The following is a 141,502-nucleotide window of genomic DNA, read 5'->3' as shown; positions in this document are numbered from 1 at the left end:
CATGCTAAATGAGAAGAGCGAGACAAAGAAGTCTATGTGCTGCATGATTCCATTGATATGAAATTCTGGAAAAAGCAAAACTATGGATGCAGAAAACAGGTGATAGTTGCCAGAGGCTGGAAGTGAGGGAAAGGATTGTCTACAAGATAGTATGAAGACATTTGGGGAGGTGATGAGTGTTCTCTATCTTGAATATGGTGGTTACTTCATAATTGTATATGTATGCCAAAACTTATAGAACCCTAGGCTAAAAAAAATAAAAGGTGATTTTACCACATAAAATGTATCTTTTGTATTGTAGTTTACCAAAAAAAAATAAAAACCACAATGAGATACTGGTGCATACCTACTAGAAGCAGAGAGTGCAATGGTGGTTGCCAGAGCTGGGGGGAAGAGGAAAATAGGGAGAATTTAGTCAAAGAGCACAAAGTTTCAGTTACGCAAGATTAATAAGCTCTGGAGATCTCATGTACAGCAATGTGACTATAGTTAACAATACCATATTGTATACATGAAATTTGCTAAGAGGGTAGATATTAAGGGCTTTCATCAAAAGGGAGATAAGAAAGAAAGAGAAAGAAAGAGAGAGAGAGAGAGAGAGAGGAAGGAAGGAAGGAAGGAAGGAAGGAAGGAAGGAAGGAAGGAAGGAAGGAAGGAGGGATGTAAGAAAGACAAAGAAAAAGGAAAAAAAAGAAAGTGGTGTGAGGTGATGGATATGTTATTTAGCTTGATTATGGTGATTATTTTACAACGTAAACATATATCAAAACATCAACTTGTACACTTCAAATATACATAATTTTTATTTGTCAATTATCATATACCTCAATAAATGGGGGGGACTAATACTGTAAAACTTCTAGAAGGAAACGTAAGAAAACTATCTCTGCACCCTTGTAGTATGTGCTATTTCTTAAACAGAACCAAAAGAATCACTGACCATATAAGAAAAAATAAATTGAACATCAAAATATACATAATTTTAATTAAAAAATATTGTTCTAGATTTTCTCTAAGCATCTTAACTTTAATAGCTTAGTATTTATTTGCCTGTTTGTTTTCTGATTCCTAGAGAAGAAAGAAGGGGAACGGAAAAATTGAAAGAAGATTCAAAGAGGGGAAGAGAGAGGGAGGAAAAAGAGTTTTACTATGAAGAAGTTGGGCCCTGGTAGAAGACTACAGGTTTTAAATACACAGCCTTCTCAAAACAGCATTATTACAGGTAAGGAAAATTGTGTGTGTGCGCCTGTGCGTGCGCATGCGCATGTGTGTATCACTAACCAGCCATCAAAAAGAAGGAAATCCTTCTACTTGTGACACCATGGGTGGCCTTTATAGGGCTTTTTAATTAATGAAATTAAGTCAAACAGAGAAAGACAAATTCTGTATGATCTCTCTTATATGTGGAATCTAAAAACCAAACAAACAAATTCGCCGAAAAAGAAATCAGATTTGTGGTTACCAGAGTAGCCCCTCCTTTGAGGGGAGAGGGAAGTAGAAGAATGTGGTCAAAAGGTACAAACTCCCAGTTATAAGAGAACTAAGTACTGAGGACATAATATACGATATGATGACTGTAGCTAATTCTGTTGTATGGTATATTTGAAAGTTGCCAAGAGAGTGCATCCTAAAAGTTCTCATCACAAAGAAAAAGAAATCTTTTTTCCTTGTGTATGTGTGTGTGCATGTGCATGTCTATATGAGATGATGGGTGTTAACCAAACTTATGGCCATAATCATTTTGTAATATATGTAAGTAAAGGCATTATGCTGTACACCTTAAATTTAGATAGTTCTGTATGTTAACTACATCTCAATAAAACTGAAAGGAAAAATTGGATTGCCTTGGTGGCTCAGTCAATTGTCCAACTCTTGACTTAAGCTCAGGTCATGATCTCATGGTTTGTGAGATGGACCCTGATTCGGGCTCTGCATTGACAGAGCGGAGCCTGTTTGGGATTCTTTCTCTCTCTCTCTCTCTCTCTCTCTCTCGCTGTCCCTTCCTCACTCATGCTCCATCTCTCTCTAAAAATAAATAAATTGGGGCACCCTGGGTGGCTCAGTCAGTTGAACAAAGGACTTCCGTTCAGGTCGTGATCTCACAGTTAGTGGGTTTGAGCCTCACATTGGGCTTGCTGCTGTCAGCCTGTCAGCATGGAGCCCACTTCAGATCTTCTGTCCTCTCTCTCTCTGTCCCTTCCTCAACTCATACTTTCTCAAAAATTAAAATATTTTTAAAACTTTAATAATAAAATAAACTTTAGAAGAACTGAAAAGAAAAAAACAATAAGTAAAATATTAACCTGAATGTAGGTTCTGTTTTTCATATCTAAAAAGCTGTATTGATAAGAGCCGATGTCATTTGGTTACCTTCTTTTCTTATTAAAGGCCCAATCTACGTGTTGCCTAATGCCAAGTCGAGCATGGTGGAGGGAGAGGTGGGGAGAGCAAGGAAGAACTGGAAATCTGATCTTAGTAATGAGAAAGAGCAGATAAAGAGAAGAAAAGGAAACTTCAGAGGCCCACTGGGCAGTTCCAGTAAGTGGAGGCCCAAGTAAGAACTGCAGATTTGAGACCAGTTTGTGGTGACAGCCACACCTACCAGGCCACACAGTGTGACAGAGCCTGGTGGGGGAGGGGGCAGAATGGGAGCAAGAACCCCTCCAGGAATCTTCTGTGGCAGCCTTCTAAAAGGAGAAGGAAACATTCAGTATCCATTTTCATCAATTAGATTGAATCTAACAGTTTATTTCCACAGTGCTGGCTTTGAGGTTAAAGACTAGAAAGCAGTTTCTAAAACTATGCCTGGGTGGCTCAGTCGGTTGAGCCTCTGACTTCGGTTCAGGTCATGATCTCATGGTTCAAGCCCTGCATTTAGCTCTATGCTGAGAACTCAGAGCCTGGAGCCTGCTTCAGATTCTGTATCTCCCTCTCTCCCTGGCCCTCCCCCATCCTATCTCTCTCTGTCTCTCAAAAATGAATAAATGTTAAAAAATAAAATAAAATAAAACTTTAGCCCCACCTTATTCAGAAACAGGTGCTTGATGTGAGGCTGGAGTGGTAACCAGCCCCCCATTCAGGGTGGACAATGGTTGTCAAGCAGGGTCTCCTGGGAGAGGTGACTAGTTTCTGCTACCTCAAGAGAGCCACTCTGGGACACTATCCTGTATGCATAAAAATATTAAAGTTTCTTCTCTTTGATTTCAGAGAAATTCCAGCTCTCTGATAAACCCTCAAGCCACATCTTCTGTGAAACAAAAAGACTCCAATGGACATAGCACTCCAAATATGGTAAAGACTTTCACGTGATTAGAAATTTCTGGTCATTGGGGCGCCTGGGTGGCTTAGTCGGTTAAGCGTCCGACTTTCGCTTAGGTCATGATCTCGCGGTTCGTGGGTTCGAGCCCCGCATCGGGCTCTGTGCTGACTGCCAGCACAGAGCCTGGAGCCTGTTTCAGAGTCTGTGTCTCCCCCTCTCTCTGACCCTCCCCTGCTCATGCTGTCTCTCTCTCTCTCTCTCCTGGAAATAAATAAAAATATTAAAAAAAAAAAAAAAAAGAAATTTCTGGTCACTTAGTTTCCAACCTACTTTCCAGTCCAGGATGAGGGGAAGAAGATATACTAACAAGAGTTTTTCTTAGTCCCTCTGACTTGATTCAAAACATCATAATCTGCCTAACATAATCCTGGAAAGGATCAAGCACAAAAGTAAACAGGGAGCTAACAGACAACACCCAATGTACTGATCAGTAACATCAAAGTAGAGTCTGTGACTTGAATTTGGGGTTTAGGGAAGAATATGACTAATGCTTAACCCTTGATTTCCTCCTCTTGGCAACACGGTTGGGTCTCTGCTCCAAGAGTGGATAAATAAAAGAAGCTGCTCGAATTTCACCTGGAAACGCAGACAAGAGGTAAAAAAGGTAGAAGTGGAACCAAATCAAACCCCTTGACCTTTGTCTCTCCATAGACGGTTACAAGTAGGAGGGAGGGTTGAAGTGGGTGGAGAAAAGACCATGGAAATGATTCAGCCAGGAGGAGGGAAGTGGGGAAAGGAAGTGGGAGGCTTCCTGGTAGGAGAGGGACATCCTTACGCTTCTGTAAGCTGGAGGCACTTGGGATCCATATCCTCCTCACATTTCTTTGCAGGGCTGCTCAAGGCCCCAGCGCCATGCATCATTGCCTATGGAAATGTATCCTAGTTGCTGTGTCCTTAATCTTCCTAAGCTTCTTCCTCCAAGAGAATAATGAAGAGCGTCTTACGTATAACTTCTCATTGGTAAGTCCCAGAAACTGAGACTGGACTGTTTGTCAATCCTTCGGTATGGGGACGGGCTTTCGGTTATGCAAACACTCTATGTATCATCATAGAAGCTCTAAGAAGAGGGCATTTGAAGAATCAGGAGAGTGTCAGAGAAAAAGATAAAAAGTGAACCAGCTTGAAGATGTAGAAGATTTGAATAAAGGCAGGGAGGAAGAGAGGGCAGTTTAAGTGCAGAGAAAGCAATGCACAGATACTTCTAGAAAACCATGCTGCCTGGCAGGACCCGCATGTGATGCAGACTGCCTGGGTGCTGACCACATTCCTCCCCAGAGCCTTGCGTGAGAGGTTATTCGTCCCATTTCTCTTATGAAGCGGTTGAGACACAGAGCCATAAAATAACTTCTCCCACGTGTACAACATCTGTAAGCAGAGAAAACCAAATGCTCAGGGTTTGGAAGTCTACATTTTCCCTTAAAGCCTTAAACCAATGAGAGCAAAACATAGCAATGTGGGGAAGAGGTTCAGAAATGTGTGCATGGTCAGAGTGGAGTAAAAGAAAGGATTTTACAATTGAGGCACTGTGGGTAACTTCCTGAAGGACAGGACCAGGCATGGTCTTCAGCACCTGCCACCAAACCTAGCACAGTCTAAGCCGAGTTAGATACCTTTTTGCCAGCCTGATAATGGTAGAAGAAACTAGATGTGGGGCAGCATAGGGCAGGCAAGTCCTGACTCTGCATAAACCTAAGACCTTCCTATAGGCATTCTTACTTCCTACCTGACTCCAAGGCCCACCAGTCCTTCTGGAAAGTTTGGTGTGTTCTCATGACGAGGTAGGGATAGCAGTCAGCTGAGTCTTAACACATGGGCTCCCTGGTGATCAGATCCTGGGCCTTGCCCCTCCTGTCCTAAAAGGGAGGCCTGCCCCTTATTTGTCTCCAGGGGCCTAAGGATGAATATCAGGGCTGACACTCATCTTATCCTCAGCAGGAGGAAAAGAAGAAAATCCTGTGGCAGCTCAATCAGGAGCAAGTGACCTCTGAGAGCAAGAACCATCTAGAGAACTTCAAGGACATGCAGAAAGCCTCCCCTTTACTCCAACAGGCCAACTACAAATTGCTGGCTGGATCCCCTCCCCAGGAAAAGAGTGAGTATAGAGGAGGGAGTGGTCAGACTAGAAGAAGGTTAGACAAGGTATTCCAACAAGAAAAAGGAAGATTGCCGGGGGAGGGGGGTGCGTGAGGGGGCCTGGCTGGCTCAGTCAATTGAGCATCCAACTCTTGATTTTGGCTCAGGTCATGATCTCACGGTTCTTGGGATTGAGCCCTACGTCAGGTTCTGTGCTGACAATGCAGAGCCTGCTTGAGATTCTCTGTCCTTCTCTGTCCTTCCCTTTCTCTCTCTCTCTCTCTCTCTCTCTCAAAATAAATAATTAAACTTAAGAAAAAGAAAAAGGAAGGTTGGTAAAAAGGGAACATGAACTGGTGTCTGGTGGAGAAAGTGGGATGCTCTGAGGGAGGGCCATGCTGTGAAATTTGGTGTGGATCATAATTTTGAGTGTACTTTCTTCCCACTGGACACCCCTTAAATGACTAACAAGTTGAGAAGTCCATAGTGACCCATTAAGGAGCCATCCCATAGTGGAGCTCATTCATGGCTCCCCAGGAGAGGGGACCCGGAGGGAACCATGGTAAAAAGCATTCAGTAGAGGGTGAAAAGGGCGGGTGAATGCTGACTAGCTGTGCATTAGGCTGCCAGAACTCTTGGGTTGACGTGGGTCCTTGGAGATCCTCTAATCCATGGCTCATTGATCCAAGGCAGCTGAAATAACTCTAAGGTCAAGGCCTGGCTACCTGGCTACCAAGCCAGCAAATTTACCTTTGGTACATGGCAGGCTCTGCCATCAGAGAGAAGCTTGTTTTCCATAAAGTTTCCACCAACAGCCTTTTAAAGCTGTGATTAAATAAAACCACCTCACAACTCCTAACCAGAGATTATCCTCACCTCCCAACCACACTCTCCCAAGAAAAGGAAATGTGAATTTGCCACAGGTGTGGTATTAAGGGAAAGACCCAAGAAGAGAGTCCTGGGAACCTTTCCCCCATCTTGAGGTGCTAAAGTCTCCCTTATCTCCTTCCACCCCTAGAACTGCTGACCATAGGGATTTCCTCAGAGCAGCACCCTAATGGCAGCTACCTCTTGAGCACCCTGCATTCCCTCTTCCAAGCCTCCTCGGAACACGAGCTGAATTGTATCGTGGTGCTGGTCCTCCTGTCTGATCCTGACCCTAAATGGCTCAGACGAACCGTTGGCAGCATCTCAGAGCTCTTCAAACCACATATTGAGGCCCAGAAGCTGCTTGTGATCCACAGTAGTCTTGATGACTCTCCTCTCCCAGGAGATCTGAATAATAGTAGTCACACCTCGCACTGTGAAGCACATTATTCCAGGCAGAAAGTCAATTATGCCCTCCTCATGAACTTTGCTGTCAACCTCTCTGAATACTTTCTGATAATAGAAGATTATGTTCACTGCACTTCCAAATTTATTTCTACCATCTACTGGACGTTATCAGCCTGGAAAGAACTACCGTGGGCGATCCTAGAGTTCTCCAGCCTAAGTCTCTCTGGGAAAGTTTTCCACACCAGTGACCTCTCCCGCCTGTCCTCTCTCTTTCTCCTTTTCCATAAAGATATTCCCATTCATGTGTTTCTCTCTGAATTCCGTCTTCTCTTGACCCAAAATGTTCCAATTCGTTTCAGTCCCTCAGTCTTCTACCACATAGGCAATTATCCTGCATTTGAGGACACATGCTTTCCTGTGGAGAAGGAGGAGGTATTTGGTGAACCAGACAACCCTGTGGCCAGCGTCCTCACTGACATGATGGCAGAAATGAATGCTATTCCACAATACGCTTATACCCTGAACAAAGAGTGCTACTCTACTCTCAATCCTGTAAGAGGTAACTACCTAACAGTGGTTTTGGAGAAGCCGCAAAAAGTCATCCGGATAGAGGTGCTGACAGGTTCTGACAAAAAAGGACTATACTGGCTACAGCAAGGGCAGGTGGAGCTGGGCTATGATCCCTTGGAGAATTCCAGAGGCTGCACCCGCTATACCCTTCTAGGTCCACTGGTGGAAGGAAATTTAGACCAGAGGGTATTTCGTGAAGAAGATTCTGTGGAGGAGTTGAGCTGTATACGACTGCTTGTGCTAGCATCTCAAGAGTCTTGGCTCCTGATCAGGCAGATCAAAGTCTGGACTCGGCATGAGGAGGAAGAGAGTTAACCCAATGGGAATTCTGGAAAGGCGGCATTTGGGAATGGAACCTGCATGGCTGACCAGAAATAAAGCTAAAATTGATCAAGTCCTGCTCATTCTGAGTAGGATGAGCATGTAATTAACTTATTATCCAAACCGGTACACTTTTGAGAATGAAAGGAAGCATTATTAAAAATTACACTAGAAGTAGGGGAAGGGTGTGCCTGAGTGGCTCAGTTGGTTAAGCGTCCAACTTTGGTTCAGGTCATGATCTCATGGTTCGTGGGTTTGAGCCCCGCGGTGGGCTCTGTGCTGACAGCTAGCTCAGAGCCTGGAGCCTGCTTCCGATTCTGTGTGTGTGTCTCTCTCTGACCTTCCCCTGCTCATGTTGTCTGTTTCTCTCTTGGAAATAAATAAAACATTTAAATATTTTTTAAAAAATAAATAAAAATAGACATTAAAAAAATTACACTAGAGGGGGCATCTGGGTAGCTCAGTCAGTTAAGTGTCCAACTCTTTTTTTTTTTTTAGTTTATTTATTTCTTTTGAGAGAGACAGAGATAGAGACAGCATGAGCAGTGGTTAGGGGCAGAGAGAGAGGGAGAAAGAGTGAGAATCCCAAGTAATCCCCAGACTGTCAGTGCAGAGCTCAACACCAAGCTTGAACTCACAAAACTATGAGATCTTGACCTGAGCTGAAACCAGAAGTTGAATGCTTAATTGAGCCACCCAAGCACCTAAGTGTCCAACTCTTGATTTTGGCTCAGGTCATGATCCCAGTCATGGTCACGGGATCAAGTCCAGTGTTGGGCTCCTCAATGAGAGTGGAACCTGCTTGGAATTCTCTCTCTCTCTCTCTCTCTCTCTAAAATAAAATAATAAAATAAAACAAAACAAAACACTAGAACAACAGATGGAAACCAGGACTGCCCCAGGTGTATGTTCATCCTAATTCTTTTTTTTTTTATTTTATTTACTTTTTTTTTTTTTTTGAGAGAGAGCATGTGCATGAGTGGTGGAGGGGCAAAGAGAGAGGGAGAGAGAATCCCAAGCAGGCTCTGCACTAACAGACCCCACAAACCATGAGATCATGGCCTAAGCCAAAATCAAGAATTGGATGCCTAACCAACTGAGCCATTTGGTTGCCCCCATTTTAATTCTGATTTTTGTAGGCTACTCAAGATAGACAACACAGTCTGATGAGAGGCAGAGGCAAGACAATACCTCATGGCTTCCAAAGACCAGAAAAAGGAAAGGAGTCACCATGAGCTGCTGGGGCTCTTATCAACAAACAAGTATAACACCCCAAGATCTTTCCCTGAAGGAGCTGTTGCCATGTCTAGAGTTGTAGCAGTCTTGATAGTACTATGAAAATTGTGGAACTGACTTTGGATCAGATCTATACACCTGTCCTAGTCTGTTCAGGCCACTATAACAGAATCCCATACACTAGGGGGCTTATAAATAATAGGAATTTATTTCTCATAGTTTTGGAAGCTGGAAAGTCCAAGGTCAGGCTCTGGTAGATTTATTGCCTGGCGAGGGCCTGCTTCCTGGTGCATAGATGACTGGCCATTTCTTTGCTGTATTCCCATATGGAGAAGTGGGTAAGGGAGCTCTCAGGCTTTTATACATACATATATATATAAAACTTACTTGAGGTTAAGTGCTGTTAAAGACATTATGAATAATAGGATGAAACAAACATGGACACCAACAAGGAACTTAGCAAAAAAATCAGTAATTAAATTATGTGATATAAAAAAATTACATGACATCGAAGTCCATTCTTTCTGAATCAATGAATAAGATCGATGAACACCAATAAAAACACAATGTGAGTTTTTGTTTTTGAACATTTTTCAAAAATCTTTTTAAATTTTCTCCTAAATGTAAATGGGAAAAAAATATTTGAGTATAACCAGTTGCCTCTCACGGGAATATTTATTCTCCCACTTCATTAGAAACAATAACATCATGGGAGACCATGCACATAGATCAAAATCCCCATGTTCTTTACAATTTAAATGACCAAGAAAGTTAAAACAAAGTCTTTGGGTGAGATTTCCATTAAAAAATTCCAATAGGAATTCAGTCAACTGGCAGAAACCTTTTTTTTTTTTTGCATTGGCTTGATAATCCTTTATCTTGTTACTTTGCAATTGCTTTCAATCAGATGCTATTTATATTTTGTTCAGCTTTTCTAGTTGTTGTCCACTAGAAATTTCAAATTACCTAGATTGCTATTCTAAAAAAAATCCCTTTATGTACAACTTGAAAAGATCTTCAAGACACACCATAAAATGAAAAAACTCTGGCTTCAATACAATATACACAAAAGTATCCATTCATGCAAAAAAAAAAAATCTATGCATTTTTATTTAGCATTATTACAAAAAGTAACTCAGAAGATTGTTACTGGCAATTTGTCTGACTATGAATCCTATAAAAACTCTCCTGATTAAAACAACTAAATATAGGGGCACTTGGGTGGCTCAGTCAGTTGAGCGTCTGACTTTGGGTCAGGTCATGATCTCATAGTCTGTGAGTTCCAGCCCGCGTCAGGCTCTGGGCTGACAGCTTGGAGCCTGGAGCCTGCTTCGAATTCTGTGTCTCCTTGTCTCTCTGCCCCTCCACTGCTCATGCTCTGTCTCTTTGTCTCTCAATAATAAATAAATGTTAAAAGAGTTTTTTAAACAACTAAATATACTATACATAATACTTAAAAGCTGTTTTTAAATGTATCAAGGATATGAAAAGAATATAAGAAACCCTCAGAGACTGGGGCACCTGGGTGGCTCAGTCGGTTGAGCATCCAACTTTGGCTCAGGTCATGATCTCGTGGTTCTTGGGTCCAAGCCCCACGTCAGGCTGTGTGCCGACAGCTTGGAGTCTGGAGCCTGTTTCAGATTCTGTGTCTCCCTCTCTCTCTGCTCACACACACTATCTCTCTCTCAAAAATAAATAAACATTAAAAAAAAGAAGTATATATTAGTCTTCTAAAAAAAAGGAATAAATTACAAGAAAAAGGGACTGCAAGTATTTGAAATATAGAACTTCTAACATGGGAAAAAAGTAATGATTGAAATGTGAAACCCAGTAGATAAGTTGAAAATCTGATTAAACACAATCAAATAGAAAATTAGTGAACTAAAAGATAGAATTAAAGATATTATCCATCATGCACAGGATAAAAAGATAGGAAAAAATATGAGAGGATTTAAGAGATTTGAACCCAGGTTGGAATTATGACAATCATAATTGGGCAATACGACAAACATAATTCCAACCTGGGTTAATCATAATTCCAACCTGGGTTAATCATAATTCCAACCTGGGTTCAAAAAAAAAGAAGTTAGAGAATGAATTTAATTTTATATAACTAGCGTGCATGTGCGTACACATTTATATAGAAGAGGGGAGTGTTACTCAGAGTTATAGTACTCTAACTTTCTAGTTCAATTTGAGAGTAAATATACTAACTGTAAACATTAAGTAAATATTCATGTTAAATTTTTAGAATAACTCTAAAATCTACAAATAGTATTCCATGCCAAAACCAAAGAGAAAAGGAAATGTAATGAGGAAAAAAAGAAAAACTCAACCAATTTTCCCAGAAGGCAAAAAGAGAGGGAGAAGAAAGAAAAATAGGAGGTAGAAATTACCAGATGTAATAGTATAAATATATCCATTAATATAATCTAGTAAGTGAAAATGAACTAAACTCATTAGCTAAAAAAGATTGCCTTGGTTGAAAAAAATATGGCTTTTCCTATAAGAGCTAAAACCTAATAACACATAAAAGTTGAAATGATAGTGCAGGAAAAGATATAATTAGCTAATACAACCAAAATAAGTGATATTGAACAAGATAGATTTTAAGGTGGGGTACTGGGTGGCTCAGACGATTAATTATCTGACTTTAGCTCAGGTCATGATCTCTGGGTCAGTGAGTCTAAGGCTCCGTGCTGACAGCTCAGAGCCTGGAGCCTACTTTGGATTCTGTATCCCCTCTCCTGTGCCCCTCCCCTACTCACGTACTCACGCTCTGTTTCTCTCTCTCCTCTCTCTCTCTCTCTCTCTCTCTCTCTCAAAAATAAATAAACATTTAAAAAATGACTTAGGGGCGCCTGGGTGGCTTAGTCGGTTAAGCGTCCCACTTTCGCTTAGGTCGTGATCTCGCGGTTCGTGGGTTCGAGCCCCGCGTCGGGCTCTGTGCTGACGGCCCGCTCAGAGCCTGGAGCCTGTTTCAGTCTGTGACTCCCTCTCTCTCTGACCCTCCCCTGCTCACGCTGTCTCCCTCTCTCTCTCTACTGGAAATAAATAAAACATTAAAAAAAAAAACTTCAAAAAAATAAAAATAAAAATAAAAAATGACTTAAAAAAAAGATAGACTTCAAGGCAAAAAAAAAAAAAAAAAAGGCATTACCAGAGGAATGAAGATCAAGGCACATCTCATGGATTGCTTGATAAAAGATGGAACTCACCAGGGAAATAGGACAATGTAAATAACTAAAGACTTTACCTCAAAGAAACAAAGTTATTATTGACAAAACCCCAAGGAGAAATGGATAAATCCACCACCATGGTGGGAGATTTTAACTCATATCTCAGTAACTGACAGATCTAAAAAAATTTTTTTTTTTAATTTAGTAAGGTTTAATGACATACTAGGAAACTTGAGGAGAATGAAACGGCAAGCTACAGAGTGGGAGGAGAGTATGGCAATATGTGTGACAGGCACAGGACGTCTATCCAGAAATATATAAAGAATTGTTGCAAGTCAGTACGAAAAAGACAGACAAGTCAATGGGCAAAAAAACTTCAACAGGGAACTTCACGAAAGAGGAAGTGTTTCAAAAGGAGATCATTTCATTTCTCCCCAGGGAACTGCAAGTAGGCTAAATTTTAGAAGACAGTTAGTACCATGAGTTGGAAAGGACTTGGAGCAAGGGTTGGTAAACTGAGGTCCTTGGACCAAATACAGCCCATCAACTGTTTTTGCCAATAACATTGTATTGGAGGGAGAACAGCCACATGCATTGTGTCTATCTATTGTCTATGACCACTTCCAGGCTGTAAGGGCAGAGATGAGAGCTATGACAGAGAATGTATAGTTCACAAAGTCTAAGATATTTTCTATCTGGCTCTTTACAGGAAATATTTGTCATCTTCTGATGTAGAGAAATGTGAACACTCATCCTAATACAACCACTGTGGAAAAACAGTTTTCCAAATACTGCTTTTCCAGATACTACACTATCTACAGTCAAACATCTGTATACTTAGGATGAAGCAAGTGCATCTGTATATATTAAACAGAAATACAAATACATGTGCTATGCTAATGTATATGGGTGCATTATTTGTAATAGCCACAAATTAGAAACAACCCAAATGTACATCAATAATAGAATCAGCAAATAAATTTGACTTAGCCATACCATGGAATACCACTCAGCATTCAAAATGAACAAACTATCACTATCACAATAGCATGAAAAAAGTCCTGAAAACAATGCAAAAGAAGCTATGTACAGAAGAATACATACTGTATTACCCTTCTTATACAAATTCCTAAAATAGGTAAAACTGAATTTGTGGTGTTAGAAGTCTGAATAGTAAGTAGTTACTTCTGAGAGGTAGTGAATGGGAGTGAGCACCAAGATTTCTGAGATGCTAGTGACATTCTACTTCTTCTTTCCTTTTTTTTTCTTTACTTATTTATTTATTTTGAGAGAGAGAGAGAATGTGAGCAGTAGAGGGGCAGAGGGAGAATCCCAAGCAGTCTCTGCACTATCAGCACAGAGCCCAATGTGGAGCTTGAACCCATGAACCATGAGATCATGACTCAAGCTGAAATCAAGATTCAGATACTTTACCAACTGAGCCACCCAGGTGCCCCCAACGTTCTACTTCTATGAGTGTGTTCACTTGGTGAAAAGTCATTCATATCTGTTTGGTAGCAGGTCAGAAGTAAAAAATCTGATTCCACTGAGTTTAAGAAGAGTGGGAGAGGAAATGTTGGAAGCTGAAAAACTAGAAACAACTCTTTGGAAGAGTTTTGCTACAAAGGAAGACCCCAAAAAGGGGTAGCTGTCAGAGGAAATGGAGACAAGAGGAGTTTTCTTTCTTTTTTTTTTTTTCAGAATGCTGATGATAATAGTCAGTAAAAGTGAAAAGTTGATGATATAGACAATAGAAAGAAAAATTGCTATAGCCATATCTTAGATTAGGTGTAGGGGGGTCGGATCTGATGCCCATGCAGAAGGTATGATTTTAGATTATCCATCAATGGTGACAGGTGGAGACGATAGTTTAAGATGCAGAAGCTGGAGGGTTGGGTAGATGCGGTGGAGGAAGTCTTTGGAAGTTGTCTTCTGATTGTTTTAATTTCCCTGAAAAAAAAAAAAAGAAGCAAATTCATCAACTGTGAAGATGGAGGGAGAGGGATTGGAGGTTTAGAGGACAGAGAAGGTGGGAAATATTCTAAGAGTAAAAGAGAACAGAGTAGGAAAGCACTACACGCAGCATTATGGGCCCACTCAGGGTTCACATTCATGGATTCAAAGTGACACTCATCAGCATGGTTGCATGTCTTCTGGCCACTGTCAGCTGAATAGGTGTCAGCTCAGAACAGAACACACAGAGAAGATTGACCATTGGATTTACACAGATCATTGGTTATGGATTTGCCAAGCTTGTACAACAAACTGAGAAAGGCAAAGAAGTTCCAAGTATATACAAAGCAGTGACTATGGAGATGGACCATTGAACTGAATCTATGTAAACACGACAGAAATGACATCAAGGGAGTGAGGTGTAGTAAAACTCAAAGTAGTTCAATGCGTGGGTTGGTGCATGGTGTCAGTGCTGTCTTATCAAATGAAGGGCCTGGGGCACCTGGGTGGCTCAGTCGGTTAAGTGTCTGACTTTGGATCAGGTCATGCTATCACGTTTCGTGGGTTTGAGCCCTGAATCAGTCTCTGTGCTAACAGCTCAGAGTCTGGAGCCTGCTTTGGATCTGTGTCTCCCTCTTTCTCTGCCCCTCCCCAACTCACTCGTTCTCTGTCTCTGTCTCTTTCTCTCCCCAAAATAAATAAATACTTTTAAAAATTAAAAAAAAAAAAAAGGTATGAGGGGCCCGGATTATCTTTCATGATTGTCAACAGCCTTACCCAAGAACCGGGGAAATCTCCCCACTGATAACACCCCAGCAACTATGGACCTATAGATATTACAAAACCAAAACAAGTCAGGCACAGCAATTCCAAAGTTCCATAAGGAACCTTTCTTAATGTCACTGGCATTTTTGAGAGTGGCCATGTCTTTTGTAAATAACACTGAGTTTAAGAACTGGGATTCGAGGGGCGCCTGGGCGGCTCAGTCGCTTAAGTGTCCGACTTCAGCTCAGGTCATGATCTTGCAGTTCGTGAGTTCAAGCTCCGCGTTGGGCTCTGTGCTGACAGCTCAGAGCCTGGAGCTGCTTCAGATTCTGTGTCTCCCTCTCTCTCTGGCCCTCCCCCACTCATCCTCTGTCTCTCTCTGTCTCAAAAGTAAATAAACTATAAAAAAAAAATTAAAAAAAAAGAACTGGGATTCGAAAGCAGAGTGTGTGAGTTCACTCTGCCTCTTGAACAAGTTATTTTGACCCTCTCATGGCCTTAATTTTCTCATTTTTTCAATGTTTATTTTGAGGGGGGGAGGGGCAGAGAGAGAGAATCCCAAGCAGCGTCTGGGCTGTCTACACACAGCCCAATGTGAGCCTTCATCAGATGAACCATGAGATCATAACCTAAGCTGAAATTAAGAGTCTGACGTTTAACTGACTGAACCACCCAGGTGCCCCAATTTTCTCATTTCTAATACAAGAATAAAAATCGTATGTTCTCATGGGGTTGTGAACATTAAATTAGTTAATTCATAAAAGATACTTAAAATAGTAACAAACATGTACTAAGGGCTCATTTATTTTAGTTATGACTATCATTACCTTTATTATTTAAATGATTTTAGTATTATCATTTAAAGGATATCCCCAATTCTTTTGTGAAAACACAAGCTAACCATGACCTATATCTGCTTCATTTGCCACTTCTCCCTCTGCTGGCCATCCTGTGCTGTACTCCCCAAAATACCATTTTTCCCTTTATTCTTTGACAAAGTACCATGTTCAAAGGGGCATGAAGAACTCGGACCTGATTTTGTACAATTGTCCTTAGCAAAGACTGATCTAGGCACAGTACCACTCACGATGAGAAGCAGTGGCCAGGAAAACAAAGGTTACAGAAACAATTGAGGAAAGGAAGGAAGGAAGGAAGGAAGGAAGGAAGGAAGGAAGGAAGGAAGGAAGAGAAAGAAGGAAGGAAGGAAGGAAGGAAGGAAGGAAGGAAGGAAGGAAGGAAGGAAGGAAGGAAGGAAGAAAGGAAGAGAAAGAAAAGAGAAGAAAAAAGAGAAAAAGGAAAGAAAGAAGGGAAGGAGGAAAGAAAAGATGGAGGGAGGGAGGAAAGGGAGGGAAGGGAAGGGATGAATATTGGCTTCTTACCCCCACCCTGTGCCATCCTGAGAAAGATGCTCCACAAGTATAACAGATAGGGAAACACAGACCTAGCATTCCCAGACGACTAGGGACTGTTTTAAGTAACAAAAAGTGACAAAGACCAGAACTAAGACAAAAATAAAATGAGATAACATAGAAGCATTTGGTTTTGCTTCCTCACTTCCCTTCTTCTACCCTCACTGTATATGTACCTTCTCCCCAGCCTCCCTGCATTCCATTCTTCCCTGATCCTCTCTACAACAGTGGTTCTAAACCAGAAGGGATTTGGCCTTGTCCCCTCCCCCCCCCATTACCCAGGGGACATTTGACAACGTCTGGAGATATTTCTGCTTGTCACAACAGGGGATACTACTGACATCTAGTACAAAGAGGCCGGGGATGCTGCCAAACAAACTGCAACGGATAGAACAGCCCTGACAACACTTGTTGGGATGAGCACTGGGTGTTATATGGAAACCAACGTGACAATAAACTATTAAAAAAAAAAAAAGAACAGCCCTGACCACACAGACATGTCCCACCCAAAATGTCAATAGTGTCTGGCTTTTCAATGAATCAGCAGCAGCATACATGACAGGATGACATGGCTTCTAAATAATTTTTCAAAAGCAGAAATTGTCCAACTTACACAAGGAGAAAATAGAATTATCACATAGAGAAGGAGCAAACAAAATTTTGTTTTATCCACAAAAGGCAAAACCACTAGTTTATAAGTAAGTCATGACATGCATAAAATCTATCTAGAAAAAATTCTATACAGGACAGAATTTATGAGTGTGAAGTTTTAAGGAATTTCTGCCAAGATTGCTGTAACTTTTTACGATTCTTTACATTTGAATTGTGTGTCTTTTGTCAAATATAAGGTTTTACTTGGGATTGGTAACAGAAAGATGATCTGAATCCTCAAAGGGACGATATCCATACTTTGGAAATCTGTGAATTTCTCAAACCCTTTCCAGTCAGGATTTTGCTCCTACACTCAATCATAACTGCTCTTGTCAATATTGCTAATGATCTCTTCATTGCAAATTTTGAAATTTGTCAGCATATAAAGCCACAAAGTTTCCAAGGATGGAGCTCTGGATCATTTCAACATGAAGAGATGGAGTAGAGGAAAGGGAGCCAGCAACTGTCAGCGAGAAAGTGTTGCTCTAGAGGTAGGAGGGAAACCAAGTGAATGTGACGTGACATAACTGTCAGCTCTCTCAACTGTTCCTCCAGGTGTTTATTTGCGTCCCTGTCACCATATACTTACACTACCATATTTTGATTAGTTCTATATACAATTCCTTGCCATAACAGCTAAGATATTAGCCCTTTTATGCTACTGCACAAACAGGCCCTTATCCTTCCCCCATTCTTCCAATATAGTCTTGACATTACATTCTAATTCTTTTGTAAAGTATTCACTGCTGAACAAGTCTTTGGCAGGCAATTCTCCAAGGCATTTCTACACCATTTCCGGCTCTCTTTTCAAGGATGTTTGTACAGCAAACAGGCGTAGAGCCCAGAACCAGTGTTTTCCACCCAGCAGAGGGCAGATTTGTTTTAAAAGACTGTAGCGCTCTCCGGAGAGATTTAGAGATATAGTACCCCAGAGACACTGCAGAATCATAAGGTCTCTCTTCTGTCCTCAGAGAAGATGTTTCCTAACCAGGACAATAAAGATAACGTCTCCCTGAGGGGCAAAGTTTGGGCAGGTTTGCTAGCAGTCCCCTTGTAAGATTGAGACTTTCCCAAGATTAGCATTTCTCAGCTGTGACACAGATCCACTGTTCTTCCCAGGAAGAACTTGGGGCAGGGAGCAAAGGGAATTATCGCAACAGGAAGTCCAGGCTACCTGCTGTGTCATGGGTAGTAACGGTTTCTTTGTTTCCTTAGCAACTGGATTTATGGAAGCGTGGCAAGACAGCCTAGCAGCTACATTGTGCTTAGGAATTACTTGGTTGCTTGATTTTACAGGAGCAATCTGTGATTATATTTCCTTTCCTGTTTAATTTTTCCCTGAAGCTGGTGGTTATCTCTTTTATTATTTGCACTGTTGTAGGCACTCAGGACGCAGTAAGCAGACAAGATGGCTACCCCCGTGGGGCACACATACTAAAGCGGGAGAGGCAAGGAACAGAATAAATAAGTGTGAGGCAGAGAGATTGCTGGAGTTTGAGTAAAAAAGTGACAGGATCTGACCAAAGATATAAAAGAATTACTCTGTGTGGAAACTAATTTGACAATAAACTATTTGTTAAAAAAAAAAAAAAAAAAGAATTACTCTGGCTGCTATATAGCAAATAGATTATAGAGAAACAAGGATGGAGACAGAGTTCGTTAGGATGCTTCTGCAGGCATCCAAGTGACAGGAGATGGTTTAGACCAAAGTGGTGGCAGTGGAAGTGGCCCTATTTTTAATATACAGTAAAACCTTGGATTGTGAGTAACTTGTTCTGCAGTGTTCCGCAAGACCAGCAAACATTTCTAATAAATTTTAACTTGATAAACGAGCGATAGCTTGCAGTACAAGTAATATGCTGTCCCAAAGGTCACATGATCACAAATGAGACAATGGTTCTTGAAATTCGCTTTGATACACAAGTGCTTTGCATTACAAGCATGTTTCTGGAATGAATTATGCTCACAAGCCAAGTTTTTACTGTATTTTGAAAACTGAGCCAAGGGTGCCTGGGTGGCTCAGCGGGTTGGGTGTCCAACTTCGGCTCGGGTCATAAGCTCACAGTTTGTGGGTTCGAGCCCTGAGTTGGGGTCTGTGCTGACAGCTCAGAGCCTGGAGCCTGCTTCAGATTCTGTCTCCTCCTCTCTCTCTGCCCCTCCCCTGCTGACACTCTGTCTCTCTCTGTCTCAAAAATAAATAAACATTAAAAAAATAAATAAAAATTTTAAAATTTAAAAAAAGAAAAGAAAATTGAGCCAAGAGAGTCTCCTGAATGATTGGTTTTAAGGTTCGAGAAAATGGTAATTACTCCAAAGCATTTGACCAAATGACTGGAAGGATGGAGCTGCCCTCCAATGAAATGGGAAATAATTTTTTATATGTCTTTTAAAGGAGTTTGGTAATTTTCTCCTCAGGGCCTTGCATCTTCTTCATTTCATTTATTCCTATATAGTTCATGTTTTCTGTTGATATTAATATGTTAAACTATTACTCTAATATTGTATTTTACATTCATCAATTATGGTATAGTGGACTATTTATTATTTTAGTTTGATCTTGTACCCAGAAATCATCTTGAATTTTCTTGTTATTTATAATAGGGAGCTCATTGATTCTCTTGAACTCTCCACACTATATGCCAGAAATGACTATTTTCTCACTTTCAGTTCTTTTTCCTCATTTATTCTTCTTATCTTGTTGCACTGACTGGAACAGAGATTGACAAACTATGGCCTGCATGCCAAATGTTTCCTACTACCTGTTTTTGTAAATAAAGTTTTTCCTTTTGTTTTGTATTGTCTGTTTATTTGTTTATTTTTTTAATGTTTTATTTATTTCTGGGAAAGAGAAACAGCGTGAGCAGGGGAGGGTCAGAGAGAGAGAGGGAGATACAGAATCCGAAACAGTCTCCAGGCTCCGAACTGGCTGTCAGCACAGAGCCCAACGCGGCACTCAAATCCACGAACCGTGAGATCATGACCTGAGCTGAAGTCAGGCGCTTAACTGACTGAGCCACCCAGGCACCCCTGAATATTTGTTATTTAGGAAAGAGAAAGCACACAAGTGGGGAGATAGGGGCAGAGAGAGAGAGAGAGAGAGAGAGAGAGAATCTTAAGCAGGCTCCACGTTCAGTCAACACAAAGCCCAATGCAAGGCTCAATCCCACAACCCTGGGATCATGACCTGAGCTGAAATCAAGAGTCAGACACTTAACTGACTGAGCCACCCGGCACCACAGTTTTTCTAAGTAAAGTTTTAATGGAACATAGTCACTTTCATTCATTCATGTATTACCTATGACTGCTTTCATGCTACAACAGCACAGAAGAATAATTGTAACACAGACTGTCCTAAAATAGTTATTATTCAACTCAAACAGAAAAAGTTTGCCAACTTCTGGGCAAGGATTTCCAATACAATATTAAATAATAACATTGATGACAGATATTCTAGCTTTGTTCCTGACTAAAGGAAATGTATCTAAAGTATGATATTTGCAGTAGAATATATTGGTATGTAATCTTTATCAAACTAGGGAAGTTCTCATCTGTTCTTACCTTCCTAAGAATTATGGGTTAGGGGGGCTCCTGAATGACTTAGTTGATGGAGTGCCCAACTCTTGATTTCAGCTAAGGTCATGATCTCATGGTTCATAGCACCAAACAAGCAGACAGCACATAGCCTGCTTGAGATTCTCTCTGGTTTTCTCTGCCCTTTCACCCGTGCTTATGCACACATTCTCTCTCTCTCTCTCTCTCTCTCAAAATAAATAAATAAAACATTTTTTAAAGCCTTAAAAATAATTTTTTAAAAAAAAAAATTTAGGGTTGGGGCGCCTGGATGGCTCAGTCGGTTAAGTGTCTGACTTCAGCTCAGGTCATGATCTCACGGTTCGTGGGTTCAAGCCCCGTGTTGGGCTCTGTCTGACAGCCAGCTCGGAGCCTGGAGCCTGTTTCAAATTCTGTGTCTCCCTCTCTCTCTGACCCTCCTCTTCTCACGCTGTCTCTCTCTCTCTCTCTATCAGAAATAAATTTTTAAAAAAATTATAGGGTTGAATTTTACTAAATGTTTTTTGGCAGCTAATGATATTACCATGTGATCATTTTCCATGAATCATTAATGCAAAGAATTTTATATAGAGATTTCCGATCTTTCTGTCACTGAGGTAAACCCAACATGACTATGGTTTATTTTTTTAATTAATTGTTAGATATCATTTGCGAATATTTTATTTATTAATTTTACATTTATGTTCAAAGAGAGTAAATAATTTTCCTTTCTTGTGCTGTCTGTAATACCAAAACAGTATATAATCCGCAAATATTTATTGAACCTTTAATGTATGAAAACACTTTGTGAGGTGCTAGAAATTCGTCAGTCCCCACCCCACGGAGCTGAAAATTTTGGCAGGAAATAGAAAATAACTGACTACAAAATTATTCAGACATAACCATTGTGGTAAGTGCTAAGAAAAAGTAGTACAGAGTCAGAATGTCTAATAAGATTAGATTATTTGGTATAATTTTGGGAGACATCTTATAACTGTGCCTATAACAATCTATAAATAAGTTAGGAAAACCCAAGTGAAGGGTGGGTGGAAGTACCAGACAAAAGAAATGGTACTTGCGAAGACAACAAAGACCCTGATAACATGATTGTTCAAGAATATGGAAAACAGTGTCACTGAAGGGAAGAAAGCAGATGGAGTCTGTCATGATGTGATGAAGAAAAGCTAGAGAGGGACCACTTCTTTTAGGAAGTCTGGAGGCTATGTCTGATGTTTATTCTAAGAACAATGGGAAGCCAAGAATGGGGTGGGTTTTTTTTATTGGAGGCCCAGATTATTCAGTCCATTAAAGCAGGTCTGTGTCTTGTTGAATTCTATATCCCCAGTGTCTAAAATAGTGCGTGAAACATGATAAGCCCTCAGCAAGTGTGTTCTGTGATCATTTTTCCCACAACTCTCTATTTCTCGGATTCCCCCTGGTTTCACAATCCAGCTGCTCCTGCCTGCCTCAGAAACTTTTGTTAGCACCCCTGTTGAAATCCATCCCCTGACCTCCTGACTTCAGCTTCCACACTAAATGCTCATATATCCTTCTTTGATCTACAGTCTAAGAGATGCTCCCTCTCCTGAACTGTAAGTTTCCACCCAGACAGAGGCCCCCATCTCAGGAGGAGAAACAGAGCTCCCTGATAACAACCACCCACCTTCCTACTTCTCAGTAGGACCCCTGGGAATTACTTCACCCAGGACTAGTTATAGACTTATAAATTGCTAAGTTTATAGCAATTTGGACACTGGGCCCCAAATACCTTCTACAAGTAGCATATTATAGTGGTTAGAAGTGCAGCCTTCTCAGGGTGCCTGGGTGGCTCAGTCGGTTAAGCGTCTGGCTTCAGCTCAGGTCATGATCTCACGGTTTGTGGGTTCGAGCCCTGCATTGGACTCTGTGCTAACAGCTAGCTCAGAGCCTGGAGCCTGCTTCAGATTCTGTGTCTCCTCTCTCTCTGACCCTCCCTTGCTCACACTCTCTCTCTCTCTCTCTCTCCCAGAAATAAATAAAACATTAATAAAAAAAAAAAGAAGTGCAGCCTTCTCAATTTTTCAGTAAATAAAATTTGTAATAGGAAAAAAAAGGCAAAAGAGAAGAGAGGAAATCTATACTTTAAAAATACCTAAGAGACATAAACAAATCTCAATAGATGGACCTTACTTGGACCCTGATTCAAACAATGCATTTAAAATGCAAGCCAGACAAAGACAGTACAGAAAATAGAAAACTACAGAGCGCTATCTCTCATGAATACGGTTGTGAAGGTGATCAACAAAATATTAATCAAATACAGTAAAATGTAAAAAGAATGATATGCCAGAACCAAGTGGGGCTTATCTCAGGAAAGTAACATGGGTTTGGTATTAACAACAACAACAAAAAAAACCCCAACGTGATCCACTATATTATAGTGTAAAGATGATCATAACAATTGATGGAGAATAAAACATTTGATAAACTTCATCCATGCAAGAAAAAAACTCTGACGAGTGCCTGAGTGGCTCAGTCGGTTTAGGCATCTGACCGGCTCAGGTCATGATCTCATGGTTTGTGAGTTCGAGACCTGCATTGGGCTCCGTGCTGACAGCTCAGAGTCTGGAGGCTGCTTTGGATTCTGTGTATCCTGCTCTCTCTGCCCCTCCCCTCCTCTTAAAAATGAATAAACATTAAAAAAATTTTTAGAAAAAGAGAAAAACTGAGAAAACTAGGAATAGAAGAGAACTTCCTCAACTGATAAAGGGCAGCTACAAAACACACACCTACAGCTAATATCACACTTCATGGTGAAAGACTGAATGCTTTCTCCTTAGATCGGGAACAAGGCAGTGCTAGTAATAGAAGTACTAGTTTGTGCAATAAGGCAAGTAAAAGAATACGCATATAGACTGGAAAGGAAAAAATTAAACTATCCCTATTCACAGCTGACATGGTTGTCTATATAAAAAATTCCAAAACATCTAAAAAAAAAAAAAAAAAACCTCTTAGAACTAATGAATGAGTTTAGTAAGATCACAGGATACAAGGTCAACACACAGAAATCAATCTATTTCTATATAATAATATACAAGTAAAAATCAAAGCACTAGCATTTAAAATAGCATCCTTCCATTATCACCTGAATTGTGTCACATCTCCCCCACAAATTCATATACTGATGTCCTAGCCTGTAGCTTCAGGAGTATTTGGAGTTAGTCTTTAATTTTTTTTGAGAGAGAGAAAGAGTGTGAGCAAGGGGGAGGGGTAAGAGCAGTGAGAAGGAGGGAATATTAAGCAGGCTCCACTCTCCATGTGGAGCCCAAAATGGGGCTCAATCCTATGACCCTGGGATCATGACTGAGCCAAAATCAAGAGTTGGACATTCAACTGACTGAGCCACCCAGGTTCCCCTGGAGATAGAGCCTTTAAAGAGGTTATTAGGGTGGGTCCTAGCCCAATATGACTAGTGTACTTATAAGGAGATTAGGACACAAGCACACAGATATATAAGACCATGTGAAAATACCAGAATATGTCTATCTATAAGCCAAGGCAGGAGACCTCAGAAGGAATCAAGGGCAAATGTCAATCTGGTGAAGAAACTGTATGAGAAAGAACAGCCATCTTGGCAAATGTGCAGCTCCAGTGGCTGTCAGTGTCTATTTCTGACTTCCTTTGTCCTATTTTGCTGCCAACAGAGCTCTGTTCTAAAACCCTGTAGGAGCCATTATAGTCGCTGACATCTGTTGAATATATTGCTCTGACAGGTAGTACACAAGACACATTACATCTCATTTAAGCCTCACAGCAGCCCTATGGACTAGACAGGTGATAGTATATACGCATTTATAGATGAGGAATTGCAGGGAGGTTAATTAAGGTCACAGAGCCAGTAAGTGCAGGAGGTGTGAGTCTTATTTAGTACAGTCTGCTTCCAAATCCCAGGTCTTTGACCCTGAGGATAGGAGAACCCAGATCAGGACAAGAAGCTTGATTTGGACCCAAGGGAAGCTACTGAGTGGTCCCAAAGGCCTGGCACTGTAAGCAAAACCAAAAGGGACCAGGAAATGAAGTTGCCGTGCCACACTGCTCATTCCTGAAGAAGACCCCACAAGACTGTTCAGTTGTGTTGCAGTTCAGCCTGTTGAAAAACTAAGGTGACTATATAATGATTAATTTCAGTCTTTCCTGCTCAACTGGCTCAATGCCAGACAGCTTTCTGTTTAGTATTCCAGACTCAGATTTCCAGTCTCCCAACTTGGTGTGGTTCTACATTTGGCAGGACTCCCCTCCAGTTCGGGGTAAACGGACCGAAGTGGCGGGGACAGGAGGCTAGGGATGGGAAGGAGGGCTGGAACTGTGGTCTTAAAGGATCTCGGATCAGTCCGGGGGGCTCCTGGGGCCCTTAGCCACCAAGTTGAGAGCAAAGGGGTGGGGCGCAGAGCCACTCGGCCCTCCGGCCCCGCCCTCACCAGGCCCCGCCTCCTGCCCGCCCCGCGGCGCATTGTGGGATCCGTCGGCGGGCCTGGCGGCGGAGGACGAGGTGCTCGGTCATGGGCTTCCAACCGGTGAGACCCTCGCTCCGTGTCCTGCATCAGGGGACTCCGCCCCATCTGGTTCTGGGCACTCAGCTCCGGACCAGGGGCTCTCGCCACCGACCCCGTCCCACAGGGTTCTGCACCTGCCCTGGATGCCGGGGTCCCGGTACCGCCCAGTCGGGCTCGGGACCCTGCCCAGGTTACCCTTTCGGTCCTGACATGCCCTCGCGCTGGAGCTCGGGATCGCCATCCCTGGGGCGGCTGGTCGTATGGGACAGTCCCCACCCACGCCCCGGGCTCTTTCCCAGCCTGATTGTCACGCTGCCTTCTCTACTTACAGAGCCCAGTCCTGCTGGCCTCCCTGGGGGTGGGGCTGCTGACTCTGCTGGGCCTGGCCCTGGGCTCCTACTGGGTTCGAAAGTCCCGCCGGCCAAAGGTCACTCTCCTGGACCCCAGTGAGAAGTACCTGCTGCGATTGCTAGACAAGACGGTAAGTTGTAGAGGAAGGAACCTGGACCATCCACTGTGGTTGGGATGCCCCAAAGCACTTTGCAGCACTAGACCTGCCTGGTGAAACGTGTGTGTCGTCCATCCTCCAGACTGTGAGCCACAACACCAAGAGGTTCCGCTTTGCCCTGCCCACCGCCCACCACGTTCTGGGGCTGCCTGTGGGTAAGGAAAAGAGTGGGGTGTGCTCCTTTCCCTGGTGCCCTAAGAGGGTGATTCCCCTTCCCTACCCAGCTCTAGATCCGTGAGCTACCACTGACCACTGGGCCACTCCAGGGTGTGGCTTCTGTGCCCCCAGACATCGTTCATGCTCACCAGTTCTTCCTCCTCCCCGCAGGATTTGTTTGTATTTCCCCCTGAGCCAACACTTATTTTTTCCTCACCGCCCAGACTCAATTCTCCTGCTACTGCTAAGGTCCTGGCAGTAACTGATAGGAGTTTCTCCAGTGGGGGGGCCTCTGAGGGACCTAACTGAGGGCCCGAAGGGGTCCCCCCTGCCTGGTATCTCATCGGAACCACGCTAGGAAGCAAGACATCCTTGTTCTCTCAAGACTCCTGGAGTATTTCGAAAGGCGACAGGAGTGCTGCACGTCCACCAGCAGCCCTTATGTCCCCACATATGGTCCGCAGGCAAACATGTCTACCTCTCCGCCCGGATCGATGGTAGCCTGGTCATCAGGCCGTACACTCCTGTCACCAGTGACGAGGACCAAGGCTACGTGGATCTTGTCATCAAGGTAAGGGGGTAGGAAGGAACCCAGGAGCTCCTTAGCCCTCTCTTTCTGGACTTTGTAAACTTCCAAGATTTGTTTGATAGCGGGAGGCATGTGTCCTCAGGGCATATGAAGACAGTATATGGACTGGGGAAGATAGCACATGCGTAATTCCTGCTCTAGCTTCAGCTCAGCAGCCAGTGACATTCCAGATAAAGTGTTTTCCGTTCTCTCTTATCAGGTGTACCTGAAGGGTGTGCACCCCAAATTTCCCGAGGGAGGGAAGATGTCTCAGTACCTGAACAGCCTGAAGATTGGGGATGTGGTAGAGTTTCGAGGACCGAGTGGCTTGCTCACTTACACTGGGAAAGGTAATGGCCTCTCTTCCCCCTGAGCGCGTCTCCCACTTCTCCAGTACACTTAGTCCACTTGGCATACTGTGGCCGTGCGTGTGCATGTGTGTGAGCACCTGGGTAAGGGCCACAGCTGCCCTTCCTTTAAGCATAGCACTGAGAGTACAGAAAGGCACATTTCTCAGTTCCATTTGCCACAGGGATCAGCCCCCAACCCACTGGAACTCACCATCCATGACCACTGTGGAGATGCCTAAACGCAAAACCTATGTGTCTCTTTCCCTCCCTCAAGCATTTGCTTCTCAGGCTGAGCAGTTTAGACAGCCAGACTTAGCTTTCATCCCTGCCCACGGGAACAGCTGCGTGCATTAGCAAGCCTCTGGAGCTGCTCGGTGCCACTTGGGAAAATCGAGTCACGCCTGGCCCCATGCCTGTCGCCCTCACCAGGGAGTGACACTCTGCCAGAAGCAGCTAATGACTCACTGTGTGGCGCTAAACTGACTGGTATTTAATAATATGGGACAGATAGTCCCATTGTCCCTCAAGTGTATTATTGTCAGGGCTGGCTCAACTCAAGCCTTCACCCAAGCTCCAGGATCAGATTTCACAGCAGGTGCTAAACCGGCCTGGGACACATCTTCAGTTCTATATTTGTTTCCCTAGTCCCCCATATTGACTTTTTTCTTCCACCCCTCTCTTCACTTGACTTTTCAGGGACTTTTAGCATTCAGCCCAACAAAAAATCTCCACCAGAACCCCACGTGGCGAAGAAACTGGGAATGATTGCTGGCGGAACAGGTGTGTGTCACTTCAGGGGCCATTATCTCTCCCCATTGTTGATTGTTGCCATGCAGAGGTCCAGGTAACCCTCAGAAGGTTTGGTAATCATAGCCAAGCTGTTAATCAGGGGATTCCCAGCAATGCCTAGAACTCCCCGGTATCTGAAAAACAAAATCATAATCAGGTAGAAACCAAAAAAATACTTTTTTTTAACTAATAGAATGAGAGAAATAAATCATGTGGGCTCCCCAAAGACCTCAAATGGGATGAATCTATAATGTTTAGGTGAGAATAGAGAAGGACCTAGAAATAGGACAGGCGAGAAGGAATTAAACGAACAAATGCTGAACATTTCTAAATATTAGACACTATGCTAGTCACTTTATGTGTGTATCTGTGAAGTAGATATTAGTCTTCCCCCTTTATAGATGAAAAAATGGAGGTTGCAAGAAGCTGAATGGTTTCCATAGGGTTAAATAGTAATGGCCAGAGGCAGGATTAGTTTCTACCTCTGTCCAGTTCCAAAGCATATGTACTTAACCCTCAAGTCCAGCGTTCCAGAAGCCTCATCATTGAATCAGTAGGTACTTATCTGTGATGTTTGAGTCCCAGCCTCCAATAGACTTTCAGAAAAAGGGTCTTAGATTGGTTCCTTAGAAGGATTTCATAACAGTATGATCTTATGGGAACACTGAGCATGACCACAGTGCATCCACCAGACATGAAGTTGAGTGTTGGGTAAAGGGAATCTCTGTCCAGGAATGTAAGCGGTACAGGACTCCCAGGAGGGGACTCGAGAATTGCAAGGAAAAACGGAGCGGCATGGTGAATGGGTAGAAAGAATTAGGATGCAAGGTTGGTCAGCTCAGGAGCTGGGACGGGAGGGTCTGCGGCCAGCCTATCTCATGGTGGGCTTTCTTTTTGCAGGAATCACCCCAATGCTGCAGCTGATTCAGGCCATCCTGAAAGACTCTGAAGATCCAACCCAGTGCTCTCTGCTTTTTGCCAACCAGGTTGGTTTACTTTTCTTATGCCTGGGTCTTCAAAATTGTTGTGTAGGCAGACTGAGAGAGGTGGCACTGGCAGGCGGAGCTGGTCCAGAGCCCATTGTAGCCTTTCCCCAAGACTCCCCCTGAGAGGTAAAGGACCCTCTGCTACCGCGAGGAGGACAGAGCATTGGGCCAAATTCCTTCCCGGGCCCCCAAGGAAACATTTAAAGAACCTAGTCCTAAGTGTAAAAAGTTGCTCGTTGAGTTTCCTTTGTTATATATTTCATCTTCCTTCCTCCATACTGTGTAAATAAAGGCTGTCTCCCTCTCTCTCCCCTCACGCTAACTCTCTAAAAGTCTTGATTATTCCCTAGAATGTTGGCTCTCTAATTTTGTCCCGGTTGGAACGTTGTCATAGCAGAGAACTTTTTTCACATGGGCCCGATGAGGGTCCTGGGGACTTTGCTTCTCCATTCATTTCAGACTGAAAAGGACATAATCTTGCGGGAGGACCTGGAGGAGCTGCAGGCCCGACATCCTAATCGCTTTAAGCTCTGGTTCACTCTGGATCACCCCCCAGAAGGTACCCTCCCCATTCCTGGACATCCCCAAATCAGGGTCTTCCCGCACCAGGGGTTCCGAGTTCAGTGAAACAAACCCTCCCCGATGCTGCCAAAGTCCCAAGTGTGAGTGCACAGACATGGCGATCTGCTGTCCTGTTTTCCGGGTGGGGGGTGGCTGTGAAGCTGGATCAGGCCAAGCCTCCCCATCTAGCTGCTGCTGCAACTCGAGACCTTCTCTAGAGGCTTTCTGGGCCCTCCCCGCCTCATGGTACTCCACCCCTCGCCGGCACAGGGCTGGCCTGGAGTGTCCGCTCTCTCTTCTCCTCTGCACTGCAGACTGGGCCTACAGCAAGGGGTTTGTGACTGCTGACATGATCCGGGAGCACCTGCCCGCCCCAGGGGATGACGTGCTGCTGCTGCTCTGTGGGCCACCCCCGATGGTGCAGCTGGCCTGCCATCCCAACTTAGACAAGCTGGGCTATTCACAAAAGATGCGATTCACCTACTGAGCGTCGTATTCCGTGGGCCTGTCTCCCTGGCCCTGTTCCCTGCAATCGTCCTCAAACAGTACTCAAGTGCTCTAAGCCCTAGATTCCTTTCCTGGCAGTGTCGGCCTTCTTGTCTTACTCTGGAGCTGAAATCTGGATGACACCTGCAGGAATGACATCCTTGTAGCCATGGAAGAGGGCCAAAGCTGAGTTGTTCCCTGAACGCCCCCCACGCCCCCAAATCTCCCTGCGATAGAAGGTCTAGGTCAGGCCCGTGGAGCCATCTCTTCCATGGGTCACAAAGGAGGAAGCATGTACCTTTGTTCCTGACTGACTAGCTCCTTGATAGCATCACACTCTGTGTCTGTGATGAAAGGAACAATGTGTGTAATGGGTTTTACTTAATATTCGGTGCTTAACCCATAGCAGATTCTGTATGTGTGAGTGAGTGCAAGTTGAGCGGCCTTACAGAGGTGGCCTCATCGAGATGACAGGAAAGGAGAAAATGGTTTCTTCACACCTCAGAGAAGGGGATCTAAAATATGTATTTGTGTGTCTGTCTTTCCCAGCTACTGCCCAGGCTGGAAGGAAATGGCTACCCACAGTCTAAGACTGCTGCTTGTGGCAGAAACTTCTGGCTATGCAAATAAATGGGGCCAAGGCCCCCGTGTTATACCTACAGGGTTGTGGTGTCTGGGGTCCTTGTTTCTAAGGTTCTTCACGTCTGAGAATCTTGGGGGGAAGGATTTCCCAGCACTGAACTTCTCCCAGGTCTCCCAGAGACCTTTGAGCAGTACCATGTGCTGAAATATGACCTGCCACTTAGTGATCACTTAACAGCTGTCTCAGCAGAGCCAGAAGCTCACCGTCTCCCTGGAGGCTTCTAAGGGTGGGGGAGGAGAACTGAAGTTAGAGGGGATGCTTTTGAACCCAGGTACGATCACACTGGTCCCTTGGTTTGACTGCTCTTCGCTTCCTTCTCTTGGCCCTCCCTTCACCAAATGTATCCTTCAGGGTACCTGGCAAACAAATGAAAGTATTGTCTTTCTGTTTGGACGGGAAGCTTTCTCCTTTAAAAAGTAACCTGATATCACCAGCCAGAATTGTTGGTGCCTGGATAGGCTTGGCCGCCCCCAGGCCCATCTGTCCTGACTGACTGCCCTTCTCCTCTGCTCTGACATCCACCCACTTCTCCCAGGGTTGGACAAGGGCAGCTTCCTCAGATCTTCCTTGTTAGTCCCATTGGGATAGAACAATGAATCAGCCTCAAGAGGAAGGTCGACATTGCTTCTCTGCAGGGAACTATGTGTGGCTTTCCCTGGGGCCCCCCAAAAAAGGCTTGTGGGACCCCGAGAATTCACCCGTCCATATTAACAGAGTTGCCAATACATTGTTAGGAGTATTCCATCAAACATTTCTTGATCAACTAGTTTGAGTATGCCACTGTTCTCTGTGAGATACACTTGGCCACCTCACCCCCCAAAAAAAAGATCTTGCACAGGATTGTTAGGCTCAAATAGTGAAGCAGCCCAACGAAGAGCATTTCCCACACAGAAGTTCACCATTCTTTGTCTTGCATAGGTTTCTGCCTCATTCACTCGACATACAAACAGGATGTATTTTAATGACCTGCCACCTTCCAAGCACCGTGCTAGCTCCTGAGGACACAATTATGACCAACACTGGTCTTAGATCCCCAAAGAACTCAGTCTAGAGTAAGATAGACAAGTGATGAACAATTATAACACAGTGTGCAGTGTGACTAATAGCATAGTAGAGATACAAGATGCAGATGGGAAGGGTTTGGAAAAGATTTAGAGAAGAAAGAAATAACACTTTTGAGTAAGCCATCTAACAGATACCGTGCTAAGCACTCGTCTATATAATTTATTCCTTGTGATAATCCTATGAGTCTAAGATTAAGGATTTGCCAAAAGTCATAACGTTGGTCAGTGGCTGGCGGAGCCAGAGTGTGAACCTAGGATTATCTCAGTCCAAAGCCAAACCCAGAACTGGGCCTTGTAAATTGCTTGGATCTTGCAGCCGAGAGTGGGGGGAAGGGCTATCTAGCAGAAGGATCAGGATTTACAAAAGCCTGGAGGAATGAAAGAGAAGTTCACCTTTGGAGAACTAGGGGAAGTTCCTTGAGGCCTAAATGCCAGAGTGAAAGCAGGGCAGGAAGAGTTTGTAGGGTAGGTGAGAACCAGCTGAGAGAGGCCTTTGTAATGCTACCAGGAAGACATTTCAAACTCAATGCTGTGGGGGCTTTCTGGCTCTGGATTTCAGCTCAGGTCATGATCTCATGATTGGTGGGATCAAGCCCCTTGTCAGGCTGTGTGCTGACAGCCTGGAGCCTGCTTGGGATTTTCTCTGTCTTTCTCAAAAATAAACTTAAAAAAAAACAAAAAACAAAAAACTCAATCTTGTGAACAATGAAAGTTTCTTAGGTTTTATACAGTGGGCAACACGTAGCTAATAACATTTATGAAGCATTCACCATTTGTCAGGCATCACGCTAAGAGCCTGCATAAATTATCTCATTTAATCCTAACAGTGACATAGTACTATGTTTTTAAGATTTTTTTTTTTTAAAGAAATCTCTGCAGCCAATGTGGGGCTTGAGTTCACAACCCAGATATCAAGAGTTGTGCGCTACACTGACTGAGCCAGCCAGGCACCCCTGAAATAGCACTATTTTATTGCCATTTTCCAAATGAGATCATTCTTATTTGGAGGAGTTCAGTAACATGCTCAAGATCATAGGCTGGCCAGGGACGGAAACGTGGTTCTGTGCAACTCCTGAGCCCTTGCTTTTAATCAGCACCAAAAGATTTCATCCCCTGGGCTTAGGCATCCATGTAAGGTTATAGTAAACTACCTTCTCTCTCAGCACCTAGAATAGTACCAGTTATGTATTATCCTTGGGAGAAATGAGAATATTGTCAGTTCCCCAAAGTTTCTGTGTGCTGTGATTCAGATGAAGGCTGAGTCTCCCGACATGCATTCTGGGGCCACCACTCTGGTTTCAATATGGGAACACGGAGCTGGAGCAGGGAGCTGTCAAGCAAGACCAGTTTGAAGCAGTTCGGCCGTTTCCAAACAGAAATAACAGGAGCCCAAATAAAGTCTATCCCCGTGCTAGCACATGAAAAGCGCTTCGACTGGAGTGGCGGGATGGACTATGAGACTGAAGGACTAAGTGTTTCGGAGATAAAACGACTGGCATTGGTAATAGAGGAAGCGGAGGGACTGTCCCAAATTAGTGGACAAGGTGCACGGTAGGAAATTCGGTATTCCTTCGCAGGGTAATTCCCTGAAATGCCTTCTCTATCACGTGTTTGGAGGTGTGGTCCTTTTAGAGGCGGAGTTCACGCTTGGAGCAGAGCGAGGGGGCGGGGCCTGCCGCGGGAAACAGGGCCTCGCGGGTGGGGCCTGCCGCAGAGGGGGCGGGACCGGGCCGGATGGGGCGGCACCCGGCGCGCGGGAGGCGTGGCCGAGGGGACGGGGCCTGTGATTGGGACTGCAGGAGGAATGCCTGTCAGGACGGGGAGGGCGCGCCGGAGAGGAGGTGACGCGGCCACGGAGGTGACGCCGAGTGGTCGCGCGCCCCTTCCGGCGCGGGGAAGGCGCTGAAGATCCGAGGTCGCTCGGCCGCAGGCCGCCTCCAGCGCCGCGGGATGTAGCGCCGGGGATCGCGGCCCCCAGCAGAGCCCGCCTGCCGGCCGTAAGTTCCTCCCGGGCTGCTGCGGCCAGCGGGTGTGCGGGGATCGGCGTAAGCTCGGTAACCCCCAGGAGCCTCGGCGCAGGCCTGAGGCTGGGACAGCCCTTGGGGTTGACTTGCCCAGACGCCCCAAGGGTCTCGAGACCCCCACCCAGAAGCCGGCCGCGCTTCCCGGCTACTCTGCAGTCGGGGTTGTAAACATTTCCGGCCCCTCCCACTTCGCGCCGCCTCCGAGGCGGCCTCCACTAAAATTTAAGGGCGGGTGGGCTGCTCGTCCTCCGGCTTTCTCTCGACTGCCACTGTCCCAGAGAGTGCCGAGTCTTCCCAGCCCCGCTGGGCGGTCGAGACGCCTGGATTCCGGCCCTGTATCGAGACGCGCCAACCCAGAGCTTAAGCCGGGTCCCAAGGCCGCTGCGCCAGGCAAGTGGAGGGAGGGGGGGGGTGGATGCGGGCCTGGGTCGCAGAACCGGCTCTCAGCCTTCGGTGGCAGGGGCAGCCCCGAGGGCCCTCGACCGTAAGTCTTTGGCAGATCAAACGGGAACAGTGTCCCCATCTCGACTTGGAGGAGAAAGGGAGATCAGTGGACAATTTACCTTTATTTACGGTAATCCTAAAAGCTGGAATGTGAGCGAAATCTAAACTGGGGGAGAAAACGGATTTCTGTTACTTCAGAAATCTCACATTGATGTATGCCATCTTTATGTTTGAGATTTGGGGTCTTCAAGGCTTTGGTTTTTAAGAAAATAAAATCGATATCTGCTTTCCCTCAGTTGCTGGTGCTTGTTAGGCTACTGAGAAACTGACGAGGCGAATTTCAGTTTCCACAATTTCAGGTGCCATGAGCGATAAGAGGCCTACATACTACTTTACTAGATTAACCATAGTATTTCCCCCAAGTATTTAGAAAACACAGCAGGGAATATATAGGATGCTGGTGTTAATTAAATTAACACTGTAATGGCTGGTTCTTTTTTTTCTGACGTGAAGTAGTAGTGAGGCTCTTTACTGCTTTTCTGTCTTGATAGGGATTGGGTCACCTGTTAGGGTGCATCTGCTGTTCCTGATTTTAGTATCTATACAGTAAGTACTAGGAATTTAGACTGGGTGGTGCCAAAGAGATTGCAATGTCAGGGTAGCAGTTCCCAGCTTGCAGCCACTGAAACTTTTTACCAGGGTAACTTCCATGTTCCCATATAGCGGTTGATACTTGCAGAATCTATCTTAAAAACTGGTGTGTTACCTTTGAAGGTCCATCTTAGGGCAGACCTCCACAAAACTATACCTAATTGCAGAGTAGAATCTGAAAGCCTTCTGTTCTCAGTGGCCAAGAAATTACATGATTCCGAAGGGATTTAAAAAATAAATGACCACTTTGCCTGCAGGTAGGAAAGAATCACGAAGGCTCACCATTGCTAATGGATAAAGTATACTACCTTAAGTAGGCTTTTAGGCTATCTTCAGTTTTTTTCAGTCTGGCCTGAATTTTACCTTTGGAAGATCCCCTTGTGGAAAAGTGGATTATTCACTGCCCTGGGCACTATGTTCTTTCAAGCCTGCTTTGGTTCATACCAGGTGCACTTCTGGAATGGCCACTACTCCTATCTTTACCTATCAAGATACTTCCTTAAACTCTTCACAAAATCTTTCCTGATTGTCGAACTAAAGTTGATCTTTTCTTCTGAACTCCTTCACATTTATTGACATTTAGCCTTGTAGTGATGTTAGTAGAAAACAAAAATTATCGCCCCCTCTTAAAGTAGAGGTCAGCAACCATGGTAAGCCTCTTATTCTCCTTTGCCTTATCTCTGTAGCCACAACGCTACGTCCATTGTAAATTGTCAATAGATACTGTCAGATGGATAAAGAATAGAATTTGTGCTTCTTTCTAGGCCAGTTAAGTTTGTTCTCTATTTCCCTAGGAAATTTCCTTTGACTCCTGTATTATAAAGCCACACTGAAACTCTTTAACACTCTTGCTATATTATCCTGCCCAGTCTACCTGTGATCACACTGGTGAACTAAACAGTCCACTTTAAACCCAGAAGCTTTATTAATTATGGTGTTTGTGTTTGTTTGCTTGTGTGTTTTTTCCTAGTACTGATACTCATCAAAGTCATTACATTTTCCCCTTAATGTCCATTTATCTCTAATGTTGCCCACCAGCTTTTGTTCCTCTCACTAGGCTCAAAGTTGATTCCCTTTTCCTGCTCAGAAATGTTGGCATGATTAATGTTTATAAAGTTTGTAGTTATCTTTGAAAGCATCCTTGAAAATGCCCTGTAGGCAAACCAGTTCCAACTGATTGGCTTTTAGGCATAGGGCTTCTGAGGTACACAGTGTAAAGTGACTGCTGTGATGTATAACTGTATTGACCATGTATCTGAAACCCAAGTATTAAAAACGGGGACTGTCATACAATTCCTACGCCTGTGTACTTTTTTTTTTTTTTTTTGTCATGACATTTGAAAAGGTTCTCTGTCTCTGTTTGGGGTCAAAAAGATTCTAAGTCAGTGACACTTAGCATCAAGTGAGAAAGCCCAGGTTCCATTACTGTAATTTGGTGATTTTCAAACACAGGCCTTGGCCTTGACTCATTTTTCCCCCAACAGTTGTGAAACCACCTCTAACAGAGGCGTACATAGAGAAGACAGCTGTGTTCTTTTACTTTACTGCTAGACTAATCTTGCTTTAGAGCAAAAGAGTCGGGCAGACATACATAGAGCCTATCCATGCCTATCCACAGAATCTCTAAGGGTCCAGGGACTCTAGATTAAAAATTCCCAGAAGAAGCTTTATGGCTTTGACTCCAGAGAGGGAGTGTGCTTGGAAAACTTGGGAACTGGTCACAGAGCTAATGTCTCCAGAAACTGGGAGGGATATAAACTGTAGCTAATTGGCCGGTGATTAAGAATCAGTTCTTTCCCAAGTGTGGCACAGGATTATCTTATTTATAGGAACACAAACACCTCCCTGCCTCCACAGCTCTATTCTCTAATATCATAGGTTTATCCAGTTGGAAAGCTTAGTGGTAAAGATTTTATTAGCTTGAATTGAAGAAATCCCATCAAAAATGCACTCAGTAGAGTTTGGCCCAGTTATAATTTGCTGTACTGGGTGTGGCAAGTTGGAGGGGAAATATATTTTCTCTAAAATACATAAGGATGTAGAAAGCTGGCAGAAAGTTGAAGTATATTTGACGCTCCTGAGTGCTCCCAGAATCAGTCCTAACACATTAGGGGTTTATGCCGGTTTTACACAATAGGGACAAAAACACTTGCTTGTAACAATCTCCAGATGGTCGTGAGTGGCCACCCTATCAGAAGTTATATTTCCAGGTCCCAGTATTATCTGCCCTCCTCTCTTGCCAGACCTCCGATCCCTATCTCTCCCTTTCCTGTCTCTGTGTTGCTACAGTTTAGAAGACCAAACTGGACACTGGACTTTGCTCACTATGATGACATGATCTCCACTGACCTCCATTGTGTGTACTTTATGTGATGCTTGATGCCATATCTTGTATGATGAGTTGTCGCTGATGGCTAGGGTGTCTGTTAGGTTTCGTGACTCCGGTCAATGTGAGGGGAGGTGTGGGAGCTAGTGATAGAGGAGCTAGAGGGAAATCAGAAGAATTAACAGAGTGATTTAGACTGAAAATAAAAAGACTAATGATGGCCAAGAGACAAAGATCATCTTGGGAGAATATTAGACTTGAGGGCATAAGAACTTTGCAGATCAAATGAAGAAATGAATACGAAGCTGGATTCTGCATTTGATCTCTGACCCTAACTTAAAGTTTGCCTATATTATTCTCATTGCCTCAAGTAAAATAGTTATACCGTGTTTGAAATTACTGAATTTAGTGTGTGGCCATCCTAGGTTATGTGCCTTCCCCTCCACTGCCCTCCTGGAACAGTGAGATTCTATCACTGATTTTGTACACATCACAAATGACCTTGTGCCATCTGATTAAAGGCTCTTTGAAGATGCTTGTTCAACTGTGTATTTTGCACAGTACCTTAGAATACCTTAGGGTGCTAGCACTAAATATATTTGTTAAAATTCAGTGAATGTACTGGTTTACTCTGAGGAAAAGGAGAAAGCCTGAAAAGCACAAGAAAAAGCACATAAACCCTTAGCTAATGACAAGAAGCTCATAAGTCATATGCTTGCCAAATAGAATGATGCCCCATTAATTCATTCATTTTGAAATACTGTATAGGTTCTGACCAAAATCAAGGGTACGTATCACAGAACCTGAGTATTTTTTTTTTTATTTTGCCTTGGTGGCCTGTCTCTAAAGTACCCGCAGCAGTGTTTTAAGCTAAGTGTATTCCCCTATTCAGACCTCTCCAAAGTGCCCAAAGCTTTTTTTTCCCTCCAGTATAAATTATTATAAATAATAAATAATTAGTAAAGCTGTTTATTCACTCTGAGAAACTATGTTTTGCGGTCAACCTATTGAAAAAGATTTCCCAGTGTTTCTTACGTGGATTGCCTATTTCCTGAGGTTTTCCGGGGCCTCCGTTTTCCTGTTCATCTTGGGCTCAGTTGTTGGCTATGGCTGTGGGCTGGCATCTCTCTTGTCAGAATCTTGTGCATTTCAAGGAAGAAGAACTCTCTATGTGTTGACACCATATAAAGGTCTGCTGTACAGTGAGTTACTGTTTGCTCTCTTGAACTAGATTTGCCTGTTGCTTTTAGCTGTGCTTGTGAGTTGAGCATAGCATGACTTTTGAAACTTGAGGACTGCCCTCATCTGACTACATATATCCAATTGTAATCCCTGAGAAGGAACTGTAATTAGTCTTGGATAAAAAGAGAATGGGTACAAGAGATCAAAGATGTTTTAAAAACAACAACAACGCATGTGGGATTTAAATAAAAACTTGAAACAAACAAAAAAAAGTATCAAAGATGTTTATATAGCCAACAGTGGTGGGAGATTGATACAGTGTCTCTCACGAGCAGTCATGATCACTGCCTATTAAAAGAAATTTTTTGTAATGTTTTGTTTATTTCGGAAAGAGAGAGAGAGGCAGCGTGAGCAGGGGAGGGTCAGAGAGAGAGGGGGACACAGAATCAGAAGCAGGCTCCAGGCTCTGAGCTAGCTGTCAGCACAGAGCCCGACGCAGGGCTCGAACCCACGAACCATGAGATCAAGCAAGACCTGAGCTGAAGTCGGACACTTAGCTGACGGAGCCACCCAGGCGCCCTATCACTGCCTATTATAAAAGGTTTGGGTTCCCTAAGCTTAAATTTCCTCTCTGGTAATGCAGCCTACTCCCTGTGCAGGCATTGCTTGGCACTCTTTGCATTGCCCTGTGGTTATTGGGTTCGGATAACCAGTGCATTAAAATGCTATTATTCTGGTCATTACCATCGCTAGGAGTAATAAACTCCTTTGTTGTGGGGAGAAGGGGTTGGCTGGTAATCTACAAGATGATGAACATCTTTGGGGACTTTTCCTCTCTTTTCAACATTGTTTTCATTTCCCTGAGGCCTGATTGAAAGACTACTCCTTGAAGTCCAACTCAGGAAAACCTCAAGTGTTTGAAGTTTTTCCTAGAAAACTGAGTTCTAGGTTTCTCTGGTAAAGGATTTGTGTGCCTGTCTCTAGTTTCTGAAAAGCCAAGTTGAGAGGAGCTTAGATGATGGGCTGTGGTGGTTGGGACAAGCTCTTGCTAAGCCGGTTGTTCGGTATGTGTGTGACAAAGGGCAAGGCTGGGGCTGCCTCCTTGTCTTCCACTTCCTGCTTCCAGGTAGGTTATTGCTTGCTTTAAGGAGAGATTGTGATGAAAGCTTGTTATCCAAATGTTGAACCCAGGCTATAATCTGACAGTGGAATTAGTAGACATTGCAGAGCATTGACCCCCCTGGGCATCGAGCTCACAACCAAGTTCCTTCTGCACGTGAGGCACACTTGTCAGAGCATTTATAGGTAAAGCCCAGCTGAGTTCAGTTGGCATTTAATTTATCTCTATAGCTTGGGTGGCCTTGAAGTATAGCTGACCCTTGAACAACACAGAGATTAGGGGCACTGACCCCTGCACAGTTGAAAATCCACATAGAACTTTTGACTTCCCCAGAAGTTAACTACTGTTGACCAGAAGTCTTACTGGTAACATAAACAGTTGATTAACACATACTTTGTATGTTATATGTAGTATATACTGTATTGTTGCAGTAAAGTAAGCTAGAAAAAAGAAAATGATATTAAAGACAATCATAAGGGAGAGAAAATATATTTACATGTACAGTACTGTACATATATGTTCTGAAGAAAACCTGCATGTAAGTGGACCCGTGCATTTCAAACCCATGCTGTTGAAGGGTCAACTGTAATTACAGCCAGGGAGCTGGCTTCCTATTTTTGCTCCTCATTCTCAGAGCCAAGCGTTTCTTGGGCAGAATAGCTTTGGGAATGGTAGGCTAGACTCACCTCACTGAATGGGCTCCCCACTTGTGGGAGGGGGTTGCGGGTGAGTAGCTGGTTTTCTGTGGTGACAGTTTGGTACAATAACCACAGATCGTTTGAAGACAAGCAACCAGATGTTTTATTTTCAACCTTATCTGTACAATTAGCGAAGTTCTGAATAAAGACTAATATTAAAGAGGGAGAACAAGGAATGGATTTTAATTTAGCAATTAACTGGCCTTTAGAATCGGAGACAGGATGTGCGTTGATTAGCTGTTGTATTCAGTGTTGACTTGCGGAAATGAAACTGTAAGAAGAACCAGTTCTCAATACCCTTCATGTTTGTGTTTGCTTTTAGTGTTTACCATCACAGGGAGATCTCTGCCCCCTGGGGCTGAGAGACCCCAACCTTTCCCCAAGCTGAAGCTGCGGGGTATTGAGGTACCAGCCAGATGTCTTCTCACAAAGGATCGGTGGTGGCACAGGGCAATGGGGCTCCTGCCAGTAACAGGGAAACGGACACGGTGGAGCTGGCTGAACTGGGACCCCTGCTAGAAGAGAAGGGCAAACGGGTAATTGCCAACCCAACCAAAGTAAGTTGTCTTCCCAGGAGTCATTCTTTTGATCAGAACTTCTCATTAGGCCTGTGTCAGTCTCCACTTTTTTAAGATCTCACCTCTCTCCCCAAAGGAAGAACAATAGCACCCTGGGAGTATCTCTGTCCCAGTCCTTATCATACTGTATTATCCACATCTTTTTGTGTCCTTTTCCCACTGTAAGCTTTTGCAAGTTCACTCATCTGTATAACCCCAGGACTTAGCATGAGGCCTGACGTCCAATAAGTAATTAGTAAATGCCAGTGAATGCAGGAAGGAAGCATCGGTTAGGATTAAGTTTGGCTTCCAATAACAAACACAAACCCCTGTAGCTTTGACAAGATAGTCTCTCTGGAGTAAAAGAATGCTGGAAGTATCCAATCCCACGCTGATACAGAGAATCCACTACTGTCAGGCCCCTGTCTTCCTTCTCCTTCATTCTTAATGTCACTCATCACCTCCACCTACCAGCCACCACAGAAGAGGAAGGGGAGAGGGGGTGCCTGGGTGGCTCAGTCAGTTAAGCATCCAATTCTCGATTTCGGCTCTGGTCATGATCTCTTAGTAGTGAGTTCAGGCCCCACATAGGGCTCTGCACTGACCGCGCAGAGCCTGCTTGGGATTCTCTATCTCCCTCTCTCTCTGCCCCTCCCCTGCTCGCTCTCTTGCTCACTCTCTCAAAAATGGATAAGTAATCTTTGTAAATAAATAAATAGTTTTTAAAAAGAGGAAGGGGAAAGAGGAGAAGGGCCCACCCTTTCTGGAAGTACCTCACAACACTTCCATTTACACTGTATAGGCCAGAACTTAGTTACATCCTTCTATTCAGCTGCACTGGACTTTAGGCCTCTTCACTGGGCTTGAGCAAAATCACAGTAACATTGGCACCCTGAATAAAACCAAGGACTTTTACTGAAGAAGAAAGAGAGAATGGATATTGGGGTAGGCAAACAAGGATCTACATCACAAAATTTAAGCAAGGCCATTTGTTTCCGAAGGCCCGTCAACAGGAGAGAGAAAGAGAATAGCCCAGAGAAGAAACTGAACCTCCGGGCTCTCCATCTCCATGGTTTGGAGCCTTGGGACCGAGAGAAAAGTCTCTGTCCCTGATAAGAAGTGTTGGCCCGTGTGCACACTTTGTGGCAGGGTTCCTTGGGGTATAGGACTCAGTGCTGCTGCTTTCTACAGTTTGGAGGCCCTGATACCCCCGGGAGCTGCTAGGAATACAAAGTTTCCATCATGATATAATCCCCAGAGTCAGTGAACAGGGAACAACGACCAGATTTAAATTAAGGGAATCTCTGCGACTCTGTCTTTTCCATTGCCTTGAGAATTTAGTGGTCTGGAATAGAGAAATATTGAGGATATCGGGGACAGTTGAGAACCACTGTCCAAGAGGTAAGGATGGCCGTCCAGACTTAAAGAACATGTAGGACGGGCGTGCCAGTCCTGTATCACTTAGATGTCAGTCCCCGTCAGTCTGTCTCCTGCCTGCTGAGTTGAGGATCCTCCTCACCACGTACCAAGTGTTAATAAAGCTTGAACTAAAGTGTTAAAAACTCACTAGCTATCATGTGTTCAGAGAAAAAGCCACAAGACCCTATGTGTAGGAGAGAGGCTAGGCAGAAAGTACGAAGTTTGGGTTTCTCTGGATCTTTCTCATCTGGAATGGCACCATTTATGAGATGACTCTTAGGGTTGGTTTTTGTGTTTTGTTTTTGATTTTTTCCCCTACAGGCTGAAGAAGAGCAAGCATGCCCAGTGCCCCAGGAAGAGGAGGAGGAGGTGCGGGTACTGACGCTTCCCCTGCAAGCCCACCATGCCATGGAGAAGATGGAGGAGTTTGTGTATAAGGTACAGCCGAGAGCTTCTGTCCTACAAGGAGGACAGCAGGCTTCCTGGGGATGTTCCCAGCTGGCAGGCACGCACTGGATTGAAGAACTTCTATTCCTGAATTCTTATTGCCTACCAATAAGACATTGAACATTAGGGGCTCCTGGGTGGCTCAGTCTGTTGGGCGTCTGACTTCGGCTCAGGTCATAATCTTGCTGTTTGTAGGTTCGAGCCCTGTATCAGGCTCTGTGCTGACATCTAGCTCAGAGCCTGGAGCCTGTCCTCGGATTCTGTCTTCCTCTCTTTCTCTGACCCTCCCTGCTCGTGCTGTCTCTCTCTCTCAAAAATAAATAAAACATTTAAAAAAAGTTTCTTTAAAGACATGAGACGTTCAAAATATATTCTAAAACAGAAGTTCTTAGCTTCTATTTTTTTTTTTTTTTTTTGCCATGGATCCCTTTGGCAGTCATCAGAATGTTCTAATTTTTAAAAATTAAAATTTCAATGTGGGCTCCTTTACTCACACACCAAATATGCACTAATGAAAAATGATAATGTATTTTATTTAAATTTATAATTTCTAAGCAGTAAAGAGTAACAATATTTTGATATCTGCAAAATTAATGTATGAAAATATCCATGATTTCTGTTGATGAGAGTCAAAAGTTCTAGAACTACTGTGCTTTGATATTCACATTTGTAATTGAGAGGAACATTAGATTAGAGGCAACTGAAAATAAAGATAATTTTTTTCCATCCAAGTTTCCATCCACTCCCTGGATCCTGTCTGTTGTCCATATGCCCTGGTTAAGAACCACTGCTCTACAAAGACATAATCTCAGCCTAGGAAGGACTTAGAATCTACTGGGGGGAAAAGATTGAGCAGGGGTCAGCCAGAACCCCCTGGAGTAGAGGAGCAAAGGAAGGATAAAAAGTATGTTTTTTGAAACCATATATTTAATTTCTATTTCTTTGTTTTTGTTCACTGTATTAATTTTGAAATTTTAAAGATTAAGATACGCTCATTCTAAAGGCTATCCAGAGAAACTAACAGAACGAAGAACAAAGGCATTAACAAAACTTGATCAAGATACACAGTACCAACAGTCTCACTGACATTGTGTCTTGGATTATCTGCAGGTCCAGGCTGATCCCCTGTCACCTAGGACCACCCAAAGTGTGCTTGACATTCTCCTAGACTGGCTATCCTTGACCCTTGTGCTTGGGGACACTAGCCTTCTCTGGGGCCCTTCTTAGAGAGAGTGTATATATTCCAGGTCTGGGAGGGACGCTGGAGGGTCATCCCATATGACGTGCTCCCTGACTGGCTGAAGGACAATGACTACTTGCTACACGGCCATAGGCCACCAATGCCCTCCTTCCGGGCTTGCTTCAAGAGCATTTTCCGCATCCATACAGAAACCGGCAACATCTGGACCCATCTGCTTGGTGAGTGATTTGGGTGGGGGGAGAAATCAATTTTTTTGTCTTCTCAAATGCCAAGGGGTTGTGTAGCCTTTGCCCCCGGGAAGGAAAAGAACAAAGTTGTTCCGACTGATTGATTCTTGATCACTGATCTTTGAGACTAGAGCAGGAAGGCCTAGAGCCCGGAGAAGAAATGAGAACTAGATGTTCTCATGTGATCCCTGGCAGAACTGTCCTCGACAGAGGCAGTTCCTTCTAGTTCATAAATTACCTCTCTCAAAACAAAATGCCGACGTTTCAAAAAAAAAAAAAAAAAATGCTCTTTTAGTCCGGGGTTTCTATGACTGTTTCCATTTTCTCCTGAAATTTTAGACTGCAGTTCCCATAGCTAAACCGTGCAGCTTTAGTACTGATTTAACACCATCAACTGTCAAAAGTGCACGTACTCTCTTTTTCCTTAGGTGCTTTTTTTTTTCTCTTCTCTCCTTACAGGTTTTGTGCTGTTTCTCTTCTTGGGAATCTTGACCATGCTCAGACCAAATATGTACTTCATGGCCCCTCTACAGGAGAAGGTGGTTTTTGGGATGTTCTTTTTGGGTGCAGTGCTCTGCCTCAGCTTCTCCTGGCTCTTTCACACCGTCTATTGTCATTCAGAGAAAGTCTCTCGGACTTTTTCCAAGTGAGTTGGAAAGACCATGTACTACTGTCACCGTCTTGTGAGTGGAGGGCTGACTGGGTACTGGAAACTCCAATAACTCCTGAAGGTTCCCTGATGTGCCAGAGGAAAAAGGCTTTCTATTTTGTGGGCATGGTAGGGTGGTGCCGTTTTTCTCTTAAATCTCTCATGAAAAAATGTACCACAGCCTCCTCCACCGATGGAACCCAATTGTGGAATATATTTTTTACCCGTGTAGCACTATCCTTTGTATCCTTGGGGTGCCAGTGGGCTGCTCTTCAAGCACAAGTACCCAGTACTGTCTGACCTTCCTGTTGGCCCGGCAGGGCGTGGCAAAGTGTTCTGTGCCTCTTTCTGGTAGCGTTCCTACCCACCAGTGAAGTTAAGCTTATCTGTGCCACCCATGCACCACTGGCAGCCCTAGATGCCCCTCATCTAATGCTTTTCATATTCCCCAGCTCTGCACCCAGAGTTCTGTTTATTTGCCTGGTGGTGGTGGTGGTGGTGGTGGTGGTGGAATTTAAGGGTTTTGTTTTGGGAACTCAACTTACCAGAACTGAAGGACATTCAGAGCCCTTTGTGAATGAATGTAAGGCTGGCAATCAGGGGATTGTGACAGAACGCTTAAATTGAAGTGTCCACTAGGGGGCGATATGGCCACCCACAACCGAGAGAACGGATGAAATCCCGTGATCAGGGATTCGTAGAAACTTTTCCATTGCCAAACAGACCTTCTTGACCTGGTGGGTGTTTGATCCAGGATACAGGATAGATCGTATGGGAAATGAGGGAGACAGAGTGGTCAGATCTGGGAGCAGGTAAACAGAAAGGACAAGTTAAACAAGCCATAGGATTTCTTCATTTCTCCCACGGATTCATTTCATTTTTGTGGCTCTTTTTTAGACTGGATTATTCAGGGATTGCCCTACTGATTATGGGGAGCTTTGTCCCCTGGCTCTATTACTCCTTCTACTGCTCCCCACAGCCACGGCTCATCTACCTCTCCATCGTCTGTGTCCTGGGCATCTCTGCCATCATCGTGGCACAGTGGGACCGATTTGCCACTCCCAAGCACCGGCAGACAAGAGCAGGTGGGTAGGAAGACTGAGTGTAAACCTCATAGGTATCTGGGCCTTGAGCTTAATAGGCTCAACCCAGGGTCCTATGGTTTGTAGTTTGGGGACCCCGTCTGAACCCTGACTTGTGTTTAACTTTGAAAATGCCGTGGATTTTCAAAGTTCAGTCCTCCCCGATGTTTCATACCATTTCAGCGGCGTGCTCACAGGACAGATGATTACCAGGCTGCTCCATTCACTGCAAGTATAAAAAGGACTACTCTTCAGTTTGGTTTGAGAAAGCTAAAAGACATACAGAGCATGGTCATGTTAATGACCTGGGTCCTAAGCACTCAAACCAAGGGACTAAAATTCAAACACCTGGAGTTAGTTTTCCTAAGGGAATGGAAGGCTTGGTTTGGTGAATTAAAAAATACCTTGAGCATAAACACCGGTCACAACTATCGTAGTAGCTTCCAGCATACACATCTTTGTGTCAGCTCATCTGGACTCTCCTTTTAAGCTTTATTCTTGAAGCAACACACTAGCTTACCACTGGTCTTTAAGCCTTTGGACTTCTTTTTTTTTTTTTTTAATTTTTTTTTTAATGTTTTTATTTATTTCTAGGAGAGAGAGAGAGAGAGAGACAGCGTGAGCAGGGGAGGGTCAGAGAGAGAGGGAGTGACAGACTCTGAAACAGGCTCCAGGCTCTGAGCTGGCAGTCAGCACAGAGCCCGACACAGGGCTCGAACCCACGAACCACGAGATCATGACCTAAGCGAAAGTCGGACGCTTAACCGACTAAGCCACCCAGGTGCCCCATAAGCCTTTGGACTTCTTAATATCTGCTGTGTTTTAACCTTCAGTTAAAAGAATTAAATATACGGGGTGCCTGGGTGGCTCAGTCAGTTAAGCGTTTGACTTTGGCTCAGGTCATGATCTCACGGTTCGTGGGTTCAAACCCCACGTCGGGCTCTGTGCTGACAGCTCGGAGCCTGAAGCCTGCTTCAGATTCTGTGTCTCCCTCTCTCTGCCCCTCCCATGTTCATTTTCTGTCTCTCAATAATAAATAAAATTTTTTTTAAGTTAAAAAAAAAAAGAATTAAATATACATCAAGCACTGACCACATGCCGGGCACTGTACTTTAACAAGGGCACCAAAAAAAAACAACAAGGGCACCCATGGCAACACAGAAGGCCATCCCTGCCCTCCAGTTATGTGTAGCGTGAGACAACTATCCATTCTGCCCTTCTTCTTAACCTACTCATGTGTCCCTGCAGCCTTGACAACTTCCAATCTGGGCATATCAGTCTACCCAGGAGGTTAGAGTGCTGTTACTTAAGTCTTTTGTGGTCTTAATGGAAAACATGCCCAACTCCTCTGTGACTTGCAAGCCATCTACCTGAAGCCTTGCCATTTAGGTTCTGTATCTGAGTCAATCATCAGGGGGTTTTGATAGAAATACCCTTTGTTCTTTCCTGCTTTTTTTTTTTTTTTTGTGGTTAAGGCTTCACATTTCTCTTTTTATTTTTTATTTTTTTTAATGTTTATTTATTTTTGAGACAGAGAGACAGTGCAAGTGGGGGAGGGGCAGACAGAAGAGGGAGACACAGAATCTGAAGCGGGCTCCAGGCTCTGATCTGAGCCGTCAGCGCAGAGCCCAATGCAGGGCTTGAACTCATGAGCCGTGAGATCATGACCTGAGCTGAAGTCGGATGCTTAACTGACTGAGCCACTCAGGCACCCCTTCATATTTCTTAACAAATAGTAAGGAATGGGAGATATTTGTTCTTGCCGCTCTTTACCAGGTAATAGCGATGTTCGCACTTACACAGCCTTCTTCGCATTCTGGGTGTTGAAGAAATGTCTGCTATCATCCATCCTGGGGCTCAACTTCCTAAATATGGTAGACAGCTAATTGTCGTAATAAACATCTGAATTCTGGAAAAAGACAGCAGTGCCTTCTGTGTAGTAGATGTTTCCTTGCTTGACAGTCTTCTCTCTGCTTTATTCAGGGGTGTTCCTGGGACTCGGCTTGAGCGGTGTTGTGCCCACCATGCACTTTACTATTGCTGAGGGCTTTGTCAAGGCCACCACAGTGGGCCAGATGGGCTGGTTCTTCCTCATGGCTGTGATGTACATCACCGGAGCTGGCCTTTATGCTGCTCGAATCCCCGAGCGCTTCTTTCCTGGAAAATTTGACATATGGGTAAGAAATGACTCTTCCAGAAGGGCCTGTGATGGTGAGTGTAACCAGCCAAAGTTAAAGGTCTGAGTAAAAGGTGGTAAGAGATCATGTAGTGTTTGGGGGTCCATATATTTACGTAAGGAGAAAGGGCAGGGAAGTAACCAATATATATATCTCCGATGAGGTTTTTAAAAATGATCGACAACACAAATACCACTTTTATGATGTAAGAAAATGTTTTCAAGGAAGAGAATGCTTTCTGCTACTAACTTCTAATCTCTCCTTGCTGGTCTCCTAAAAGCTCTTCTCTTGTTATCCTTGCAGTTCCAATCTCATCAGATTTTCCATGTCCTGGTGGTGGCGGCGGCCTTCGTCCACTTCTACGGGGTCTCCAACCTTCAAGAATTCCGTTACGGCCTAGAGGGGGGCTGTACTGATGACTCCCTTCTCTGAGCCTTCCCCCCTGAGGGCTGGAGGAGGAACTTCCCAAGTGCTTTTAAAAATAACTTCTTTGTTGATGTGAGAGGAAGAGTCTGAGTTGTCTGTTTCTAGAAGAAACCTCTTAGAGAATTCAGTACCAACCAAGCTTCAGCCCACGTTCACACCACTGGGCAGCCAACTCTCCCGGTTCCCTAGCTGAGGAGGGTGGGGATGGCCCCACTCAGACATGCCGCGCCTCAGCAGTCCCCCTCGTTGGCAAGGCAACTACCGTTCCCTCACAGAGACAGTACTTTGAAGCTCATGTTGAGATTTTACCACTCCTCCAACCATTTTGGGAAAAAAATGATGGACTGGGACTCTTCAGAAATCCTGTTTCTGGAGGAAAATGTCCCTTCCTTACCCCCATCCTCACTTTGTAACCTGGCTTATAACAGGCCATCCATTTTTGTAGCACACTTTTCAAAAACAATTAGAACCTGGTCCCATCTTTCTAGGGCCTGGATCTGCTTTTACAGCAGGAAGAACAAAGCCACCGACTTTTACGTAGCCCGGCTAATCATGGGAGTGTGTCCAGGCTTCTAGTAACTTGACTTTTAATTTTGTTTTTTCTTGGCAGAGTAATGTAAAATTAAAATGGGGAAAGATATTTAATATTTAATACTAAGCTTTAAAAAAGAAACCTGCTATCATTGCTATGTATCTTGATGCAAAGACTATGATGATAATAAAAGAAAGTACAAAAGACACTTGGCATTCAAAGATTTAACATGTGTGGTCTCAACTATTTGTACCCAACTCCAAAGGAATAAAACCAGTTAAATAGTTTCAGATTCCACTGAGATATAAATTTGAATCACAGGCATTGATTGACAGGTTGGTGTATGTGAACCAATGAATGAGTCTAATTGAATTCCTAGCATTGGCTCCTCAGTACAATTTTATTTTTCTCTACTTATCACATGGACATTTTGCCAAAGAGTTTGGTTTGCTGTAGGAGTGTTTAAGGATTAGAAGATTCGCAAAGGTGCTGGGAATAGATCCCTTGTGATCAAAGCTCTACTACACATTACTTTAGAGTTTTAGCACTTTTAAAACCGCCTTGCTTACGGTTGTCTCAACAAGGGGTTCATGCTTTTCTGTGCCTTTGCGAATTACACGCAACCTAAAATGTGCTGGATTCCTTAGGTAGCATAAGGTCCGTAGTAATCACCAACTGTAGGCAGTTAGATGGGGATCTTCTTGAGTTACGAAACTGGGTTCACTTCAAAGGTCAAGTGTGTACGCCTGGGAGAACAAGTGGTTCTTTTAAAAAATAATCCAACTAGGCCAACACACAGGACCTCAGGCAGTAATGAAGGAAATGTAAGTTAACATCCAAGCGATAAACCATCCAAGTCCTACTGGATTGGCACAAATTAAAGATCCTAATACTGAGTGTCGGTACAGACGTGGAGCAGACCAGACGCTGCTGGTGGAACTGCACGTTGGTAGGATGACTTTGTGTGGATGTGCATAGAGCGTACAGACATGTTACGACATTCAAACATTTTATGAGACAACACTTTACGACATAAGATGTAATATACGAGATAGAGATCACTTCATTTTTTTAAAAATGCTCCTTCTGACCCACTAAATTAATGGGTCACAACTCACACTTTGAAAAACACTGCCCTTGAGAAACTTGTATGAAAAGAGTGATTGCAGCTATATACAGTAGCAATATGCTGCAAGCAAGCCAAATGTCCAAAACTGGAATGGAAAACTACGCCCCGGCTTACTCATGATGAAACGCTAGCAGTGACAGTTGCAGTGACAAGCAACAACGTGGCTGAATCTCAAATAAGATTAGTGGGGAGAAATAGCGAAGGGAGGGAAGCAACTCACAAAATGTATTTGGTATGATCACGTTTATTTAAAGCTATTACTTTGTAAAACTAATGATAGTTTAGGGGTATAGGCATGGTAAAAACTTTAAAAAACAAGCGTTAATTCAGAAAAATGGTTACCTTGGGATGCCTGGGTGGCTCAGACAGTTAAGGGTCTTATATATCGGTTCTTGATACCGGTTCAGGCCATGATCTCACGGTCGGTGGAGAGACAGAGCCCCACATCGGGTTCTGCATGGAGTGTGGAGTCTGCATAGGATTCTCTCTGTCCCTCTCTCTCTGCCCCTCCCCTGCTTACACTTTTTTCTGTCTCTCAAAATAAGTAAATTAATTTTAAAAAAAGAGAAACAGTTACCCCTGAAGGAGTAAGAATAGGATTAGAACAGAGGGGCACATAGAACATATCAAAAGTAAAGCTTATATTTTCTTTTTTTTAAATAATTTTTCAAAAACTTACATCCAAGTTAGTATATATTGCAACAATGATTTCAAGAGTAGATTCTCTAATGCCCCTTACTCATTTAGCCCAACCGCCTTCCCACAATCCCTATATTCTTTCTTTTCAACTAGGTGGTGGCTCACACCATGATTATTTTTCTTGCATATGTGCAAGAAATATATCTATTTAGTACAAAACAATTGAAAGTTTAAAAAGTAGTTAAAGAGCTGGATAGCACAAGTCACAAAGGTGACCTGCAGGTTGCAAACCTCTACAAACATGCTTTGTTCGGCCTGCAGAGTGGGGACAATCAACCATAGCATGATAGCAGCTGGGCCCTCTACAGAGGGCTTGTGCTCTGAGTGTGTTGCTGTCCCTCACTAATCGGAGTTGCTGGCCTGGTGTCTGTGGGCATCTGAGTTTGCAAACACTAGTGTAGAATGGGAAGGAGACAGGACTGCATCTGATCTAATTGCATCCATTTCGGAAGTGAGGAGACCCAGAGCACGTGGTGAACCTAGCGTGTAAATGTTTGCTCATTTGTCAGTAGTAGGGCCCAGAAAGAGGATCTGAGAACATTTACTAAGCATCTTTGTACTTTTTTTTTAATATTTTTATTTATTTCTAGGAGAGAGAGAGAGACAGCGTGAGCAGGGGAAGACGTGTGCTCTTGGGATCTACAGACTGAAACAGGCTCCAGGCTCCGAGCTGGCAGTCAGCACAGAGCCCGACGCGGGGCTTGAACCCACGAACCGCGAGATCCTGACCTAAGCGAAAGTCGGACGCTCAACCGACTAAGCCACCCAGGCGCCCCGGTACTTTTCAAATGTTATTGTATATCTTTTTTTTTTTTAATCTTTAACCCTGTGAAGTAAGCAGTATTATCCCATTCCACAGATGAAAACCTTAAGGTCCCAAAAGACCAAGACTTTTTTCCAAGATGATGGACAGGATTGGAGTCAGTATCTGAATGCACATCATGCTGACTTAAAACCCCATGTACTATAGCCCAAGACCATTTAAAAACTCGCTTCTGATTTCAGTATCTTTCCTTGCCTTTACCAGAACTGCTAACTAGTAGCAAGTGAATAATATTACCTTCTTCCCCTAGCTGCATACATATGGTTCATTCATTTTCTAAATGCTTGTTCAGGACCTGCTGTATAGTGGGCACTAGAGGAGAACAAATAAATAATGGCATAACATGGCAAAATTGTGATTAAAGAAAGGCTGAAAATAAAAGTTAAAAATTGGACTCTACCCCTTCCCTGTAAATAAATTAAAAATTAGGGGAGAGGCTACATGTCTCTCTTTAGAACATTCATTTTCAATTTAAACATAGAACTTTGGGAGCAGTAGCCCACTCTTAAATTATTGCAAACAGATAAGATCTAAAGAAATTCTTTTTTTTTCCAAAAAATTTTTTAATGTTTTATTTATTTCTGAGAGAGAAAGAGAGATAAACAGCATGAACAGGGGAGGGTCAGAGAGAGAGGGAGACACAGAATCCAAAGCAGGCTCCAGGCTCTGAGCTAGCCGTCAGCACAGAGCCTGACATGGGGCTCAAACCCACAAACCGTGTGATAATGACTTGAGCTGAAGTCAGAGGCTTAACCGATTGAACCACCCATGCGCCACAAGATCTAAAGAAATTCTTGAGTGCTCTGTTAGTCTGGTCCCTACGGAAGCATTTACCGAGATGAAATTAAATATGCAAAGATTTTATTAGGGGAAACAGCTATACCTAAAAGAAAATATAAATGGAGCCGTGGAAGGCCAGGAGAACCATTAGGGTGTGATGCAGGTCTGAGCCCCTCTGAAGGAAAGAGGGAGAGAAGGTTGAAGTGTCCGAGGCTGCCTTGGAATCTAAGAAAGGTTCAGCAAAGCCTTTTGTTTGGGAGAAGTCCTTGATCCCAAGTCCACTGACAGAGAGTCCCATTTACCCTAGAAAGTGTGTCTACCTCAGCATGTCTCCTATCCCGAAGTCACCAGCCCTTGGGAGACATGACCTGGGCCTGGGTGCAAATTCAGTGATGAATTTCAAAGCAACAGCTGGGGCCCTGCTTTGATTATGTTCAATGAGTAATTAAAAAACAATTTTTTTCCAATGTTTTTATTCATTTCTGAGAGAGAGAGACAGCATGAGCAGGGGAGGGTCAGAGAGAGAGGGAGATACAGAATCTGAAGCAGGCTCTGAACTAGCTATCAGCACAGAGCCCAATGTGGGGCTTGAACCCACAAACCGTGAGATCACGACACCTGAGCTGAAGTCAGACGTTTAACCAACTGAGCCACCCAGGCGCCCCTCAGTGAGTAATTTAAGAGGTACATTTTCTTGTCTGCCATGCTCTAGTGGTGCGAAAATGCAATGTATTCTGCCTAGCTGGTTTTAGCTATTCATCCTATATTCGGTGTACTTGATCCAGAGTTCCAAGGTCAATTCCTTGTGTTCCATTACTGACACCCTGCCATAAAGGCAGAATGATGTATGAAACCGGACTGACTTACCTTATCCAGCCCCAGCCCTCCAGAATGGGCCTAAAAAGGTCAGAATAAGTTTGGGCTGTAAGGTATTGATTGGGTCAGATATCCAAATGACTGGAAATATACTTGTATGGGAAGGAGAGTATCCCTATGACTTAAAGACCTAAAACATGCAGAGATTATACCCCTGAAGAAAATAGGGTAAACTTGAACTAATTCCCTCAGTGTGTTGGCTTTTGTTAGTAGTTTCTCCGTCTTTTATTCTGTGGAAAAAATGTGGACATATTCTAAACAAAACCTCTTTGGGGCACTTGCGCGGCTCAGTTGGTTAAGCGCCCGATTTCAGCTCAGGTCATGATTTCATGGTTTGTGGGTTCAAGCCCCGTGTTGGGCTCTGTGCTGACAGCTAGCTCAGAGCCTGGAGCCTGCTTCAGATTCTGCATCTCCCTCTCTCTGACCCTCCACTGCTCACGCTGTCTCTCTCTCTCTCTCTCTCTCTCTCTCTCTCAGAAATAAATTTAAAAAATTAAAAATAAATTAACAAAACCTCTTTTACTGAGTTCCCTCTCACATTATGAAAAATCTCAATTTAGCAGACAGGAATTAGGCAATATCATTAAAGTGCTATTTTGAACCCAGAAGACATGGGATTGTTTTTGCTTTTTTAAAAACTTTTAAAATGTTTTATTTTTGAGACAGAGACAGAGCATGAGTGGGGGAGGGGCAGAGAGAGAGAAGGAGACCCAGAATCTGAAGCAGGCTCCAGGCTCTGAGCTGTCAGCACAGAGCCAGATATGGGCCTTGAACCCGTGAGCTGAAGTTGGACGTTTAACCAACAGAGCCACCCATGTGCCCCTACCTTTTTTTTTTTTTAAAGATTTTAGTTTTAAGTAGTCTTTACACCCAATATGGGGCTCAAACTCACAACCCCAAGATCAAGAGTTGCTCACTCCACTGACTGGGCCAGTCAGGCGCTCCCATTTTTACTTTTTATTTAAATTGTACACATTTTAAAGTTTCTTTATTTTTAATTTTTTTAATGTTTATTTATTTTTGAGAGAGAGCGAGACAGAGCACGAGTTGGGGAGGTGCAGAGAGGGAGACACAGAATCAGAAGCAGGCTCCAGGCTCTGAACTGTCAGTACAGAGCCTGATGCCGAGCTCGAACCCACAGAAACGAGATTATGACTTGAGCTGAAGTCAGATGCCCATCCAAGTGAGCCATCTAGGTGCCCCAAGTTTATTTATTTATTTTGAGAGAGGACAGAGACAGAGATTCCCGTGCAGGCTCTGTACTGTCAGCGTAGAGCCTGAATCAGGGCTTGAACCCAAGAACCATGAGATCATGACCTGAGCCCAATTCAGACGCTCAACCGACTGAGTTACCCACCTGCTCCAAATTGTACATATTTTTAATCCACCATGATGAAAAGTTCAAAAGGCACAAAGAGATATAAGGGAAATCTCTTTCCCACCCTGTCTCACACCCAATCAGTCCTCTCTCCAAAGAACCTAACATTTTGTGTTTTCCCAGATGCATTTTATACATATACAAACATGAATATTAAAATTTCCCCAAACTTTTATACAAATAATAGCAACCTATACACACTGTTCACAATTTGGTATTGAATTGCATGGCTATCCCACACTTTATTGAGCCACCTTCCTACTGATGGATATTGAGTTTGTTGTCAACTAATTTACAAACAACCTGATACACATATCATTTTATATGTGCATGAGTATATAGGAAGGATAAATTTATGAAAATCCCTCAGTTAAAGTTATCTTCATTTACCATTTTGGTGCACTTTTCCCAAATGCCCCCAGTAGAACCTGTACCAATCCTCTATCTAAAAGATACTTCTAGATAAATGAGATTTAATATGAAAGGAAACACTATGTAAAATTAGATTGCTACCCACTAGGCTATCGTTTTATCGGTAAAGAATCAAAGGCCCCGCAGAGGAAAATAGTACAGTAGTTCTTCTCCGCAATTTCAGTTACCCGTCGCCGCGATCTGAAAGCAGATGATCCTACGCACAGATTGCCAGGTCCGTGTCAGCCTAGTGCCCCATCACGGTGTCTACTTCATTCACCTCACTTCATCCCATCACATAGGCATTTTATATCTCGCATCATCACAAGAAGGGTGGGTACCGTGGAACATATTTAGAGACTACATTCACACAATTTTTGTTTGAATATATTGTGATAGTCTGTTTTATTATTAATTATTGTTGTTATTCTCCTACTAAGCTTAATTTATCAACCAATCTTCATCACACCTACTTTAGGAAAAAACACAGTGTAAATAGCGTTCCGTGTTCTCCACGGTTTCAGGCATCCATTGGGGGCCTTGGAACATATCTTCCATGGATAAAGAGGAACTATTGTATAATCAAACATAATTAGTTTGAACATTCACAGAAATTGAATGAAGGGACCTCATTGCCCTCTGAACCACAAAGGTAAGTGTCCCCAAATCAGTTAGAAGCAAAATTCCTAAACGGAACACTCAGCACCCAGGAGCTGGTGAAAAGTCAGCAAAAGAGCAATAGGGAGACGATGACTACTGGGACTTCTAATAAGATCCTTTGCAATTTCCCTCACAACGTCCAGCGTCTAGTGATCACAAGTTCCTTCCGCTAGGTGGTCCTGAGGGGGAAGAAATGGAGGAGAACCTCAAGGCAGAGGAGAGGTCGCATTATGATGCAGAGAACGTTGAGGTCGGTGGAGCCCAGGGCTCAGAGGATTCTGCCCAGAGCGATGGTCCGTTGGAAAAGGCCATTGTGGACAATGGACGTGAAGAAATTTGAAGCCCCCGCGGGTTTTCTCGATGTGAGACGGTTCCTGAATACCTGGCAGGTAAAACAGACTCCCCGCAACCAGCTCCTTGGTTTAGAAATGTGGAATGTTGTCAATAAGCCCTTTCTCGGGAGGCTCACGGAGAATCTGGTCTCCGGAGAATCCGGTCTCAGCCAATCACCGGGCAAGAGAGCGATGCACCCCGCCCCTCCCTGCCCGACCCCACCCTGCCCCAACTTTTCTTTCCGCCGTGCTTTTAGTGGGCCGAAGACAGCCCCCGGGGGGGGGGGGGGGGGGGTGCCTGAGGGTCACGTGACGCCGCCTCCTCACGTGACGCAGACCCAGGGCAGGGAGGGAGGCGGGCCTCGAGCTGCGTTACGTCATCACGTCGCGCGGCTGCGGAGACGAGAGCCGGGACTACCACCTTGACGGCTCCAGAGCCTCCGGGTCCGGGGCGGCGGCGGCGGCGCTTGGGCTCCTCCTGAGCCGCCTGCTGACCCCGCGCCCCACCCAATCCCCACCGGCTGGGAACGGACCGGGCGCGGCTGGGTGGCCCGCGAGCGGAGGTGAGTCGCACTGTGGTGGTGGCAGGGCTGCCTGCCACCACTCCTAGTCCCCAATTCCATATTACGGCCCTGTCCCCATCCATCGTCCCCCTCCGGGTTGGAACGGAGAGACGCCGGGGAGCGAGGGGAGGTCTCCGCGGACTGGGGCGCTTCTGGCCTGGAGCGCCCCCCTCTCAACCGCGCTGTGACCGCGCCCCTCCAGGACCGCCACCTGGAGCCGCCAGCACTGTTCCGTGTTGTCAGCGGGGTGACCCCCCCACTTCCTTCCCTTCTCCCACCTGAAATTCAGCCTTTGCAAAATGTGACACCTTTTCACTCTCGCCCCCACCCCATATCTTCCAGGGTGGAATCCCTCTATTCAGATGATAACGGAAGTTCCCGAATAGATAACCTCAAAAAGATGAGAGTGATACGGCTGAGGTTTTGCCTGATGAGGCAGGATTCCCTAAGGAGGAAGACCACGGTTCTTTAGGGTTACTGTCAGTTTTGACACTGAAACCGTAAAGCCTAGTCCTCGGCTGAGTCCTGTGCTAACTCCCCAGAAAAATCTTCACGCAGTCCATGAGTATCTGTTCAGACTTTTCTTACATCTCCAGAGTTGAAAGCAAGTTGACTTAAGGACAGACTTTTTGAAAAACCTTGTATGCTTGTATGAATCACCTCCTTTACTGTAAAATGGATCTTGCAGAGTTTTTGGAGAGATCTTCTAGAGTACTTATAAAATAACATGCTAACTGTACATAGGAGTAGATGAGAATTTAGGATCTTGTTTGTGCTAGTCAAAAATTACGGTCGTGAATGTGAGTTCTTGGAGATTGTAGTTTGATTTTTGTTTTTTTGGATCACTTCAGAAAGTTATTGATTCCAGTAAGACTGTCTTGATAACCATGCCATTTCATTCCCTTGGAATTTTCAAGAAAAAGTTTCACTAAAGCTTGTCAACAGTCAAGAAAGTAAAAAGTAGACTATTTTTTTTATGTACTTTATTTATTGGTGCATACCAGGGAAATTTGCAAGTGACTGCCTATGGCAGTAAAATTAGTAGTGGAGTTTTAATTAGGTTTCTATCCCAATAATTAGGCTCTTGGTTTCAGTATAGAAGAATTTCTACTGGACATTTACTAATAATGTAGAGTAGGAAGATCCTTCAGTTGAAGAGCTTCAATAACTTAATCACCTGAGAGGGACCTGGGTGGCTGAGTCGGTTAAACTTCCAACTCTTGATTTCAGCTCAGGTCAGGATCTCAGGGTTCATGAGTTCGAGCCCCACATGGGGCTCTGCTCTGACAGCATGGAGCCTACTTGGGATTCTCTCTCTTCCCCTCTCACTGCCCCTTCCCCGCTGGCATGTGTTCACTTTCTCTCTCTTAAATAAACATTTTATTTTTTTAAGTGTTTTTAATGTTTATTTATTTTTGAGAGAGAGAGAGAAACCACGTGAACAGGGGAGGGTCAGCGAGAGAGGGAGATACAGAATCTGAAGACAGGCTCCAGGCTCTTAGCTGTCAGCACAGAGCCCGATGGGGAGCTGGAACATTTTAAAATAAACTTAGGGGTGCCTAGGAGGCTCAGTTGGTTGAACGTCCGACTTTGGCTCAGGTCATGGTCTCGCAGTTAGTGGGTTTGAGCCCTGCGTTGGGCTCTGTGCTGACAGCTATCTCAGAGCCTGGAGCCTGCTTCACATTCTGTGTGTCTCTCTCTCTCTCTCTGACCCTCCCCTGCTCACGCTGTCTCTCTCTCTCTCTCTCTCTCTCAGAAATAAATAAAAAAATATTAAAAAAAAACAAACTTAATTACGTGAAAGTCCATAGATAAGCTTGCAGTGTTTCCATTATTCAAGGTAGGTATTATCCTCGTTTGAAATGTCATTTTAAGAAGAAACCCAGATATATTTGGAAGTTATAAATAATTCTTTGCATGCTTCTTTAGGAAAAGTTCATTTTCACTGACCCTAGCCTTTATTACTCTAAGTTGAATATACAATTTTTCTTTTCTTGCTTTTGATTTCTGAACATTCTGTACACCTGTCAGAATAGGAAAAATATATAATATATATATATAAATGTCTATATCTATATCTATATCTATAAATCTATGGAACAAGATCCTACCCTCTAAATACTTATCTCCTCATTCTTTAAATAATAGTGATATTGCACCTTTAAGAAATTTTATTTTTTCATTTTATCATTTGAGACAACAGCATTGTGAAGACATGCAAGATATGTGTGGTTTCTTTATATTTCCAAATACACTTGAGTATTGATTATAATAAATGTCAAGTGGTAGGGGCACTCAATATTGGGATTCAGAGGAAGAAGAGATCGTTTTTATTTGGGATTATTAGTGGCTAGAGTGTGGCGGTGAGACCAGTAATAGGCATACTCTCTACTTATATCTCTGGGGAAGCCTTAATTTGTCTAGATAGTCGAATATATTTAGTTTTACTAGTCCTTCAAGTATGTTCTGGGTTTTTTTCTCTCATTGCAGAATCCAAGGACCCCTTTCATTCTTTCTCCATATTGCTTGATGGGAGGCATTATGGCCCCCAAAGACATAATGACAAATACTCATGCTAAATCCATCCTCAATTCAATGAACTCCCTCCGGAAGAGCAATACCCTCTGTGATGTGACATTGAGAGTAGAGCAGAAAGACTTCCCTGCTCATCGGATTGTGCTGGCTGCTTGTAGCGATTACTTCTGTGCCATGTTCACCAGTGAGGTAAGTGGTAAGTTACCTACCCTTACAAATGAAAGTCACACATGTAATCTTTTAGGTGTCTCAGTTCAGAAAATAGATTAATAGAAGTTTGAGAGAATAGTGAATGTAGTATGGTGGTTCAGTGCACAGGCTCTGGTCAAGATCTGCCTTTTGACTTTGTCTTGGTTTTCTCATCTCCAAATTAGGAATAATAGCAGTGTGCAATCGCCTATGGTTATTGTGACAATTACTTGAGACAGTCACATATGAAGTGCTTAGCACAGCGTCTGGCACATGGTTAAACACAAACGTCAGCTACTGGGTTTTACCTATTTATAATGTTTATTTATTTTTGAGAGAGAGAGAGAGAGAGCACAAGTAGGGGAGGGGTAGAGAGAGACAGAAGGAGACACAGAATCTGAAGCAGGCTCCAGACTTTGAGCTGTCAGCAGAGAGCCCAGTGCAGGGCTTGAACCCATGGACCACGAGATCATGACCTGAGCTGAAGTCAGACAGTCAACCAATTGAGCCACCCAGGTGCCCCAGAGTTTACTTGTTTTTAAAATATGGTTTCCTGGTTTTCTCCTTCCAAAGTCTAATATTTTGTTTATTCTATTTATATTTTAAAGGTTATTTATTTGTTTTGAGAGAGAGTGCATGCTTGCATGCATGTGGTGAGCAGGAGAAGGTCAGAGGGAGAAAGCAGGCTCTGTGCTGTCAGCATGGAGTTGGACATGGGGCTTGAGCTCATGAACTGCAAGATCATGACCTGAGCTGAAATCAAGAGTCAGATGCTCAATGAACTGAGCCACCTAGGCGCCCACAAAGTCAAATATTTTAAGTGAATACTCGGAGGATAAGGGAGAAGGAAGGAAAGAGGAGTGTAGGATTCAGTCCTCATCCACCTAACAGTATAGGAAGAAAATCAGTATTCATTCTACCAGTGTAGAGTTTAGTGTAATTTCATTTATTTTTATTTATTTATTTTTTTCCTGAGAGAGAGAGAGAGAGAGACAGTGTGAGCCGGGGAGGGTCAGAGAGAGAGGAAGACACAGAATCCGAAACTGGCTCCAGGCTCTGAGCTGGCTGTCAGCACAGAGCCCGACGCGGGGCTCGAACCCACGAACTGTGAGATCATGCCCTGAGCAGAAGTTGGGCGCTTAACCGACTGAGCCACCCAGGCGCCCCGAGTTTACTGTAATTGCAAATAAGAGGAGGAGGACTTAACACATGACTCAATGACTGTATAGGAATATACAGTATAACTTGGGAAAAGATGCTGATTATGGAGTGTAAGCAGTAAAAGAGAATAAGGAAAAGGTTGGCTTGACAAGAAAACAGGTTGTGCTTATGGGTATTAAGAAAGACTGGGTGGTGGGGCGCCTGGGTGGCTCAGTTGGTTAAGCGTCCAACTTCGGCTCAGGTCATGATCTCACAGTTTGTGGTTTCCAGCCCCATGTCTGGCTCTGTGCTGATAGCTAGCTCAGAGCCTGGAGCCTGCTTCACGGTCTGTATCTCCCTCTCTCTCTGACCCTCCCCTGCTCACGCTGCCTCTCTCTCTCTCTCAGAAATAAATAAAACATTAAAAAAAATTATAAAAAAGAAAGAAAGACTGGGTTGTTCAGTTTGTTAAGCATCCGACTTCGGCTCAGGTCATGATCTCGTGACTCATGAGTTTGAGCCCCACATTGGGCTGTATGCTGTCAGTGCCGAGTCAGCTTCAGATCCCTCTGTCCCTGTCTCTATCTGCCCCTCCCCACTCATGCACGTGCTCTCTCTCTCTCTCTCTCTCTCAAAAATAAAAATAAACAAACAAGAAAGACTGCTTTAGCAATTGACAGAACTCTTAAAACGTAGAGTAAGGCTATTGAATATATTGTGAAATATTCATAGCTGAACAACAGAAAGCACTGCAGCTTTTTTTTTTTATTTTTTAAAACCTCAAGTCTGATTTTTAAATTTTAAATAAATTATCTTGAATTTTTTAACCTTGAGTGATGAGTACACCAGTGTGTACTTATACTTACACATGCCTGAAATATCTCATTATGTTACACTTCTTTAGTAACCACCAGGAATTTTTTTGAAGTTAATCTCCTCATCTTAGTGAAGATGTTGCTGTTGGATCTGAATAAGAGAGGTGGTATCATAATAATGACAGTAACTACCTTTTATAGGCCAGGTGCTGTGTTGGGTGATTACTGTATCTTATTCACCCTAGGGTTAGATGTTACCATCTCATGTTACAAATGAATAAACAAGGTCTTATATGTTAAATGACTTGCCCAAGATCACATGGCTTGTAAATGATAGAGATGGGGTTTAATCCTAAATTTTCTGACTCTAAATCCATACCATATATGCTATATCTGAAAAGCTACAAGTATATGCTGTATTGCCCTACACAAATCTTACCTGCTTTGTGCACATTTTAACTACTGTGCTTCCTTAGCCTCTGATATATGGATTTTTATATTCTCTAATTTCAAAGCCAAAATAATTTATGGTTCTCTGAGCCAATGCTTGGTCACATGGCTGGTAGGAAAACCATGGAAACCTGACAGATCATTCCAGCTACTTCGGGCTAATTTTAAAATGCTCTTGTGTAATATACCATCACAGATCCGTATCCTGTATTGTCCTCCAGAAAGAAAATCTGCCCAAGAACATCAGAAGCAGTTGGCATTTAGCTGGGTAAGGACAGTCCTCTCAGCAGCTGCTGAGCATGAAGTACTAATGGCTCAGGACTGCTGACTGCTAATTATATAGTGTGCATCCTCTTCTTTGTCAGCTGGAGGAGAATGAGTCTGTCTGCACTCTGCACATTCAAATTGTTATGGAGTTCTCTGAAAGAATTCTTTTTTTCTCGCAAGTGACCATTTTATAGTTTTTCTTTAAAAACTGGGGGCGCGTGGGTGGCTCAGTCTGTTGAGCATCTGACTTCAGCTCAGGTCATGATCTCACGGTTTGTGGGTTTGGGCCCCGCGTCGGGCTCTGTGCTGACAGCCAGCTCAGAGCCTTGAGCCTGTTTCAGATTCTGTGTCTCTCTCTCTTTCTGACCCTTCCCTGCTTATGTGGTCTCTCTCAGAAATAAATTTAAAAAAATAAAATAAAATAAACAAATAAAATAAAATAAAAACTGGTATGAGGCAAGAAAATGCCAGATGGTTTTGTCTTTATTTTTAAGAGTAACTGACATAAAGGAGAGAGTTCAGAGACGTGGGTCCTAGCCTCAGTTCTGTTAACAATGTGTGAACCCTCCAGCCATGTAACTTCACTGGGTTGATCTATAAAATAAAGTAGTTGAACTAGATGATTTTATTTTTCTCTTCCTGCCCTGAAATGCTCCTCAAATGTGGTCCAATTAAAGTGTCATTTAGTGAGGCAAGACGACCTGCGTTTTATCTGTCTCTTGCTAGTTAAGAGACCTTGGTTAAGACACATAACTTCTTTGAAACTTAGATCCTTTTTGTCATAAATGGCAATAATAACAGATTTCTAAGTACTTTACCAGGTTGCTCAGAGAATCAGGTGAAATAATAGTAAATAAGAAGCACTCTGAAAAATTGTAAAGCAAATATACATGTGAAGTGATGCTATAAATTGCTCTGAGTTCATAGATAGTGAAATCTTTTCATATTTAAGTTATTTGATGGGACTATAGTTTACTGAATAAGAAATTTTTGTAATGTACTCCTATATTTCTGCTTGTAAACATTTATACTATGTGCAGAGGTAATAAAATGTTTTTCCAAAATAAAGTCCTAATGACTTTTTGTTTGCTTATGTATTTTTGAAAGAGAGAGGCGCCTGGGTGGCTCAGTTGGTTAAGCGTCCGATTTCGGCTCAGATCATGATTTCAAGGTTCATGGGTTCAAGCCCCGCATCAGGCTCTGTACTGACAGAGCCTGTTTCAGATTCTGTGTCTCCCTCTCTCTCTGACCCTCCCCTGCTCATGCTGTCTCTCTCTCAGAAATTAATAAAAAACATTAAAAACATATTTTTGAAAGAGAGAAAGAGTGGGAGAGGGGCGGACAGAGGGAGACAGAGGATCCAAAGTGGGTTCTGTGCAGACAGCAGAGAACCTCATGCAGGGCTCAAACTCATGAACTGTGAGTTCATGAGCTGAGCTAAAGTTGGACGCTTACTGACTGAGCCATCAGGTGCCCTGAGTACTAGTGATATATTTAATGTTAGGGATTGATTATGTTCTTGGCTTTGGTAGAGAATGCTTTTTTATTATTATTTTGGGCTGATAGGGGAATCAAAGATGATAAAGATGTTTAGTTCATAATGAAAGTGCACTGGAGTTTTGTGAGTAATTTGAATGTCCAACTAAGGTTAAGATGTATCATTTTCATAAGATAATCAATTTTCAGGTAGTATACTGTTCTATAAAATTGAAGATTTCCACTCTTAGCTAAACAATTTTCTATTATTATCCTGGCCTCTTTGATACTCATATTTCCAATGATGTACTCTAGACTAAATACACCACTAACAATTCAGTAATCCCCAAATAGTCAATCCAATATTTAGAAAAAGTATCAATTCAGTTATATTCAGACAGTGTCACAGTAGAATGTCCCTTAAGATGACTTGCCTGTTTCGTCATTACTAAATGTACTCAGGGGCGCCTGGATGACTTAGTTGGTTAAGCGTCTGTCTGACTTGGGTTCAGATCATGGCCTCACTGTTCATGAGTTTGAGCCCCTTGTCAGGCTCTATGCTGACCATCTGCGTCAGATTCTGTGTGTTCCTCCCCTGACTATTCTCTCTCTCTCACGCGTGCATTCTCTCTCTCCCAAAAATAAATAAATATTAAAAAAAAAACTAAATGTACTCCAAGAACAAATAGAATAATAATGAGTAGTCGTGGAAGGTCTGAAGCTGTAAGCCACAGGGTCCTCTATAAGCATGAAGTTTCATTGAAATTTTGTGTTTTATCTTAAAAGCTCATGGACACTAGTAGTAGGTTCACAGAACTTTTGCCTTCTATCCTGTAATAGATCTATGTTTTATTACAAAAGCAGTGTTTAAATTATTCACTGGTAAAATTGATATTCCAAGGTGTCACCTCCCTGTGTGCTCCTGGTTGCATACAGCTGCCCGAAGTTTGAAAAGCTGCAGATATATGCCATGTTTGCTTTCTACAAATCAAACAAATTAGACCATAATTTTTAAAAGACATGTATTCAGTTAATATTAACATCCCATCAAGCTCCTGGATAGGAGATTCTGCCTTTATCTTGTGGAATTATAACCACTATTATTTCACCCTTTGAATTTCAGCTCTCAGAGAAGGGGAAACCTTATGTTGATATTCAAGGTTTAACTGCTTCTACCATGGAAATTCTACTGGACTTCGTGTACACTGAAACCGTACATGTGACGGTGGAGAATGTACAAGAGCTGCTTCCTGCAGCCTGTCTGCTTCAGCTGAAAGGTACAGATGACAAAGTTGCTGTTGTTCATGCGAAGGTAGCCTTGGAAATATTGAGAATTAGTCATGTAAACTTAATCTTGAAAATTACAGAGACAGACTAGGGACGCTCATGTTTACTTACTGTGGCACAGAAAATCAGATTTTAATCACAATATAAAAGAACCTCTCCATATGTGAACATTTGGCTCTTTAGAAGAGAGCATTTACACCTTTTCTGTTTTTTAAAAAATGGAAGAGGGGATAACAGATGCATTTTCTTACATGGATGTACACAAGAGCTCTACAAAGAAACACAAGAAACTGATACTATTCATTGACTGTATGGAAGGGAACTAGATGGCCTGGTTGATAGGGAGGCTGGGGGGATTATTCATGGTCAGTCCTTTTGTACTTTTAATTTTTGAACCATGTAAATTATCTATTGAAAATTTAAATGGACACACACAAATGAAAGTATATAATGTTTTCATAGGATATGGGATAGTCCCCCTTCCTATTTCCAGACTGTCTTTCTTAACTTGCATTGATGTTTCTGTTATTTCCAGTTTTTCTAAATGCATGGTTGAAAATTTTCAGTTTTTAATATATGATTGAAAACAATATGAAGTTTTTGCATTAGTTTTTAAAGCTGAAACAGAGACACAGTTGTAAAGGCCTTGCTTGAAGGTCACACGACACATAAGATAGAAATTGGATTTGAATTCCTTAAGCATAAAGTTTCTAATCTGATCTTTAGGTGTTGAGCCAGGATTCCTCTGTTAACTTTATAGAGAAGATGTCTCCATCCAAGAATGTAGACGAGTTCACTCCTGGTCAAGTACCCTGAAGTGTTCGTTGTCTGTGTTTCTCCTAGGTGTGAAGCAAGCCTGCTGTGAATTCTTAGAAAGTCAGTTGGACCCATCTAATTGCCTGGGTATCAGGGATTTTGCTGAAACTCACAATTGTGTTGACCTGATGCAAGCAGCTGAGGTTTTTAGCCAGAAGCATTTTCCTGAAGTGGTACAGCATGAAGAATTCATTCTTCTAAGTCAAGGAGAAGTGGAAAAACTAATCAAGTGTGATGAAATTCAGGTACAGATTTGGCTTGGTATTGGAGTTTCTTCAAGATTGGAACTTTACAAAACTTGGAAAAAGAGAGGCACTTGGGTGGCTCAGTTGGTTGAGTGGCTGACTCTTGATCTCAGCTCAGGTCTTGATCTCAAGGTCGTGAGTTAAAGCCCCGTGTTGGGCTCTATGTTGGGTGTGGAACCTACGGAAAACAAACAAACACAAACACAAAATTTGGAAAAAGCGAGGTGGAATTACTGTGTTTCTGTAACAGGGCATCTTAATCAAGTGTCATTATTGGCTCCAAAGGTTTCATTAAATGCCCCTGAAATTATATGCCAGATTTATGGGAGGGAGTATTGGGAAGGAGTCAACCACCTCATCAATGTATGATCCCAATGGTTAAGAGTCACTATTGAAGAGACTATGGAATAAGCAGAGATTTGAAGTAAAGTAGATTTCTATAGACCATTTCTGTATTTTTCATTCACTCATTTTATAAACATTTATGTCGAGTATCTACTATACAGCTGTAGATGTTCTCAATATACTATATGTGCCAGGTGCTATGGATCCAGAAGTGACTAAGATGCAGTCCTTGTTTTTAGTAATTCACAGCATAGTGGTAGAGACAGAAAAAGATAAAATTTCATATAGTAGCATATAATGAGAATAATGAGCTTATTCAAAGCGAATAAATTAGAAGAAAGAAGAATAAACCCTCTACATTTAAATTAGATCAAAAAGGAGAAGTGAAAAAAAGGTTGGAAATCGAAAGCAGGAGGCAGATCATAAGTGCCTAATGGTGGTGGGGGTATGAGGAAGTGGGAAGAAGGAACATGTTAACTGCGTATTGAACAAGTTGAGTTTCGCCCAGCAGAGGGGAAGCTACCTGGGCTTAGGCAAGGGTGCAGAGACTGAGCCCAGCAAGGAGGATCTTCAGTAATCCTAATGCTAAATCATAGTGCCAGTAGTCAGCGGAGTTTCTATTGAGCAGAGGTCTGTAGTTAGGGTAACAATCAGAGAGACCATTTTTTCCCCTAGTCAGGAGAAATCGATTCTCTAGGAAGGCTCAGAGTTCATTTGTTTTCCTCTCACTCTCTTCAGATAATAAAACAAATTTTGAATTAGTGGATTCCCAGAAGTTAGTGGCACCTTAGTTTAAACAAGAGCTGTATTGGGAAGGAATCAAAAGCCTGATTAATATTCTAAATGCTATAGAAGAGGAGGCGCCTGGAGGGCTCAGTTGGTTAAGCGTCCGACTTCGGCTCAGGTCATGATCTCACAGTTTGTGAGTTCAAGCCTTGCGTTGGGCTCTGTGCTGACAGCTCGGATCCTGAAGCCTGCTTCAGATTCTGTGCCTCCCTTTTTCTTTGCCCACCACCGCCCCCCCCCGCCCCTCACACTGTGTGTGTGTGTGTGGCGGGGGGGGGGGGGGTCTTTCTCTCAAAAACAAATAAACATTAAAATACATAAAAATTGGGGCGCCTGGGTGGCTCAGGCAGTTAGCGTCCGACTTCGGCTCAGGTTATGATCTCACGGTTCGTGGGTTTGAGCCCCACGTCAGGCTCTGTGCTGACTGCCAGCTCAGAGCCTGGAGCCTGTTTCGGATTCTGTGTCTCCATCTCTCTCTCTGACCTTCCCCTACTCACGCTGTCTCTCTCTCTCTCTCGCAGAAATAAATAAAACATTTTTAAAAAAAGCTTTAAAATAAATAAAAATTAAAAAAATAAATGATATAGAAGAAATTTGATAAAGAAATCCTATAATTTACTTTTGTAAACCGAATGATAACTCTGATTTATTTTGTTAAAACTAGGATTTTCATGTAATATAATAAAATCTTAATATTTCTTATCCTGTTTTAGCCAACTTTTTCTTTTTGCCTTTCCCTACTGACTTCTGAGGGAAAATGATTAGGGCACATTGGTGACATTTATTTCCAATTAAAGAGGAATCATTTTCTAATTTGACCTATTAGTCCAGAGACGCTGGTGTTGCGAGTGTTACTGAGACAAATACTTGATAAAGTTTTGTTCTCACTCTTATGGTAGAACATTGTGTACATGCACTGAAATGCCAGGTGTAGACAAATGGCACATTCTTCAGACTTGGGTAACTGGGAATTTGCTATTTTGATTTTTCTTGACTTAACCATGCATTAGAAAATGCAGTAAATAGAGTGAGCAATATAGACTTGAAGTTCACTGCACATAACAAAATAGCTAAAACTTACTCAGCATTTATTATTGGTTTCCTTTATTAAATGTTTTTTGGGCACTTACTGTGTGCCAGAACAGTTCCCGGTGGCAGCAATCCAACTGTGAACAAAACAGATAAAAAAAATCCCGTGTACCCTGAATTCCATGTACCCTGGGCTTTCCATTTTAATGGCACCATTCTTGGTTTAGTTTATCTTACCTAGTTCTCAAAACTGTCTCCAATTTTTGGAGAAAGAAACCGAGGCTTTGAGGGTAACCGTCGTATTGGAGCTAACAAGTGGTAGAGCTAGGCCTCGTATCTGAGCCGTCTGGCTCCAGATTCTGTTCTGTTCCATGAAACTATGAGCTGGTCGCCTAGTTAGTTTCTAATTGACCAAATCAACAAGCAGTGACAGCAGTCATTTATTTTAGAACGATGTATACTTTGGAATGAAACTAAGTGGAATAGGGAGAGCAAATAACTTTTTAATTCAGAAACTCCAATGAAAAGAGTTTGAGAACTCTTTTTTTTGTATAGTCTTCCCTCAGTGTCTGTAAAGACTCTTTTTTTCCTGGAAAGACAGCAAGTGGCACATTTTCTCTTCTATATTCCAGTGAGAAAGAGGAACCAGATGTCTGACTCCCCAACTAACACTTCCTCTTAATTATGTAAAACAATAATACTTAAACACAGTGAGAAGCAATATGTTGCACTGGTTAGAACAACACGGGCTTTAGAATCAGGGTGGGGTTTATTTTGGCTGTGTAACATATGTTAACCTAACCACTAATCTTCACTTTCCTCTTCTGTAGGTAATAGTCATACTTGGTGCATGAGGTCATTCTGATCATTAAATAAGAATATCAGTGCCTGATACATAAAATAGTTCTCTGGAAATTTGTGGGGAAATTTTTCTCCATAGTGAAGCATTAATGTGAAGGTTTTTTCCTCCCAGTTTAGCTGTTTCTCTGCAAGTCTAATTTATTCTCTCTTCAGTAGGATCAAGGATCTCTGCTCAATGATTGAAAAAACCCATTATAAATTGATGTATCTAATTTAAACCTAGAATGTGTTAGAGCCTAACACGGAGCCATTTACAACTATTAGCTTGTCATTCTTGTCTTAAAAAAAATTTTTTTTTAATTGCGAGCACCCTTCTGCATACTCCCTGCATCTAATCCATCAGTAAGCTGGGTAGTTTCACCTCTTGTAAAATTGGTGCATAAATTTCTGTCACCAATGCCATGGCCTAAGAACCCATCACTTTTGCCTTAATGTATCAGCTGGTGTCCCAGCTCTTGGCCCTTCTAAACTGTTCTACCCAATGCTAGTCAGGGTGATCTTTACAGAACATCAATATGATCGTATTCCAAGCTTGCCTGAAATCTTTTAATGGGTTCCCATTGCCGTTCGAGTAAATTCCAGTCTTCCTCTCTGAGCTGGCCCTTGTTTACCTCTCCAGGTTGATCTTTATCACTCTTCCCCTGCCTCATTCCTTCTGCTACACCAACCTTCTATCATTTCTCAAACTGTCTGCTTTTTTTTTTTTGTTCTAGGATTGTGCTGTCCAGTTTGCTAGGCACATGTGACTGTTGAGCCCTTGAAATGTGGCTGGTGTGACTGAGCAGCTGAGTTTTTAATTTAACTTAAATTTTTTTAGGGGGAGAGGAGCAGAAGGGCATGGAGCCCAACATGGGGTCCATCCCACAACCCTGGGATTATGACGTGAGCCAAAATCAAGAGTTGAACGCTCAACCAACTGAGCCAACCAGGCGCCCTTAACTTAAATTTAATTAGTGTAAATATAAATCTCCATACATGGCTGGTGACTACCATATTGGACAGTACAGCTCTAGGGTTTCTACATGTGCTCTTCTGTTTGCCTTGGAGCACTCTCTTACTCTTCTTGACTGCTACTCATCCATCATATTGAAATCTATTTCTTCTGCAGGGAGGTCTTTTTTTTTTTAATTTTTTTTAAATTTTTTTTTTTATTTCTGAGAAAGAGAGAGAGAGAGAGCGTGAGCACGGGAGGGTCAGAGAGAGGGGGAGACACAGAATCTGAAACAGGCTCCAGGCTCTGAGCTGGCTGTCAGCACAGAGCCCGACGCAGGGCTCGAACCCACGAACCGTGAGATCATGACCTGAGCCGAAGTCGTATGCTTAACCAGCTGAGCCACCCAGGTGCCCCAGGGAGGTCTTTTTTGACCCATCAGCCTAAATTAGGAAATCTCATGTTATTCTGTCTCACAGCCCCCTGTACTTTTCATACATAGTTCAAAATGGCAAAGTGGCATTGTTCATTTTTCCAATGTAACTATTATCTCCCCACTTAAAAGCAAAGTTCACATCTCATTTGTTACCAGTATATAACCAGCTTCCAGCATGGTGCCTGGCACGTAGTAGGTTTTTGGTCCATCCAATGAATGAACATTCTGAAACATCTGTATTTTCAGTTTTTGGGGAAACCTTGCAGAATGGTGTCTCTGTTCAGGCACTGTCATGTTCTGAAAGGTCTCAGAACAGATGCATTCTAGGGGCTGGTGGATGAGGCACAGGACCTGTATGTAATGTAGGTGTTTTTTCTCTGGGAGGTCTTAGGTGTTAACTAGATGTAGTGCTCTTACAGTGATACAATGTAGGCTTTTAGGCTGTGCCTTATCCAATTTGTCACATGTAAGCCTAGACCTAAGTTTCCCAAATGATTAATTACATATATCATCTCAAAGCAGTTGGCCTGAGAAATACTTGGTCAGATGCTAGTGGACAATTCTTTGGAAACTACAGCATTATAGCATAATAATGTAAGAGAGAGTTCTGCTTCACGGGCTTGGGTGGAGGTGTTGGGGAGCATTCCTGGAGGTCATTAGACAACACTTGTAAACACAAGTTGTTTTATGAGGCAGTTTTGGGGGTGCCTTGCTGGTTCAGTCACTAGAGCATTCAACTCTTTATCTCAGGGTCGTGAATTCAAGCCCCACATTGAGCATAGAGCATATTTAACAAAATATACAGCCAATTTTGAATAGGACAACAGATTCTCCCTGCCCCTGTAAATTTTCAAAAATGACCAGAAAAGGGGCACCTCAGTGGCTCAGTCAGTTAAGCGTCCCACTCTTGGATTTCAGCTCAGGTCATGATCCCAGAGTCGTGGGATTGAGCCCTGTGTTGGGCTCCACACTGAGCATGGAGCCTGCTGCAGATTCTCTCTCCCTCTCCGTCCACCCTTCTCCCTCCCTCCCACCTTGCAAATTAAAAATATATATATATATACCAGAAAAAAAATTCAGGAATGGAAAAAATTCTGAAGTAAAAGCCGACTTGTAACTGATGGTTTATTAGGCACTCTCTGAGATTTTTTTTTTACCCAGTTTGACTGCACTTCTTTTGCTGGTCTCAGTGAGTCGTATCTGAAAAGGGTTGTTTTCCCAAGAGCTTACCTGTTTCTGGAAGGAAGGAAGTAACAGTGGTGGGGGCTGGGGGGCAGGAAGGAGAAAAGAAGGATGGTTCCTTTTTGAAATTGTGAGGAAATTGGAAAAGCAGAGTTCCGTGCTGTGCAATTACACGTTTGTAGGTGGATTCGGAAGAGCCAGTCTTTGAAGCTGTCATCAACTGGGTGAAGCACGCCAAAAAGGAGAGGGAAGAATCCTTGCCTGACCTGCTACAGTACGTCCGGATGCCCCTGCTGACCCCCAGGTACATCACAGACGTCATAGACGCTGAGGTGAGTCAGGCAAAACACACAGGATCCAAAGCCGTGAACATCTCTTGCCACTTAGTACTGTGTACTTAAAATGGGTTATTTCAGTGTGGGCGTAGTGTCCTGGTGAGCCCCTCTAGGATGGCCAGACAGGAGGATGCCAGGTAGTCTCCAGATAATTGGTTGGCAAGTTATCCTTCTGGAAATGGGAATCTATGGTTTAATTTTCTGTTCTCTTGCCTTTTTGCTTGCTCTACCCCTGTGTGTTTCACATAAGCAACATCAGATGATAAATGGTGTCCCCTTCTCCCTCAAACATAAATTGTTCCACACTGCCCTGTAAAAGGTGCTTTGCTTATCAAATCTCCTCATTTTTGATCTCTTGTGAAACTAACACCGAAGTAATTTGATGCATTCTAATATCAATTTGGGTTATAGTGTGTTTATTTGTAAAAGTGTTCCTCCAACACAAGCTCTTTGTGGTTGGTACGTTCTCACGATTTTTACCATATGTGTCACCTGTGTACCTAGACTGTACTTGGGGCGAACGCTGCTGTTTAACACGTGGGTAAAACCCAGGTCGCTGAATGCATTTCTCCTCCTGGCTCAGCCCCAGACCTCTTTGGGAGTTAACTACAAACACAGTTTTCCAGTTCACGTTAGAAAAGTTGCAGACTGATTAGTGTACATGTCAAACTCTTTTTCTCATATTTGTACTTTCTTTCTAACAACTCATTTAGCCATTGTGTTTATTTCCTTATATCATGGTTCACAGCCCAGACTCTCGATTCAGACTCAGGAGACTGAAATCCCATATTCAGCACTTACCCTGGAGTGGGGAGCCTGGCTTCACTCCCCTTCTCCCTCTGAGCTTCTCTAGGGCTCCTCCCTGGCTGACGAGCCAGAAGTCAGAGGGCATGGGGACCCTACAAGACAGGCATAGTTCGTGTAGGCCAGTCTTCTAAGCCAGAGAGCAGAGCGGAGAAGGATGTGGAGGCGATTGGGATACGGAGGAGAGCTGCCCAGTACAGATCTCCATCAGGGGAGATTTAGGGATCGTGACAGTGTTGTGCAAGTCTGGGAAATTATTTCAGATAAGATTTGCTTCTTCCTGTCATCCCAGGGATTCACAGAAGCCTTTTGGTTCTCCCTTAAAATTTTTGTTAGCTATTACATACTTGTGTTTGTAAGGATGTAATGTAAGGAAGGATGTACAGGCAAACTAACTAAAATAGTTACCACCTAGTGCTGAAGTAGATAGGGAATGCTCCTCAGCATATCTTTTTTTTTATGTCATTTGATTTTTGAACCATGTAATAATATATTGTCTATTTAAAAAACTTCTTTAATCATTTCTGGAAACCAGCAGCATAATTATGACCAGCAGCCTTCCTGGAACCACAGGGCTTTCGAAACTGGTTTTCTGTATCAAGAAGTTAATTCTTATGTGTGCCATTTATACTCGTAATATTAAAGACGTGGCCCCTCTGGCTCACTTTACTGCCTGCTGTATTTCAGCCTTTCATCCGCTGTAGTTTACAGTGCAGGGATCTAGTTGATGAAGCAAAGAAGTTTCATCTGAGACCTGAACTGCGAAGTCAGATGCAGGGACCCAGGACGAGGGCTCGTCTAGGTAAGCTGGCATCTTGGCAGAAGGAGGGATATTTTTTAACTACCCCTTGCCGGGTGGCGTGATGTAGTTGAAAAGAACATTCTATAAGAAATACAAAGACCTGTTTTAGATCTGTTTCTAACCTTTTAGTAAGGGTATCACCTTGGACAAGTCACTTCGCCACCCTGAGCTCTTCTATAAACCAAAGGTACCTTCCCTATCTATTTCACGTAACTATTTGGAGGATTAAATGGAATGGAGTGTGTAAAAAGCACTTTCTAAATTGTCACGTATTATGCAAGTTATTATTTTATTTCAAGATATTTGGAGTCTTGTGAATTAGAAATTATTTCAGATATCAGGTAGTATTTTTCTCATGCTGGATGAAAAGAGGAAGGAAAAGCAGCAGCATAGTATAAAGTTCAGGAGTGATGTGGAGTAGTTAAGAGGCTGGACTCCGGAGCCAGTGTGGGTGCAGATCCCAGCTTACCACTTACTAGTATATTAACTTTGGCAAGAAACTTAACCTCTCCGTGCTTCGGTTGCCTCCTCTGTAAAGTGGGCATCATCATAGCTCCCATCTCACATGTGGTTCTGAAGAGTAGATGAAGTAATTTATGTAAAAGAGTTAAAAGGGTTCTTGGCTCATCACAAGTGCTGTACACATGAGCTGTTGTTTTAGCAAGGAGGCTTAGGTTCAAATCACAACCCCACCAATGACTGGCTGTATGGCCTTGAGTAAGGTATCAATTTATCTGAGCCTGTGCTTCTGCCTCTAAAATGAGGTTACTACCATCCTATCTCACTGTGTTATTACAGAGATTAGGTGGGATAGTGTGTGTAAGATGCCTGACATTGTAGCTGACAGGTGGGAAGTTCTCAGATATTACCTTACTCCTGTTATCTATCCTCCCTATTTTGCTGTCGGAGGTTATAAATGATATATGGAGTGGCATTTTGTTTTTGTTGTTTTCTGTTTTTCTCCTATCTGACTGGCATACTCATGCATGCCAAGGTATTAAATGATAATTAAGCTGTTCACTGATTGCTTTAAGTAGAAGGATGACCTGCCCTCTATATATATTTTTTAAATTTAATTCCAAGTTAGTTACCATATATTGTAGTAGTGTTTCAAGGTGCCCTATATTTTTAATAGTGTAAGTGCCGTATGTTCAGCATAAAAATTTTAGAAATACCAAGAAGCAAAAAATAAATAGAAGTCATCCATAATCCTACCACCCAGAGGTATTGCTTTGTTTTTTGGTGTTTTTTTCTTAAGGGAGCTCAGAGAAGAAGTAGTAGTTGATACTGTTCTGTTAATTCCTGCAGGATGACAACATGTGGTCTGTATCTCATACCACATACAGAGATACATAGTAATCAACAAGATAGATGGAAGGACTAAGCATGAAAAACCATGATAATATTTGAAGTTAGAGGAAAATATTTGTCTAACTTTGGGGTAGAAGCCTTTTTTTTTTTCCTATTTTTAGTTGTGGTAAAATTTACCATCTTAACCATTTTTAGGTGTACAGTTCAGTGATGTTAAATATATTCACATTGTGGGGGTGCCTGGGAGGATCAGTCAGTTAAGTGTCCAGCTTTTGATTTTGGTTCAGGTCATGATCTCATGGTTTGTTGGTTTGAGCCCTGCATCATCGGGCTCTTTGCTGATGAGCCTGCTTGGGATTCTCTCTCTCTCTCTCTCTCTCTCTCTCTCTCTCTCTCTCTCTCTCTCTCTGTCTCTGTCTCTCTCTCTGCCCCTCCCTCCTCTCAAAAATAAACAAATATTTAATATATATATATTCACATTGTTATACAACCAATTTCTAGAATTCTTTTCATTTTACAGAACTAAAAATGCCATACCCAGATGGTAGCCACACGTGTGGTGAGTGTAGCATAATGTATAGTGTTGTCAAATCACTATTTGTACACCTGAAACTCATGTAACATTGTGTGTGACCTGTACTAAAAAAAAAAAAGGAACCGTATAAATCAACAAGAAAAAAATGCAATAGAAAATTGCCATGAGAGACTTATAGTAGCACACTGAAGACGAAATGTGAGTGAACAATGAACATTTGAAAATATAGTTCATTAGCAGGTATAGAAATGAAAGTCAGAACAAAATATTTATTAAAGTGAAAGATATTAAAAATATTTTGGGGCACCTGAGTGGCTCAGTCAATGGAGCATCTGACTCTTAACTTTGGCTCAGGTCATGATCTCGAGGTTCATGGGATCGAGCCCTACATCAGGCTCTGCACTGTCAGAGTTGGTTATGTAATCTTTGAGTCCAGAGTTCTCTCTTGTCCAGCAAGAGAGCTTACACAGAATTGTATACAAGAGAAGTTAATGCCTGGGAGGAGACAAGAGCCCCAAACAGGGATTTCATCTCTGTATTTATTAGCTGTCAAGATCTTATACATGTGGTGAGCGTGAAGAAAACTATCAGATAGTAATCATTAATTTGTGTGTGTAAGAAGCAAAGCCTCTGGGGAGGGGGGCGAGTGGAGTTTGTGATCAAGGTACATTGGCACCAGATAGAAAGTAATTTCGAAACTGCAGGTGATATAACAAGTTGCTCCTGATCCTGTTACAGTATCTTGCTACCTAACCTCTGGTGCTTTCATCCTCTGGTGGTGGCTTTCTACCCTAAGCTTTTTTCTAACCCATTTATGTAAGTAGAACCTATTTCCCCACAGCTTGGGATTCTTTGTCCCTCCCTTCCTGTCTCTCTCTCAAAATAAATATTCACTCTCAAAAAATTCACTTTTTTTTTTTAAAGTAAATACTCTTTATGTCCCATCTCTTGGAATCTATACTATAGAAATATTTCCAGGATGAGTGCCTGGGCGGCTCAATCGGTTAAGTGTTCAACTTCGGCTTAGGTCATGATCTCTCTGTGAGTTCAAGTCCTGCATCGGGGTCTATGCTGACCTCTCGAAGCCTGGCGCGTGCTTTGGATTCTAGGTTTCCCTCTCTCTGCCCCTCTCCCTACTCACATTTTATCACTCTCTCTAAAAAATAAATATTTTTTAAAAATTAAAATATATTTCTAGGAAAGAAGGGAAACAGCCTGAACCCCATCTGAAAAGGAATGAATGGTTGACTGAATTATAGTACAACTGAACCATAGAGTATTATGAAACTATTAAAAGCATTGAGTCAGACCTATGTAGCTGGATAGATGGAAAGACTAACTGGCTATATACTAAGTTGAGGATACTTTTCATTGTGGGGGAAAAGGCAAAAACTCCTATATATGTATATGTTTTCATGATTATAAATAAAGGATGTGTATGCAAGGATAAACACTAAACCTTTAATAAGATGGGATTGCAGGAGAATATTTACCAATGTTATATTTGTATACTTCTGTGTTATTACCGTAAATGTGTGGTTACCTTTGTTATTTAAAAAATAATAAAAAATGGATAATCTTTCAATATTATGTGAACCACTATATAGTGGAAATCATCTGGTATGGAAGAAAAAACAGTTTGCTTCCTTTGATTTCTATTCCCAATTCTATTACTCTAGTAACTTGCTTTTTGAATTTGGACAAGTCCTTCAACTTCTTTGGACTACCATTTCTTCTGTATATTAGGGGAGTTAAATTCAAACCACTGAGGTTCTTTTCAATACAGAGGATACGTTTCTTTTTTTGTTTTAATTTTTTTTTAATGTTTTATTTATTTCTAGGAGAGAAAGAGAGAGACAGCGTGAGCAGGGGAGGGTCAGAGAGAGAGGGAGTCACAGACTGAAACAGGCTCCAGGCTCTGAGCTGGCAGTCAGCACAGAGCCCGACGTGGGGCTCTAACCCACGAACTGCGAGATCATGACCTAAGCGAAAGTCGGACGCTTAACCGACTAAGCCACCCAGGCGCCCCAGAAGATACGTTTCTTTTTTGCAGAGCCAGAAGGGTCTCAGAAAGCACATCATAGCACTTCCTAGCTGCTTGTTAAGTTGAACTAAAGCCAGTGAAAATTTGTGTGAACCAGCAAACCAGAAGATTTTTTTGAGATATATTTTCTGCATTTCTCTGTACTGGCAGGAGAAAGCTCCCACCTGCTTAGAGAACTTGGTTATTACCCTGATCTTGAAAGATTAGAATAGAATAGAATAGAATAGAATAGAATAGAATAGTAGTTTTGAGGTTATTTTTTAGAAGTTCCAGAAGAGAAACTGTGAAGCCATTTCCTATTTGTTTTTTTTAATGTTCTTTTTATTGAAAAAAAAAATTTTAATGTCTTTTATTTACTTCTGAGAGAGAGAGAAACAGCGTGAGAAGGGGAGGGTCGGAGAGAGAGGGAGACAGAATCCGAAACAGGCTCCAGGCTCTGAGCTAGCCGTCAGCACAGAGCCCAACGTGGGGCTCAAACCCATGAACCGTGAGATCATGACCTGAGCCAAACCAAGAGTTAGACATTTAACCAACTGAGCCACCCAGGCACTTAACTAGATTCTTTTTTTTTTTTTTTTAATTAGTTTATTTTTAAGAGAGAGCACATACATGCATGAGTGGGGAAGGGGCAGAGAGAGAGGAAGAGAGAGAATCCCAAGCAGACTCCATACTGTCAGCTCACAGCCCAACTCAGGGCTTGACCCACAAACCTTGAGACCATGATCTGAGCCAAACCCAAGAGTCAGATGCTTCACTGACTGAGCTACCCTCGAGCCCCTCCAACTAGATTCTTGCTTTAGCATCTCCTTATCCGTACCTTAGGAAGTAGGTTGTTCTATCATGTCCTCTACCCATCTCTATTCATAGAGATTGCTAAGCCAGCTACCAGGATGACTCTTCTGCATACAGCATAAGGAAATTAAATTTACAGCTACATAAAAATAGCATGCCAGATCATGTGTGAGGGTTTTCTTTTCGTCATTTACCTCTTAGCCATTACTTTCTCACAGAAGCTGTAATGGAAATTACAATTCCTAATTTGCCATAGTCTCCTTCTCTGAGCTAAAGATCAATACATATGGAAATATAGTCTCCAAACCCTGATATTTTAGCAGTCTTGCAGCCTGTCTGCTGTGTTCCTCTAACAACACAACACAGCACACACACATTCCTGTCCCTCCCCACACAAATAATGACCATGGCATTGTCAAGATGCCTCAGTTTTACTAATGCGCTTTTTCACACTGTTTCTGTCAGGTGTTTTATTTCTTTATTATCTATCTATCTATCTATTTATTTATTTATTTATTTATTTTGAGAGAGAGCGTGAACCGGCTAGGGACGGAGAGGGAGAGAGAATCCCAAGCAGACTCTGTGCTGTCAGCACTGAGCCCGATGTGGGACTCAACTTCAGGGACTATGAGATCATGACCTGAGCCAAAACCAAGAGCAGCCAGCCACCCCTGTCAGGTGTTTTGGACATACTTGTCTCATGGTAAAGATAAAAGTCTAACTTAACAAGTCCCTCCCACCCCCATTTATTGGCAGAGAACAAACAGGCTTTCTTCCAATCAATCCTTTCACTAACTCTTTTCACATTAGTCAGATTGTTAAAGTAGCGGTCCCCAAGTTAGAGTCTGAAGACATTGTCACACTTTGGAGTTCTTCTAGGAGAGGAAGACTTTCTAGGCACAAAGCAATACAAGAAACCACAAAGGCAAAGGTAGTGTATTTGACTAAATAAAAATGCACAACATTATAGGACAGATTAGGAAAATAGATTTGCTACAACCACAGCAAAGGGTTAAATTTATTTGTAAAGTGCTCATAAAAATGCATAGGAGAAACACTGAAGACTTGAATGTATAGTTTACAGAGGGGGAAGTACAATTGACTACTAAATGAAAGGGGGAAATATAACCTAATTACTAATAGAGTCTTATTAGTAATAAAATAAGTAATGGGGCACCTGGGTGGCTCAGTTGGTTAAGCATCCGACTTCAGCTCAGGTCATGATCTCACAATTTGTGGGTTTGAGCCATGCGTCGGGCTCTGTGCTGACGGCTAGCTCAGAGCCTGGGGCCGGTTTCAGATTCTGTATTTCCCTCTCTCTCTGACCCTCCCCTGCTCATGCTGTCTCTCTCCTTCTCTCTCTCAGAAATAAATAAAACATTAAAAAACTAAAAATAAAAATAAATCAAATAAGTAATAAAATAAAATAAGTAAAATAAGAATTAAAACAATAAATGCAATTTTTTGCTACCAAAGTACCAGAGATTAAAAAAACAATATCCAGCTACAGAGAGTAGAATGAATTGGCATATATATGAGTTGGCATATATGTTGGTGACCATGTAAATTGGTTTAAATAATTTTATAATGTATATTAAAAGATTATTTTTAAGTTCATGTTCTTCACTCTAGCAACCCTCCCAATGCTGGGTTAAGAAAATAACTGGAATTTCGGGGCACCTGCTTGGCTCAGTTGGTTAAGTGAACAACTCTTGGTTTCAGATCGGGTCATGGTCTCACTCTTTGAGGGATCAAGACCTGTAAAGGGCTCTGCTCTGCCAGTGCAGAGTCTACTTGGGATTCTCTCTCCCTCTTTCTCTCTTTCTCTCTCTCTCTCTCTCTCTCTCTCTTTCTCTCCCTCTCTCCCTCCCTCCCTCTCTCTCCCTCTCCCCTGCTCACACATGCACTCTCTCTCTCCCTCTCTCAAAAATAAAAATAAACTTTTTTTAAAAAAAGAAAAAGCTACTACACAGTCTAAATATAAAGACTAAACTTATAACTGTTCAGAGGCACCTGGGTGGCTCAGTCAGTTGAGCTTCCAACTTCATTCAGCTCACGTCATGATCTCACGGTTTGTGACTTCAAGCTCTGGGTCGGGCTCTGTGTTTCGGATTCTGTGTCTCCCTCTCTCTCCCTGCCCCCCCCCCCCCACTCACTCTCTGTCTCTTTCTCTCTCAAAAATAAACATTGAAAAAATTAAAATTATATCTGTTCAGTGTGAAAACGCTGGTACTCTCATACTTCTCAAAAGCTCTCTTGGTACTTACATGTAACTCCAGCAGTACTAGGAAGTTAATTACTTAGATGCAGCTTGGTAGACAGTCTTTCAAAACAGAAGATCTGTCGAGGGAAAGTAATCAACAGTCCTTCTGACAAAGACATTTGGAACCAATGGTCTAGGACCCCAGGCATTTAGAACCATAAAATCCCTGAGTGACTCACACTGATATATCTGTCCAAGTTCCACTGTAAACATATAGTTACTAGAATGTTTATGGAGAAACTTTCAGCTACGAGGAAGCACTGTCGGTTTTCTGGGTTTTGTATCATGATCTAAATACTTCTTACCTGTTTCTATGTCTCATCCTTCAGAAGCTGCCTGAATGAAATCATATTATCAAGAAAGTGGTTTTTTTAGGTTTTTGGTTTTTGTTTCTGGAAGTTACATAAAGCAATAGGAATTACAGCTGAAAATCTGTGGAAATTTTTTAAATGTGCAAAGCCTAGAAAATACCTCTCAATGGTTATGGAATATGTTCATTGCCTTAGCCATACAGTTATCATCCACTAGTATCATATTTATCTACAGAGGGAGATGTGTGTGGATAGGATTGTTTTTGCCTTCTCTATTCATGTCAGAGGAAGAGAAGCAGTACTGTAAGGAAGGGGCAAATAGGGGAACAATGCTGCCAAGGAAGAAACAAATACTTTGTGGTCCTGGCCTCTCCCAGCTTGAAGGAATTTTATGCACAAATAAAATAAGCATAATATGAAAGGACCCTTTGTTGAAAGGCTTTGCTTTTCTAAAAGGAGCTGACTGGGGCTCCTGGGTGGCTCAGTCATCTGGGTGGACAACTTCAGCTCGGGTCATGATCCCAAGGTTCGTGGGTTTGAGCCCCGTGTCGGGCTCTGTGCTGACAGCTCAGAGCCTGGAGCCTGCTTCGGATTCTGTGTCTCCCCCTCTCTCTGCCCCTCCCCCATTCATGCTCTGTCTCCATCTCTCAAAAATGAATAAACGTTAAAAATAATAATAATAATAAATAAAAAATAAAAGGTGCTGACTACTAGGCCTGCTTACTGGCTCACCTTGGGAAAGGGTCCACTTACTTTATTTGGCAAGTACATTAGACAGGTGTCCTCTTAAATGAGGTTAAATTTCATGGTTTATATGTGATATACTAAGAAAAATTTCAAACATATATAGAAGCAGAATAATGTAATGATTCCCTATATCTTTCATCCAATTTCAACAATTATCAACTCATGGACTATCTATTTTGAAAGAAATCTCGGGATGTAGTTCTATCCATATATATTATGCTTTCATATGTATCACTATAACAAGGAGCTTTTTAAAAATGTGTCAGGGTGCCCGGGTGGCTCAGTCGGTTAGGTGTCAGACTTCAGTTCAGGTCATGATCTCACCACTTGTGAGTCTGAGCCCTGCGTCGGGCTCTGTGCTGACAGCTTAGAGCCTGGAGCCTGCCTGGATTCTGTGTCTCTGTCTCTCTCTGCCCTTCCCCCACTCACACTATGTCTCTTTCTCAAAAATAAATACTTCAAAAAAAACTTTAAATGTGTCTAAAATGCCATTATCACTCCTAAACACACAACCAGTTTTTTATTTTCATCAGGTATAAAGTACCTGTTAATATTTCCCTAGTTTTTGCTTTTGAACACTTAACTTTCTCCAGTCAGGATCCAGACGAGGTCCACATGTTGCATTGAGTTCCTGTCTCACTTGAATTTCTTTTAATCCATTGGCTTTTCCCTCCTACTTTGGATTTTCCTTGCAATTTATTTAAGAAACTAAGATGACTTCTAGAATTTCAAAACACATTTTGGGTTTTGCTGATTGTACCCATGTAGTGTCATTTAGTATGTTCTTTCCCCTGTATTGTCTGTAAACTGGTGGTTAGACTAGAGGCTTGGTAAGTTTCAAGATTTTGGTTCAGTTTTTTAGCAAGAATACTTCATTTGTATACTTCCTATTCAGCATTATAAAGTAGTATTTTTTTAAATTTTTTTTTTATAGTTTATTTGTTTTTGAGACAGAGAGAGACAGAGCATGAGTGGTGGAGAGGCAGAGAGAGAGGGAGACACAGAATCTGAAACAGGCTCCAGGTTCTGAGCTGTCAGCACAGAGTCTGATGCAGGGCTCGAACCCATGAACCCTGAGATCTGACCTGAGCCAAAGTTAGATGCTTAACCAACTGAGCCACCAAGGCGCCCCTATAAAGTAGTATTTTTGCTTTCCCCTAGTGATTATAGCAGCCACTGATGATAATTATGAGAGCCATTACTTCAGTAGGGATGTATCTGTTTTTGTCAGTTGAAAAAAAATTTTTTTTAATGTTTTATTTATTTCTAGGAGAGAGAGAGAGACAGCATGAGCAGGGGAGGGTCAGAGAGAGAGGGAGTCACAGACCGAAACAGGCTCCAGGCTCTGAGCTGGCAGTCAGCACAGGGCCCGACGCGGGGCTCGAACCCATGAACCGCGAGATCATGACCTAAGCGAAAGTCGGACGCTTAACCGACTAAGCCACCCAGGCGCCCCTGTTTTTGTCAGTTTAAAGGTACTCCATTTGTGGGGTGCCTGGATGGCTTAGTTGGTTAAGCATCCAACTCTTGATTTGGCTCAGGTCATGACCTTGCAGTTGGTGGGTTGAAGCCCTGCACTGTCAGCATGGAGCCTTGGAATTCTCTCTGTCCCTCTCTTTTTGCCCTTCCCTGTTCATATGTGCGTACACACTCACATCTTCTCTCTCAAAATAAATACAGTTTTAAAAAAGGAAGAGATGTATTCCATTTACTCTTTCAAGTCCAGTTATTTATAATATTGCCTTGGTCTCTTGAATGTCCTCCTAGTAATTGTACAAAATGCTCCATTCTCTCCATGCACTCCAGTAGAACACATACACAGAGGATTTTCTCAAAAGACTTTGCTCTTTGAAAAGAGGCAGAGGAGGAGATATTTAATACAAGAAGGCCTTACAGGAGAGGGTAAGATATAAAGGACATCAAAATATCTTCTTAGGGAAAATCGTAGAGAAAAAGACTTTCTTTTTTTTTTTTTAATGTTTTATTTATTTCTAGGAGAGAGAGAGAGAGACAGCGTGAGCAGGGGAGGGCCAGAGAGAGGGAGTCACAGACTGAAACAGGCTCCAGGCTCTGAGCTGGCAGTCAGCACAGAGCTCGACGCGGGGCTCGAACCCACGAACCGCAAGATCATGACCTAAGCGAAAGTCAGACGCTTAACCGACCAAGCCACCCAGGCGCCCCAAGAAAAAGACTTTCTTTAAAAGTCTACTGTCATGATGGGGCGCCTGGGTGGCTTGGTCGGTTAAGTACCTGACTCTTGATTTAGGCTCTGCACTGATGGTGCCGAGCCTGCTTGGGATTCTATCTGCCTCTCTCTCTGCCTCTCCCCTGCTTGCTACCTACTGTTATGATTACTTGGCAGTTGTGATGAATTGTCAAGGAACATGATCATATAGTTGGCTAAATTAGAAAAATTAAAGTTCATGGAAGACATTTTTAAAAATCTATCACTTGGAGGGCACCTGGGTGGCTCAGGTTAAGCGTCCGACTTCAGCTCAGGTCATGATCTCACAGTTCGTGAATTGGAGCCCCTGAGTCAGGCTCTGTGCTGACAGCTCGGAGCCTGGAGCCTGCTCTACACTCTTTCCCCCCCCCCCCCCCCCCGCCCCTCCCCCACTCATGCTCTGTCTCTCTCTGTCTCTCAAAAATAAATAAAAACACTGAAAAAAAATTTTTTTTAAATCTACCATTTGGTCCTTAAACCACAACTCTTCACTTTCTTGAGGCAAGGTTAGGAGAGTGTTCTTTCCCCATTACAGAAAACTCCCATTTTGAGTTTTACAGGCTGAGAAGGGCAGGGAGCTCCTTTAGTCCCCTACCTGCACTTAGAATCTCATTTATTATGTCAGCCAGAGTCATCTAGGTAGGTTGGAATGGTGTGGTGTGTTCAAGTTTGCCTTCTGGGGTTTTAATATTGGCCTGAAATTTTAATTTCAGAGGTCTAGGTCTTCAAGAGCTAGAGCCTCAGAAAGAAATAATTTCCTGTTAGGCAGACTTATGACAAGTTCCTATTTCAGATTGCTTCTCTGGGCCACATAAAACAAAACCCTACAACTGTTTCTACCTATGTTTCCCCATGAGTAGTTTACCAGCTTGGGATGGTGAAGTAACCTATCTTTGTCTCTCGTTTTCTTCAGGAGCCAATGAAGTGCTTCTGGTGGTTGGGGGCTTCGGAAGCCAGCAGTCTCCCATCGATGTGGTAGAGAAATATGACCCCAAGACGCAGGAGTGGAGCTTTTTACCAGTAAGTAACGGTGGAACCAGTCATGGGGAAAGAGTTTAAATGTCCTCAGTCCCTGATTCTAGATCATACCTAATCCAGCCTAAAAGTAGCAAAACCTAGTAATAGTATGATACTCCTTACAACAGTGTCATGTACATGGTAGGTTCTAAATCAATCAGTCCATCATTACTGACCATTTAGATTAGAAGAGTTCAGAATTATCAATGCCTCCCCCTTCCAAAAGAAGAGAAATATCAATGGCCCTGTGTGAAATTAAACTTCCGTGGCCCACCACTATTTCAGCACCTTCCTGAGCTGTCTGTGTAACTTCCAGCATGCTCCATTGTCATACTCTGTTAAGCTAAACTCTGTTAAATCATTTTATTTTTTTTAATTTTTAAAATTTATTTCTGAGAGAGACAGTGTGAGCAGGGGAGGGTCAGAGAGAGAAGGAGACGCAGAATCTGAAGCAGGCTCCAGGCTCTGAGCTATCTGTCAGCCCAGAGCCTGACGCGGGGCTCAAACCCATGAACCATGAGATCGTGACCTGAGCTGAAGCTGGACACTTAACCAACTGAGCCACCCAGGCGCCCCTATTAAATCATTTTAAATTGAATTAATGTTCACTTGAAGTCAGAAGTTTATATCTTTCTCCCTTTGTGTGTCTCTGTTTTAGTGCTGGATGAACAATAATAATTCTGAGAACATGGGAATCTTTTAATCAATTCTCCTAACCTTTAGGATATTGGAAAACTGGCCCTTTGATGAGCAGTTTGGGGATACTTTTCTACTTTATAGAGGGATATCAGTCTTTAGCCCAGTGGAACAGGAGGAAAGCAGATACTGGATAATAGAAAGACAGTAAACTTTTTGGAAGCCTTGGAATGAGGCAAATGTGGAGAAGGGTTGCATCTTTAAAAGCATCACAACAGGGGCTCATGGGTGGCCCACTCGGTTAAGCCTCTGACTTTGGCTCAGGTCATGATTTCACATTCGTGGGTTTGAGCCCCGCATTGGGCTCTGTGCTGACACCTCAGAGCCTGGAGCCTGCTTTGGATCCTGTGTCTCCCTCTCTCTCTCCTCCTCCCCCTCTAATGCTCTGTCTCTGTCTGTCTCAAAAATAAATAAAATGTTAAAAAAATTATTTAAAGCATCACAACAAGCAAGAGGGTTTGGAGGCCACTTGAGGGTGAACCACTGCCCCAAGGGTTCACGGCGACCAGTGAAGAAGGAGAGGTATATAGATAAAAACAGGAAGGTTAGCAGCAGATAAGGTCTAAGACTTGCATGACTGAAATGATTTGTACCTCTTCTCTCCTAAATCCATAGAGCATCACTCGTAAGAGACGTTACGTGGCCTCGGTGTCCCTACATGACCGGATCTATGTAATTGGTGGCTATGATGGCCGTTCCCGCCTGAGCTCAGTGGAATGTCTGGACTACACTGCAGATGAGGATGGGGTCTGGTATTCCGTAGCCCCTATGAATGTGCGACGAGGCCTTGCTGGAGCCACCACCCTAGGAGGTACGCTCAGTGTGCAGAGTGCTGTTTCTGTTTTGTTGGGGCTCAATCCTCATACCTCTCCTGTTGTCTGAAAGCATGAGGAGGTCCAATATTCCTTTCTGCTTGTGGAAATAGTAATGTTACCAAGGCTTTTCAATATTCACGGATGTTTCAACACTGACCACAGAGTTGGTAAATCAAATTCTAATGTGCCGAGTGGGGAATTGGCACTAGTTGTATTTTGTAAACGCCACCTTTGAAGTCTTTGAATGCTTTTGAGGATTCCATCTTGCCCCCTTCTTTTTAGATATCTTGATTGTGATATCTTCCTTATCTATTAAGACTTGATTGACTTATCTCATGACAAACACTTTGTTTTTGTTTCCAAACATTTAAAGGACTTGTGGGCAATTTGTAAGGAGAAGAGTTAATAGAAATCTCTCATCCTCAGGGTGCCTGGTTGGCCCAGTCAGTTAAGTGTCCAACTCTTGCTGTCGACTTAGGTCATGATCTCACAGTTTGTGAATTCAAGCCCACCTCGGGCTCTGTGCTGCCAGCATGGAGCCTGCTTGGGATTCTGTCTCTCCCTCTCGCTGCCCCTACCCCACCTCAAAATAAGTAAACTTAAAAAATAAATCTCTCATCCTCTAATAGTCTGTGATTTATTCATTCTGAGCAGATATGATCTACGTGTCTGGAGGCTTTGACGGAAGCAGGCGTCATACCAGCATGGAGCGGTATGACCCAAATATTGACCAGTGGAGCATGCTGGGAGATATGCAAACTGCCCGGGAGGGTGCCGGACTGGTTGTGGCCGGTGGAGTGATCTACTGCCTAGGTATTCAGTCTGGGAGGCAAAGATGAGGAAACTTAACAGGTGGCACCCTCTGGGTGGGGGCCCCTTTCTGTCAAAATGAAGTTCCTAGACTTTTTTCAACTAAAACCCTAGTCTATCCCAATATCTTTTCTGTTAACTGGGATTATCTTTTTTGTGGAAGCAGAAATTAGGGTACTACCAGATTTTTCTTTGGATTACTGGAACTCTTAAAGGAGAACTGAAACTGTAAGAATTAGTTGAAACACTCTAAGAAAGGCACACTGGGAATGGGCATGAGGACTTACCTTTCTCTCTGAAGTGGTCTCTGCTTTGGTTTTCAGGAGGATATGATGGCTTGAATATTTTAAACTCAGTTGAGAAATATGATCCCCACACAGGACATTGGACTAATGTCACACCAATGGCCACCAAGCGCTCTGGTAAGACCAGTCATATCTAAGGGAGAGGACAGTAGACCATACTGACAAATCTTTATATAAGCAGCGGTGGTGCAGTCAAAGATAGGATATCAACGAATCAGAGTTGAATTGCTTTCTTCGGTGTACACTGAGAGTAAAACAGGAGTCCAGTTCCCTTCTCTTCTTTGCCTGTCTTTTCTCTAAACATAATGAAAATAAAAACAACTAGATTATTCTAGGCCTGTCTGGCTCTAGTCCGCATCTCCCTCCCACTCTAGAACCCAGCTAGCCACCAGTGATCATGTTTTGTTGTTTGAATTCTAATCCTAAGCTTAGTAGTATTGATTTGCTATGCCGTTTTCCCCCCCCAGGTGCAGGAGTAGCCCTGCTGAATGACCATATTTATGTGGTGGGGGGATTTGATGGTACAGCCCACCTTTCTTCTGTTGAAGCATACAACATTCGCACCGATTCCTGGACAAATGTCACTAGTATGACCACTCCACGATGCTATGTAGGGGCCACAGTGCTTCGGGGGAGACTTTATGCTATTGCAGGGTAAGGATTTGGAAGCCAGGCTAGAGTCGTCGTGCATCCAGGACAACATGATCCAATCCAAATTTTTGGATCAAGACAGGGTTTGGGTTGGGGGAGACATCTCCAGTGGCATACTTTAATGTAGGACTGTATGGAAAGGAATAGAAAACTCATTTTCTTCTTTTGCTTCTTCCCCACTCAGATATGATGGGAATTCCCTGCTGAGTAGCATTGAGTGCTATGACCCTATCATCGACAGTTGGGAAGTCGTGACATCCATGGGAACCCAGCGCTGTGATGCTGGCGTGTGTGTTCTTCGAGAGAAGTGACCATTGTTGGAGCACCATCCAGAGCTAGTGACCAGTCCAAGGGACAGTTTACGGGAGAGTCAAGGATCCTTTCCAGAATATCTGTTTCTTGCTGTGTGCACAGGGTGATTACAAGCACCAGTGCGGTGATGATTGTACTTATTTGACACATGCTCCACTTTGTGCTGGTAGTTGTTCCTGAGGAGGGTGGGTAACAGACACTCAAGGGAAGACAGTGCACACTCAATGGATCTGAGAGGCCACATCATCTCTCCTTCTGGTCCAGAGAGCACTTTCATGTGTTTGGGAGAATCTATATATATGTTGTGCCTCATGTATTTCAGAGAATTAAGGTGAGTATGACCTACTAGATGTGGGCAGTACCCAACCTAGATGACTGGAAGGCTACCAACTTGAGTAAACTTGGTAAAATCCAAGTCTTGTTTTCCAGGAATAAATATCTTTCCTAATCTGCAGGTAACCAGGGACAACACGATACCATTCTGGAGGATAACAGAGGGAAAAGCCCCCCTATCCAAATTTGGGGGCTTGGGAGAGAGATGTGGCATTCCCTTAAGGGACATGGTTGGTGTATCAGAACTGGGTTTAGAGTAAGGGAAGGAAACAGAGTTTGATGGAGTGTGAGTGAACCTAGAACACCACTGAGGTATAACCTGGAAGACTTAAAAGGGTCTGTTATTGGAAGGATCTGTTAATTTCCCCATGGTCTTTCCGGGTGCTCATCTTGGCACTGCCTGACAGAGTAAGAATGAGCAAATTTTGGGATGGGCAGCAATGGAATAAATCTGGGAGTTCGGTATGCCTGGGAACAAACTAGAAGTACCTGTGATTTTACAATCGTCTTATTTCCTGCCAGGGCTCATCTATCCAGGGCAAGGTTTGCCTTGAGGAGGTGAGACACTGTCCTTCTGTGTTGAATCAAATACTACTACACTATTGTACTTCATTACTATTTATTTGGGGATGGGGTGGGGTGGCAGCAGCCTAGAAATTCAGCTACCTGATTACTGCCCCATTCTTTTAAGGGCACACTTCTGCTAAGGAGTGGTTTTTACTGCTGTGTTTGGTACAGTTCGTCCTTTTCCTACTATAAGGTTCCCTCACCTGTCCTTAACGTGGATTTTATTCTTCCCAGGACAGAATAATCAAGGACAACCAAGATTCTTGTTAGTTCCAGTCCCTGTTACCACCACTTGTGAATTTCTGAGCTACACTTCAAGGCTCCCCTGTATTATGGAGTGAAATTCTTGGCTTTGTGGGTATTGGGAGTGTGGGGATGTGGTAACCTAAACAAGGACGCACTTTCCCTTTATTCCGAATTCCATTTTTTCCTCGTTCCCTGAATTGTATTGACCTAAAGAGTTCGTTTCCTTTGTATTTTTTTAAGAAAATATTAAAAATCAATGGTTTCAGATGGCTGTAAGAGTTTGTGGCTAACCGGTGGTGTCTTGGAGATGCTTGGAGGGACCAGGCAGATCAGCTGCATGTCCTTTCTCTTCAACCTGTTCGCCTTATGTGTTTACCAACAGGCTCTACTATGTTTCTCTGCGTAGCCACAGCTAAGAAGCAGCCCTTTTACCCTTGTGGAGCTTCTTAGCAGTAAAATATTTACATAAATTTGCATATTTATTGACTCCACGCACTGAGAGTTTACTGGAAAACCAAACAGAATAAAGAGGAGTCAATCTTGAGCTCACTTAGTACCTACTTGAATTTTAGGGTTTGAGTCACTCCATTTCTTTCTCTAGTTGCTTTGATCTATGGCACATGACATAAACAGCTATGCAGAAGGCCTGCAAAGCTACAGAAATTCTGATATTCCCAGAGCAAAGGGAAGGGGGAGCCAAAGAGGAAGTTCTATTCACTGAAGCAGCCCTGCCAGCCTTCCCTCAGCAGATGGACTGTGCCTGCTGATCACACCACTGCTATGAAACATGACTCATCCTATCTCAGGAAGCGATCCAGGGGAGGCGGGAAAGTGGGGGCACAGAATTGATGGCTCCTGGGCTATCTTTACTCCTGACTTAAGAGTTCTTACATGGCAGCCACAACTGAATATTCTGCACAAAACATCTACAACTCACTGCCGTCTTTCCCCTCTTCCAATCTTGCATACTCTTCTCGTGCACATATACGGAGGTATGCCTAATGGGGGGCTCCTGTTTTTCTAGCTCCCTTAGCTGGCAACCAGCCACTTAGTTATCCAACCTCAAGAAACTCATTTACCTTGCGTCACCCCCATTACATACAGACATCCAATTCACTTTGGGGTTATACATGATTTTATCTTTAATAGCTCCAAATACATTTCTATAATTGTATTCCCTCCACTACCCCTTAGTTCAAGCCTATATCTCTTACCCAGACTCATGGAGTAAGAGCTTCCCGATGACCTTACCTCTACTCTTTTCCTGTCTTCCAGTCTGGCCCCTCCATTTTGTTATCAGTGTTCTTCCTTAATTACATGTAGGATCATTACAGTATTGACATAACAGCAATTTTTCAATGAATATTGAAAGTTATTTCTGGCCCCAAATTCCATAGATTCCCATTGCCTATATTATGAAGTTCAAATTCCTTAGCATGATTTTAGACCCATGGTGCTCTGGACCCACTCTACCATTCTGATCTTCCCTTCCTCTACTATTCTCTCTTCCCTCAGGTATAATGTCATTCAGTGGACTACTAACCATTCTTAAATTTGTTCTCACCTTCATTTAAGTTCATTATCTGACATAATCTTGCTTTTCAGAGAAAATCCTAGTCACACTTTGATGCCTAACTAAAATGTCACCTAGGTAAAGCCTTTTCTAACTCCCCAGATGGAATTATTCCCTAATCCTGGCTTCCATTTACTTTGTTCCCATGATTGTCTTTATCACATGTCATTTGTTTTGGGTATGTCTTCCTGTTTAGACTGTTGTCAAATACAAAGTGCCTATTATCATTGTATCCTCAGGGTTTAGTTATATTCCATAATTACTAAATGTTAAATTACTGAAGGACAAAAAGGAAGAAAAGCCTGCAGATGGGGATGGTGGGTAGATTAGACATTACCTATTCAAATAACTTAGTTCCCCTTCATATTCTTCCCTTGCCATTTCAGGATATTCACGGCCTAATGCACTAGAACTGATAAGCTAAGAGATCTAAAGATCAACCAAATGGAGTGAAAAGCATAGTGTGATGACAAAGAACAGTGGCTTTAGAGCCATGCCTGGATCTACGGACCCTGGAAACTAGCCTTTCTGATCTCTACCTTCCTCATTTGTTTCTAAAGCACTTCAGCAGGGTGTTTGCCACATAGTAAATAGTCGCTATGATTAGAACAGATATCAGCAATTAAAGCTTCTGGGCATCTTCTTCCAACACCGAAAAGGTACATGTTCCTCTAAGTAGTCTCTTGTTGAAGTAACCAATGTAGATAAAACTTGCTGATGTATAGCCTGGCCCCGATTCCCTTCACATTGCCTCCAGAAATGTTCCCATTCATTCAGACCAAATTCAAATCTCAGTAGATTGTACGGTCAACTTTAATGACTTCGTTACCCAGGTTTTGCTCAATATCTAAGAGAAGCCCAATGACCAGGTGAGTATGAAGACAGAGGATTTGTCACGTCTCAGTAAGTGACCCTGTCACAAAGCCAACAGACACTTAACCACTCAAGTAATGAATGAGGCGCCTGCGCAGTAGAACCCAGAGCGGGGGCAACGGACGCCTGCGCAGAGGGGGAGTGACCGTGCGCTCCCCACCCAGTCTCTGAAAGCCGCGCCCGCGCAGTTCCGAAAAAGCCCGCAGAGACAGCGCCTGCGCGTTCGTGGTCGAGGAAGCTGTGGCGGTAGCGGCGATGGAACCGGCCGAGTCGCCGAACGAGTTAGTGTCAGCCGAGGGCCGAAACCGGAAGGCGGTGTTGTGCCAGCGCTGTGGCTCCCGAGTGCTGCAGCCGGGGACCGCTCTCTTCTCCCGCCGGCAGGTACGGAGGCAGCTTGGAGGCGGTTCAGCCCCGCACGCTTTCCCACGGGGCAGAGGCGGAGCGTGTCCCAGTCCCCGCGCGCGGTTCCGGAGGCCGCGCCCCTCGTCGCTTCCGGGCTCCGCCTGAGGCTGCCCCCGCCGCAGTTGGGCAGCGGGATCGGGGCCCGGGGCCCGGCCCCACCCTAGGTCTGGGCCGGCCTGTGTCCCGGTCACCGCGGGCGCCGAGCGCGCTGGACGCTGCTCCTCCGCGTGCGGTGCAGGGCTGCGCCGGGACGCCGGCTTCCTCGGGCCCGACGCCTGGCGACGCGGCAGCTCTTCTAGCTCCACCCTGCGCACTGCCCCCCCGCACCCTTCCCCACCCCCCACCCCACCCCCCGGCGCCCCGGGTTCCTGGCCCGCATCCCACCGCTCCCACTCGTCTCCTTTCTGACGGGCTCCTCGCCGCCCCCAAAAGGAGCTCCGGAATCCACTTTGGTGTAGGAGTTGTGACAGATGACTCTCGTCACCTACTGGCTTTACCGAGGTACCGGTGGGACGCAGAGTTCCTGAAAATCAGTTTCGAAGGGAGATTTCATTTTTATTTTAATCTTTGATTTTCTTCAAGTTAGAAATTTTAGGGGCGCCTGGGTGGCTTAGTCGGTTAAGCGTCCGACTTTTGCTTAGGTCATGATCTCGCGGTTCGTGGGTTCGAGCCCCGCGTCGGTCTCTGTGCTGACTGCCAGTTCAGAGCCTGGAGCCTGTTTCAGTCTGTGACTCCCTCTCTCTCTGACCCTCCCCTGCTCACGCTGTCTCTCTCTCTCCTAGAAATAAATAAAACATTAAAAAAAAAAAAAAACCAAGTTAGAAATTTTAATATTCCTCCCACTGCCATCATCCCAAAAAGAGTTGAAAGCAATTTTTATTTTACTAAACTTTGTCTTGAGGTATAACAATACCCTCAGGAAAGTGCAAGGTATAATCTCATTTCAGCCACGTGTGTACCCTCACTCAGAATTGTCTCCAAAAACAGATTCTGTCCTCGTGACCTATGACATTGGGAATTAGGTTTCAGCATAAGAATCTGGGGGGAACACAGCCTGTAACAGGGTGCTACTGGCCGCTAGTAGGTGGAAGCCAGGGACGCACCTAGCATCCTGCAGTGCACTAGACAGCGGCCCCAGGCCCCAGGCCCTGCAGCAAAGACTTCTCATCCCAAAGGGCCAGCAGTACCAAGACTGAGAAACCATGGCCTCCAGACTGCAAAGCACACCCACATCTATAATCACAGTTGATGTCATGAAATTATTAGTATTCATACTCCTGGCCTATGAGGTCCTATATCCTATCCACTTCTGTATCTCCTGCCCTTAGATTGTGCACATAAATAAGAACTTAATCGATATTTAGCTTTAAATAAATTAGTGAACAAAAGCTATCGGCCCAGTGTAAATAATGGAGTCACACGGGTGGAATGGATTAGTAGGTCACTGTTAGTGCGGCATGTGTTCTTTTTAAGTCCTATAATTGGTTTCACATATAAAAGGTTCATACCCTTTAACTTGGTACCTCTTGAAATCTTACCTCTGTGACAGAGGAATTTATAATGAGGCTGAATAGAGGTGGAGGGAATAGCAGTGTGATGTTTCATAGTTGTTAGAGAAAGTATGGTACGTGTGAGGAACTGAAAAGTTCAACTTGGGGGTGCCTAGGTGGCTCAGTCGGTTGAGCCTCTGACTTCGGCTCAGGTCATGATCTCATGGTTCGTGGGTTCGAGCTCCGCGTGGGGCTCTGTGCTGACAACCAGCTCAGAGCCTGGAGCCTGTTTCAGATTCTGTGTCTCCCTCTCTCAGACCCTCCCCTGCTCATGCTGTCTCTCTCTCAAAAATAAATAAAACATTAAAAAAAAATAAGAAAAAAGCTAAACTTGGCCGGGCCTAGCTGAACAGTTCTCATTTGGGGTCTTTCATTTGCAGTCAGAAGGGTCATTTGAAACACTTTCTACCCTCACATGTCTGCTTGTGGCCTGGGAGGACTCGGACACCTGAGCACTGGCATAACCCCAGGGGCAGTGGTGGGGGGGGGGGTGGCTCAGTCTTTTGGTGGATCTCTCCCCATGGTCTCTCCATGTGGTGGCCTCAGGGTAGCTGGAACTCTTCTGTAGTAGCTGAAGGCTCCTGGAGCAAGTGTCCCCAGAGAAACCAGCGGCGTGGCCTTTTCTAACCTAGCCTGTGACCTCCACCACACTTGATTCCATTGAGGCCATCACGGTGGCTAGCCCAGGCTCAAGGCAAGAGACATGGACTCTATGTCTTGGTGGAAGGATTGTCAGATAATTTGTGGACATGTTTTAAAAGCACCACAAATATTTGCAGAAGGCAGAAAATTACAAAAAAAAAAAAAAAAGTAGGGGTGCCAGGGTGGCTCAGTTGGTTAAGCATCTGACTCTTGATTTCAGCTCAGGTCATGATCTTACGATTCGTGGGTTCGAGCCCCACATGGTGGGGCAGGGGGAGGAGGTAGGTGGCTGCCTGAGATTCTCTCTCTTTGCTCCAACCCTGCTCGCTAGCTCTCTGCACCCCTTTCACACAATAAATAAAAAGAAAATTACAAAAAAGTTAACAGAAGTTTACTTTGTATTGTAACAGTTATTTTCATCCATATTGTAGCATGCCTGCCAAGTTTTCTACAATGAGAATGGGTTTTTACAAAGAGAAAGAAAATGTTTTTTAAAGGGTATGGTTAACAGTTTTTGGGGGCACGTGGCTAGCTCAGTCATTTAAGCATCTGACTCTTGATTTTGGCTCAGGTCATCATCACCTCACAGTTCGTGGGTTCAAGCCCTACATCGGGCTCTGCGCTGACAGCACAAAGCCTGCCTGGGATTCTCCTCTTCCTCTTTTTCTGCCCCTCCTCTGCTTGGTCGCGCACCTGTACTCTGTCTCTCAGAAAAAATTAAAAAAGGGTACTGTTAACAGTTCTTGAAAAAGCAAAAGGAGTTCCGCTGAGAATCTCACTGAGTTGTGGTATTCTACTTATCTCTGAGGAGACAGTCCAGGATTAGGGTACAGCCTAGGGTCGGGAGTAGTTAACCCACCTGGTCAGGGATGTAACTGGCAACTTTGGCCCCCAACCAGCTGAGTTAGCAGCCTCAAATTAGATATTAATTCCTTGATGTTCACCCCAGTAGTCTATCTAGAAAGCCTAATTTTATTCTAAATGTTACATTCCAGAACTGACTGTGCAATAGCATGAGTTGGGATCCATACACATACACCATACACCTACAGTATGCCTATATGTAGGTCTAGTCTCGTGGATCTGACTTACGGGAGTTAAATAAAAATGGGAATGTTGAGAAAGAGAGGGACCCAGACCCAGTATGACCCCTTGAATGAACGGTTAATAGTATTTCCCTTAAATCACTAATCAAGAGAGACTGCTGAGGTGGTGTTTTGCATTATAAATGGGAACAGTGGGAGGGAAGCTGATTCTCCTTTGTTGGATGCCTCCTAAGGGCTAATGCTTAGCCAGTGTTTGATTTTTTTCGGCTTAACATTTCACTCCCCTTACATTTAGTTAGGATGTTGATTCACACCTACAATACAGGCCAGATATATTTTTAGGGAAATTTAGGCCCATAGAAAGATACTGCTAGGATTGGAATCCAGGTTTCCTGGTTCCTGAATTTTGATTCCTCTTTGCCTCTGCTTGTTCCAATTTTCACTTAGTGTAAAAGCATTTGGGGGTTCCTTTAAACATTAGATGAGGCAAAAAAAAGAGTGACTGACTTGGAATGACAGTATAACAGGAGGGTCTGTTCTATTTTGTGATGGCCTCAGATGAAGTCTCAGGGGACCCAGCATAGGGTGGTTGCAGAGATACCTGTTTTAGTAAGCCAGGTGCTTGGAAAATAGGGAGTAAAGCTCTGGATCAGTGCTCCCTCCTTCCTGTTAGGGATATCAACTGGCTACAGTATGGCCCAGAGGTCAGAAGTGCAAACTCAGGGTTTTTAAGACACAGTAGCATCTCTTGTGATTCCCTAAATGTAACGTTCAAGGAGAGGCTTGCTCATCCCTACCAGAGCATTTCCCTTGTATTTTGGACTAATGTCAGTCCAGTTTGTTTGTTTTTTTAATTTAAAAAAATTTGGGGCAGGGAGCACCGGGATCAGCCCAGTCAGCTTGATCTCAGCTCAAGTCTTAATCTCAGGGTCGTGAGTTCAAGCCCCACATTGGGCTCCACGCTTGGTCATGAAGCCTACTTAAAAAACAACAACAACAACAAAATCATTACAAAAATTATTTTTTGCTTTTATTTTGATTGCTGATGCCAGACTAGCTCACTGAGCCCATCCTATTTTATTAGAGTTTGGGGTTGCATTAGAAACATATCATAGGTGCATCATATGTTCTTTTCCACTGCTAGTGGGAATGCACACTGGTGCAGCCACTCAGGAAAACAGGTTCCTCCAAAAATTAAATAGAACTACCCTATGACCCAGCAATTGCATTACTAGGCACTTATCCAAAGGATACAAAAATGCTGATTCAAAGGGACACATGCTACCCAATGTTTATAGCAGCACTATTCCAATAGCCAAAGTATGGAAAGAGCCCAAATGTCCATCGACTGACAAATGGATAAAGGTGTCGTACATGGGCACCTGGGTGGCTCAGTTGGTTAAGAGCCCAACATCGGCTCAGGTCATGATCTCATGGTTTGTGAGTTCAAGCACCACATGGGGCTCTCCGCTCTCAGGATGGAGCCCACTTCAGATCCTCTGCCTCCCTCTCTCTTTCTCTCTCTCCTCTCTCTCTCTCTCTGCTCCTCCTCCACTTGCTTTCTCTCTCTCTAAAATAAATACAGACATTTAACAAAAAAAGGTGTGGTACATATATACAATGGAATATTACTCAGCTATCAAATAGAGTGAAATCTTGCCATTTGCAACAATGTGGATGAAACTAGAGTGTATTATGTTAAGCGAAATAAGTCAGAGAAAGACAAATATCATATGATTTCACACATATCTGGAACTTAAGAAACAAAAGAGATGAACATAGGGGAAGGGAAGCAAAAAGATAAAAACAGGGAGACAAACCATAAGAGACTCTTAAACAGAGAGCAACTGAGGGTTGCTGGTGGGGGTAGGGGAATGGGCTAAATGGGCAATGAGTATTAAGGAATGCACTTGTTGGGATCAGCACTGGGTACTATATGTAAGTGATGAATCACTAGATTCTATTCCTAAAATCATTAATACACTATATGTCAACAAACTTCGATTTAAATTAAAAAAAACTTGATAGTATGTATGTTGAAAATTAATGCAAGAGAAAAAAAGGAAATTGTTATCTATGAAGAAAAAAACTTATGAGAAAGAAACAGCCACAGTCCACTTCTTGGCTTTGAAGTAAATAATATTTTCATAGTCATAATAAAGTAAAAACTGGAAAAGAAAAAAAAAGTGTATCCTAGGGTGGAAAAGAAGTGTACTGGCGGTAGCCATTATGATGAGAGCAGAGTAAGAAGCTTTGCTGGCATTATATCCCACAACACTGGGGCAGCCAGAGGTGTGCCAAGTAACCATATGGAAGAAATTAAAGGGGGTATGTGTGTGCGTGCGCATGCGTACATGCACATGTGCCAGAGGCTTTCTCGTAGTGATTGGGAAGACATGTTGATTTGTTGGTACAAGGACCCTTGAGATGCTATTCCAAATTCTAGAACTAGATTTTCCTTTTTAATGTTCTTTTGTAAGATAAATCCAGCATATACATTACTGTGATGGAATAGATCAAAGCCAGATATCCTGTATTTATTCTTTTGACAAGTATTTGAGTTCCTGGTCTATACCAGTTACTACTCTAGGCACTGCAGATAGAGTAGTGAACAGGAAAGGTAAGCTCCTTGCTTTCCTGGGGCTTACATTCTAGTGGAGGGAGACCCATGGTAAATAAGCCAATAAATTAAGTTCAGAGAATGTTAAGTAACAAATAAAGAGGTTGTGGCATAAGGAAACTTTTGAGGGTGACGAATATGATTGTTATGCTGGTAATGATTTAACCATATATGCATGGGCCAAAACGCATCATATTGTATACTTTAAGTACGTATAGTGTATGTGTCAACTATACCTCAGTAAAGTCATTTAAAAAAATAAAATACAGAGACACCTGGGTGGCTCAGTTGGTTAAGCGACGAGCTCTTGGTGTCGGCTTCGGTCATGATCTCACACTTTGTGAGTTCAGACCCCACGGTGGGCTCTGTGCTGACAGCATGGAGCCTGCTTGGGGTTCTCTTTCTCCTTCTCCTACTCCGTCTCTCTCTCTCAAAATACGTATGTAAACTTTAAAAAATATAAAATAAAATATAGTGGGCAGTATGGGAAGCTAATTCAGTTTGTTCAGTTAGAGAAGACCTCCTGAAGAGGTTACATTTGAGCTGAATATCAGGAAGGAGCTGGCCTCGGCAAGATCTGAGGGCAGGGCACACTTCTGTGCTTGAAGAAGGCAAGGCCAGTGTGGCGGGAGCATAATCACCTGGAGGGAGATTAGGAACAGGCAGGGCCTTTCCGGACCACGGTAAGGATAGCTGTGAGGCCAACTGAAAACAGCATGTTCTCTCTTTCATGTCTCTTAAGAATCAGGGCATGGGCTAGAGAGGCAACAGAGGAGCCACCCCGCATCCTAGTCTACAACTTAATGATCGGGCTCCTCATTTTGTTTTCATTCTAAGAAAGTGCCAGGGAGCAGTGTAATGTATAAGTGGAAAGGAGGCGACAACAGAACTGGCCAGTCAGCTTTTGCATTCTCTGTGTTCTCTTCCACTGCAGCTTTTCCTTCCTTCCATGAGAAAGAAACCAGCTCTGGCCGATGGCAGCAATCCTGATGGCGATCTCCTCCAGGAGCACTGGCTGGTAGATGACATGTTCATCTTTGAGAACGTGGGCTTCACCAAGGACGTGGGCAACATCAAATTTCTGGTGTGCGCAGACTGTGAAATTGGACCAATTGGCTGGCATTGCCTAGATGACAAGAACAGTTTCTATGTGGCCTTGGAACGGGTTTCCCATGAATAACTGAGGGGAGGGGGACTCAGCTCCACCCCCAACTATAAAAGCGCCTCCCCTCAAGAACTGGCATTTTACCTGATGTAACTGCTCTGCTGCCGCCTTCTCGGTACTAATGTAAATTATGAGTATCAACATGCCCGGTTGAACAGAGGGCTAATCCTGCTTCCTTAAAGCCTCAAGTGCATGCCTCTTGCATTGCTCATCCTGCATCCCACCGTCTCCTAGTCTTCCTCTCCCCGCAGTTGCAGGACACTGGAACACTTGCGCAAATGTGCTCTCATCCATCCCTGGCTTCCTGCCCGGGCTCTCTGACCCTGGGCTCCCTTGTCTCATGCTCTGTGAGAGCAGCATTCTCCTTTTATCCCAGATGACACGTGACAGCTGATGCCCGCGCTGATAGCTGAAACTCCACCTTTTTCTCTCTCATTCAAGAAAGCATACAAGTGTCTGAGAGTGATTTTGTTGTGTGGCCAACTTTATCTACAGTAATTTATTCTTTTTAAAAGTGTAACATTTATAAACATTAGTATTTAAACTACTAATCAGAAACACAGTACTTTGGGCACACCTCTAATACCATGTTTGAGAGCTGAGCCTCTATGTTGATAGTGACTTTTTATCGTGAAGATGAATATGGCCCATCTTCCCTTCAAATCTTGATATGGTTTCTCTTTATATTAACCTGTAAGTTGAGAATCAGATTTTCAACCCTATCTGGCAGCCACCCAAGGAAAACTCAGCTCTGGCTTAGAATCACAGAGGAGGATGTGGGGTATAGGAGGGACAGGCCTTTGCCATCTTATACGTGACTTATAGGTTTGCCTTATTTGGACGAGTAACTCTTCCTTTGTTCTTAGGGAAGACTTCTCTAATGGATAGTGTCGTCATTTACCGAACCTACTAAGCATGGCCCTCACAGAGTTTTGGTTCATTTGGAATCTCTATCTACCAACCCAGAACACAAACTTTCCATCCAAAAGTCACTATTTCTATAGCTGTAGGGTTGCTCTAATAGTTCAGTGTTAGCAGACTTGTTTAACTCTTCAATATGATTGTCAGTTCTGTCCTCTCTCTTCTGAAGTGACTCCACTTCAGAAAGAGTCTCTCTGACCAGGTCTCAGGTAGCCTCCCATCAGCCGTACCTGCTGGAAGATGGAGGAGACTCTGGAATTGAAGTAAGGACTAAATAGAAACCTTCCAGTTTACAGCCCATCCTTCTGTATCTGTTTTCTGCATGCTTATGCCTCCTTTCTCCCCAGAACTTTTCTAAGGGCTCCCCAACTAAACTTTGGGCCTTGGGCACGGTTTTGCAACCAACCTCTTCCTGTAGAAAGGTGGCTTCCTTCCCCAGCCATAGCTTCGGTGAGATCTAGTTGAAAATGAGAGAACAGTTTTCTAGACAAACAGTCAAAGGTCCAAGATAACGGCATTTGCAGAAAAACAACTGTGAGAACTATCCACTCAGGTCAGAAGGAACAAAACCAAGTAGATGCCTCTAGGGGCCATGTTGCCCCTCCTGTCACAAGCCAAAACCTAAGCAAGGCAGTTTTTTAAATTAGGCTTTGACTTTTATTTCCTTTTTTAATCAAAGAAATAGTACACATTCATTGCAGATAAATACAAAAATGAGTGTAAACATTTTTTTAATCACTCATATTTCCACCATTCAGAGATTGCCTATGGTAATGTGGTATACATCCTCAGTGCTTTTCTATACGTAGAGGTAAACATGTATGGTTTTTTAAACAAATGAGATCATACTTTGCTCTTTTATAACTTGCTTTTTCCATCTGACAAAATACTGATTTCCCATGTTCACAGATAACCGTCTATGGACACCCTTGTTTTTAGGATTCCATTGCTATTTCTGTAATATATTTAAACAACCCCCTATTCGATTGTCTCCAGTTTCTTATAAACAATGTGATATAACACAACTTTAAAGTTAAATCTGTGTACACATTCGTAATTATTTCCTTGGCATACATTATTAGAGGTAGAATTGCAAGGTATGCATGTTTTCAAGGATTTGGGCTATTGACACATATTCTTCAGAAACAGCTGTAATTCACCCCCACTCCAGCAGTGTAAAAGAGCACTCATTTCTCTGAAACCTTCCTAACACTGGGTATTTATTATCATTAAAAAAATATTTTGCCACTTTAATAGAAAAAGTAGTATCTCATTGTTTTAATTTGCATTTATTGTATTTTTAATGAAATTTTTAGATACTGACCATTTGTATTTTTTTTTAAGAGAACTGTCAAACATTGTTGCCACAGTAGCCAAAAATACCAAATTGTTATTCTGCCTTTTCAGTTTAATTTGAAAGGAATAAAGGCATTTAAATAGTAGAAATTAAGATTCCTGTTATGTCCTTGGGAAGAATGCACAATTTGAAAAAGCAGAGGAGAGCTGAAACCTGACTATCAGGGTTTATCTGGAGGTCTGTCAACTAATTAATTAATCACTTGGTATCTCCTATAAAATGGGAATGTTCTCTCCTTGTTCCCTCACACATAATGGGCTCTCAATAAAGACTTGTGAAGTCCGTTAACTGCTTTGTCATAGGTAGATGAAGTAACCCATGCTTGCTGCTAGGAGTATAGACCTGCAATTCCTGTTAGAGCAATGGATTTTCCAAGGCCTAATTGTTTCTATAAAATTCTTTTTTAACAAAGAGTTGGACAGTGGTGTACTGACATTTTTACATACTGTTCCTATGCCATGTATGTGGCTACTCAAGTAACTCCCAACATATAATGAGGATTTTGTTCCCGATAATGGTGGATAGGTTATTTTTTTTTTTTTTTTTTTATTTCTAGGAGAGAGAGAGAGAGAGACAGCATGAGCAGGGGAGGGTCAGAGAGAGAGGGAGGCACAGACTCTGAAACAGGCTCCAGGCTCTGAGCTGGCAGTCAGCACAGAGCCCGACGCGGGGCTCGAACCCACGAACCGTGAGATCATGACCTAAGTGAAAGTCGGACGCTTAACCGACTAAGCCACCCAGGCGCCCCGATAGGTAATTTTTTTTAAGCTTATTTATTTATTTTGAGAAAGAGCAAGTGGGGGAGGGGCAGAGAGAGAGAGAGAGAGAATCCTGAGCAGGCTCTGCACTGACTGACGCAGGGCTCAAACCCACGAAACTGAGATCATGACCTGAACTGAAACTAAGTCAGACACTTATCCAACTGAGCCACCTAGGTGTCCTTGGTGGATAGACTGACTATCCTACCACCGAGGGCAATTAGAAAGGCTGGACAAAATATTTTAAAAATCCAAATTCTGCGAGTGGGTGGCTTGGTTGAATGACAGATTCTTGATTTCAGCCCCATGTTGGGCTCTGCACTGAGCATGGAGCCTGCTTGAGAATCTCTCTCCCTCTGCCTTTCTCCCTCACGTGTTCTTTCTCTCTCTCCCTCTCTCCCTCCCCTCTCTCTTTGTCTCTCAAAGAAAAAAATCCAAATGCATCAAAGAACATTTGAAGAATTACTGGACTAGAACCACTGAGAAGATGGAGGCCCTGGAAAGTGGGCTTGGTATTAAGGGCCAGCGTTCTCTTGGGGGCAACTGCAAAACATGGGGGAGGGGGCACTTCACAGGATGGTGGGTGACTGTGGCAGCCTTTTGGAAGTAGGATCCTGTGCCTGTCAAAGAGTGGTAGACCTGGTAAATGTTTCCCAGTTTGGGTTGAGGTCCTCAGTCATTTGCACCCCAGGAATAGGAGTGAACCAGAAGTAGGACATAGAAGGGCTATCTTAGGAGATTGCAGCTTGGTTTCCAATGATTTCAACTCTTTTATCTATCTATCTATCTATCTATCTATCTATCTATCTATCTATCTATTTCTGAGAGAGAGACAGAGACAGCATGAGCAGGGAAGGGTCAGAGAGAGAGGGAGACCCAATCTGAAGCAGGCTCCAGGCTCTGAGCTAGCTGTCAGCACAGAGCCCAATGCAGGGCTCAAACCCACGAACCGTGAGATCGTGACCTGGGCCAAAGTCGGACGCTCAACTGACTGAGCCACCCAGGCGCCCCTCCAGTGATCTCAGTTCTTGAAATTAGATTAAGTTCATCCCAAAGTGGTAGTTTCCTCACACCCTTGGCATAAGCGAACAAAACCTCTCTCTGGAGGAAAATATTATCATCCTAAACTTTGACTTGTTTCTACAAGTTATTTTGCTAATACAATAAAATGTAACCAAGTATATGAGACATTAAGAAAACCAGTGAAACAAGAGACCATGGAAAGTGGCCCACAAAGGCTGCAGACAGTGGAGCCATCAACCACTATAAAATAATTGCTTACTCTGTTCAAGGAGATAAACCAGTTTGAGGAATTTCAACAGAATCCTGGGCATGTGAAAAAATACGAATTCTAGAATTTAAAAAAAAATCCAATAACCAAAACTAAGAATTCAGTGGAAGTTTTTAACAGCAGATTATGCACAGCTGAAAAGAGAACTAGCAAACTAGGAGCTAGGAATAATTCTAACAGATCTGCAAGACCTAAACACAAAACGTTATACATTACTGAGAGATATTAAAAGGAAACAAACTTACAGGGGCCAGAAAACAATAGCCCACAGGCCAAGTCCACTCAAGCCAGCATCTGATTTATTGAGATTCAGGAGCCTGCCACCTAAGAATGGTTTTGGGCACCTGGGTGGCTCAGTCAGTTAAGCATCCGACTTCAGCTCAGGTCATGACTCATGGTTTGTGGGTTTGAGCCCCACGTCGGGCTCTATGCTGACAGCTCAGAGCCTGGAGCTGCTTCAGATTCTGTGTCTCCCTCTCTCTCTGACCCTACTCTACTCAAGCTCTGTCTCTTTCTCAAAAAGTGAATAAATGTTTTTAAAAAGAATGGTTTTAACCTTTTTTAAATGGTTGTATAAGTATGTAGTATCTCCCATTTTACCTCTTATCCCACAAAGCCTAAAATATTAACTGATCTTTTAAGAAAAAAGATTACCAAGTCCTGACTAATTTGTAAAGATGACAACTTTTCTCCAAACTGATGTATAAGTTTAATAAAATCCTGGGGCAGCTGGGTGGCGTCTGACTTCCACTCGGGTCATGATCTCACGGTTTGTGAATTTGAGCCCTAAGTTGGGCTCTGTGCTGACAGCTCGGAGCCTGGAGCCTGCTTGGGATTCTGTGTCTCCCTCTCTCGCTGCCCCTCTCCTGCTCACACTGTGTTTCTGTTTCTCAAAAACAAATAAGCATTTAAACATTTAAAACAAAAATAAAATCCTAATGAAATACCCAGGCTTTCATGAAATTCAACAAACTGATTCTAAGAGTAACATGAAAATGCAAAGGACTGAGACTGGCCAAGATAGTCACGGGGAAAAACAAGATGGGAGAATTCTCTACTGGATAGACCTCATTTGTCACAAGAATGAACAAACAGACTAACAGAACAAAAAGGCTCAGAAACAGACCTGTGCATGTGGCTACTTGATTTATGACCCAATCAGGGGCGATGATTTGCAGGGGGCCTGAGGAGGGCTTCTGCAACATTGGAAATGCTCTATTTCCTTTTAATCTGGATAGTGACTATGTAATAAATTCTTAAGCTATACATCTTTTGTGAAGTTTTCTGAATATATGCTATATTTTCATAACAAAAAGGTTTTGAAAGAATGTAACCAAATGATCCTATCCAATCTCTATTTTCCTAAACATTAGTTCTTCCCTTCAGAATTGGATGACATTTCTTTTCTGTTATCTCCTATATCTATACATATTTAATAATTAAACCCTTTACTTAACCTCTAAGGAAGATAAGTCCCATAAGTATAGGGACCAGGAATATCCTATTTACTATTATACCCTTGGTGCTTGGCCCAATGGCTATCATATTTTAATAGTTTGATGAATACTTGTTAAGGAAATTTAAAATAAACTCTATTGAATGCTATATCATTTTATTGGGACTAATTTAAAGTGGTTCATGTAGACTTTTTTTTAATGGAGGGATTAGAGTGAATTATATTTCTGATGCAGTGAATAACAGTGGATTAGAAATTAGGTACTGTACTTTTTTTTCCAATGCTTTTTGACAAAGACCGTGAAAACACATGTGATACAGGATCATGTACAGAGTACATCTGTGTGGTCATGGCTTCATCTAAGTCTGCATGGAGTAAGAAAATAAATTCTTAACTTCGGTAGTGCCAATCTTTCAGTTGTGACCAAGGTTTCTTTACCAAATAAAGTAGACTCTAATTCTGTCATCCTTTTCTAACCACAAGAGTGGTTAGAGAACTAAATTCCTGGAATATGTGTCTAAATGTCAGAATTTAAGGTTAAGTGGTAAGTGTCCACCAAATTCAAATCCATTCAAACTTAGAATTCACTGTGCCTCATATAGAAACAATGTTATCCAGGGACCTGGGTGAGGCCCAGTCGGTTAAGCTTGAGCTTCTTGAACTTGAGCTTCCAACTCTTGACTTCAGCTCAGGTCATGATCTCAGAGTCATGAGATTGAAACCCGGATTGGGCTCTGTGTTGAGCATGGAGACTGCTCAAGATTCTCTCTCTCCCTCTGCCCCTCTCCCCAGCTCTTTCAAATAAAAAATCAATAAAATTTAAAAATTAAAAAAAAAAAAAAAAACCGTTATCCATGATGAGTAGTTTGTAGCCTGTAACACAAAACTATGCATACCCAAAGCATGGTATTTCAATATAGCGGTTCTAATTTTGGATGTCATGAACAAGTCCTCTGCTATATGATTAGATCAGGTCCCTCCAAATTCCAGACCTGGTGACCCCAGACAGTCTTATTTCAGGTTAGGGCCTAGGAAGAGCCATGACCTGGGGGAATGGTGAGGAGACAATGTGGGCTTGGAACACTTAGGATCCTTAGGAGGTGAGGGAGAGTAATCAACTCCTGTAGGTTTATACATTATCCTTTCTTCATTTGTCCTGGATGAGTTCTGGTATGAAATAGGGATTGGGTGGAAATGTAGGTTCCATCATAGGGAGCAGTTGCCCCAAAGAGGAGGTAAATTTCAAGATAAGAAAATTGGGGGATGGAGGGACTGAGTTCATGGAGCACCCAACTTCAGAAACTTTGCTAGTATGATCATCAATTGTTAAGTAATTCAGTCATTTGAAAGCCAGGTACTGCCTGTACAGTATTGGCACTAGCTCAAGAATGAATGGCCCAGGTATGGCCCTAGTGTCTTCCTGTCCGCTTTGATTTCCCCACTGGATGAACAGGATATTCTTGTTCCCACAAAGCCTCTCCATCTTCTTGGCCCCTCCCTTGCACAGACTGACTGTGGTTGTCCTGTCCTTTCAATTCACTGTCATTTGATTCTATGTGGTGGGGCAGGATAGGGAGAGAGTATCTATAGGGAAAAGATGCAGACTTATCAAGAATCTTTAGATTGCTTGAAACCTAGAAGTGACCATAGCCTTTTCCCTCCGAACTTTGGAATGTCTTAAGTTGCTAAAGAACTGTGTGAAAATGGTGTGTCTGCAGTGGCACTAAAGTTGAGATCAGCAGGGCAATATAGAGAAAAGGATGACAGAAAATTAGAAGAATCTAAACAGGTTTGTGTAATTTCGACAAATAACACTGAGCATCACTGCTTCAAATACATTTATATTTGGGTTAGAATCCACTTTATTCGGTAAAGAAATGGAAGGTAAAAAAAAAAACCAAGTTTATTTAGAGCGTGTGAGAGACCACGCAATTGGGAAAGGGGTGGAGAGAGAAAGAGAGAAAGGAGGTTCTACACTCAGCAAGGAACCTGACTCTAGGCTCAACCTAGATCTCAACGTGACTGTGAGATCATGACCTGAGCCGAAATCAAGAGTTGGACACTTAACCCTCTGAGCCATCCAGGTGCCCCTGGAGACAGACACTACCAGCTGGTGGGATGAATGCCTCATAGGGTGAGGAAGGAAGAGATGGTATTGAGTTTATGACTTTTTGAGTTTATGCCCAGGTAGCTTCATTTTAATCACTGATATGCCCACATTCAGTAGGAGGTAACATTTGATTTGTTTTGCTTGGGGCAGTGACAGACAATGAATAATCATGTCTTAGCTTTGTATATACAAGGGTTTTCAAAGTACTTATTTGAATGTTTGCCCACTCTCACCTTATCCCTTGACCAGAGACATCCACCTTAAAGCTGGCAGCCTCATAAAACACAAGGGTTGAGATCAAAGAACACTCTTCAGAGTTTGAAGTTAACCTTTGCACCCAGGATTTATTTTTTATTTTTTTACACTTTTATTTTATCTTATTTTTTAATTTTATACTTTATTGTCAAGTTGGTTTCCATATAACACCAGTACTTATCTCAACAAGTGCCCTCCTTCATGCCCATCACCTCTTTTCCCCTCTCCACCCCCCCATCAACTCTCAGTTTGTTCTCAGTATTTTTTTTTAAATGTTTTTATTTATTTCTAGGAGAGAGAGAGAGAGAGACAGTGTGAGCAGGGGAGGGTCAGAGAGAGAGGGAGTCACAGACTGAAACAGGCTCCAGGCTCTGAGCTGGCAGTCAGCACAGAGCCCGACGCGGGGCTCGAACCCACAAACCGCGAGATCATGACCTAAGCGAAAGTCGGACGCTCAACCGACTAAGCCACCCAGGCGCCCCTGTTCTCAGTATTTAAAAGTCTCTTATGGCTTGCTTGCCTCCCTCCCTCTCCTTAACTATGTTTCCTCCTTCTGCTCCCTCATGGTTCTCTGTTAAGTTTCTCCTGTTCCACATATGAGTGAAAACATGGTATCTGTCCTTCTCTGCCTGACTTATTTTACTTAGCATTACACCCTCGAGTTCCATCCAAGTTGCTACAAATGGCCAGGTTTCATTCTTTCTCATTGCCATGTAGTATTCCATCGTATAGATAAACCACATCTTCTTTATCCATTCGTCAATTGATGGACATTTAGGCTCTTTCCATGATTTGGCTATTGTTTTCATGAAAGTGCTCCTATGAACATTGGGGTACATGTGCCCCTATGCACTAGCACTTCTCTATCCCTTGGGTAAATTCCTAGCAGTGCTATTGCTGGGTCATAGGGGAGTTCTATTGGGGAGTTCTATTGTTAATTTTTTGAGGAAACTCCATACTGTTTTCCAGAGTGGCTGCACCAGTTTACATTCTCACCAACAGTGTAGGAAGTGCACCCAAGACTTAAGCCACCAAGCCACCTAGACAAGCATTTAGTTTCATTTATTTATTTATTTATTTATTTATTTATTTATTTATTTTTTAATGTTTTATTTATTTCTGAGAGAGAGAGAGACAACGTGAGCAGGGGAGGGTCAGGGAGAGATGGAGATACAGAATCTGAAGCAGACTCCAGGCTCTGAGCTAGGCATCAGCACAGAGCCAGACTCAGGGCTCAAACCCACAAACTGTGCAATCATAACCTGAGCCGAAGTCGGGCGCTTAACCGACTGAGCCACCCAGGCGCCCCAAGCTATTCAAACTATCTCAGAATACTGAATGACGTGTCCAGAGTCTTGTGGAAAACCAGGTGCAAGAATCCAAGGGGCAGCTGATCTGATGTCACCCTAGTGAGTGACACCATAACTTTGGGTCTTCCTGGGGTCTATCAACAGAAAGTTATTACAGCTGCAGATTTTCCTAAAGCAACAATTCAAGTCTCCTGGTCTGACTGGCATAATCTGGGTGCAGTCACTTTTCTAGTGGGAAGTGAGAATAGGAGATGATAGATGCTTTGGGTTCCTCTGGAATGTGCTGAACAAATACTAAGGGTAATCATTGTGGGGTGTCCAGTCACTTGATGAAACCAAATGCCAGATAACCCTCCCAAACTAGGAAATGGATTAATTTGTTTTGCTTAGGTATTCAGAAGTAAAACGTCATCTCAGACAGCCAAGAAACAGCTTGGGAGAGAAAAAAAATGTGTGTATGTCCCTTAGCAGGGAAACATACAAAACCACCATCAAGAAAAAAACAAAATACACGAGTAACATCTATGTATTGCCTAAAATACTGCTTATCACATTGTGGTAGGAACCCCTCCCTAAGGAGAGAAAAAAAATGAAGAGAGGAGAGAAGACTTCAAGGTCACCTAGATATGGGTCAAGGTGCCTACATCCCCCATGTTCTTGTAAACTGAGACAACTTAATCAGACTGCATGTTTATGTGTGTTACCATATATGGGAGACAAAGAAATAGAAAATGTATTTAAAAAAACTATGCCATGTGATGTGGGCCACTCAGTTCTTTTGGGTACGAACCCAACTGAGCGGTGCCGGCACGAATAAGTTGCTTCCTGGAAAGAAAAGCCTCGGTGTCACGACTCTCTGAGCGAAAATCCTGCAACATTGCATGGGGGCTCACCCGGGACTCGGAGACAGTGCATTTCCACCTCCCTTGCCACCAGGGTACGAGCCTCAGAGCGCTGGGAGAAGTGACCTCACCTGGCGCCAGCGGACCTCTTGATCCGGAGGGGACTAGCCTGTCCCGGTGAGCCGGGGGGGGGGGGGGGGGGGGGGGCCTGTGTGCGCCAACGGAACCCCTGAGGCCCAGGAACCAGCTTAAGGAGCGCCGCCCATCTGACTGGTAAGAACCCGGGTTCATGTTGGTGGACCTGCCCCTAAGAGGCAGAAGGGGAGCCTGATCACCTCCCAGAGTTGCACTAGTAAGTCCACAAGGGAAGAGGAACGAAGCTGCAACTCTAAGGCGCTGGATGTAGGGCGGTGGGCTGGAGTCGTTGTGTGAGTGTGTGTGACTGAGACGGACAGCAGGAAGGTTCCTACGTGACCAAGGGCCGAAGCGAGTGTTGAGTCCTGATCCGCGGTTCCGTGGTGACCTCATACGGCTTAAGGTCGCATCAGACTTCCTCGGGGGAGTCTGATCCGGGTCAGGGATTGAAACTGAACCTGCCAATGCTAAGAGGAGCCTGAAATTTCTCCGAGAGGAGAGCGGCTGGAAACGGACAAAGCGGGTGTGCGTCCTTTCCAAACTGGTCCCCCTCCTTCCCTGTTCTTCCCCTTCTTGTGCGTGAAAGTCGTCTGTTAGGGGGAGGAAATGGGTGGAAAGCAGAGTAAACCTACTCCCCTAGAGTGTATGTTGAGGAATTTCAAAAAGGGATATTCAGGAAATTATGGTGTAAAATTAACTCCTGAAAAGCTCCTGACATTCTGTGAAATTGACTGGCCATCGTTCTTGGTGGGCTGGCCCTCTGAGGGCTCACTTGTTAAGGAACTAGTTGGCCGAGTGTTCAGGGTCATTGCAGGGGACCCAGGCCACCCTGACCAATTTCCTTATATTGACAGTTGGCAAGACCTGGTCCTGTCCCAGCCGCTTTGGCTAAATGTCTGTATTGAAGAGAGCTGTAAAGTAATCCTGGCTCACCTCACGGCTTCCTCCAAATACCCCAGAGGTTAAAAAGCCCATACTGCCAGGAGAACCTGAAGAAACCCCGCCAACCAGCGGATGAGCGGATGATTAATGTGGCTTTCGTAGGCCAGGCCCAGGGAGATATTCGGCGCAAGGTGCAGAAACTAGAAGGTTTCACTGGCGTGAATATCAGTCAGTTGCTAGAAGTAGCAACCCAGGTGTTCGTTAACTGTGACCAGGCAGCACAGAAGGAAGAACGCTGAAAGATGCGAAAACAGGCAGACTTGTTAGCTGCCGCCTTGGCGGAGCAGTCAAGACACCCCCAGAAGAAAGCCCCGCAGGGAAAGGGCCAAGGCCAGAAAAGGGAGCAGCGGGGAGGGGGGTCTCGCCCTAGATCAAAACTAGGCTGGAATCAGTGTGTTTTGTGCCGTCAGGAGGGCCACTGGAAAAGTGAGTGCCCCCAGTGACCAGATGATTCTCAGCAAGGTCCTAAACAGAAAAAAAGGGGCCCTGTGGTCCATGGCCGGTACCAACTTGCCCTGCAGCCTCATGGGGCCCCCAAGGATGATTTTGTGGGGCTAGCCGCCATGGAGGACTATGAGGAGGACTAGGACAGACCGGGCTCTATTTTGCTAGGCCCCTGGGAGCCCATGGTCAGAATGAAGGTGGGGGGCTGACCCATTGACTTTATGGTAGATACTGGAGCACAACACTCAGCAGTGACCCAACCCATGAGCCCCCTCTCACGGAGACAAGCCACCATTGTGGGGGCCACAGGCGATCAGATATGTTGTCCCTTCCTTTTACCTCTACGATGCAGTTTAGGTGGCCATGAAGTCATCCATGAATTTCTGTACCTCCCTGACTGCCCCGTGGCTCTAATGGGCCGTGGCCTACTGGGAAAACTACAGGCCCAGATCACTTTCAACTCCCAGGGAAAGCTGCTCTGACCCTCCGAAAACCAGAGGCAAAGATTATGACTCTCAAGATTCCCCAGGGGGAGGAATGGCGTCTCTATAGCCTCAAGCAAAAACCGCAATTGGTGCCTGAGCTTCCTTTTAAGGTCCCAGGGGTGTGGGCTGAAGATAACCCACCAGGACTGGCGTGAAACATACCCTCTGTGGTTGTTGCACTAAAGCCTGGGGCAGAGCCCACCCGCCAGAGGCAGTACTTCATCCCTCGCAAGGCACAGGTTGGGATCCAAAAACACCTGGAAAGACTTTTAAAGTATGGGATCCTCAGGCTGTGCCAGTCGCCCTGGAACACACCCCTCTTGCCTGTTCAAAAACCAGGCACAGATGACTACTGGCCAGTTCAGGACCTGAGAGCAGTAAACCAGGTGACTGTCACCATACACCCATTGGTCCTTAACCCCTATACACTTTTTGGGCTCATTCCTGCTGAATCCACTTTCTTCACCTGTTTGGACCTTAAGGATGCCTTTTTCTGCATCTGTCCGGCCCCCCAGAGCCAATTGATTTTTGCCTTCCAATGGGAGGACCCTAAAAATGGTGACAGAGGCCAATTAACCTGGACTAGGTTACCTCAAGGGTTCAAAAGCTCCCCAACCATTTTTGGCACTGCATTAGCCTCTGACTTAGAAGCCTTCCCAGCAGATCAATATGACTGTGTCCTGCTTCAGTACGTGGATGACTTGCTATTAGCTGGGAAGTCCCAGGAGGGTTGCATGGAAGGGACTCGGCAGCTTCTTACCCTCCTATGGAAAGCCGGCTACAAGGTCTCTAGAAAAAAGGCCCAGATCTGTCAAGAAAGGGTTAAATATCTTGGCTTCCACTTATCTCCAGGACAGCATCAGCTGAGGGCCATTTGCTAGATCCTGACTCCCACAACCCGTCGCCAGGTTCAAGAGTTTCTCGGGGCTGCACCTTTCTGTAGGATCTGGGTACCTAACTTTTCAGTCCTGGCAAAACCCCTCTATGAGGCTACAAAGGGGGGAGAAAGGGAACCCCTGATTTGGGAGTCAGTGCAGCAAAAGGCCTTCAAGGAAATAAAGCGTGCGCTTACTAATGCGCCTGGTTTAGGGCTCCCAGACATGACCAAGCCCTTCTTTCTGTATGTCCACGAGCGCACTGACATTGCAGTGGGAGTACTGACTCAGATGTTGGGATCATGGCATCGCCCGGTGGCATCTCTCTCCAAGCAACTTGACTCTGTGGCCCAAGGCTGGCCCCCCTGCCTACGGGCACTATCAGCCACAGCCCTTTTAGTGTCTGAGGCTGACAAGTTAACTATGGGACAGGAATTAACAGTTTGAGTGACACATTCAGTATTAACATTAATGGAATACAAAGGACAATACTGGCTCACCAACGCCAGGATGGTCAGATATCAGGGAATGCTATGTGAGAACCCACGCATTCACCTAGAAGTAGTACGGACCCTGAACCCTGCAACCCTGCTGCCTGTCGGGCCAGGCCAGCCTGACCATGACTGCATTGAAGTCATGGATGAGGTGTTCTCCAGCAGACCAGACTTGCGGGACCAGCCTCTCAAAGACCCCGACGCTGAATATTTCACTGACTGTAGCAGTTTTATAGAAAGGGGGGAACGTCTTGCAGGATATTCCGTGGTGACTCTAAACTCTGTCATTGAAGCAGAGGCCCTGCTGAAGGGGACTTTGGCACAAAAGGCAGAGCTAATTGCTTTAACCCGAGCCCTCCAACTGGCGGCAGGGATACGTGTTAATATATACACAGACTCTAAATATGCTTTCACCACTCTCCACGTACGTGGGGCCTTATATAAGGAGAAGGGCCTAATAAACTCAGGAGGAAAGGACATAAACATATCTCCTAAGGAGATCCTAGAACTCTTAGACGCCGTGTGGGCCCCTAAAAGTGTGGCAGTCATGCATTGCCAGGGACATCAAAGGGGGGGCACCACGGCTGCACTGGGAAACCGAAAGGCTGGCCAAGAGGCAAAGCTAGCAGCTTCCAAAGGAGCCATTAAAATCAGCGGCTTTAACTGCTGCACTGTTCCCTAACCCACTGACAGAATGGGACCCTAATTACTCACACCATGAAAGTACTTGGTTTAAGACTGAGAGTGGCAACTACCTCCCAGGTGGATGGTGGAAATTTGAAGACGGCTGAGTAGCAATTCCTGAGGCCTTAGCTCCAGCCTTTGTTAAGCAGTTCCATCAGGAAACTCACATCGGCCAGACAGCCTTTGAAACAATGTTAAGCCGGTATTTTTACATCCCCCCTGGCTCTCTAGCATGGCCCAAGTGGTATGTGAGCAATGTGAAACCTGTGCCTGAAACAACCCATGTCAGGGGCCCAAGGCCGCCCCTGGAGTACAGAGCATTGGGGGAGCCCCCTTTGAAAATGTGATGGTGGACTTCACTGAGTTCCCTTGGGTTCGGGGATGTAAATACCTGTTGGTTTTTGTATGTACTTTCTCAGGCTGGGTAGAAGCTTTCCCTACCGAACAGAAAAGGCACATGAAGTGGCCCGACTCCTTCTCAAGGAAATCATCCCACGATTTGGAATCCCTATCACTCTGGGTTCAGATAACAGGCCAGCATTCGTGGCTGAGGTGGTGCAGCTGGTGGCAAAAGGCCTAAAGATAGCCTGGAAGTTACACACGGCACACTGACCCCAGAGCTCCGGAAAGGTGGAACGAATGAACAGAACCTTGAAGCTGCAATTAAGTAAACTGTGCCAGGAGACCCACCTGCACTGGGACCAGGTGTTGCCATTAGCCTTGTTAAGAATCAGGTGCAGCCCCAATAAGCAAATGGTGCTTTCCCCTTATGAAATCCTTTATTGGCGCCCTCCCCCAATTGTTAAAGGGATAAGGGGAGATTTAAATGAGATAGGCAATTTAACCCTAAGGCAGCAAATGCAGGCTCTGGGCTCTACTCTAGCCACTCTACACCGATGGGTTAAAGAACGATTGCCTGTGAGTCTGACCACAGGTGCTCACTCCTTTGAGCCAGGAGATGGTGTATGGGTAAAAGAGTGGAATGTCCAACCACTCAAACCCCTTTGGAGGGGCCCGTTTACTGTCATTTTGTCCACCCCTACTGCAGTAAAAGCCGAGGTGGGTCCCTGGATTCACCACAGCAGAGTGAAGCCGGCATCCGGGGGCTGGGAGTGCATTCCTGATCCGTCCACGCCGTGTAAGCTGACTATACGGAAGAAGAGAGCTTCAACAGCAGAGACCTCACCGGGAGACTACAGCCCTGCTTTAGTCACTCTGGAAGCTGACTAATCTACGCACGGCAGAGGCTTGAGGAATCGCCGGTCCGGTGAAATAAATACACTGTCCTTATTTCTTACATCTGCCTGTTACTGTAATGCACTGTCACCCCTTGTCTCTCACTGATTATTGCAATTTTTGCTTTACTTCTGGCTATTGGATTGGCAGAGGTTGCCCCAGCCAGCTGGATATGTGGGAGAACAGCCTATACAGTACTCCCTTCAGGCTGGTCAGGGTCACGTGTGCTGGGAACTATTCGCCCATCCTTCTTCCTACTCCCACTTGCAGAAGGAGAACATCTGGGAGTTCAAATATATAGAGATAGGAAACTTCAAAGAAAGCAGCATGCCTTGCAAATTGGCAACTGGAAAGATGATGAATGGCCTCCCAAGCGGATAATTCATTATTATGTCCCTGCTACCTGGGCCGAGGATGGGACTTGGGGTTACTGCACCCCCATTTATATGCTAAACTGCATAATTAGGCTGCAAGCAGTTGTAGAAATTATAACCAATGAAACTGCTAGGGCTCTTAATTTACTTGCTAAGCAGCAAACCAAAATGCGCAATGCCATCTACCAAAGTCTCCTGGCTTTAGATTACCTGCTTGCTTCTGAGGGTCGAATTTGTGGAAAATTCAACCTGAGCAACTGCTGCCTACAAATAGATGATGAGGGAAAAGTCATAGAGGAGATCACAGATCGAATGAGAAAAGTTGCTCATGTCCCAGTCCAAACCTGGAATGGTTGGAACTCCAGGGAGTAATTTGGAGGATGATTTTCATCTTTCGGGGGATTCAAAACCCTCATAGGTATTGTCCTCCTAATTCTGGGAGGATGTTTGATCTTACCCTGCTTGGCTCCCTTGATTATACGATCAGTCTCCAGTCTCATTGAGACTATCTGTGGTTGAGAGAAAAACGGCTGCTCATGTAATGATGTTATGGAAATATAAACCTCTAAGCCAGGATGATGCTCTTTGACCCAAAATAGAGGGGTCCAAGCATCAAAGGGGGGCATGTGGTAGAAACCCCTCCCTAAGGAGAGAAAAAAATGAAGAAGAGAGAAGACTTCAAGGTCACCTAGATATGGATCCAGGTGCCTACATCCCCCATGTTCTTGTAAACTGAGAAAACTTAATCAGACTGCATGTTTATGTGTGTTACCATATATGGAAGACAAAGAAATAGGAAATGTATTTTAAAAAAAACTATGCCATGTGATGTGGGCTGCTCAGTTCTTTTGGGTACAAACCCAACTGAGCAGTGCCGACACGAATAAGTTGCTTCCTGGAAAGAAAAGCCTCGGTGTCACGACTCCCTGAGCGAGAATCCTGCAACAACATCACCCCTCCAGTCAATAACCCTCAAAGGTGCCCCATAACCAGTGGAATTATGTGTGAACTCTTCACAGTAACATTCAAGGCCCCACCTTGCTTTGCCATGCTCGCCCAACAAATCCTCCTCAATCGGCTTTAGCCAACGCGGACCCCTTGCTCTGCAATCTGAGTCACCTGACCTGGAGCGCTTGCCACAAAGGGAAGTAAAATTACAAGTACCTGCGCCTGGAATGTTCTCTCCCACACCTGTCTGGCCAACCCTCCCCCACCCTAGCCGCATGTCCTCCCGCCTCGGAGGCTCCCAGTACCTGGTTCTCATCACAGCATCTTTCCTTCTCTAGCGGTTGCTGAACTCAAGACTGCGCCACCGTCCAAGACGTATGCACTTTTCGAACTAGGTCCGCCATGTTACCCGAGTAAAGACCTACGGCAACAACGGAATATGGGTATTGCTCCAAAGCTCCAACTTCTCAGACCCAGCACATGTCACCAGAGAGAACAAGAGTGTCAAGCAGCTCGGGAGGACTCGGACCACCGAGGCTTTCCCTCCCTTTGGTTTTACAAACTGCCCAATGACCGGCTGCGGCGGGGATATTTCATAAGTTCCTGCCCAATAACGGAGAGGGGGGCGGGCCTCGGTGAGAACCCGACCCAATGAGAAACGGGCAGAGGGCGGGCTCTGTCCTACCGCAGCCCAATGGGAGCCCCGCTGGGAGGCATGGCCGGCGTCTCGGCGGGGATATATAAGATCCCACTAGCTGCCCCGCACCGGGATTCGTGGTGTTGCTGGAGACTCGTAACGCGTCCGCAGTCAACGACCCTCCGCAAACGTCACCTGTCGGAACAACCATGGTGAGAGGGAGCTGGGGGCATTCGCGGAGTGCACGGTGAGGGGGTACTGCCCTGGGGAGCGTGCTGGGGGCGCCTGGGGGTCCCCGGTAGGGGCCGGCTGTGCGGCAAGAAGGGGAGGTCGGGGTGCCGAGCAGTCCATCGTGTGAGGGTCTGCGCGGGGCTTGTGGGAGAGTTTGGGGGCGTCATGGTGACCACGATGTAGGGGTCTGTGCGGAAAGTCCGGGACGCCCGCGGCGTCCAAGCACTGCTTTTCTGCGCCCTTTTCCCGGGAGAGGCAGATGCCAGCTGGAGGAGTGCGCGCTCCAGCAGCGGACCGGAGAGACGTGGCGGCCGGGCACAGGGCTGGCGGGGCGCGGGCCGGGTTCGTCCCGCGCTGAGCTCAGCCTGGGGCCCCCAGTCCCGTCCCGGCGGTGCCGCGCGCTCGGGAGTCGGGAACCTGGACCCGCCCCAGTTTCTTCCGCTGCGGTCCGGGACAAAGAGGCGCCCGCCCCCAGCTGCAGTCCCCGCCCACCCGTGAAGTCACACTCCCGCGCTGGAGGCCGGACCTGGGCGGACCTGCAAACTCCAGCAGGTTTGGCCAGTTCTGAGCTGTTCCCTGAATGCCTTTGTCCTGCGCTGCCTGACTCTGGTCAGAAGTCAGAGGTGCAGAAGTCAGACCTTGGCCCCAGACCGGTCCAGGGGAGTCCGTGAGTTCCTGGTGCCTTAGGAGGAAAAGCCTTTGCTCCGCTTCTCTCTTCTGGTGCCCAAACCCCTGAAGTCCCTCCGTTAAATCAAAGAGCTTGGGGTGTGTACACAGACCCCAGTGCCTCACAGGAGTCTTGATACCCGCCTGTGTTTCCGAGCCCCTGTAAAGGCTCTGAGGCTGTCTTGAAGGACAGCTCATAAAATGGCTACACTATTGCCAAGTGTCTTAGAAGACCCCCTTCGCCCCTGGAAGGTGTGTGGCCCTTTCAGACGCATCTTCTAGCCTCTGGGTTGGGGGTAAAGGACCCGAAGACAGGAGAATCTGTCCCATGTAGGAGTTACCTCAGGAGAGCTGAAAGGTGGGGTGAGCTGCCTCCTTCCTGTTGAGAGTACTTCTCTGGATTGACTCTATACTGCAATGGGCAAGGACAAATGTCCAGAGTCAGGGTATAACCCCCCAAAAAGGGGCTTGTGGGTGAGCTTTCAAACTGGCTGTAACCCCAGAGCCACTTCCTCAGTTAATTCACAGCAGACCTGAAATTCATCTTCTGCACCTTTACGGTGTGGAGGACCCAGACCCCCCACCATGGGAGACCCCTTCTGCTAGGGGGTCCTGGGGGCCCTATCTTGGTATGTGAGACTCTGAGCTTCCCTGTCCCACCCCAGCCAGCACACCGGGCACTAGGCAGTGGGATTTGGCTGCTTGGCATCAGTTTTTTCTAGTTCCTGCCTATGGATGACCTAGGCTTAGCTACCTTTGTTCTCAAACCCTCAGTAACTGAAAAGAAAATGAGGTAGTTTGGCTTCAAGTGTGGGAAGGTCTGAAAAGAGAACCTAGTTGCTTGGGTTTCAGAGCAGGCCTCCGTCTCCAAGGAGGAAAGATAAAAGGGTGCTTGCCACTCCCCTCCCTTCTCCATTCACACCACTGCTTTGCTTTCCCCAACAGCGAGAGTGTATCTCCATCCATGTGGGCCAGGCCGGAGTGCAGATGGGCAATGCCTGCTGGGAGCTCTACTGCCTGGAGCACAACATCCAGCCCAATGGCACCATGCCCAGCGACAAGACACTGGGCAGCGGGGATGACTCCTTCAACACCTTCTTTAGTGAAACGGGGGCTGGCAAGCACGTGCCCCGGGCTGTCTTTGTGGACCTGGAGCCTGCCGTCATAGGTGAGTGGGTGCTGTGGGGGTGTCCCCCTCCTCCAGCCTGTGTGTTTTGCCAGCCCCAACATCTGTGGGGAGCTCCTCTTAGGGGAGAAGCTCTTGAAATGCAGGCAACCCCCTGCCAAGAACAACACCGAAGTCCATTGCTTTTGTCTAGACTCTGACTTCAGGAGGGGTCCTGTGGGCTTCCTGTGCTGAGAGGGGGTATCAGTCAAACCTCTCTGCCCGGAAACCACCAGATGTTTGAGTCAGGGGTCAGACCCAGAATGAAGACTGCAGAAAAGAGTGGCTATGAAGGCAGAAATTTTAAACTTCCTTTTTCCTACCCACAGACTCTTGAGGATAACATTGCCTAAGGAACTGGGCACTGAGAACATTCTTAACGGCCCCCTGCTAAACTTTAACTGAACTGGGCCCCTTAATAGCATGGGGACCTATGTGAACTTGGCTGTTGCTGGCTCCCAGGGAATTCTCTGCTTCTTCCTTTTTGCATCTGGATCTCCTTAGTTTCCTATTTCTGAAAACTTTCCCCCCTCCCCTCATCTTTCTAAAGTCATCTTTGTAGATGTTAAACTGTGGACTGGGTTTTCTGCATCAGTCTACATTCTTATCCCAAACAAAAGTCAAGTGAGGGGCACCTGGGTGGCTCAGTCGGTTAAGCGTCCCACTCTTGATTTTAGCTCTGGTCATGATCTCATGTCCATCCCCCCGCCCCTCCGCAGGGCTCTGCTGACAGCACGGAGCCTGCTTGGGATTCTCTCTCCCTCTTTCTCTCTCTCTCTGCCCCTCCTGCATGCTCTGTCTCTCTCAAGGTTAAAAAAAAAAAAAAAAAAAGATTCCCCAGACACCCTCTGGTTCCTCAGCAAGTATAAGTGGCTGTGAGGGCAGGGACTGTTGAAGGGGCCCCTGACTTACCCGCTCACAGGCCCATGTAAGGAGTTTGCAAGTGGGTCTTGGGAAGGCTGTTTGCTGTTGATGCTCCGTTTTGCAGTTACGCCTAGGGGAGCTTTAGCAGCCTAGGTCCTAGCGCCCATGTCCTTGTGGGGGGTGAGACCCGCCTCTCTTACCTTTGCCCTCTTTCTTCCCCTCAAGACGGGGTAAGAACTGGCATTTATAGGCAGCTCTTCCACCCTGAGCAGCTGATCTCTGGCAAGGAAGATGCTGCCAACAACTATGCCCGAGGCCACTACACTGTGGGGAAGGAGATCATCGATCTGGTGCTGGAGCGAATCCGAAAACTGGTGAGCGGACCAGGTGCCCTTGGCACCTGCAGGAGATCAGTGTGTCTTTACCCTCCCTTCCTGGCCTGAGTGTGTGGAAGAAAGGGAAACCACAGGCCTGGGGCTGTGACAGGAACCCCACGTGTCCTTACGGCTCCTTCCGCTTGCCTGTCTCCTTGGCTTCCCCTAGGGGGAGCTGTGTGTCCTGGGTGTGGATCAAGGGCTAGAAGAAGCCTGAATAACCTGTTCTACCCTGAGTCTGTGGACTCCGGGCTTCTGGCCTGCTGGTTCCTCGCTATGCCAGGTCTAATTGTCCAATCCAAGCCTTCTTTGAGCTTTGATCCCTCTCTAGGCCCAGCAGGTAGGAGGAAGTGGCCTTGGCAGCTCGGCTTGTTCTTAGATTCCTAAGCAATACTTTATGCCCGGGAGAGGCTCCTGCTTACTGGTTCGTTTTTAACCACTTCCCAGTTTACCTCAACCCTTGCCTGAGGCACTGAGAACCAGGAGTGAGGCCAACTAGGAGCCAGCACCTTGGCACTGGCCTTCTAGAGGGATCGCTCAGACATACTTTGCTGCTCACCATTTGAGACTGAGGACTCCCACTGACTTGAGGAAAATGGGATTCCATGCTTTCTAACACAAAGTACCCCCTAGGCTTAGGATTTTCTTAAAGGGTTTTTCAGGCAGGTGTTTTTGGTTATCAGTTTGCATAAAGCTTGCTTTTAGTTTATTTTTGAGATATAATTGACATAGCATTAGTTTCAGGTATACAATTAATGATTTGATAGATGTATGTATTGCAAATAAGTGGAGAATTTTATACTCTGACAGCCCATGTGTCTTGTAAAGATTGATGCTCTTCTAGTCCAAGGCACAGCTACATCAGAAGTCACCCTGCATACTTGCTAAACCTGCAGTTTCCTGGGTTCCAGTCGGTAGTGAGGGGCCTGGGAATCTGTATGTTCAACAAGATACCACCACCACCTCCCCCCAACTCCCACTCTCCTGTGGCCAGGTGGCAAAGCTACAGAGCTGGGAAGGCCCAGCTCTCTGACTACAAGCCCTGTGTCCCTCCTGAGCCTCCCCTCACTTACCACTTCATGCACATGGCAGTGTCTTTCTAGGTCTCTGTCCCCTAGAACTCAAACCCCTTGTAGGTATTCTCTTCTCACCTCTGTATATAGAGGCAAAGCAAAAGGGCATGAGAGAACTTTCTGGAGTCATGGAAATTTCTAGGTCTTGATTCGTTTGGTAATGTAGGTGTACACACTTGTCTAACCATTCACTGTACATGCAATAAAATGTATATACCTAAGTACAAATTATGCTTCAACAGTTTTTTTTTCCCCTTCTAAATACAGAAGTGAATACAGTTGTAGTTGAGTCACAGTAGCTTTGCAGACAGAAGAGGGCTGTCGGGAGGAGAGGGCTGGGGGCGGGTGACAGGCCGTCTGTATCCTAACAGTGTTCTCTCCTACCCTAGACAGACCAGTGCACTGGGCTTCAGGGGTTCCTGATCTTCCATAGCTTTGGGGGCGGCACCGGCTCAGGCTTCACCTCCCTGTTGATGGAGCGGCTTTCTGTGGACTACGGCAAGAAGTCCAAGTTGGAGTTTGCCATCTACCCCGCCCCCCAGGTGTCCACGGCCGTGGTGGAGCCCTACAACTCCATCCTGACCACGCACACCACCCTGGAGCACTCGGACTGCGCCTTCATGGTGGACAACGAGGCCATCTACGACATCTGCCGCCGCAACCTGGACATCGAGCGCCCCACCTACACCAACCTCAACCGGCTCATCGGCCAGATCGTGTCCTCCATCACGGCCTCCCTGCGCTTTGACGGGGCCCTCAACGTGGACCTGACGGAGTTCCAGACCAACCTAGTACCCTACCCCCGCATTCACTTTCCCTTGGTGACCTACTCCCCCATCGTCTCAGCCGAGAAGGCCTACCATGAGCAGCTGTCCGTGGCAGAGATCACCAACGCCTGCTTTGAACCCTCCAATCAGATGGTCAAGTGTGACCCCCGCCATGGCAAATACATGGCCTGCTGCATGCTCTACCGTGGAGAAGTGGTGCCCAAGGATGTGAATGCTGCTATTGCCACAATCAAGACCAAGCGCACCATCCAGTTTGTGGACTGGTGTCCCACGGGTTTCAAGGCAAGCTGGGAATGAAGGGGGGGGGGGTGGACTTTGCGTGTGGCCTGTGTGCTAGAGGGGAGATTCCTAGAGAGCCCCAGAGCATGGAAACCAAATTGCTAGGGAGGGAGAATCAGGCAAATCACAACTTTTTTATTTGACTTGAAAGCTTGCCCTTATGAAGGGAAGTGTAGGTTTCATGTGTCTTAGCCTGGCAAATCAGCACTTCCTAGGTTTGCCAGTCGGGTTGGGGAACCAGTTGTTCACATGTGCCAGGGACACACCCACCTAATCCATCTCCTGCTCGGAAGGGAGTGCTTAGGGCAGCGCGGAAAGGCCTACCATTCAGATAATGGCCCAGATGTGGGTCGGAAGTCTATGAATGCAATCTCTTGAGTAATGAAGACAAATCTGTTTATATGCCCCATTCTCTCGTCAGTCCACATTGCCAGAGGGTACTGGGCATATGACCTGGTTTTAAGTTTTATGGGTTTTGTTCTGGTGTGAGATTAGAAAGATTAAAGGTGGCAGCTGTGGCATTTAAAAAAACATACAGCCTCCTTGCACTGCTGCTGACGTGACCACAACGGGAGGCGAGGCAGGGACTCCTGGTCATAAAGATAATAGCTGCTTGCTAGTTTTGAAGAGCTGTCCTATAGCTCAGAACTAGAAACCAGCGGTGGGAAGGCTGGGAGGTGGATTCTCCCAGCTCCATATTAGGAAAGCTTTAGCCACTCAGAGGAAGAGGGGCTGCCTTCAGGAAGTAGTAAGCTTGCTCTCCATAGAGGCATTAAGAGGGAAGTTGACCTCTTTTTTTTTTTTTTTTCTTTTTTTAAAACCCTGAATATGAAATGTATGTATATGTTCTGAATAGAGCAATGTTTAAAGTAGATTCAGTTTAGCTCAAACTGGAGATCTTCACAGGGCTTTATATATTTTAAAACTATTTTCTAAACTATAGGAAAGTGGAGAGGTCAGTACAGTTAACAGCCACACACTCACTACCTAGATTCAACATCTGACTCTGCTACATTTCCTTTATATTTGCTTTGCTGACCCATTTAAACTGCCTTACAGCTATTACACACGTTTGTTTTGTGTCTAACAAAATTCATCATACTTCTCCAAAGTAAGAATACCTAGTTGGTATTCAAACTTTCCCAATTTCCACAAATGTCTTCTATAGGCAGTGTTTCAAAGTCAGAGTATAACCAAGGACTGGGCATTATATGTGTCTCTTAAATCTTTTAAGGTAAAACAGCCACCCCTTTTTTTTCCTTTTTATAAATTTTTATAGTTTCTATTTATTTTTGAGACAGAGACAGAGCATGAGCGCAGGAGGGGCAGAGAGAGAGGGCAACACAGTATCTGAAACAGGCTCCAGGCTCTGAGCTGCCTGCACAGAACCCAATGCAGGGCTCGAACCCACAAACTGCGAGATCATGACCTGAGCTGAAGTCTTGACTGTGACTTCGAAGGGACTAGTCTTACCTTGAAAGTCCCACATTCTGGATTTGTTTCCTGATGGTAGTTACCCTGTTCCGTGATCCCTGTGTTTCTTACAGGCTGGCAAATGCCACATACCGGTTGACTGCCCCTTTCCCAGTTACGGGAATCCTTATGCAGACCCTTCCAGGGAACACAGAACCCAGGGCTTACGCTACTTGCTGTTTCTTCTTAGGTTGGCATTAACTACCAGCCGCCCACAGTGGTGCCCGGGGGAGACCTGGCCAAGGTCCAGCGGGCAGTCTGCATGCTAAGCAACACCACAGCCATCGCTGAGGCCTGGGCCCGCCTCGACCACAAGTTTGACCTGATGTATGCCAAGCGGGCATTTGTGCACTGGTACGTGGGCGAGGGCATGGAGGAAGGGGAGTTCTCTGAGGCCCGAGAAGACCTGGCTGCCCTGGAGAAGGATTATGAAGAAGTGGGAACAGAGTCCATGGACGGCGAGGATGAGAGTGAGGAGTTCTAGGGGTCCCGGCACCTGCAGCGCCTGGGCTCTGTCCCCTGGTTTGTGTGTCTCATTCCACTGTTTCCCTAACCCCCTACAAATACAGTCGATGTCTCAAGTGATGTGGAGCTCTGTGATGTGGGGTCTTGCCCAGACATGGGCCTTCACTAACTTTCCCAACTTCCTTGTTGCCCTTAAGAGTTCAGGGCTGGGGCGGATTGGGTCTCTAGGGATTGCAGCCAGTGGGATATCTAATGGAAGGTCACTGGTGCTGTCGCGTGCGATCAGACCACCCTAATGTTCAGGGGCCCAGGACCTGTGCCGTGGTGCTTTGACTTCGTGTGGTGGTCCCCTGCGTATCCCCTTATCCCCAGCCCACCTCAAGGAAAGGTAAGCCTTCTAGAGGTCCTGGTGAAAGCTGCTGAAAGTGTATCTGCCCCTACCATTCTGGGGCAGAAAGTCTGTGTCCATCTCCATGCGGGGAGGAATCCAGTGGTTTAACCTATCATCCCTCCTCATGCCCAACAGAGGGCAGTAGAGGTTGAATCCACATGAATTCACAGGCCAATCTGCAGCAGCCATCTTACAATGTAGGGCTCTACCCTGATGCTCTAGAAAGGCACAGGGTCCAAGAACCAGGATTCCAAAAGACAGGTCTTTAGCCTGGGGCTGTGAACATCTGAAATAGTTTTTAAAGTGCTTATGAGCCTTTTAGGCAAAAACTGTATTTTTTATTTTCAAAGGGGTCCCTGATGGGAAAGGAACTATTTATTGTCCTAGGATCTAGCCACATACCGTCTTAGAGATCAGTGTATTAGTCAGGAGAAGGACCTGGCAGGAGCTAAGGAGTAAACTGGACGGACCCTTCTAGCACTGACCAGGTTCAAGGGGGTTTCTCTTTAATGTGCTTAATAAAATCTCCTCAGCCAGAGAAATGTATTCTCTGAAGAGGTGGGATACCTCCATGGGGCCAGGCTCTGCCCCTGGCAAGACCATGGAGCAGAACCCAGCCCAGTCCCCGACCAGATGGGTAGGGCCTGTGTTTTGGGCCTAAATCTACCTGTTTCAATTTTCAAACATTTAGTTCTAAGATTAACTCAGATGTGTCTCTGCTTTTTTTTTAGGCACCAGTGAGCCTTGGGGCTACCTGGATGTATCACTTAGTGACCTTGCTTTGGGTTCAGGGAACAAGTTTATTAATGTTAACCTAGGAACTGATTCCCAACATCTATGAGCCTTGCTTGATTAATCCTTGGGAGGGGTTTAGTATCCTACAGCTTATTAGCACAATGCTCAGATCTGTAGGCTTTGACCCCTACAGTGAAGCTGCATGCATTTAATAGGGGCTGTGGACCTATGCAAATTGTCAGTCCCAGGCAATGGGTCTCTTTGTGAAAGTCCTCAAGGACTTAAGGGCTTGGGTTAGAGGTGAAGTTAAGGTATAGTAGCAAGGGAAGGAGGTTAGAAAAACCTGCCCAGTGCCTGTTCAAAGACCTGGATCTGTCTGTGTTCAGCAAGTACATCCAGCCTGCTCGGCTGGTATCTTCATCCGGAAACCAAGAGCAGGTATTTTCTGAACTCTTTCCCTGCTTTTTCCCTCACTGGACACATGAATTCATACATACCAGCAGTTCTTCCTCTGTTGGCTCAAACCACTAAGTTGAGAGACCTTTCCTCCCCTACAAGTGCCCCAGGCATTGGGAAGGAGAATGGCCAGTGAGGGTTGGACACCTAACCCTGAGGCTCTCCTGTGTGGAGATACCAGATAGGGTGAGTCAGTTACAAGTGGGCGGAGCAAACTAGATAATTTATTTGGATAAACTCACAGCTGTCATTACCATCTCTCATGGCCCCAAACTAGAATAGGGTATAAATCACATTCTCTTTTCCCCCCGCTTCGTATATCCCTGTTTTGTGTATATTTTCGACATAAGCAGGAAGAACCTTTGTTCAATCTGTGTCTAGACTCCATGCCTCTCCCCCACCACCACCACCACCACCGAACCCCAGACAGTCATGTCCCTGGGTCCCCAGGGAGAGCCTTGCCTGGATTCCTTTCAAACTATGGAGTCCTTGGTGGGGTAAGGATAGAGAAATAGAGAAATTCTAGCCTGGGGAGTTGTAGTCTGAAACTTAAAGGCACTTAAGAGTTTTGGGGGTTTTTTAATGTTTATTTTGAGAGAGCATGTAAGCAGGGGAGAGACAGAAAGACAGAATCCCGAGCAGGCTCCACACTGTCAGCATGGAGCCCGACATAGGGCTTAAACCCACAAACTGTGAGACTGACCATGACCTGAGCCAAAATCAAGAGTTAGATGCCCAACCAACATAGCCAGGTGCCCTCGGCACATAGTCTTCACAAGTATTCTACTTAAAGCATGAACCTAAAGCATTACTCTCGCTGAGCTGGGATTTTCTTGAAGCCATTTTTACTGGAGCTTGCAGAGATGGACTCTGGTCCTGGCCATCACAGGGTCTACACCTAGATGACTTCCTGCAGGTAACAACTGATCCAGAACCCAGGAGGCCTGTGGGAAGTGAAGTCCTCCGAGAGGAGGGGGGTTATCCTGGTGATGATCCAGAACAACACTAAAAGGAATTGGCCTAAATGACAGGGAAGATCAGAGCACCTCCAAAGCAGCTAGCTCATATCGGAAGTTTAACAAAAAACTCCTGCCCTCCAGAAAGTATAGATAGGACAGGAGGCTTTGACTGTTGCTTCCTCTCTCTGGTTTTCAGGCTGTTCCCTCAACTGTTCCTGAGATGTGTGTCCCCAGAGCCTTTTAGATTTGACTGCTCTGGGGTGTAACTTTGTTTCCTTTTGGATGTGTCTGCCAATTTGAAGGTGAAAGTCAGGATCATGGGGTCTGTTTCTTTGTGAGGACTTTTGATCAGTCCTGTTATTCTTGCCCCTTCCCTGCATCCCCACCTTCCGAACTCCCCGCGCTTCTAGTTCCTCGGCCCTCTGGAGGTCTGTGATGAGAGGCATCTTGTAGGCATTCGGTGTTGGGCACTAGCCCTCCCGCTTACCTGTCTGCTACCTCTCTCTGTCTTCCCTCTTCCCTAAAGCCATCCAGTTGGGGTGAGAAATGTGCACCCCTGGCCCAGAGGACCCAGGAAGCCCCTGCTCCACCAGGGGGAGGCATCTGGAAGGACTGGCACTTGAACCAGATACTGAAGGTGGTTTGGGTATAGAGAGAGGGCAGGGTGTTCAAGGCAGAGGCAGGGAGAGGAAAAGCCATGGGTAACACAGGTGTGTTACATTCAGGTGACTGAGTAGTTTAGCTGACACTTGAGACGGAAGAAGGGGAAGCTAGGGGAAAAAGGGGATTGAGGTAAATGACATTGGTTTTGCCTTTCCTGAATATTGAGCGCCTACTACATGGCATGGATTACTCTAGAGGCTATAGGGAACCCATCGGGCAACAAGGAGTCTGAATTTTCTCCTGTATAAAATCTTCAATGGCTGTAAGTGCCAGCACCCAGGGGTGACCTGTCCTGAAAGCAGTGGTTCTCAACCTGGGGTGATGTTGCAAGACCTTGATGGCGGTCCCAGCCGGAGTGGGGGGTGTTCTGGCGTGCTGTGGGCGGTCCCAGCCGGAGTCGGGGGTGTTCTGGCGTGCTGTGGGCAGAGAGCAGGGCTGGCTCCTTAACATCCTACAAAGCACAGGCCAGACCTCCCCTCAAGAAAGAATCGTACGCCCCAAAAATGTCACTGGTGCTGAGAAGAGCACAGCGCAGTGGAGGGTGAGAGGTGGCTGCAGTAATCCCGGTGATGGATAAAGCCTCAACCAGAGCAGTGAGATGGGGAAGAGAAGGGGTTGGGATCCCAGTACTTAGTGAAACGTTGATGAGGCACGTGGAGAGAGTTGTGAATGAGTGGGTTTCTGCATGAGAGGCTGTCCCTCCACGTTATTACATTTGGATTTGGAGGTGAACTCAGCTTTAGACATTGAATTAGTCTTCTAAGGCCGCCATACACAAAGTACAACAGACTGGGGGGTAGGGGTAGGGGTTCCACAACAGAAATGAATTTTCTCCTGATTCTGGAGGCCAGAAGTCTGAGATCAAAGTATCAGCAGGGTTGGTTCTTCTGAAGCTCCTCTCCTTGCTTTATAGATGGCCATCCTCTCCCTATGTTTTCACACGGTCTTCCCTCTGTGCTGTGTCCTCATTTTCTCTTTCTTATAAGGACATCAGTTGCCCCTATGCCTTTATTTTAATTACCTCTTTAAAGGTCCTGTCTCCAGGAGCACCGGGTGGCTCAGTTAGTTAGTGTCCGACTTCAGCTTAGTTCATGGATCTTGCGGTTCAAGCCCCACATTGGGCTCTGTGCTGACAGCTCTGAGCCCTGGAGCCTGCTTCAGATTATGTGTCTCCCTCTCTCTCTGCCCCTCTCCAACTCGCACTCTGTCTCTCTCTCTCAAAAATATTTAAAAACTAAAAAAAAAAGTCCAATCTCCAACTGCAGTACCACCGGGGAGGTATTTCAGCATATGAATTTTGTGGGGGCACAGTTCAGCCACTAACAGATGTTGAGCTCAAGTTGCCTAAGGGTGGGCCAGATGCTCTGAAACCAGGAAATCAAGATGTGAGGGTCAGGGCTTGAGGTCACCGGTGGACAGAAGGACAGAGGAGACATCTTAGTGCTGTGCTCCATGGGGGCCAGAGAGACTTCCCGGCCCAGGGGAGATTACTGTCACAAAAGGCGAGGATATGGGATGTGTTTTCAGTCCTCAATGCTAATGTCAGACATAGCAACGGAGGCAGATGACCACTTGTACAGTTAAATCTGTAGGTGGGAGGTTAGAATTCCTGGTGGGTTGTTTTTTTTTGTTTTTTGTTTTTTTTTTTAAAGTAGAAGTCATCTTTGATTCATTCACATGAACAGCAAGAAAAGAGGTAGACACTATGCAAGGCTTTTGATCTTCTGGTGGAATGGGAAGAGGTATCTAAGTCTACCAGGCATCCTTGAGGGCCCAGTGAATCTGCAAATGGCCAGTTCCTCCAGCAGCAACATTGCCCCACCCCCTCTGAACCTTCAGGGCCCTAGACCCCTCAACACGGCCACTACCAAGGGGTCCTGGCACACAGGGCATGAAACCTGTCACCTGAGTCTAAGCTTAGAAGGGAATAAACAGGAAGAAGAAGATATGTGAACAGATCAGAACATAATGTGACAAAGATGAGTAGAAATGTGAATAAAGCCCAGAAACTAGGTAGGTAGTCTCGTTGGGGTTGTTGGTTAACTGGGTTTTGAAGGCTGCATAGGAGTTGACCAGGCAGACCAGGAAGGAACAAGACAGAGGGCACAGAGAACTACTACAGCTAGCTAGCTTTTTCTAACATCCGGCTGACAGTTCAGGGCAGAGTGGTGGGAAACAGGTGAAAATTCAACAGGAGCAGGCCCTGTCTTCACAGAACACCTCTCTCCTGACCCCAACAGGAGTTCCCTGTAAAGAATGACAAGAGAGGACTCTTCTTGTGCCCGAGTCTTTGAGGGCAAGGTCTGTGTTTTAGTCATACTTCACATAGTACTAGCCCCTGGTACGCACTTGGGTACTGAGCTAGGTTGAAAGACTCTGGTGTCCGGAAAATGGGAGCCAGAGAGCCCCGATAGGGGTAGAGAAAGATGGTGAAGCGCCTAAGGCCTCAGAAGTCTGGGAGTTAGGTTCACAGGGTGCCTGGTTGGCTCAGTTGGTTAAGTGTCCGATTCTTGATTGCAGCTAGGTTATGATCTCACAGTTCGTGAGATTGAGCCCCATGTCTGGTTCTGTGCTGGCAGTGCGGTGCCTGCTTGGGATTCTCTCTCCCCCTTTCTCTCTCTGCCCCTCCCCTGCTCTCACTTTCAAAACTAAATAATATATATATTTTTTAAAGTCCAGGAGTTAAGGTTCAAGGGATGGTTATGAATGTTGCTAATTGACCATATCCCCGGCTCCTTATTTCCCACTTCACAATAAGGCTGACTCATTCTTACTCAAAACTGGTGACAGTTTTTTGAGGCCCAGGCCTCAAACAGAGACTGATTTTGCCACCTCCTGGGGCATTCTGACCACCACACCCCCCTCTGCCAAGGAGTAGGCTGGGCACTATGGATGCTCAGCCATGGACTTGAAAACCTGCTCAGAAAGGCCTGGCAGGACTCAGCTGAGTAGCAGCGTGGGATTCCCTCGTTGACAGGAAGGAGGCGGGAGGAGGGGTGGGGTCCTGCAGAGAGCACAAACTTCCTCTTCCCTCCTCACTGCGGCCTTCATGAAGAAAGTGCAGTGTAGCAGGCTGGGAAGGACATCACTCACCTCTCTGTGAAGGGGTGGAGATCTTACACATAATTCTCTCCTCTGGACACTCCTTGTCTGTAAGTTGAAGGACATGGACCAGATGCCCAGTTAAGAATACTTCTTCCTGTGTCTCTATGGACAAGGACACAGAACCTAGGCGGCGAGGAAGAAGTCCAGGGATGGGGGTGTCCGAGGTGTAGACACCCCCCACTTACAGTCTTTCTTGCTGATCTAGAGTCTGCTGCTTCCCATCAAGTCTGAGCAGGCTCCCCGCCCCAGGCAGGCTCCTTGGAAGGTTGTGGCTTGTCTGTCCTGGGTGGGGCTGCTTTTAGACATTCACATCAGAAAGTTAGCAAGCAAGTCCCACACAGGATTTCATGCAGCAGCAACTAGGGGAGAAGCACTGGCACATTTGGTCACCTTGTTCTAGCGGGCAGCTTACTGGGGCATAGTCCCCATCCCTAATGGGGGACAGGCCGCTCGGAGTGGGTCTCATAAGCCCTAAGCGTATAAGCCCTAAGTGATCTCTAATTGCTATTTAAGACTCTGCAGAGGCTTTAGAAAGCACAGAGCAGCTTCACTCACGGTAAAGAGCACAGATCCTCAAGCCAGAAGGCCTAGATTTGAATCCCAGCTTTGCTCCTTAATCACTGTGTGTGGCCTTCATCATGTTACTGGGCCTTGGTTTCCGCATCCACAGAATAAGATTAAAACATACCTCCTGGGTCTGGAGTGAGAATTAAATAAACAGTGCTTAGCATAGTGCCCAGGACACAGCAAGTGTGCATTGGTGTTCACCACTGTCAGTATGGTGGTTAGTGCAACCCGCTGCAGGGGGAAGTCGGGGACTTTCTGTATTGCTCTGAGCACCTTATCTTCTGTCGCTGTTCTCCATATAATACCCCTCTGTTCCTATTCTAAGTAATCACTTCTTTGTCTTCCCTGATGCTCTTCCTTCCCCCCCAAATTAAGCTCTTTGGAAGATACTTGTTCTCAGTGGTTAATTATTCCAATTTTCCCTTCAGCCAAGGCCTCTCACTACTTGCGTTCCTCCTCTTCCCAAGTCCCAGTGTTCTGGAGGCCACACAATTGGCTCTGTGCGTCCAGGCTCTGGCTGTAGGCCCACCCACACAAAGCACCCCTCAGTACCTCTCTGCCCCCTCCCCTGCTCCCGCCTGCTCGCAGCCAGAGCCTCAGCGTCTCACTCGTGCTCTCAGAAGCTTCTAGGTAGGTCAGAGGGTGCCATTCATTATATACAAGCAGAACTTTGTCCTAATTCCCAGCCACTCAGCCAGCAGTGAGACCCAAATATTTTATCTGAGTGATAGGCAGGCACTGGCCCTGGCAGAAGGCCTTCCAACAGAAAGAATCGAGTATTAATTATGAAGGCCATGTGTTGTTGGAGCCTCCCAGCGGTTATCCCCTTCCATCTAAAATAGCCACCCCAGGGGCGCCTGGGTGGCTCAGTTAATTAAGCGTCGGACTTGGGCTCAGGTCATGATCTTGTGGTTCATACAGTCAGGCCCAGTATTGGGCTCTGTGCTGACAGTTCGGAGCCTGGAACCTGCTTCAGATTCTGTGTCCCCCTCTCTCTGCCCCTCTTGTCTCTCTCTCTCTCTCAAAAATAAACATTTAAAAAAATTTTTAAATAGGCCACCCCAAAATTTAGTGGCTTAAAACAACCACCATGTATTTGCTGACTATTCTGTAATTTGGGCAGAGCTTGGTGGTGGTGGCTTACCCTTGCTATGGGAGGTTGGCTCAGGGGATCCAAGATCCCAAGACGGCCTCACACACAACATCCAATGCCTTAGCCGAGATGACTGGGATGGCTGGGGGTGGCCTGGGCCTCCCTTTCTCTCTTCCAAGTTTCATCCAGCAACGTAGTCAGATTTCTGGCCGTGCCTCCAGACCATAAGAACATCATGCTTCGGAGCATGAAGTTAGAAGCTCCCAGGAGTCCTTAAGGCCCAGCTTTGGTGGGATGTGTTCTGGTTGAATGTGGCCCCTACCCACTCGGAATCATAGGTTGAAGTTCTAACCTTTGTTGGTTCAGAATGTGCCCTCAACTGGAAGATCCGACTGAAGTAGGGTGGACCCCTAATCCGATGTGATTGGTGTCCTTAAAAAAGGGAGAGATTGGGGCGCCTGGGTGGCTTAGTCGGTTGAGCGTCCGACTTTCGCTTAGGTCATGATCTCGCGGTTCGTGGGTTCGAACCCCGCGTCGGGCTCTGTGCTGACTGCCAGCTCAGAGCCTGGAGCCTGCTTCAGTCTGTGACTCCCTCTCTCTCTGACCCTCCCCTGTTCACGCTGTCTCTCTCTCTCCTAGAAATAAAAAAAAAAAAAAAAAAAGCTATTAAAAAAAAAAAGGGAGAGATTTCGGCATATACACACACACGGAGAATGCCATGTGGAGGTTGTGGAGTTAATACCACCACAACTATCGAATACTAGGACAGAGACCTGGGACAGACACTGCCCTGGTGGTCTCAGGAAATATGGCCCTGACAACCCCTTGTTCTCGGACTTCTCGTCTCCAGAATTTATTGCCTCTAGAGACCATAAATTTTTGTCATCGTAAGCACCCAGTTTGTGGTATTTTGTTACAACAGCTTGGCAAACTAATACCAAAAGGAAATGAAGTCTCCCTCTTGGGAAGGGTGACCTATGTGTACCGGGGGGGAGGGGGGGGCGGATTGTGGGCATCTTTGCAGACCTTCTGCTCCAAGACAGCCCAAGAGTGGACAGGACAACAGAGAGGACACTAGAGATGGGAAGACAAAGCCCAGCTTCTAGACCTGACTCTGCCTGGAACTTGATGGGCGGTGTTAGGGAAGCTATGTAGCTCTCCTTCCCTTTCCCCAGATACTAAGGGCAAGCTTAGATAAGATAGTCTTTCTGATTGTTGTCAGCTTGAAAATGTGCCTTCCAGGGGTGCCTGGGGGGCTCAGTTGATTCAGTGTTCGACTGTCACACTGGATTTTGGCTCAGGTCATGATCTTGCAGTTCTTGGGTTTGAGCCCTGAGGAGCCTGCTTGGGATTCTTTCTCCATCTCTGCCCCTCCCCTGTTCACGCATCTCTCTCTCTCTCACTCGCTCTCACTCTCTATTTTGCTCTCTAAAAATAAATAAAATAAACATTAAAAAAAAAATTAAAAAACAAAAAACCTTTGTGCCTTTGTAAGAGTTCTTTAGCCTGGATCGGTGTTCCCTGGAAGGCCCATCAACCTGATTGCTGGTCACTGACCCCCACCCTCAGTTTCTGATTCTGTAGGTCCAGGGTGAGGCCTGAGAATTTGCATTTCTAAGAAGTTCCCAGGTGATGCTGCTTCAAGGCCAGGCTGTTGGGGGAACTGTTCCCAGGGGTTCTGGGCCCAGTGGGTACAGCCAGCACAGTAGAATCGCCTGGGGGAATTTTAACCAACACTGATGCCAAGCTCTGGTATTTTTCTGAAAATCTTCCTAGGTAATACAAATGTGCAGCCAGAGTTGAGAGCCACTGCTCAAGGGGTCCCAGACTTTTGAGAAATAGTGTAAAAAAGCCATCAGTGGGTACTTCTAAGAAAAATCTTTCCTCAATATGACCTGCATGGGCCTAAACAAAACATAGCTTTAAACAAATGAAAAACATGTTGCTAACTTCCTGAGGTTAAGGAATTTGACTTTTTTTAAATCATTAAAAAAATTTTTTTTTAATGTTTTATTTTTGAGAGAGAGAGAGAGCGTGAGCAGGGGAGGGTCAGAGAGAGAGAGGTAGACACAGAATCTGAAAGAGGCTCCAGTCTCTGAGCTAGCTATCAGTACAGAGCCCGACTTGGGGCTCAAACCCAAGAACTGTGAGATGATGACCTGAGCTGAAGTTGGACGCTTAACTGACTGAGCCACCCAGGCGCCCCAGGAATTTGACTTTTAAGTTCTTGTCACCCCCTTGGAACGCTTTTCTGAACGTTTTGAATGCTTCTTATCCCATCTTCCCTCTCACTACCAACATAGTGATACTGGCCAAGTGACAGGTGGGAGTTCATTCCTCAGAGGGACAGAGAAGAGGAATACCTTTTTCCTATGTCCCCGCCTCAAACAGCACAGATTTGCAGAAGCTCTCAGCCTTAGCAGATAAACTACCCCAGGTGCCTTCAGTAACCTGTGGAACTGGAATTGAAATTACCTTGAACTGAAATTGAAATCCACTGAGGGATCTGGGTGGCTTAGTCGGTTAAGCACCTGACTCTTGATTGCAGCTCAGGTCCCGATCTCAGCGTCATGAGTTCCCGCACTGGGCTCCATGCTGGCGTAGAGCCTACTTCAAAACAAAATGCTAAATCTACTGAGCACCTGCTCTGCCCCCTGACCTTAACAGAACACACAGTCAGAAAAGCTCTGGGCTCTGGAGGGATCTCACAAACTAGTATCGTGAGCAAGCCATGCGCTTAACTTCTCTGTGCTTCAATGACCTCAAACCAAGATAAGGTAAACGGATTCTATCACACTGAGCTGTACGGATGAAGCCATATGAGGTGCTTGGCTAGCACAGTGTCAGACACCTAGGTCATAATGTGTGTACCTCATAATTCCAACCATTTTGTGAAGTAGCGTCCCTGTTTTGCAGATGAGGAAACTGGTACCAAAATGGATCAGTCCAGGGTCTAACTGCTAGGACAGGGCACAGCTGGGACCTGAGCCCGTTTGCTGGGACAGGCCCCCCTCCTCCGTTGGCAGAGAGGGATGGGGGCAGTCAGGAGGCTTGCTGACAGGTGAACCTAACAATCCACAGAACAGCCCCAAACCTGGAACTGAGGTGACAGTAAACAGGGCAAGTTCTGCTGGGGTCAGGAAAGGGAGCAAAAAGGGAAGATGCAGGTGACTAGAATTTCATGTTTTTGGTGGGGAGCAGTGATGGGGGAACGCCTGGCCAGCCCTCCCATTCTTCTGGGAGGCAGAGCAGGTGCTGGGCCGGCTGTTTTGGATCCCCGTGTCGGGCTCTGTGCTGACAGCTCAGAGCCTGGAGCCTGTTTCGGATTCGGAGTCTCCCTCCCTCTCCGCCCCTCCCCTGCTGGCTCTCTCTGGCGCTCGCGCTCTCTCTCTCTCTCTCCCTTTCCCTCTCCCTCTCTCAAAAATAAGCATTAAAAAGAAAACGCTTTAGAGTTTTTCTTTCAACAGATAATAAAATGCCTACTGTGAAGCCTTGGGGTACAGGGGTGAGCATAGCGCACCGGGCTACAAGGACCCACATCCTCTCGGAGTGGCAATAGTGACCCCTCTCCGACTAGAGCTGTGCAAGGAGAGCAATTGGCGGGAGGCCTGGCCTTTGGCCGAAGGGCAGGGGAGGCTCCTCTGAGGACACCTCACTAAAGCTGAGGACAAGCAGAGTTAGCCAGTAGAGGCGGTCCAGGCCAGGAAACAGTCCACAAGGAAGCCCCGGGTCTAGCATGAGGTCAGGCCCATGGAAAGAACTGCAGGAACCGCATGGCTGAGTGGCTGGGGTGGAGGGAGATGAGATCAGTGAGGCAGTTGTAGGCAGTGTTTACAACACGGGTTTACCCCAAGAGCTGTGGCAAAGCCACTGGAGGCCTGTAAACGGTATTGTCATGACCCACATGATGTATTCCTTGCCTAAAATCTCTGAGCCCTCATGCATAATTAATCTCATTGGACTCCCACCTCAATGGCAGAGGTCAAGTGTCTGAGTTCACAGATCTGCCCCCACACCTTTCTCCTTCCCAGACCAGGCAGATACCGCCAGCGCCCAAGTGGACCAATGGGGAGTGATGATGCCTCTGGGAGGGGCAGGGAACCTGGGTGGCTGTCTTGTCTGGTAGCCCTCTTGGTGATAATATCGCTCCCTGCATGTCCAGGACTTCTAAAGTAGCCCAACCAGAAGGAGGAGAATCATGCCCTGAGGGGGCCTGGTGGGAAAATTGCCCTTCCCCGCCCACCTGGGGCTGGGCCGGCCACACAATGGAAATGCCCTACCTGCCTGGGCCTGTCTTGAGTCTCCCTAGGGAAGGGGAGGAGCTCAGACTCTGTGGTAGGGCCAAGTGTGCCCCGCAGGGATGTGTCAGTAGGGAGCAACTTCACAGTTTCAAATGAGCAGGCCCTTGGGAGTGAGTCACAGCCAGTGGTCCTCTGTGGGGGGGTGACGGGGGGAGGGAAGAGGGACCTTGGCTAAGGGTGAGTGTTAGGCACGCCCATCTCCTAAAGCGAAGGGAGAGGTAAGGTGACGTGCTGAGTGTCCATTATCTGCTCAGAGTGGTGAATGCATTTAAGATCTCTCTGCTAGTAAACAGAACTGGGCTGGAAGCCCAAGTTTGGGTGACATTAAGCCTGCGGGCTTTCCATTGAACAGCATTAACCTGGTAAACAGTTTACTTCTTCCCTGGGAGAGCCTCAAAGGCTTCACGGAGAAGGTGAGATTTGCAGAGCCCTTCATCTCAGGTGCTTAGCACTCAGTGGGAGCTTAATAAAGGTTTGGATGAATGAAAAACCTGGCAGAAGGAAGGGTTGCTGCTGAGTCCTGGGGCTGGGGGAGGGGGCCTCAGCCGGCTTCTCCCCAACCTCCCAGGGTGTCAAGGCTCCCCAGTCTCACCTGGGCACCATCTGCCGTCGCGCATGGCCGGTGGTGCTTGGTACTAGGAATTTGGCTACCAAGAGGCAAACGCCATGCCCCTAAAAGCCATGCCCCTAAAGGGCAATTCAGGAGGCCGGGAAGCAGCCGCTCTGGGTAAAGGATGCGGCAGGCGTAAAACGTAGGGAAAGAGGTCAGCGAGGGACACAGGGTGGACTGACCTGAGGGGAGTCCAGGGGAGGTTGGAGGACGGGATCGTGCTCTCGCTTCGCTTCCTCCGCGCCCGCAGCGCAGCCCCGCTCCGCGCCCCAGGTCCCGAGAAGGGAGGACTCCGCCTCGCCCTGCGTTCCCGATCCTGGGGAGGGCGGGGCGGGCACCTGTTGGGGTCGCGGGTGGGGGGCTTAAGTGCCACGGACGCCGTGCGCCGAGAGGGCCAGGGCCCACGGGAATCGCAGTCAGGGGAAGGGCTGGCTGCTGCCGGCAGCACGGTGGTGACCTCCGGGAAGTTTCTGGGCAGCTTTTTCCCTCCGGCGGAGGGGAGGAGGGTGGAGAGACCTTCTCCCCCCGCCTCTACCCCAGCACGCCCACCTTTAACTCCACTCCTATCGCAGGGGCCCCAACCGGGGTGTAGGTTGTAGCAATCCCGTGGGACCCTGCGAACTCCAGGTAATCTTTCCCTCTCGTTTATATTTATATATTTTAATCTGGAAAACGGAGATCGCCCCTACTCCTGCCTCTGAAGATTAAGTCAGAAAACGTAGTCCTTCCTATGAGCTTTAGGAACTAAAGTGACTTTGAAAAGCGAGGGATTATTCACTCATTCAACAAACACCCACAGAGTCTGGGCAATGGATTTGGAGGTTAAGCAGGAACTCACTGTCCAGACAAATCCAACTCAAGTTGCCCTGGGAGCTCTTTGAAAGGGCCGCTGAGCTGGATCTTGCCGAAGAGGCTGGGGTTAGCCGGGTGGAAAAGGAGGGAGGGATTCCAGACGGGGTGGGGAGTGTGTGTGCGCCCAGGGCCAAGGCACACAGCATCTTTTCTCCTTTTTCTTTGGGTAAGTCTAGCGATGCCTAACACGCATCCAGAGCTTACTAAGTAGCGGCAGTATTCTAAGTACTTCATGTACTTCTCACTCTTAATTCTCACAGCTCTGGCTCTTTATTACCCCTCTTTTACCTGATGGGAAGACTGAGGTCGGGAGGTTAAAGGAACTTCCTAAAGTTGTTCTGCCAGTAAATGACAGCTGAGCTCTGGACGCTGGTAGACTGACTTCTAAAAGCCTTAGTTGTAACTATTCAGCATAAGACCTCCTTTTTAAAAAGCCCCCTTACTTTTTTCAACACTCCAAAACCTCTTAAAGCAGTTCCTTTCCTTAAGAATGTCACCCCCCAGGGCGCCTCGCTGGGTCAGTCAGTAGTGGATGAGACTCTTGGGGCACCTGGGTGGCTCAGTCAGTTAAGCGTCTGACTTCAGCTCAGATCGTGATCTTGCAGTTCGTGGGTTCGAGCCCCGCATCAGGCTCTGTGCTGACAGCTAGCTTGGAGCCTAGAGCCTGCTTCAGATTGTGTCTCCCTCTCTCTCTGACCCTCCCCGGCTCATGCTGTCTCTCTCACACAAATAAATAAAAACATTTAAAAAATCAAAAAAAAAAAAAGAGGATGAGACTCTTGATCTCAGGGGTTGTGGGTTTGAGCCTCACATTGGGTGTAGAGATTACTTTCTAAAAATTTTTAAAAAGAAAATAAATGTCATTTGTCATCTTTCTGTCAAGCAAAATTCCAATTCCTTTAGCTTTTTGTAAAAGGGTGTCTGGCTTGTGAGAGCCCAGAGTAAGGTTAGCAGAACATGGAAAGAAGTTTTGGAGGGAAGTATTGAGGAAGGGATTGGGCCCTCCTTGGGTGAACCAGAAATCTGACCTAACGCTCTGCATCTCACTGATCCCAAAAAACCCTAGCAAGGAGTTGGAGAGGACAAGAGCAGAATTTGGGCTCAGAGAAGCAGCTTGCTTTCTCACAGCCAAGGCCAATCTGCTTTATAGAGTTCACTTCCCCCAAGGAAAATGAAGGCAACCTTGATCAAACAGTGACTTTCTGGGCTTCCCCTGCCTTAACCCTCACTTCAAAACAGGGAGGAGGGCATCCACTTTAAGAGACAAAGAATGTTCCAGAAAAGGAGGTGGTGAGGAAGGGAGGTCAACAGGGCTCAAATAGACACATGGCAGCCACGAGCCTCCCCCACACCAACCCTTCACCTGGGTTTTCTCTCAGTAGAAATCTGAGGAAGCATGTCATTCTCAGTACTTATCACCAAAGCTCCTGTGATCATTCTCCAGTGATCTGGGTTCCTTTCTTTCCTAACTGCATTTCACCTGCCACCCCCAAAATGACTCACCTCATCCTTTACCTTCACCATTCAGCCATTTCAAGATAAAAATGCCCATAACCCAACACATGGGAAGGAGGCCAATCTTGGTGACATGGCATGCCCACTTTGCTGTCTGCAACTGAGACTCACCTTGCCCTCCTCAGCCAATTCTGGCACATCCAGCTAGGACCTGGCCTGAGTTACGCCCTAAGTCCTAAACCTTAGCAATCTCTTTTGGCACCTCAACCTTTGGATACCCCAATCCATAGTGACAGGGCTTCTTTTTGAATTCTGGCACCCACTGTAAATCATTTGATGGCTTATCCTAAATGATGCAGTTCTTTCAGAGGACATTAATCCCCAAACAGGGTGGGGAAGTCAATATCAGGAAGATGTCAGCCTCTGAAAGTAGAGCTAATAAATGGAACAGTAGATCGATTCAGCCAGCTGTGGACGAATCCATGCTCAAGGATGCTCTGCGCTGCTGGCAGAGATGAGGGTGTGTCCTCAGACTCCACCTGGGTGATTATTGCTCCTGAAAGGAAAATGATTGCCTGGGTATCCAAGAAAGTTATAATCTAATTGAGGGTGCTATAACCTGAGCTACCACTGGTAACCTGGGAGACCTCCCCAGAACAGAGTAGTGGCTGTTGTGTTCCAAAGTCATGTTTTGATGTATTTTGAATTCCCAGCATTTAAAAAATTGAGAGTCTAGAGGTGTCTGGCTGGCTTAGGCAGCAGAGCATGCAACTCGTGATCTGAGGGTCATGAGTTCGAGCCCCTCATTGGGTATACTTTTGAAAACTTTTAAAAAATAAAAATAAAAAACTTGAGAGGTCTAATGTGAAAACTTGGGCTTTCCAGCTTCTTCTGAAAAATCTCCAGATCTGACAACATGGGGTCCACGTTCCTAAAAGGCACCCATCTAGTAAAGCTAAGCAGCCCTCACATGGGGATGCAGACCCACAGGCCACAGGATTTCCCGCTTTCCACCATCTCCCAGATACAGAGGCTGAGGATCTTACATTTTTGCTACCAGGTTCCTCCACCAGGCCTGCTTCACCCATCTGTGTGATGGCCTTACCTCAGGGCCCCAGGAACCAGCCGCTGTCCAGGGAGAGGTGCCCTGATGAGGTCTCAGTCCCCTTGCTTGCATTATTAACGTACACTTTTCTGCCTGGGATACCCTTCCCTCCATTCCCTGCCTGAGAAATATCTCATCCACTTGTCACCTCCTCTGTGAAACTGTCACTAACGGCTCCAGGCACAGTCATTCCCTTCCTCCTCTGTGCTCCCTTAATTCAGTATGTTAGTCATCTCGCACACTGGACCAGGAGTCAGACCATACAGCCCTTATCTCTTATCCCTGGTGCCCAGGGCCTGACATATAATGCTCTTTGGCTCATAGAGTTCACTCCGTGAGCCTAAGTGGTAGGTCTGGGGGGGGGGGGGGGGGGGGGGGGGGGGGGGGGGGGGGGGGGGGGGGGGGGGCGCGGGATATATGAAAATAGAAAAATTATTTAAAACTTATTTAAAAAATTTTTTAAAAATATTTAGTTATTTTTGAGAGACAGAGTGGGGGAGGAGCAGAGAGAGAGAGGGAGACACAGAATCCAAAGCAGGCTCCAGGCTCTGAGCTGTCAACAGAGAGCCTGACGTGGGGCCCGAACCCATGAACCACGAGATCATGACCTGAGCTGAAGTTGGCCGCTTAACCGACTGGGCCACCCAGGCATCCCTATTTTTAACCTTTTGAAGAACCTCCATACTGTTTTCCAGAATGACTGCATCAGTTTGCATTCCAACGAACAGGACGAGAGGGTTCCCCTTTCTCCACATTCTCACCAAAACTTTTGTTTCTTATGTTGTTAGTTTTAGCATTCTGACAGGTGCAAGGGGGTATCTCATCTTGGTTTTGATTTGTATTTCCCTGATGATCCAGGTGATTCTGATACAAGTGGTTTATAGACCAACTTTTTAAAAGCACTGTTGTAGGGGCGCCTGGGTGGCTTAGTCGGTTAAGCATCCGACTTTCGCTTAGGTCATGATCTCGCGGTTCGTGGGTTTGAGCCCCACGTCGGGCTCTGTGCTGACTGCCAGCTCAGAGCCTGGAGCCTGTTTCAGAGTCTGTATCTCCCTCTCTCTCTCTGACCCTCCCCTGCTCATGCTGTCTCTCTCTCTCTCTCCTAGAAATAAATAAAACATTAAAAAAATTTAAAAAATAAAATAAAAGCACTGTTGTAAGATTTTGAGTTATGGATGTAAGGTAACTATGGCCAGAAGTAGAAATGTCTGGAAGGGTGCACTGACTTTTGTAACAAGCTTAAGAATTTGGTATTAGACATGTTGAGCTTGAGACGATAGTGGAAGAGCCAAATGGAGGGTGTCCATCATCAGCTGAAGAGAAGACACTGAGGCTCAGATTGGAGACCTCAGAGCATGATGCTGACTTAGGTAGTACCTGAAAGTTCATTCACGTGACTCTGAGAGTGTTTGAGCAATTGAAGAAGATATAGATGCATAAGACTAAGGGCCTTGGGGTGCTTGGGTGGCTCAGTCGGTTAAATATCCAAATCTTAATTTTGGCTCAGGTCATGATCTCACAGTTCGTGAGATCCAGCCCCACGTTGGTCTCTGTGCTGACAGCATGGAGACTGCTTGGGATTCTCTCTCTCCCTCTCTCTCTCTCTGCCTCTCCTCTGCTCACACTCTTTGTCCCTCTCTCTCTTTCTCTCTCAAAAAATAAACATAAAAAAAAGAGTGAAGAGTCTTAGAATATCCCCATGTTTAGGGATGGGTGAAGAAAGCAGTGTCAATGACAAGAGATCATTAGTCAGAGAGGCATGTGGAAATATAGATTGATGTAGAATTTATGAAAGAAAGGTGGGAAAGAGAAGGGGAAAAGGGAGAAACATAAGGGAAGTGGGAAATGTCATTTTATCTTATTTTAAGTTTATTTATTTTGAGCGAGAGAGAGAACGCACAGGAGCAGGGGAGGGACAGAGGGAAAGGGAGGGAAAGAATC

The 141,502-nt window shown here is 44.9% G+C and overlaps 6 protein-coding genes across 7 annotated transcripts; all 6 read left to right on the top strand.

The window, feature by feature from the left end:
• Positions 1-2,726: 2,726 nt before the first annotated feature.
• On the top strand, positions 2,727-7,737 carry LOC120228855 (alpha-1,3-mannosyl-glycoprotein 4-beta-N-acetylglucosaminyltransferase-like protein MGAT4E). Its single transcript, XM_039227462.1, has 6 exons — positions 2,727-2,771; positions 3,208-3,291; positions 3,862-3,923; positions 4,150-4,279; positions 5,252-5,411; positions 6,411-7,737. Exons 4-6 carry the CDS (start codon positions 4,172-4,174, stop codon positions 7,550-7,552), a joined length of 1,410 nt encoding a protein of 469 aa, XP_039083393.1. The 5' UTR covers positions 2,727-2,771; positions 3,208-3,291; positions 3,862-3,923; positions 4,150-4,171; the 3' UTR covers positions 7,553-7,737.
• A 17,039-nt stretch (positions 7,738-24,776) lies between these two features.
• Positions 24,777-29,897, top strand: LOC120228952 (NADH-cytochrome b5 reductase 1). The gene is made up of 9 exons (XM_039227630.1): positions 24,777-24,853; positions 25,164-25,313; positions 25,423-25,495; positions 25,961-26,067; positions 26,285-26,414; positions 27,111-27,194; positions 28,104-28,189; positions 28,649-28,748; positions 29,065-29,897. Exons 1-9 carry the CDS (start codon positions 24,839-24,841, stop codon positions 29,235-29,237), a joined length of 918 nt encoding a protein of 305 aa, XP_039083561.1. The 5' UTR covers positions 24,777-24,838; the 3' UTR covers positions 29,238-29,897.
• Positions 29,898-32,772: 2,875 nt separating this feature from the next.
• On the top strand, positions 32,773-48,333 carry ADIPOR1 (adiponectin receptor 1). The gene is made up of 8 exons (XM_039227541.1): positions 32,773-32,940; positions 39,711-39,945; positions 41,686-41,802; positions 43,059-43,230; positions 43,699-43,885; positions 44,786-44,973; positions 46,954-47,147; positions 47,451-48,333. The coding sequence occupies exons 2-8, from the start codon at positions 39,805-39,807 to the stop codon at positions 47,577-47,579; spliced, it is 1,128 nt and encodes a 375-aa protein (XP_039083472.1). The 5' UTR covers positions 32,773-32,940; positions 39,711-39,804; the 3' UTR covers positions 47,580-48,333.
• Positions 48,334-55,166: 6,833 nt separating this feature from the next.
• Positions 55,167-88,733, top strand: KLHL12 (kelch like family member 12). 2 transcript variants are annotated; one of them, XM_039227491.1, is made up of 12 exons: positions 55,167-55,250; positions 58,247-58,480; positions 63,752-63,905; positions 64,759-64,976; positions 70,729-70,878; positions 72,373-72,487; positions 83,628-83,734; positions 85,043-85,238; positions 85,897-86,055; positions 86,376-86,474; positions 86,825-87,011; positions 87,193-88,733. In XM_039227491.1, the coding sequence occupies exons 1-12, from the start codon at positions 55,182-55,184 to the stop codon at positions 87,317-87,319; spliced, it is 1,815 nt and encodes a 604-aa protein (XP_039083422.1). In that variant the 5' UTR covers positions 55,167-55,181; the 3' UTR covers positions 87,320-88,733. The 2 variants fall into 2 exon arrangements, with proteins under 2 accessions (XP_039083422.1, XP_039083421.1); XM_039227490.1 differs by lacking the exon at positions 55,167-55,250 and adding an exon at positions 55,597-55,756.
• A 2,291-nt stretch (positions 88,734-91,024) lies between these two features.
• RABIF (RAB interacting factor) lies at positions 91,025-100,700 on the top strand. Its single transcript, XM_039227492.1, has 2 exons — positions 91,025-91,293; positions 98,107-100,700. Exons 1-2 carry the CDS (start codon positions 91,168-91,170, stop codon positions 98,350-98,352), a joined length of 372 nt encoding a protein of 123 aa, XP_039083423.1. The 5' UTR covers positions 91,025-91,167; the 3' UTR covers positions 98,353-100,700.
• A 15,302-nt stretch (positions 100,701-116,002) lies between these two features.
• LOC120228924 (tubulin alpha-8 chain) lies at positions 116,003-123,385 on the top strand. Its single transcript, XM_039227588.1, has 5 exons — positions 116,003-116,103; positions 117,734-117,956; positions 119,043-119,191; positions 120,654-121,334; positions 122,995-123,385. The coding sequence occupies exons 1-5, from the start codon at positions 116,101-116,103 to the stop codon at positions 123,286-123,288; spliced, it is 1,350 nt and encodes a 449-aa protein (XP_039083519.1). The 5' UTR covers positions 116,003-116,100; the 3' UTR covers positions 123,289-123,385.
• Positions 123,386-141,502: the final 18,117 nt, after the last annotated feature.

The sequence above is a fragment of the Hyaena hyaena genome, unplaced genomic scaffold (assembly GCF_003009895.1).
Source record: "Hyaena hyaena isolate Hyena2069 unplaced genomic scaffold, ASM300989v1 scaffold_28, whole genome shotgun sequence".
Taxonomy (NCBI): domain Eukaryota; kingdom Metazoa; phylum Chordata; class Mammalia; order Carnivora; family Hyaenidae; genus Hyaena; species Hyaena hyaena.
Note: the sequence above shows the minus strand (reverse complement) of the source record. Positions and strands in the feature narration are given on the sequence as shown.

Coding starts and splice junctions, on each gene's coding strand:
- LOC120228855 (XM_039227462.1), top strand. CDS start 4,172: ATGCATCATTGCCTATGGAAATGTATCCTAGTTGCTGTGTCCTTAATC. Junction 4,280..5,251: donor TTACGTATAACTTCTCATTG/GTAAGTCCCAGA, acceptor TCTTATCCTCAG/CAGGAGGAAAAGAAGAAAAT. Junction 5,412..6,410: donor ATCCCCTCCCCAGGAAAAGA/GTGAGTATAGAG, acceptor TTCCACCCCTAG/AACTGCTGACCATAGGGATT.
- LOC120228952 (XM_039227630.1), top strand. Junction 26,415..27,110: donor GCTCACTTACACTGGGAAAG/GTAATGGCCTCT, acceptor TTGACTTTTCAG/GGACTTTTAGCATTCAGCCC. Junction 28,190..28,648: donor CTCTGCTTTTTGCCAACCAG/GTTGGTTTACTT, acceptor CATTCATTTCAG/ACTGAAAAGGACATAATCTT.
- ADIPOR1 (XM_039227541.1), top strand. CDS start 39,805: ATGTCTTCTCACAAAGGATCGGTGGTGGCACAGGGCAATGGGGCTCCT. Junction 39,946..41,685: donor TAATTGCCAACCCAACCAAA/GTAAGTTGTCTT, acceptor TTTCCCCTACAG/GCTGAAGAAGAGCAAGCATG. Junction 44,974..46,953: donor GCACCGGCAGACAAGAGCAG/GTGGGTAGGAAG, acceptor TGCTTTATTCAG/GGGTGTTCCTGGGACTCGGC.
- KLHL12 (XM_039227491.1), top strand. CDS start 55,182: ATGGACGTGAAGAAATTTGAAGCCCCCGCGGGTTTTCTCGATGTGAGA. Junction 55,251..58,246: donor GGTTCCTGAATACCTGGCAG/GTAAAACAGACT, acceptor CTCTCATTGCAG/AATCCAAGGACCCCTTTCAT. Junction 85,239..85,896: donor TGGAGCCACCACCCTAGGAG/GTACGCTCAGTG, acceptor CATTCTGAGCAG/ATATGATCTACGTGTCTGGA.
- RABIF (XM_039227492.1), top strand. CDS start 91,168: ATGGAACCGGCCGAGTCGCCGAACGAGTTAGTGTCAGCCGAGGGCCGA. Junction 91,294..98,106: donor CTCTCTTCTCCCGCCGGCAG/GTACGGAGGCAG, acceptor CTTCCACTGCAG/CTTTTCCTTCCTTCCATGAG.
- LOC120228924 (XM_039227588.1), top strand. Junction 117,957..119,042: donor CCTGGAGCCTGCCGTCATAG/GTGAGTGGGTGC, acceptor CTTCCCCTCAAG/ACGGGGTAAGAACTGGCATT. Junction 121,335..122,994: donor GGTGTCCCACGGGTTTCAAG/GCAAGCTGGGAA, acceptor GTTTCTTCTTAG/GTTGGCATTAACTACCAGCC.